This window comes from Mesoplodon densirostris, chromosome 3 (assembly GCF_025265405.1).
Source record: "Mesoplodon densirostris isolate mMesDen1 chromosome 3, mMesDen1 primary haplotype, whole genome shotgun sequence".
Lineage (NCBI taxonomy): Eukaryota > Metazoa > Chordata > Mammalia > Artiodactyla > Ziphiidae > Mesoplodon > Mesoplodon densirostris.
This window is the reverse complement of record NC_082663.1, coordinates 104109183-104253361: the sequence shown is the minus strand read 5'-3', so window position 1 is coordinate 104253361 and position 144179 is coordinate 104109183. Positions and strand designations below refer to the sequence as shown.

At 37.2% G+C, this 144179-nt stretch overlaps 1 protein-coding gene and 1 non-coding gene across 2 annotated transcripts; both read left to right on the top strand.

The window, feature by feature from the left end:
* The first annotated feature begins 37663 nt into the window (after positions 1-37663).
* CEP120 (centrosomal protein 120) lies at positions 37664-118543 on the top strand. Its single transcript, XM_060093287.1, has 20 exons — positions 37664-38124; positions 42020-42176; positions 44045-44159; positions 47268-47409; positions 57295-57443; positions 66039-66236; positions 67885-68112; positions 69084-69300; positions 70757-70934; positions 74025-74174; positions 74928-75110; positions 76933-77029; positions 77134-77286; positions 77844-77933; positions 82275-82367; positions 83430-83591; positions 87067-87189; positions 94885-94983; positions 112697-112842; positions 116694-118543. Exons 1-20 carry the CDS (start codon positions 38076-38078, stop codon positions 116926-116928), a joined length of 2964 nt encoding a protein of 987 aa, XP_059949270.1. The 5' UTR covers positions 37664-38075; the 3' UTR covers positions 116929-118543.
* Positions 118544-131186: 12643 nt separating this feature from the next.
* Positions 131187-131293, top strand: LOC132487243 (U6 spliceosomal RNA). Its single transcript, XR_009531541.1, has one exon. It is a non-coding gene; the product is annotated as a U6 spliceosomal RNA (small nuclear RNA).
* Positions 131294-144179: the final 12886 nt, after the last annotated feature.

Genomic DNA, 144179 nt, shown 5'->3' with positions numbered 1-144179 from the left:
TCACAGCCAATCATCATTAATAATCCATGACAGAAGGAAAAAGAGAAAGAAAGGAGGAGAGAAAGGTAGGAGAGAGGACTCAGTAACAAGTAAATCATACTATCCTATAATTAGAATAATTTATGTTGCCGCAGGACCCAGGAAAGTCTTTCTAGTAAATAGTTCAACAAATAATTAGGGGGGTTGCTAACCATTTTGTCAGAATATGAGTTTTTCACTTATTTCATTTCATTTTAACTCTGTGTGTATGTGTGTGTGTACCCTTTAAGGGCACATGGCACTATACCAGGTAGGCGTAATGGGATTGAGTTTCAACTTCCTATCTGTTCCAAAGGATATAATAATTCCACATGAAACAAGAGCTAATATATTGCTATCTAGTCTCTGCTGGAAATTCTTAGCTAGATAATTTCCCTATGGCGATGTGTGATAATTACCATGACTTTCAATCACCTATATATGAAGAACTGAAAACTCTTCTAATATCCATTTGATGTTTCCAGTCAATGTTATTATCTTATCAGTAATGCCAGAGTTCATCGTGAAAAGTGCACCATCATAATCTTTAAGCACTGACTAGGCTATTAAACCACAATTACAATATGGTGTGTTAAGTGGGATGGTAGGGAAAGTAGACGGTGGTATTTTCAAGGTGGTGACTTTGGAAGACAAGGAAAGTTTCCTGAAGGAAGTGACCTATATTATGAGACCTAAAGAACTCATAAGAGGTAGACAGGCAAAGATAGAGGAGGAGTGAGATGGAGAACGTGATTCAAACAGAGGGATTATCACGTAAATCTGAAAAGAGAGGGAGCATGGCAATCTGGAAAACGGAAAGCAATTTCATCTATACTGAGTGTAGATTTTGAGATATTTTTGAGGTATGAAGTGGTGATAGGTAAGCCTGGAGAGATAAGCAGAGATCTAATTAATCATAGAGGTCTAAGACCCATGGACAGGCAGGAGAGTTTAAGCAGGGGAATGGCATGATCAAGTCTGGAGCAATTGCAGTGATCCAGCACAGGATGCCGACGAGCTTGAGAAGTAGTTCTAGTTGTATCAGACGATGGGTAAATGGAGTTGTTGAAGGGGATGGAAAGTTGGTGGAGGCAGAATTGACAATATTTAGCATTGATTTTTCTCAAATTACAAATTCCTAGAGGAATTTCTGATTATTGTTTGACCCCACATTAGGTAGCACAGAGTAAATACTCAATAAATATTTGCAGAATAAATGAATGAATGAAACAAATTCAACCAAATTTATTTTCCTTTTCAACCTAACTTGGGAGAGAAGTTTTCACCTCTGTTTATTATATCGAATTTTTTTCTTCCACATATTTGTCTCTGCTTATTACATTTTATTTGACTCCTACAGGTCTGGACAACAGGCTTTTCCCACCATTTTTAACGTTGGTGCTCCCTGGAGTGTTTGTTTTCATCAAACTGTCCTAACTGTGAAAGAGAAGTTATTTTCTCAAATTTTTATTATGACAATTTGCAGAAATATAGAAAAGTTGAAAGAATATTGCAATAAGTAACCAAATACCCACCACCTTGTTAATTATTTGCACTATTTCCTGTATTTATATATGTGTATATCTTTTTAAAGTTACAGATATCACACCTCACCCTGAAGTATTTCAGCTGCAACTTCTAAGAATAAGGATAGTTTCATGTAAAACTATGATAGCATTATTGCCCCTAAGAAAATTAATATTAATTCCCTAATATAGTCATTTTCAAATTTCTCCAATTATCCTCAAATGTCTTTTATATATATATTTCAAATCAGGATCCAATCAGGTTTCACAGATGTCACTGATTGTTAGGTCTCTGAAAATGAGAGCTTTTTCAGTGAAGAATAAAAGTGATAGAATTATCTAGCCTGGAACAAAAGTGCTGAGGATAACTTAACATTCAAAAGAAAGTACTGGGCAACCAGGTTTGTTTCCTAATTGGAAATGCTTTCTTTTTCTTTGGCCAGTGAGTTCAGTTGGCAGTGCATTGTATTTATGAGTCCTAGGTCAAGGGTTCACTCTCTATGTGGGTCTCCTCCCACTCGATGGGGAATCTCTGTCCATGTGATCATACATTGTACTCCATGCTCCAGGTAACCACCTGGTAAAAGATTGGACTTTTGTCACCAGCAGGAACGGAATGAGTGTATATAGATGTTTAGGTGAAAGTCTATTATTCCTTTAGAGGGAAAAAAACCCTCAATAAATAATAAATTATTCATTTGGTGGGACATCTTCATATTCAAAATAGTCTGTTTGATTTAAGGTGCTTACATCATGGCGTGATTTGCACGGTGCTCCCAACTGAGTTTGTGTCTGGGGACAAATGATAAGCTGAGAGAAATGCCGAACAAAGTTGGGCATTTGTCTCTTCCACTGCACCTGCCAAATCATCAAAGCATTGATAATATTAACAGCAAGTAAGTGACCCTACTTTTAAGGGCTAAGTTTTTGTCCTCCTTTAATTTCCCTTTCCCTCCCCTCCCACTTCTCTCTCTTTAATGGAAATGCCAATAGGAATTTAACAGTGGTGGACAGCCTAGTGGCACCTTGACGAAATTTGCTGGTCTGGTCCAGCATCTCTCTTCTAACTGCACAAGATTGAAAAATGATTATAATCTGCATCTTTTGCCTATATTCCAATGCAGTGTGGTATTCTAGAGTGATGACTGTCTCTTCTAAAACTGTGAAACTTCCAGTTGTTTGTTAGCTCTGTCATTCTGAAGAGGGTAAGTGAATGTTGGTTTATGTGCTCTAGTTTGTAGCAATAGAAAGGCTACTTGAATCTTTCAGTACTCCCTGTGAGCTGGATTAGAAAGGATAGATGACCAAAACAGGGACATTTGCATTCTCTGAATGACTGAGGTAGTTCCTTTATGGGCTTTATCCTTTCTTTTAAAATTTATAAATAATATATACTTTACTACATTATAAAATCTAGTTTTACGTTAAAACAAGCATCCTGATTTTTCTATGCAGATTACTTTTTAAACATAAATGTTTGTCAGGTGATATTAGTGATAATGATGGTAGCGCAGTCATAGTGGTTTTGAAAAGTTTGTGCATGAACAATGGTCCTTTTCAGTTGTACATATCAATATTTCAGGCTTCCACTGCTATCTGTAGAGCCTGGTCTTCATGGTAAGCAGCTGTGTCTACTCTTTTTTTTCGGTATGCGGGCCTCTCACTGTTGTGGCCTCTCCCGTTGCAGAGCACAGGCTCCAGACGAAGAGGCTCAGTGGCCATGGCTCATGGGCCTAGCCACTCCACGGCATGTGGGATCTTCCCGGACCGGGGCACGAACCCATGTCCCCTGCATCGGCAGGCAGACTCTCAACCACTGCGCCACCAGGGAAGCCCTGTGTTTACTCTTAATATCTTTCCTTAGCCTTTGCTTCATGGAAGCTGCCTAGTCTTCAATTGCTCCATAGCAGACGAATCCAACCTCTTGTCTTACAGTACAATTGAATGGCACCAAAAGGCTGCCATGATGCATACTTTAGGCAATCTCTATGTAAGGCATTCTTTCAACATTCCAAGGTCACTAGAGTCAAATAATACTGTACATTCTTGAAATACAGAGGTAAGTAGGGTTCCAGAACCAAGTTATTAGAAATGCTTCAAGAAATTGGCATTTTCTATTAAAGTTGATTCAGAGATAAAACTCATAAAACTGGAAACATCTCCAGATGGGAAATCACCTGGAGGTTAGATATACTTCAAGGTACATTAGCAACTGCAATCACAAATTGTATGGCAGTATGTTCATAGTAGAAAGGATTAATGGCGGAACCGGGGATTCCTTATCACGAGTGTGTGGCAGATTAGTGGGAATGAGGAGTGGGGCTTACAGGCAGCCTTTAGATTCTTGTGTACAACCTGTAGCCAACTGTACTTCTGCTAAGCTTATAGAAACAGTGGGTATATATACTTGTGCATATAAACATTATCCGTCAGGAAAATTCTTCAGAAAAATATAGTTTGCCACTCTCCACTCCCATGAAAAACTTCATATTTTCCCCAGAGCTTTATGCCTATTAATTTCCTTCTCTATCTGCCATTCTGAACCTCAAAGAAAATGCCTTGTAGGTAACATTAAATCAGTTGATTGCCTCAACTGATATAACATTGAGCTGAGAACATTGTTAACAGTTGGTATTATGGAGAAATTTAGTACTCCTGATGGAAAGTTGTTTAAGGAAGTAGACAGATGTGGCACTATCTTACCAGCAGCAAATAGTTCAGGCTTTTATGGTACTCACATAGTGGCATGCTGAAAATCACAAAAGCATATGGAAAGCTTTACTTTGCTTAGAAAATATATTTACTGGAAATAGTACAGGAATGTACAATTGCCCCAAAGGGAGCACTGAAAGGAGTCTCTCTCCACTGGTTGCTCAAAGAAGGCGTCAGGATTTCACTAGCAACTTTGCATAACCAAGTACGGAGAATCAGAGTCCTGGGTTGAAGCTGGGATAAGATTCGAGCCCACCCAAGCATGTCTGAGGAGCTGCTGAGCAGGACTTTCCTGAGCCAATTTTCAGGAGAATTACTCATGGAAGAGTAGAAAGGGAGTAGCAAGGACAAGGGGTTTTTGTCCTCAGGTATCACTGTTCCCCCACCCAGGGCTTCAAGTGTGGAGCTTATGGGAAAATGGAAGGTAGAAGGGCATGAGGGACAGAAGTCAATTTCCTGAGGCACACAAAGGGTAAAACCTGACATCAGGAGATAGATTCCTTTCCCTTCCAGGTGGAACAGATTTTGGCTTTGGTGCAGTGGGAATCTGAAAACATCTCGAGATGGTACCTTTTGTATGGTGGGACATTAGCCTTGCAACAGGGCCAGAAGCAGGGGAGTCAAAAGATGCCCTTGGGTGGCTTAGGCCACAGCAGAAGAATGTGAGTTTTTTGTGAACTCACGAGAACCATAATTGGAAAATCCTAGAAGTAAATTGGTGAAACTTTACATAGAGACTGAATTCCTGCAATAATAGGCAGAGGAATGAACCAGTGTTCTCCCATGAATATTAGCTCATCTGTAATAATGACCATAGATAGCATTTCTTTTCAGCAGCCTACACGTCCAAAATCATTGATCTATTATTACCCCCGTTTTTTTAACATGAGAAAACTGAGGTACAAAGAAATTAAATAATTTGCCTAAGATCACACAGTGAATTAATGGTAGAGCCCCAAATCAGACCCACCTAGGCAGTCTGACTCCAGAACCCACTCTTTACCCCTGTATTACACTGTCTTGTCATAGGTCATCCCACGGGTCTAACAACAATCAGCTTACATATGTGATGTTCTATTTTATTTTAGGAACATGATCTAGCCCTTGTAAATCTAAGTAAAAATTAGACACTGCTTATATTACTATAAATGAGTTAATATTGAAAGATTTCTAAGTATAGTTTGATTTGAAAGATAAATGGCTCTTTAACTTAGGGGTGGCTAATCAGTATATAAAAACACTGGAATTGTTTATTTCTTAATTTGAGCCCCCTAGCTAAATACTCATGAATAACTATCAAATAAGTGAAGCAAAATTAAAAATATAAAGAGGTCAGTTGAGGTAACTTGATGTATGGAATGGACATGAAGGGAGAAAAAACAAGTTCCATGTTGATTCCTTTGGCCACACTTTTTACCTTAATCACTTGAATTTCCTATGTGAGAGGTTCTGGTAGTTGACAAGAAAGGAAAGAACTTCAAAAACCTCCAGAAATGTCAATTTATAGCACAGGAACTCAGTACTCTGTAATGGCCTATATGAGAAAAGAATCTAAAAAAGAGTGGATATATGTATATGTATAACTGATTCACTTTGCTGTACACCTGAAACTAACACAACATTGTAAATCAACTATACTCCAATAAAAAATTTTTAAAAAACATCAGAAACATGCAAACACTATTTCATAGTAGTAAGCTAGTTAAGGAATGATGGTGAGAAAGTAGAATAATACCAAACGCTGGGAAATAGGAAGGGCAACCTTCCTCTCATTTAATTATTCTACCTTCAGAAAGTAGATATGTTACAACTTGACAATGGTATCTGCATCTGATGAGAGAAATTTCTGCTTGATCATTAAAACTGCTAGAGATGTTTTTTGGATGTAGTATTTTATTTTCTTTAAGTTCTCATTTTGAGAATTTAGACTAGGGGTTAAGACTTTTTTTATTCAGTCTTATCTGGGCCACTTCTGTGTGTATGTGTGTATGTGTGTGGTAAGAACACTTAACATGAGATCCATTCTCTTAACAAATTTTGAAGTGCACAATACCATATTGTTAACCGTAAGGACTATGCTGTACAGCCAATCTCTAGAATTTATTTATCTAGTATAAATGAAACTTTATACCCATTGAATAATGGCTCTTCATTTCCCCAACCCTCCAGCCTCTAGCAACCACTATTATAGTTTCTGCTTCCATGAATTTGACTGCTTTAGATAACTCATGTAAGTGGAATCAGGCAGTATTTGTCCTTCTGTGACTCCCTTATATTTCACTTAATTTCCACCAGCTTCGTCCACATTGTCACAAATGGCAGGATTCCCTCCTTTTTTTCTAAAGGCCAAATCATATTCCATTGTACGTATATATCACATTTTCTTTATCCATTTATCTGTCAAAAAAACATATGCTACCAGCATAAATCAGACATATAGACCAACAGAACAGACGAGAGAGCCCAGAAATAAACCCACATATATATGGTCAACTTATCCTTGACAAGGGTGCCAAGAACACACAATGGGCTACATTCTGTTTAAGTTTTATTCTAGGCTTAAGCAACAGATGCTAAAGTGAATTTACTTTTCTTTCTGGCTTCCCATGATAGACAAAAAGGAAGGGATTCAGGGCCCCAAAACATTGCGCAGGTCTAAAAGCTGCCTTAAGCTTGAGCGCCAGCTCACAGGACCTTAGACAAGGGCGGAGATCAGAAGGGGGATAAATCCCAATGACTCGAGGGTACTGATTGGTTACCATATGTGAGGTGCCAAACTTCTGAGTCTTGATGTCTCACTTATAAAATGATAATAGCATTATATATTCTACTTACTATATTGTATTATTATTATATATTCTACTTACAGAGTTTTTTGATAATTAAATAAGATGATGTGTATGTGAATTCTTAGAAAACTATGAAGATCTTGTTTTTAGTAAGCAGTTATTGAAATGTATGATTTTATATTTACTTGTTATCATTTTTCGTTAATAGTCTTGATTATCTTAATATAATAAGGTTCTATATTAGAGCAAAATCAGGGATTTTACAATGTATTTTAGAAAGTAAAGGTCTTACAACACAACACTCTGCACTCTTATTCAAGCCAAATGACTTTTGCTTTATATACTTTTTATTCTTTCCTATTCTTTTCTTTTCAGTGACTTGAGTTCAGGGAGTATTGGATTTATCTTTATTCTGAAGGTCATGTCACTCAATAAAATATGTGATGCAGATGAATGAAGATGCAACCAATCAGTGATCTATTAATAGTAACCAAGGTGAACACGTGAAGGAAATACGATAGAATTTTCATCAAGTGAAAAGTGTAGATTCTTAAATAAGTTTTGAGAAGACGAAGTTATGGATTATTTGTTAAATTACTAAATTAAATGTCCTCAACTCTGGCTTAATGTATTTAAGGATACAAAAATTCTTTCAGGCTACCAGGGTGCCTTTTAGTTAAACTAAAATTCTCATTTGCTAATGGTACCCTAATGACCTTTAAGCATTAATGAAAACTGCCTGATTTATGCCTGAGGCTAACTCACTCATCAAGTGAAGCCCTGCCCAGAGAACAGAGCATAAAGAGAAACAGGGTGAGGCAGCTGCAGTGGCAAGTGGACACCTGTCCAGTGCCCCAGGAGGCAGGATATTGAAAAACACATCCGAGAGGGAAGAGATGTGGGCCCCAATCCTGACTCTGCCACCAGCTGGCTGTGTGAGCTTGGCAGATCAAGGCCTGTTCCTTCATCTTGAAATGAGCAGTGGCTCTCAACTAAGAAAAGCATACAGGTAGCATAGATGGCACACCTGAATCTTCTGAACGTATTCTAAGATGTTATCATAATGGTAGAAAGTACAAAACTTTTCAGAGAAAATTTTGTATTTTGGGCTTTGGTTTTTGCTTCTGTTTTTCCTGTTATGGTGGGACCCTAGAGCTTGTAGATTTATACCACATAGAGTGTTGAGAACCAATGGAACCAGATAATTCCAGATGCATCTTCCAAACCACAGGTCTGTGATTCTAGTCAGTTGCTGGATGAGTGTGTGGAAGGAGACAAAGCTGGCCAAGAGCCAGAGTTGGTTCTGTTATCATGCCAAAGCCTGCCCCTCCAAATATGAGCTTTCAAAGAGGCCAAAACTGTTTTTGTTCTTTCAGTGAGCAGCCTGCTTATAATAAAAGGAAAGCAGACTCCAAGTTAAGAGTGTTCCACTGCCTACAAATCTAATATCCACATCAAATGAATCTGCCATAGACAATTATCATTGCAAAATTAGAAATGATTGTCCCTTAGAGTTTAACCATTTATGACAGGGAACATCTTCAAGGTTACCCACTGTATTAGAAAGACAACCACTCTCTTATTCTGTGTAAAATGCTAAATGCTTTTTTAAAAAATCAAATGAGATAAAATGATCATTTTCTACATCTCATTGAGAAAGAGATCAAGACAGTACGTTCCAATTAGCATAAACAGACAACAGAGATTTTCTTTTCTACTGCAGTCTCAGATCTCTGATAGGAGACATTATGTCTGGCACAAATTATCAAAGAAGGATTAGAAGTATTTTGTAGCATGACATAAACAAAAGCTCTGAAAGCAGAAGGGAGAAGAAAACTGTAACCACCATAGTAATAATGAAACAACATAACAGTTTGGTAACCTTTCAAAATACCCAAAATTCAGGAGTGACTCTAAACTAGTGAGTTGTTTTGCAGGATAAAATCAGAATCTGAACATTTTCTAACAGTTCTAAAGGTGGAAAGAACAGAAACCATATAATCATTATGAAAACTTACAGTGATGGAAATAATTAGAAATATAAAGGGGGAAAAGAGTCAGTATTTGAAATGACATGGCATTTTATATATTTATATATATATATATATGCCATTTTTTATTCTCTATTATAACAAATTTGCCTTTATCTCAAAGTAGACTAGGCTGGCTAATAACTTTTATCTCTAATTTATATGAAGAGGATTATGGAAGAACAAGATTTCTAGAAGTAAACCATTAGCCTATTCGTTAATGTTTTCAGAACTGAGAAGTTTTGCAGTATATACTTGTTGGGAGACAATTCTTTGGAGTCTTTCATATTTCTGCACATATTGTAAGTGAGGCACTGATTACCCTTTGTTCTGGACAATCTCAAGGATGTTTATAAAATGAACACACTTGCAAAATGGAGAAAGTGTTGCCCTTTGGAGCAAAGGGCAGGTTTACTTACAGCCTTGAAAGATAGGGACAATATCAGCCTCCAGAGTAATGGACAGGCATGCTTAATATTTTGCATAGCAAAGATAACATCGCCCTCCAGAGCAAAGCACAGGCATGATCACTGCCCATTATAAAAGATTCTGGCTCTCTAGGCTCAGGGTTCCTTTACTTTAACACACCAACTGTGGGTTACTGCCATCCCCTGGCCCTCTTCCTGTTGTCCTGTGGAGACAGGGGTCAGGGAACCAGCACAAAAATGCTGACACTTTAGCTACTGCTATTGTTGTACTTCATCTCTCATCTGGGGATCTTGTGTTTTCTGCCAGCATCCATGATACTGCTGGCAGGCTAACTTGTGAGCTAGCAGGTAGAATAAAAAATCTCAGAACCTTCACAGTTCTTGACAATACTTATATTGGTAATTACTTTGGAAACATAGTGGTCTCTTCTCTGGAGTTTTGGTAAGTAGTGAAAAAACTTCATGTATTCAGGGGCTTCCCTGGTGGCACAGTGGTTGAGAGTCTGCCTGCCAATGCAGGGGACCAGTACTTGCTGATCCAGAAATTCTGTATTGTCTGGGTCCTTAGAGTTGATACAGCTCAGAGGACTAACAAAACTTTTATGAGACTGAGATATAGTCCATAGTGGTGATTTGTTTATTTATATTAAAAAAAGGAACATTTCAAAGCAGATCAGAAGTTTGCCAGAAAAGAAAGGTAAATGCATCTCTCTCTCATATGCAAGTCAGTTGTAATAATCTAAGGGTTAATTAACTGTTCTCAGTGGTTAGTGTCTCGAGTCTGATACATGCATGGCCACTTTAGGTTGTTGAATATTCATACCAGTTAATCACATTGTTCTCTCTTCTGGATAGTGCCAAATAACTACAAATTTTACCTTGAAGGATTTCCTTTTCCAGAGTCTATATAGACCACTCCTTCTCTGTGAATAGCTTTTTTCTTTCTACAGATTACAATTCAACTGGTTAGATTTCACCTCTGTGTCACAATCACTTTTTAGTAATTTAATCTCATTGAAGGTATGACCTTTGTACCTTGGCCAGACTTCATGGTTTCTACATCATCTCTGTCACACATTTACAGATAAAAAAAAGGACTAGTTTTGTGAGTTGTATTTACATGGAAAAGATAAGGTGTTCTGGTGGCACTTATATGAGGAAACAATGACACTTACTAAGCAGCCTGTGTTATATTGAAATCTCTCTTACTTTTGTTCTTCATACCAGCGAGAGAGAGAGAAACACATGAGTTCCAAAGATACAATGTCTACTTGGGAAGTACACGACAAACCATAAACAATTAAATTGATGTTCTTCAGAATTGAAAATGACATAGAATACGTGATTATATTAACAAAAAGAGTTTTGTGGCTATTAGAGTTTAATTCATAAAAGTAGATGTGTGAACTTTATAGATTTTCATTGACATGACCACGCTCCTAAGGATAAAAATGACCATGTGTTAGGGATTGGTCTTTGTAACAGTTCAGGTCCTCTCAGAAGCAGATGTCACAGTAGGATTAGACATGCAAAGAATTTACACGGGAAATGCTTATGAAGGATAAAGGAGGAAGTAGGAGTAGGTGGGGAGAGCCATCAGACCACAGTGTAGGTCTAACACCCGTGAAAGGTGAGGGGAAAGCAAAGAGGTTTGGAAAGATGTCTCAGACTGTAGGGACCTAAGCAAGCTTTGCATTCCAAATGGAGTCCTTGAGCAAAATTTGCCTTGTAGATGTGCCCTTCTGCTGGCAGCAGTAGGCCTGCACTAGCAAGTTCTCTGTGCTTAGTCACTGGCTGGGAGCAGCCCAGGGGAAGTGTGTCCTCAGCCCAAACCCTGAGGTGAATCCAGAGGGCTGGGCTGTCCATCAACTATGCACCCTGTAGCAGGAGATCTGAGTGGTGCATTTTCATAGCTATTGGCGTTTTCAAGTGATTTCAAAAATATAAAGGCATAATTATGAAAATACTATATACTCTGTTCAAACTACATAGTTATCAAGACATAGTGGTGTCATACTTCAGATCTTCCAAATCATCTTTCTCATACTTGGAAATTGTTGAAATGAATACAATAAATGGCAACTAAGATATCTTTAAAGGAATTTAGTACTAAGATTTTTGAAAATATAGTTTGAGACCAGAATGTTCTAATGTATCATGTGATAATATAATAGCTTGTATGTATGCACCCAATGTAATTTTTTCATGATTGAAGAATTGAAGGACATCTGGTTGCTTCCAACCAGATTATGAAAAAAGCTACTATAAATATTCATGTGACAATTTTTAACTCATTTGGGCAAATACCATTCAGTTTAAGTTTTTAACTCATTTGGATAAATACCAAGGAGTGTGGTTGCTGAGTCATACAGTAAGAATATGTTGAGTTTTGTACAAAACTACCAAACTGTCTTTCAAAGTGGCTGTACCACATTAATGACTTTTTTATAGGAAGACTATTGTGTGGCCTCTTTAAAAAGCACAATAATACCTTAGTGAAATCTTACCAACTTCCGTATTAGGGATGCAAATCTGATTTTCTCTTCAGGTAGTAGAAGTCAATAAAAAAGCAGGGAGGACAGGTAGAGGTGTTCTCTGCTCAATACACCCCCAAACCTTTCTAGCACAAAACAAAGCTTTAATCATAAGTGGGAATTTCTGAAAAGAACTTAGTGTTTATGTCTGTTTTCATCTTAACTTCAGCTATTAATTAACATCCTACTGGCAAGTAAACTTTGAGACTCTGGCCTTAGGCAAATCTTGTATTTCCAAAACTTTGTGAACAGTATTGTTGGTAGTTTCTAAATATATATATTCACAGAAAATAACAGCAGAATGCTGTTATTGTAGGATGCTGCATTGTAGGAAAGGTATTAATTTTCTTCTCCTAGCTTTTCAGTCAGTGAGGATGGATTTTAAATTCTTTTCCATCCTCTTAAAAAAAATCTCTACAAAGAGAAACAGATGGAGGCAGAGTCAAGATGGCGGTGTGTGAAGATGCAGAGTTAGCGTCTCCCCGCAACTAGGGTGCCTGCTGGCCACTGGTGGGGGACTCCAACACCCAAGGAGATGGGAGAAACCCCAAAGTGAACTGGCAGCTTACAGGATCTTGGTTCACGAGCCTGGGGTCGGGCTGAAGCTCCTGCAGTGGGAGCTCTGAGTCCAAACCACTGGACTAACAGAGAACCTCAGACCCCAGGGAATATCCATCAGAGTGAGGTCTCATGGAGTTCCTCATCTCAGCACCAAGACCCAGCCCTACCAATAGCCTACAAACCCCAGTGTTGGAAGCCTCAGGCCAAACAACCAGTAAGACAGGAACACAATCCCACTCATTAAAAAAAAAAACAAAAAAATGTCACAGATGAAGGAACAAGGTAAAAACTTACAAGACCAAATAAATGAAGAGGATGTAGGCAATCTACCTGAACAAGAATTCAGAGTAATGATAGTAAAGATGATCCAGAATCTCAGAAATAGAATGGAGGCACAGACTGGGAAAATACAAGAAATGTTTAACAAAGATCTAGAAGAACTAAAGAACAAACAAACAGAGATGAACAACACAATAACTGAAATGGAAAATACACTACAAGGAATCAATAACAGAATAACTGAGGCAGAAGAACAAATAAGTGAGCTAGAAGACAAAATGGTGGAAATAACTGCCGAGGAGCAGAATAAAGAAAAAAGAATGAAAAGAATTGAAGACAATCTCAGAGACCTCTGGGACAACACTGAACATACCAACATTCGAATCATAGGGTTCCCAGAAGAAGAAGAGAAAAAGAAAGGGTCTGAGAAAATATTTGAAGAAACTATAGTTGAAAACATCCCTAACATGGGAAAGGAAATATTCACCCAAGTCCAGGAAGCACAGAGAGTCCCATACAGGGTAAACCCTAGGAAAAACACACCAAGACACATATTAATCAAACTAACAAAAGTTAAATTTAAAGAAAAAATATTAATAGCAGCAAGGAAAAACAAAAAATAACATACAAAGGATTCCCCATGAGGTTATCAGCTGATTTTTCAACAGAAACTCTGCAGGCCAGAAGAGAGTGGAAGGATATACTTAAAGTGATGAAAGAGAAAAACCTACAACCAAGATTACACTACCCAGCAAGGATCTCATTCAGCTTCAATGAAGTCAAAAGCTTTTCAGACAAGCAAAAGTTAATAGAATTCAGTGGAACCAAACCAGCTTTACAACAAATGCTAAAGAAACTTCTCTAAGTGGGAAACACAAGAGAAGAAAAAGACCCACAAAAACAAACCCAAAACAATTAAAAAAATGGTAATAGGAACATATATATCGATAATAACCTTGAATGTAAATGGGTTAAATGCCCCAAGGGAAAGACACAGACTGACTGAATGGATACAAAAACAAGACCCATATAGATGCTGTCTACAAGAGACCCACTTCAGACCTAGGGACACATACAGACTGAAAGTGAAGGGATGGAAAAAGATATTCCATGCAAATGGAAATCAAAAGAAAGCTGGAGTAGCAATACTCGTATCAGATAAAATAGACTTTAAAATAAAGACTGTTACAAGAGATAAGGAGGGACACTACATAACAATCAAGAAATCAATCCAAGAAGAAGATATAACAATTCTAAATGTTTATGCACCCAGCATAGGAGCAACTCAATACATAAGGCAACTGCTAACAACGGTGAAAGGAGAAATCGACAGCAACACAATAATAGTAGGGGACTTTGGCACCCCACTTACACCAATGGACAGATCATCCAAACAGAAAATAAATAAGGAAATGCAAGCTTTAAGTGACACCATAGACCAGATAGACCTAATTGATATTTATGGAACATTCCACCCAAAAGTGGCAGAATACACTTTCTTTTCAAGTGCACATGGAACATCCTCCAGGATAGATCACATCTTGGGTCACAAATCAAGCCTCAGAAAATTTGAGAATATTGAAATTGTATCAAGCATCTTTTCCGACCACAATGCTATGAGACTGGAAATCAATTAAGGGGAAAAAAACTGTAAAAAACAGAAATACATGGAGGCTAAACAGTGTGCTATTAAATAACCAAGAGATCACTGATGAAATCAAAGAAGAAATCAAAAAATACATAGAAACAAATGACAATGAAAACATGACAACCCAAAACCTATGGGACACAGCAAAAGCAGTTCTAAGAGGGAAGTTTATAGCAATACAATCCTACCTCAAGAAACAAGCAAAATCTCAAATAAAAAATCTAACCCTATACTTAAAACAACTAGAGAAAGAAGAACAAGAAAACCCAAAGTCTGTAGAAGGAAAGAAATCATAAATAAATAAATGAGCAGAAATAAATGAAACAGAAACAAAGAAAACAATAGCAAAGATGAATAAAACTAAAAGCTGCTTCCTTGAGAAGAGAAACAAAATGGATAAACCCTTAGCCAGACTCATCAAGAAAAAAAGGGAGAAGACCCAAATCTATAAAATTAGAAATGAAAAAGGGGAAATCACAACTGACACTGCAGAAATACAAAGGATTATAAAAGACTACTACAAGCAACTATATGCCAATAAAATGGGCAACCATGAAGAAATGGACAAATTCTTGGAAAGGTACAATTTTCCAAGACTGAACCAGGAAGAATTAGAAAATATAAACAGACCTATCACAAGTAATGAAATTGAAACCATAATTAAAAGTCTTCCAACAAACAAAAGTCCAGGACCAGATGGCTTCACATGTGAATCTATCAAACATTTAGAGAAGAGCTAACCCCAATCCTTGTCAAACTCTTCCAAAAAATTGCAGAGGGAGAAACACTCTCAAATTCATTCTATGAAGGCACCATCACCCTGATATAAAAACCAGAAAAAGATATCACTAAAAGGAAAATTATAGACCAATATCACTGATGAACATAGATGCAAAAATCCTCAACAAAATACTAGCAAACAGAATCCAACAGCACATGATTAGGATCATACACTATGATCAAGTGGGTTTTATCCCAGGGATGAACGAATGCTTCAATATACGCAAATCAATCAATGTGATACACCACATTAACAAATTAAGGAATGAAAACCATATGATCATCTCAATAGATGCTGAAAACGTTTTTGACAAAATTCAACACCCATTTATGATAAAAACTCTCCAGAAAATGGGCATAGAGAGAACCTACTTCAACATAATAAAGGTCATACATGACAAACCCACAGCAAGCATCATACTCAATGGCGAAAAACTGAAAGCATATTCACTAAGTTCAGGAACAAGACAAGGATGTCCACTCTTGCCACTCTTATTCAACATAGTTTTGGAAGGCCTAGCCACAGCAATCAGAGAAGAAAAAGAAAGAAAAGGAATACGAATTGGAAAGGAAGAAGTAAAGCTGTCACTATTTGCCAATGACATGATACTATACATAGAAAATCCTAAAGATGCCACCATAAAACTACTAGAACTAATCAATGAATTTGGTAAGGTTGCAGGATACAAAATTAATGCACAGAAATCTCTGGCATTCCTATACACCAACAACAAAAATCAAAAAGAGAAATTAAGGAAACACTCTCATTTACCATTGCAACAAAAAGAATAAAATACCTAAGAATAAACCTGCCTAAGGAGGCGAAAGACTCAGAAAACTATAAAACACTGATGAAAGAAATCAAAGATGACATAAACAGATGGAGAAATATACCATGTTCTTGGATTGGAAGAACCAATATTGTGAAAATGACGATACTATCCAAAGCAATCCACAGATTCAGTGCAATCCATATCAAACTACCAATGGCATTCTTCACAGAATTAGAACAAAAAATTTTTCAATTCGTATGAAACATAAAAGACCCTGAATAGCCAAAGCAATCTTGAGAAAGAAAATGGAGTTGGAGGAATCAGGCTCTCTGACTTCAAACTATAGTACAAAACTACAGTAATCAAGACAGTATGGTACAAAAACAGAAACGTAGATCAATGGTACAAGGTAGAATGCCCAGAGATAAACCCATGCACATATGGGCACCTAAATTATGACAAAGGAGGCAAGAACATACAATGGCGCAAAGACAGCCTCTTCAATAAGTGGTGCTGGGAAAACTGGACAGCTACATGTAAAAGAACGAAATTAGAACACTCCCTAACACCATACACAAAAATAAACTCCAGATGGATTAAAGACCTAAATGTAAGACCAGACACTATAAAACTCTTAGAGGAAAACATAGGAAAAACATTCTTTGACATAAACCACAGCAAGATCTTTTTTGACCCACTTCCTAGAGTAATGGAAATTAAAAAAAAAAAAGAACAAATGGGACTTAATTAAACTTAAAAGCTTTTGCACAGCAAAGGAAACCATAAACAAGACAAAAAGACGATCCTCAGAATGGGAGAAAATATTTGCAAATGAAACAATAGACAAAGGATTAATCTCCAAAATATACAAACAGCTCATGGAGCTCAATATCAAAAAAACAAACAACCGAGTTAAAAATGGGCAGAAGACCTAAATAGACATTTCACCAAGGAAGACATACAGTTGGCCAAAAGGCACGTGAAAAGATGCTCAACATCACTAATTATTAGAGAAATAAAAATCAAAACTACAATGAGGTATCCCCTCATGCCAGTCAGAATGGCCATTATCAAAAAACCAAGAAACAGGGTTTCCCTGGTGGCGTAGTGGTTGAGAGTCCGCCTGCTGATGCAGGGGACACAGGTTCGTGCCCCGGTCCGGGAAGATCCCACATGCCGTGGAGCAGCGGGGCCCGTGAGCCATGGCCGCTGAGCCTGTGCGTCCGGAGCCTGTGGTCCGCAACGGGAGAGGCCACGACAGTGAGAGGCCCACATACCACACACACAAAAAAAAAACCAAAAAAAACCTAGAAACAATAAATGCTAGAAAGGGTGTGGTGAAAAGGGAACCCTCCCACACTGTTGGTGGAAATGTAAATTTATACAGACACTATGGAGAACAGTATGGAGGTTCCTTAAAAAACTAAAAATAGAACTACCATGTGACCCAGCAATCCCACTACTGGGCATATCCCCTGAGAAAACCATAATTCAAAAAGAGACATGTACCACAATGTTCATTGCAGCACTACTTACAATAGCCAGGATATGGAAGCAACCTAAATGTCCATCGACAGATGAATGGATAAAGAAGATGTGGCACATATATACAATGGAATATTTCTCGGCCATAAAAAGAAACGAAATTGAGTTATTTGTAGTGAGGTGGATGGATCTAGAGTCTGTCACACAGAGTGAAGGAAGTCAGAAAGAGAAAAACAAATACCGTATTCTAACACATATCTATGGAATCTAAAAAAAACAAAAAAATGGTACTGATGAACCTAGTTGTGGAGCAGGAATAAAGATGTAGACATAGAGAATGGACTTGAGGACACGGGGTAGGAGGGGGAAGCTGGGGCGAAGTGAGAGTAGCATCGGCATATATACACTACTGAATGTAAAATAGTTGGCTGGTGGGAAGTAGCAGCATAGCACAGGGAGATGCTCGGTGCTTTGCGATGACCTAGAGTGCTGGGATAGGGAGGCTTAAGAGGGAGGGGATATGGGGACATGTGTATGCATATGGCTGATTCTGTTTGATGTGCAACAGAAACTAACACAGTATTGTGAAGCAATTATACTCCAATAAAGACCTATTTAAAAAAAAAAAGAAACAAATGGTCTACCCCACCCAACACATCTGTTTTACTGGTTACTCTTAGACAAAGCTTCCAACACAAAAGACGCCGATTTACTAAAAATCCTGCATAATTATAATATGCACGTTCCTCTACGAAGTGTAAAGGAACTGAAGTGTTTTCTAGTTTTATTTTAAAATACCATTGTCATCAATAAAAGAAGATTTTACTTCAAAACTGAGGAGAGATCAACTGCTTTTTCTTCAAACTATAAAAGTAAAGCATGTTCAGTGTAATAGTTTTAAGAATGTGGAAAAATATTAAGAATGTGATAAAAACCACCCCAGATTTCAACACCTAGAAACAATCACTATTAATATTTTGGGTAACATACTTCCGGGTGTCTTTCAACATATAGGCTTATAAAGTAAGGATAATTTTATATAAGTTGTTCAGTAATCTGCTTTTTAAAATCTGTGTTATGTTCTATACTTCTTTCCATGGTAAATACAGACGTAATTAATCATCATCATTTTTTATGGTTGCATAGTATTCCATTGCATGTTTATATTATAATTTATTTTATAAATCTCTTATTGATTAACAATTAGCTTATTATAATTTCTTAGTTTTATATGCAAATGTTATATACCTATAAAATATTTTTTTAGGATTTATTTTATTATCTTCTTCAGTTAAATTACTAGCAGTGTAATTATCAAGTTAAACTTTTATAGTGTATTGAGGTTGCTATGTTTTGCCAAACTGCCCTCCAAAAGATTTGTACCAGCCTAACTCTTACCAACATGAAAGAGTTGGCATTTTCTCAACAACTCACCAACCATGGGCATTTGATAGGTTAAAAAAGTACTTATAGGTGAAAAATTATACTTCAATGATATGCCTACTTACATTTATTTAAATTTGAAGTGAAGCATATTTTCATTTGCTTGTTGACCATTTGTTTTTTGTTTGTTTGTTTTTTTGGGTTTTTTGCGGTATGAGGGGCTCTCACTGTTGTGGCCTCTCCCGTTGCGGAGCACAGGCTCCGGACGCTCAGGCTCAGTGGCCATGGCTCACAGGCCTAGCTGCTCCGCGGCATGTGGGATCTTCCTGGACCGGGGCACGAACCCATGTCCCCTGCATCGGCAGGCGGACTCTCAACCACTGTGCCACCAGGGAAGCCCATCTGACCATTTGTTTTAATTTTGTCCTTTGCCCATATTTCTATTAGATAATGTTTTTCTAATTGAATGAAGATCTCACTCTATATTAAACTAAGCAAAATGAGTTTATTGAATTTTTAAAGGAGCTGCTTTTCTTACATTTCAGTCCGGAAGCCTAAAATTTTATATTTTATCCCTAACTGTATAGGCAAATTACTAAAATTCTGCTAAGAAAAAGAAATGCATATTGCTAGGACAAAATGATTCAAAAGGCTTTCTTTTCTACTCTCAAAAGAGAGTTCAAATGAGAGAGAGTTGTAAAAAAGTAATTTCTAATAGTCACTTTCTGACAAATTCAGTTATTCACTAGCAGTGAAAATCAAGGCAAACCAAAGAACACAAAACTAATTTATGTATGTATATACACCACTTTCAGTGTATGGTCCCTGTGAATTCTTTTTTGCACTCTAAAATGATAGCATGTAATGTCTACTCTGTATCACTTACAGAAAAGAATTGGAACTCAAGAAGTAAATTAGCACGAGAGCATGCTCCCTTTGTGAAAATCACTGAGCCACCTGTGTCCCCAGTTATACTTAATTAGGTACTCCACATCACCCCCAGGAGAGCAATCCACCATAAATTAATGCTTCTACATTGTTTCCTGAGGAACATGGTAAATTCAGACATCTACTCAACTAAGTCTCCAGGTTCCACATTATTCCAGGGGCCCTAAAGAATGTGATGTACAGGCAGATGAAAGCTTTTCTTATTCGCTCTGAGCCTAGAAAATAAGTAGGTGCCATCCCCCAAGGTCTCTAGAGAAGCGTCAAAAAGTAGAGAGCAGAAGTATATCATATGTGGGTTTGTTGCCACTGGATGGATTTTTTGGTTAGTTTTTCAACCTATCAAGGATGTACTACAATGTATGCAGATTTCCTGTCTGTATAGAAGTATTGAGTAGAGATTTAGGCTTATATTCTGGGTTATCAAGAAACAGATCTACAACAAAATTTCTTAGCCTTTATTAAACGTAAAAGAACACACCTCATGGAGACAGGAAGCATCTTATTCAATCCGGCTCTGTTTTTCATCCCTTTCCAGTAGAAAAGATGAGCTGTTTACTCAATGCGTATGCATAGGATCATTCTGCTCTTGAAAAGTAAAGGATCATTCATCCTGGTCAAGCCACAAGTAATACAAAATTAAAAATGAAGCTGTGAATTTCTTCTTTCTCTAATTGTCTTTTAGAGAAAGGATGTGTGGAGGAGGTGTCAAACGTTTGTATAAAATCAGAAAAAAGAAGTGATTTGTGTGTTTGTGTAAAAGCCTGTCTTATTCATATGTTCACTCTTGGTTTTATGAGAATTTCTTATTTCCCAGTTAGATTGCAAACTCATTTTGGGCAGCGACTTTATCTCATAATTTTCTTGTATTCTCTCACAGCATATACAATGAGTACTTGCTTATAGATTGCTTTACAAGGCTTTGGGAAAATGAGCTAAACATGTCTACAGTTACGTGACAGAATTTATTCATAATAAAATAGTATCTTGAAGAAGATATTATAAACTCTATAAAGAAGTCTGCAAGACAGGGTGTATCTCAAAATAATTTAAAAAGACATATTTAATAGTTTTCATAGACTATAGTGAATCTCCACTGAAAATAGTCTATTATACATTCTTTGTGTATGTGTGTGTCTGCATGCATTCCCTACCATGGTGTAAAATCAATTTTAATCCCAGACATGATAAATAATTAAGGATAGAAACACAGCATTTTATAAGTTTGATTCCTAGGTAAAAATACGTTATTGAAAACCTTTATTTTTCCTGTAAAAACAGCAAATAGAAAACTATCAGCTATTTGTTCTTCTATAAAAGGCTGCCATTAGATATATCTCTAAAGCCAAACTGGAATTTCAAGTTTCCTTAGCCTCTATCTTTAACTACAACCCTTTATATTCAAAGGACCCAAGAGCGTTTATGTTCCTGAAATATACACCCACACACCTACACTTGCTTCTAGATAACAGGTGATTAAATGACATTTTACTGCATGCGTTTTTCAAACAGAAGTGTTTCATTTAGATGCTTATATAAATCAGTCATAATATGAAGTTTTCATAATTATTTGCATTAATGTCAGGATCCTATATGGACAATTAATAATGGGTAAAGATGTGGAATGCTCTGTTAAATACATAATAATTTAAAAAATATTTTAATACATTTTTATGCTGTAATAACTATTTTCAATAAATGTCTTCATTAGCCTACATAATGAATTATGAGTTAATTTTGCATAAAATATGTTGACTAGATTTGAACACCAACATTCTAAAATAAAAATAATAGACTATGATTCTTATAACTAGTATAGTATAATATGAGCATTTCCAAACATAAGTTTTGGTGGTCAGGATTTTTTTTTTTAATGGAATCTACAAGGCACACAGAAAAAAAAAAGAGGTAGTAATAATCAGTGATTTGTATGATCTGCTTTTGCCCAAACAGTCCATTCTCTGTCAATTAAACAAACAGATTCCATGTTTCTGTTATCTTAGAATAATTATAATGATATTAGTCTTTACTAGGCACTTATGTGCCAGGTGCCATGCTAGTTCACTGAATCCTTAAAATAACACTACAAAGTAGGTATTACTATAACTACCTTACAGGTGAAGAAACCGAGGCTTAGGAAGGTTAAATAACTTGCCCAAGGTCACAGAGCTGGTGAATGGGACACCTGAGATTCAAATCTAGTTGCTCTGGCTTCATAGCCTCTGCATTTAGCTCTTATTTATTACTTCAGAAAATACTTCTTGGGCATATACTATGTGTCAGGCACTCTACCATATACCATATAGTCAACTAGAAAATTCCTGATCTCAATGGGGCTTAGCAGGAGAGACAAACAATAAAAAATTTTAAAGCCGAATGACTAAAATAATTACATTTGTGTGAAGTGCTGTAGCACAGGTATATACCTCCTGGGAATGAGGCATTGCTGAGTTAGATGGTTTTCCCTAACATAACTGGGACATCTAGTTTATGCAATAGCAACTCTTTGATATTCTGCTGTCCTGCACTGTCTCCATTCTCAAGGAGGTTGAAGTAACAGAATACAGAAGTCTTTAATGTGTATTACTCACAAGTCTATCAGTGGCACTATCTCTCCAACCATAAGGGAAATTAGAGGAACATATGCCTGGATGGATGATCCACATTTTATATCAGAAGTTTGCTGCCAGCCTCAGGAGTCACGCCACCCCTCAAAGTGTCCAGAGTGGGTCTCAGATCCACCTGGTAGACTGGGTCAGACTTTTTAAGTTGTACACCAGGACAGATGGCTATCACTCGATGGAGACAACCCAATTACTATCCCATTTATGGCTTATTTTATGATTTTATGGAGGCCTCATTTTGGAATAAGTTCCAGTTGCATCTTTTGGCACTTCTAAGAACACTGTCAGTCAGACTCATGTCTCCGTTTTTACCTGAGACTCTTTCCTCACTTGCAGTACACACCTCATGACATACCAATACACAGGATTGCTTTTAATCACTTGACTTGAATGGGTCCCTTATATATGTATTACTGGAAGTCTCCTTATCATAAGTTTCATTAGTAGCCTTAAAAATACCCATTACCACCCAAGGAAGCAAATCCAAATGTTTTCCATATGAGCTCTAGACCTTAGTACCTTTGTGATATTTCAGGAAACAAGTCAAAGCAGTTGTACACAATTCACCTCTTGAATTTTGTACCACTAGGAAGGTGTATTAATTTGCTAGGGCAGTCCTAGCAAAGTAGCACAGACTGGGTATGACGGAAGTTTGTTTCCTTACAGTTCTGGTGGCTAGAAATCCGAGATCAAGGTGTCAGTACAGTTTGTTTCTTCTAAGGCCTCTCTCCTGGCTTGTTGCTGGCTGTCATGCCTCTGTGTCTTCACGTGGTTTTCTGTGTGTGAGTGTGTGTGTGTGTGTGTATGTGTCCCAATTTTCTCTTCTTATAAAGACACCAGTTATGTTGGATTAGGGCCCACCCCTAATGACCTCATGTTAACTTAATTACCTCTTTAAAGGCCCTATCTCCAAATATAGTCACATTCTGAGGTACTGGGAGTTAGGACTTCAACATGTGAACCTGGAGGGGGAGGGGGCCACAATAGAGCCCATAACAGGAGAGTTTACAAGAAATGAGAGTGAACCCAGTCCAGTCTACCATTCACTTACAGAGTATAGGGGTTTATGGTAACTCCTCAACTCCTAATAGCTCCTAAGTGTGGCCTAAGAGCAACACGGGGATCCTCTCCCTACCCCTTTACAGAGGGCAGCTTCCCCTAGCACAGTGCTTGCTAGAGAGGCGTGTACACTACTGGACAGGAAGCTAGGTGGTATAAATAACATTGAATCACTTTGTGAAAGTGATTTCATTCCCTTGCAGTTCTTCTGAAGAAGTCCATGGGCAGTCTGGGTTTGTTGGTCATGTTTTTAACAATTTCTAATTCCTCCCTACCCACTCCCCACCTTCTTTTCCGTACACAAACAGAAATCAGGCCTCAGGCTCAAGAGCCTTTGGCAAGCACCAGTATCTAGCCCTAACTAAATACTGTTTTTGTTGCGTATTTGTTTTCAGTGAATTCATGAGGTCACCCACCATTGCATTTGTGGCAAGTGATTCTGTTTTCCATTTAAAATCATGATATGTGTTTTATTTAACATAAAGTAAGTTAAAAAAAGTGAGTCAGTTCAAAGAAAAATATTAATGATAGCACAGGTGGTAGGCAGATATGAAAAAACCATGAAGGTGGTCTACAAGAGAACTAAAGTCTTAGAAATGTGACTCTAACATGTAAGATAAGCAGAGATATTGGTCTTACCGACTCTTGAGTTGTTCACTAAGGGACACTCCTTAGAAAAATGGTAATTCTAGCTCCACCCTGAGCCTCCACTGCCAGTATTGTGGTCAACCCTTGCTGCCAGGGGCCTGGTCCACTTTCCAAAGTGACATTACTTCTCCACCAGAACCCAAGAGGAGACAGGGTGGGACAGAGCTACCTACCTCTTTTTGTCTCCTAGAAACTCCTCCATATCTAGCATCTAATCAATCTCTACCCACAGGACTGAGGTTCAGTCTCTGGATCCTTTCCCTTTTACTTTAGTTCCAAACTTGATGTAAAGCCCTCATCTCAATTAACGAGCAGCTAATAACAGAAGTTTCCTGCAGACATGTAGACAAAGTATTTTTGACTTAGATCTGAAAACTTCCAGGAAATTCCAGTACATATCTGATTCATAATTCTTTCCCATGCTTGTTTCCTCTGTCACACTTTTGTTTTACAATTTGGAGTTTCATTCCTAGCTTTCTATCTGGATTTCTGGTTTAATACTAACTTTAAGACTCAGGTAGCTCATATAGGAGGCTAGGCTTATGTTTGTGTTGGACATTCTAGCTTTGTAAACATTTGTAAAACGTTTTATTTGCAAGAGTAAACTATCTGCCCACTAGAGGCTGCTTAAATGATCTATCGTGTAACTATATGATGGTTTTAGAAGAATTATTAATACATGGGGGAAGTGTTCATGGTATCATAAACAAAGAAAGCAGGTTACAAAAACAGCATTTCTGGTAAAGTACTACTTTTTAAAAGCATTATATATACATATTACAATTTATTCATCTATAATTGGAAGACTATGCTGTAATGTTATCAATGGTTCTTTAGCTAGAGGGATTATGAGGATTTAAAATTTTGTTCTTTATATGTTTCTATATGTTCTTAGTGATTTTTTTTGGACTATACTTTTTTTTTGCAATTTTTAAAATTGAGGAATAGTTGATGTACAATATTATGCAAGTTTTAGATGTATAACATAGTGATTCACAATTTTTAAAGGTTATACTCCATTTATAGTTATTATAAAATATCAGCTATGTTCTCCATGTTATACAATCTATCCCTGTAGCTTATTTATTTTGTACATAGTAGTTTGTACCTCTTAATACTCTACCCCTCTCTTGCCCCTGCCTTCTTCCCTCTCCCCACTGGTAACTGCTAGTTTGCTCTCTGGATCTGTGAGTCTGTTTCTTTTTTTTTTTATATTCACTGGTTTTATTTTTTGGATTCCACACCTACGTAACATCACACAGTATTTGTCTTTCTCTGTCTGACTTATTTCACTTAGCTTAATACCCTCCAAGTCCATCCTTGTTGTAGCAAATAGCAAAATTTCGTTCTTTTTTATGGCTGAGTAGTATTCCATAGTGTGTGTGTGTATATATCTATATCTCTATTTATATAGAGATGTAAGTATATATCTCATATTCTTTATCCATTCATCTCTTGATGGACAGTTGGCAATTGTAAATAATGCTGCTATAAACATTGGGGTACAAGTATCTTTTCAAATTAGTGTTTTCATTTTTTTCAGATATATACCCAGGAGTGGGATTGCTAGGTCATATGGTAGTTCTATTTTTAGTTTTTTGAGAAACCTTCATACTGTTTTCCACAGTGGCTTCACCAATTTCCATCCCTACCAACAGTCTTTGAAGTTTATATGGTCTCAATTTTCTGCATTGAATTTTTATTTTGTTTAAAATTTGAAAAAGAAATCATTAAATTTTAAATTAGCTCACATAAAAAAATTCTCCTATTCAAATGTTTCCAAGATGAAGTCTATACAATGTAAAAAGGTGAGCACTGCTGGTCAGGGCTTTTTGAGAAATTATTTTTGCCTTTTTTTTTGAGAAAGGGATGGCAATGCTACAGTTACTCCTGAACCATCCTCTACCAAAGAGGATACAGTTTTAGGTGAGATACAGGGTCAACAAAACAGTCTTAGGTGAGATACAGGGTCAACAAAACAAAACAAGTTAGGCTGCTCTCCTTATCACTAGGTTAGGTGAAATCTGGTTATTTGCCTTTTTCTTTTTTTTTTTGAAGAGATTTTTTTTAAAAAACCCAGTAATAGCCTTTATCACAGGATTTCTGAAACCAAAACAGAAAGTGAAAAGAGGCTGACATCAGGATGAAATATGAATAACCAGCTACGTTATTTTATTCCTTTACAACCATTTATTTTGGCCCCTCACATTAAAAAGTTTTTTCTACAGCCATCGTTCTCAATAATTTTAATGTCTTCATCCATCAGATCCAACAAGGCTCCCAAGAGTAACTAATTTTCAATGGGACAAGGAAGAGAGCCTCATACAGGTGCAAATCAGAATAGGGAGGGGAATTTAACTTCAATAAAAATGGTTTTAGATGCTTGCAATATCCCCCTACTTGGATGATTACCGCTTTATATTGTTTTGTTGCCTTTAACTGAATATTTAGTTCAACATCACAGGCAATTACCTATTTAAAAAAAAGCTTTATTCTGCGAAACATTGTTAATGCTACTCCATTCTCCATTCTCCCTTCCTAATTGTATCCTATCTTGCTGTCCTGTCTCTGCAAACCATGTGCTTCAGCGAAATGTGACTTCATCTCCAGCCTCCGGGCTATGCCTGGCTGGTTTAAAGCTAAGCTCAAACTCTTGCAACAGTGTCTGGTTTAGGAATAGGTTGTAGACAAGTCAACTGTGGCATTCCCCTGGCCATAGGATCGTTCAGAAATGAGCCCGAGGGACAGTGTGAGCCCATGAGATTCCAGCTGCTTAAAAAGGAATGTCCTTACTGTTAGGAGAAAGGCCCCCCCAAAAGATGCTGTTTCTCTGGAAATCATTCTGTGTTGTTACAGTCTCTCCCCAGTGAGGGATACTGACCTGAGGACGAAATAACTCAAAATGAAGAGCACAGGTGATGGACTTGTAGGGATTGCACGAACCCTGAAGCTCTCTCTACTTCTAAAGTACCAAGTACGAGCATTTCCTTATGCTATAAACCAGTTGGGGTCAAGTTTTCCACTTCTTGAAGCTGAAAGCATACTGATACTTATACAACATATGGAATATTGAAGAATTCCTCAACATATTGTTTTATAATTTTAGTGTGAACTGTTTCACGTCATAGGCTGGAATAATAGGGAAAGAGAAGCTGCTTGAGTCTCTGTAATTATCGATTTAAGTTAATCACTTTAAATAGCGTTTGAAATATTAATTCTAAAAGTTTCCATTAAAAACAGCATAATAATATGGCTGGTTATAAGAGATGAGGGCTTTTAGCAATCACAAAATGCCAAAGATCTTAAAGCAAATCTCAGTAATAGGATTTGTGCTTAAACTGTTTTACCTATAATGTCCTTGAGATCTAATCTTAAAATATCAATGCTGATAAGAAGTGATTAAGATACATCTCTTCCTGAATAATTTATGTACCACATCATCAAGTTGAAGAATTACATTGAAGAGGGTGTTCAATAACTATTTATAGTATTACAAAAATAATCCTTATGTTTTTAAAAAGTGGTCCCTTTTCAGATAATTCATTCATTCCTTTAACTTTATTGAAATATTTAAAAATAACATAAAAAATAGAAGCAAGTGACCTTTAGAAATGAACTTAACTTTTTCCTTCTTTGGTGAGATTTCATGTTTTGTTCCATAGCTCGGATGTCTAGGAAATCAGTAGCTTTAAGGGTATGAGGAGAGGGGGAGGTGATAAAAAACAGATGCAAGGTAATCCACATGATTGTTTTCTAGCCGAAATGTAACTGCATTGAAAATATATGTTTTTGAAGATAACTTAGGTGCCAAAATAATTGTGGAAACCTTGTGTTGTATTTTGATAGAAAATCTTCTGCCCTTCAAAGATGCTTATTTTGAGGTTTCTACGTTCTCTCCATTAAACTCAGCAGTATTTATTCTGAGACTACTGCAGACTACAGATCCATAGGCTCTTTGACATTCACCCTCCATTATTTACTTATACTTAATCTGTTGGATTCATAATTCCTACATATTATAATAGCATGTGGCCACAGAGGAAATAAAGTATTCAAGCTAGCTAAATACTGATCATCTAGATTTAAATTGATTTCTATTTTGCTGATATAAGAAAGTAGAAAAAAAAGATAGAGCTTCATCAAAAGAGAAAATTCTCAAATTAAGGGAAATGTATTAAATTAACTCTCTTCTTTTTTTGTGTTTGGTGGTTTATGTATGAGATTTTAGAATGGAAAGCAGTATCTGATAAGGTACAAACAACTAATATGAACAGATTTGTAGGTTCTGTTTCCAAAAACCTGTAACATTTTAATCCAATGAGATTTTGTTTTGGGGGGAGGACTTGTAAACAAAATGTCCCAATGAGTGAAATTTTGACCAAAGTAAATAATGTATCTGGATGTTATTATCTTTGAATATAACCATGGTTGATTTGTGGAGAGGGAGAGAAAAAAAATGTATGGAATAATTACCTCATTACCAGGTATCAGATTAAATTGCTTGATTTAAATGGATGTGAAGGTAATGAATACAAGGAACTGCTATGAAGTTCCACCTTTTCTTATCAAAATGATAACATTAGGCACCCATACTCATGAGAACCAGGCTGGGTAGGGAGAAAGCTAATTGATCTAGGCAGAAACCCTTCAGGGGAAAGGACAAGAAGAAAAGAAACCTGGCCACCTGTGTAAGATGAGCACTCCCTAAGCTCTACTCTGAGAAGTGGTAAGTTAACTATTTGGATGGGCAGATAATTGGGTCCTTTGCAATGCATTTGTTATACCATTTAATACTTTTTAAATGGAAACAAATTCAAGCCCTGGAATCTCTGCTCCATTTTCCTAAAACTTAGAAGCTTACTTTAATTAAAAAAAAAATCACCAGTGAACTTGACTGAACATAGATATATGATAAATTTATTCAATTCCTCTGATTAAGTTCAGAGGTAAATTTTCCAAGATAGACGGCAATGTGAGTTTGGGTATTTGAAATTTGAAGAAACCCCTGGGAATCTTATGGTTCTATTTTGGTCAAGGTAAGAAACAGGAGAAAGTCCTTGAAAACTTCTGATTGCTACATTAAAAAAATTGAAGTATAAAAGTTTGACAAAAGTAAGCTACTAGCTAAATATAACAAAATAATATTATAGTATTTTATTTGGAAGAAATGAATATTCCAAGAAAATGTTTAACATTTTGATAAATTTACTTTATAATAGAGGATAGGTCATGTCACGTTAGGTTTAGAGTCCATCTACTGGCTAAAATCCGTTGTAGTCTTGTCCATTCATTCAACAAATATTTATTAAATGCCTACTGTGTGCCAAGCGCTATTCTAGACCCTGGGGATAGAAAGTAGAACAAACAAGATCCTGTCTCATGGAACTTAATTAATAGATTGTACTTCATTGGCATGTGTTCTACTAATATAATGACTTGTTAATTTAAACAAGGATTTGGGATGTGCTGTATCAAAACAGTGTTAACATTCCTGACAAGAAAATAATAGCAAACAAGTAGTAAAATATCTTTTAAACTTCTCCCTGTTGAATAGACATCATTTTGGCATGTACACATTCCTTGATAGAGATGACAGAAACCAGTTTGTTAATAAACACTGCTGGATGGTGGCCAAAACTATAATATACCATATCTTGATACAATGCAAATGTTGTTTAGCTAAGAATTATTAGAACTGGTTGATAAACACATACTTTTTAAAATATATTTCAAAAAATACAACTCGTTGTGTCTATAAGTATCGATTTAAATTCTACAGAAGTCTAGATTTTGAAATAGTTCTTTTTTCTTATTTTAAATATCCTTCTCACTCCCTAATGGAGTAATCCTCTTTCTTTGTCAGGCTTCTTGAGAACACTAATGAAACATAGAATTTAATATTATATCTTTTTTTCCTTTTCTTCAAATTTTCCTCTTTCCCCTCTTAGCACGTGGAGAATAATCACTTTTTCAAGGGTAACTCACTCACTCTCATCCCTGACGTTCTTGCAAAATGATCTCTTTATTGTCATCTTAGCCTTTGAGCCTTTCCCAAAGCACCACTGTAGGTCTTTCTTCTCTCCTGTAGTCCAATAAATCATTTCTTTTCATATTGTTAAAAAGTTGTTGAAACTAAATGGATTACGCAGTGCTATTAATATATCAGAGAATGGTTGGTACAATCTGATCAAGAAAATTTCACAGCTACATTTCTTGAGCTGCACCGAATTATGTATTCACCTCTGTCCTCTGCACATGTACGAATTACATCTCTATTACTCTCTATAACTGATGCAGATATAATTCTATGATTGTTGTAAATTTGGCTTGTTTACTCAATAAGAGTCTGTTGAGCCTCTACTACAAATTTACTCAGCACTCTTCCAGAACTAGCAATAGGACAATGAACAAAATAGACGTGTTTTCTAACTTACTGGAATTTATATTTACTGGTATTTGGAAGATGGTATATTTCTGGTTAACATTAGGATAAGCCACTCAACGTTAATGTTACAGTTTTTAGCCAAAAAAATTTTTTTTAAATCACTGCTTTTTACTTTGTAGTCAGCTCTCATCTGGGACATTAATTATTTTTATGATAAAAAACCAATTCACAATTGTGAAAATTAACAAAGTGCACTAATATCACACTCAACTATCCTAAGAGTACCTCTCAGCTGAAAATGTCCAACAATTTAAATCTGGCGTAACTAGAATATCAAAGTCAACCTTCCTAAGAACTTCATTCACTTCATTGAGATAACGATTTCAACATATAATTAGGACGACTTTAATCTTCTCTAACCCCACGAAGTGTCATGTGGAAGTAGGATATTACTTCCCCTTGGACATTGTGTTTCCTCCTTTCACTATTGCAAACAGCTTTAAAGATGAATCTAGCTCAAGAATGTGAGGGGTTTTTCAAAGGGTCCACTAAATTACCCACTAACTGGAGAAGAGGGTTAACATGGACAGAGTCTGGGTGGGTGGAAGGCTGATCGTGTAGTCCAAAACAAACTTCTTTGAAGTATTATGTTCTATCTTTAAAAATCATGCAAAATGTTTATTGTATCCATATAGTTTCATGCTTGTTTTAATATACAAAACATGTTTTCATTTCTCACCACTGATTAACATTGTTGCCCCACAATGTGATATAGAAATTTCTACTCCAGAGTTCTGGCACAGTTCCATGTTCCAGGTCATATGTGTACCCCAGTTTGAGAATCACTAGGGTAGCTTAACAGAAGCACTCAGAGGACCTGACCTCTGATTGTTATCAAATTGTTCAAGTTATCCAACTTCAGATTTTCCTATCTGTTGAAAAGTGGTAAAAACCCTGCTTTATTCTCCATAATGTTGCTGGAAAGATCAGAAGAGTCAATAGAATATTATTATTATTATTATCATCATCACCATTATCATCATCAAATGACTGGTTTGTTCAACAATCAGAACTTAGGTCAGGGTACAAATATGAAATGGTTCCATTTTTCTCCAGTTACTGCTTTCAACTATGCAGCATTGAGTTTCCTTCTCCCATCCCTTTATGACAGCTTAGTCAGACCCCACAGCTTTCTGATCACTTTCAGCTATTAAAATATCAGTTCAGTCCAATTTATTTCCAATTGAAAATTTTACCGCACATCTGTATGAAATCTCATCTCCTCCCGCCCTCCCTGTTTCAGTGAAGTTTCCATTTAAGTAATTTAGATTGGGAAAGGAATGGGATCAACTGTTCTATTCCCTTTCATCTCTTCTTCCTCTCTTTTCTTTCTCCAAAGAATTGGGATCAAAGATGGAGAAAGACTGCAAGTATCCCTAACTCAGCAGATACAGGTGTGGTCCTCCCTTCTCTGTTGCTCTTTCTTGGTTCAAGATCCATCCATCCCTGATGCCCTCTGAGTGGCTCCCGGCTCAATGCTGAGTTTCTCCTGGGACACATATGTGAGTTCTTGTTATGCTCACTAGAACCTGCTTGGAAAAGTACACATTTACGCAAATAAAAAGTATTATGTTGGCAGCAGGAACACATGCAAAAATTCGGGAAGTATAATATTGTGATTTATGCAAAATCGCATGGGATAACAGTTTTGTTGTACCACTCATGAAATGGTGTGATGCAGCTTGCTAGCTGCTGACTAGGGGAGCTGCTTGTGCTACGGCTTAGGGATGTGGGTGAGAAGTTAAGGGAGGCTTCTGTCTTCTCTGAATCTAGGCCATATGTTTAGAGCCTTTCTCTTAATTTAAGGGGGGGGAGCTGTAATTATTTTTATGTAATTTGTTGTGGTTGGTTCACTTTAACACAGTGAGGTAGGGAATAGTGTTATATGCTTCAGGTGTACTTGTAACATCAGCATTAAATAGAACTCTTGTGCCAGGGATATCTTTTAGCACAGAAAACTCTGTTACCATTTAGTGGGGTCAGACTTCTATGGGCCAAACACTCACCCAGAAGCCTGGGGAATTTCTCCACCAGACAGCTGAGTAGGCTGGCACCAGCTCTTCCACCAGTATTGGTTTCAGTTTTTCAAAAGGGAGCTTTTTAGAGAAAAACAAACAAAAACAAACCAAAAAAAACACATCAGACATTACATAATAGGTGAAGCAATGTCCCACAATGTCACATAATGTTTCTCAATGTCAGTGTTACTGTGGTGGGTCTTTCATCCCAGCGTCTACCATCTGTTCTATCCTCTACCCTTAAAATGGACCCCTGAAAGTCTGTTGCCCCTACTATGTGGGCACTGTACTGCTGGCATAGTCTTTGCAAAGCAAAACTGAGCAGCATTGGGCTTCCCTGGTGGCGCAGTGGTTAGGAGTCCGCCTGCCGATGCAGGGGACACGGGTTCGTGCCCCGATCCCGGAGGATCCCACATGCCGCGGAGCGGCTGGGCCCACGAGCCATGGCCGCGGAGCCTGTGTGTCCGGAGCCTGTGCTCCGCAACGGGAGAGGCCACAGCAGTGAGAGGCCCGCGTACAGAAAAAAAAAAAAAAAAAAAAAACTGAGCAGCATATTCTATTGGCCTGCAGCCCTTTCCACAGTTCCAGGAGTGTCTCCAGCTCTTCTGTCTCGAGTAGGGGGCATTCTCCCACCTTCTACTCTACACCTTGCCTCAGAGAGAGCCACTGTGACAACATACCACGACAGAGTGGCTCAAAGCTCATCTCAGCCTAAAGTAACCCCATGAAGCTTACTCCACATAGGAGAGAGTGCCAGAAATGTTGCTTTTCTTTAGACTCTTAACTTCAATCCGAAGCTCCTTTCAACAGCAGAAATTCCATTTCAGTCATCATTGGAGCTCCCCTCATCCACGCGCAAAATGTTGTGCAAAGGTGCTAAGGTTCTTACACCGAGTAAATATTGAGGAGGCCTTGAAAATTTTTGCCCTTGCTGGTCACTGCTCAGCTGTCTCTCATCCAAGCCCTTGAAGTCTAGTGAATTTGCTGATTCTATGTGAAATTAGGGGCATAAGAACCTGTGCCAAGGATGATAAATTGGGCCCTAACTCCTCACTTCCCTCCCCATTTCTGTCACCTCCTGAGGGGTTGCCAAGAAGTGGACTGTGGGTCCCCACCACGTTCCCCTTCACTCCTCTCCTTCCCAGCCAAAGGCAACCTCTTCTCCTTTCCTTACCACTCTCTTTTCGCTGCCGGTCAGGGACAGCTATTAGAACCACCTGCATGAATTTAGGTTGGGAGTGGGGGATGAGGTGTGGTGTTGGTAACTAACCTGTGGCTGGCAGAAGTTTTGGTTTGGCTCCTGCAGTGGGTTGGGTTTTTTTTTTATTTTCTTTTTCTTTAAACTGAAATTAGTTACCACCAGCATTTAAAAATTGAATCGGTTCACGTAAATATCTATAATGCTAGCTTCTGATGGAAATTTGGAAAACCTGACTTTTACTGCATGACAATACCCAGCTGGGGCAGAGAAGGGCTGTCCCTGCTTCTGTTCAGGCCAAGCCCAGCCCACTGCACTAGTTAACAGCATCTGCCTGACATGAGGAGTATCTGACTTTGGAAGGTTCCGCTGTGCTCTTTCACAAAAGGCAAGGAGAGGGGCTGTATGGGGGGATATTACCCCTAGAACATAAATATAGGCATACGTTGGGGGGGATATAGAGGATCTGGTTATTTCTGAAGAACCAGAAAAGGAACAAATCACAAAATAATAGCAGAGTAAATTATCCCTCCACATTCACAATAAAAATAGCTACCATATTCAGAGATTTCATCACATCCTAGGCCCTTAAAAGAGGCAATGCCATTTAATCTTCACAAAAACCATGTGAGGTGAGGACTATTAACCCTGTTTTACTGATGGGAAAACTGAGGTTCAGAGCAAAGTAATTTTGGCTAAGGCACAAGGCTGATAGGTTGAGAAACTTGGAATGCAGGTATGTATGACTCTTTACTATGGGGCTCCATTGTGTCCACTACCATAGATATTAGTGGTCCTTCTTTAAGGGATTAAAGGCACAGAAATTAATGACCAAGTTTAATGAGATCAGACCCTAGATTGGAAGTCACCTTGACACTAAGTGAGTACTAGTTACTAGGTCTATTCCTGCTCCCTCTTCTAGAAGGAGGCTATTTTCTAAGCACGTCTTGAAGGTCAGGGTGGCACCATGCTTTTACAAATAGCAGTTATTCAATAGATATGTTAGTTTTATCAGTCCTTGGAGCTTGCCTTAAATTTTACTAAGTGTGAACGTGTGAGTATGTGGGGAGGGGACAAGAAGAGGCAAGCGGCTGAGGAAGGGGAACACAGCTCATGATCCCTCCTGTGGTGGCCACAGAAGTGTTGATAAGAAATATAGAGACATACTACTAGGAAAGTGGTTTGCTGGAATGTAAAATAGCTACAGAAAAAGAAAAGCTTGAAATGAGTCAAAATGCTTTGTTTGGTTCTGGGAAATCCCTAGAAATAGAAAGCTACCTAATATGATAAGCTTTTAGGTTGACAAACATGATTTCAGAATCAAGGATTTAATCAAACTTGTTAGTTTGAATTTGCATGTTTACAGTGTAATGAATCTCACATTATGTAATAGACACAAATTTTATATCTTATTAGCGCTTATGTATTTTGAAAGAGTATTGATACTTTATAAACTTATAACAAAATTTTCTCTCATGAATTTAAGCTAAAATACGATGATTTATGCAAGAACTGAAGTTATTACTGCTAAATATCACATATGAGAGGAAATTAGATTGTAGAATAACAGATAAGGAGGCTCTAGAGGCTGATAGAATTATAATTCCATTTCTAGGTGGGATAAATGAGAAATTTCATGTCATTAGTTTTGTAGTTGTAAAAACAAAAAAACCATGCCAATTAAGTTGATGACTTTTCATTAGCTGTGATGAGGTGATTTTAGAAGTAATAGTGTTGTTTGGGGGGAAAATCCAGAGAATGAGAACCATGTGAAAATTTTACCATGTGAAAAAGTTTCTTAGTTTAAGTCGATGATTTGTCAAATTTTTTTCTCACCTGAGATTATTCTCTGGCATTCAGCAATGGTTTACAATCCAGGTTTTCAGCCCTGGTGGATATCCTAAAGCAAAACAGTGAGGTATATTGATGGCAGTTCCTAGTTCTTTTACAGCTACTATTTAAGGTCTGAGATTGTTCATATAAAAAAGTAACAATTAAATGGCATTTACTACATTTAAGTCCTGAACTAAGGCATCATCTATGCTACCACTGTATAGCTGAAAGTGAGGCTAAAACAGATAAAGTGACTTGCTTAAGGTAACCCAGCATGTAAATTGGCAGAAGAAGGTCCCAAACTCTGATCTCTTTCCACTGGAGACCCTTAGTCTCATGCTTTGACCTCCCTTTTTCTAGAGTTTAAGGCTAAGTAGTGTTTTACACCACTGATAACCTTGTATTTTGCTTGTTGTTGTTCATCTGTTTGCTAATATTCTTTGAGTATTGTCAATGTGGACATATTTATTAGACTGCTCAACAGAGGATATGTTAAATAACAACATTGGTATTGCATCAACAAAATTTTGACAGTGGTAAACTCTATAAAATTACGCGGCCAGTTTCCTCAATGAAGAGTTTCAAGGAAAAAACAAAAGTGGAGGCAAGTACCTACAGATTAAAAGTGGCAAGAGATAGATCAACCAAATACATTGTGTTTTGGAACTTGTCTGGGTCCTGATTTGAGCAAACCAACTGAAAAAAATTATGAGACAATCAGGGAAATTTGAACAGTGTATATTTAATTGTATTAAGGAATTATTGTTAACTTTTAAGGTGTAATAATGCAATTGTGGTTAAGTATCTAATATTTTAAGATATTTAAAAATATCTTTTAGAGGTACATATTGAAAGAGATGAATTGATATGACCTTAGGGATTTCCTTCAAATCCCTGCTCCTCTGCAACAGATGATGATTGGTCTTTAGTTGACAATTTCTGAAGCTGCGTTCTGAGTACCTGCTGGTTCATTATATTATTCTACCTACTTTGGAGTCTGTTTGACATTTTCTGCAAGGGAATGTATTGTTCAATGATGAACCCAAAGTAGATCACTACTTTGATTTTATTTTGCATAATGCTTTATATCAGGGAGGGCTCTGAAGGGGCCTGAAAGGGTCTTAGAAGTAGTGTGGTCTCCACATCCTCCTTTTCTGTGGGGCACAAAGTGGAGGTTGGGGTTGAGGGGGGTGAAGGAGTGGAAATTGTTCTCTCTTCCTCCTCCCTCCCACCTATCCCGCCCAAGATCCAGTTTCAAACTAGGTGCCCTCCGAAAGATTTCTAATGTTTCCTAAAATAAAGGTTGAAGTTTGTGGGGAAGAAGGGGTAGAAAGGGGAAAATGTCGGTTTGCAGCTTTTAGATGCCTTCTTTATTCTGGACTTGACTTTGCTCATTACTTTGTCGTCAGGGGGTAGAAGAACTTATACCTTTTAATTCCCCGGCCCACGTGACAATGTTTTTGTTTTAGGGTAATTTTTACTGGACAGGAAATTCTCAGAGAGCTTACGTCACCTCCAACAGTTTACAGCAATTACCGTATTGACGCTACTTGTTTACAAAGCATGGAAACTTGAGCAGCCGCGCGAGGACAATTTTAGTTGATTTTAGAGTTCAGACTTAAATCATTATTTTTCTGTGACTTAACTTTTAAGCAGTGTTGACAATGGGGGCCTGAACAGAGCTAGTTTGTTTTCTGTAATCTCTATTGATATAGGGCGTAAAGCAGAGAACAAATCCACTTTCGTTTCTGGGGAACTTCCGGAAGCGTTTACTGCAGTAGTACGCCTGCGCAGTTGGTTTCCACCAAATTGCCCGCTTTCCTCCGTCCGGCTAGCAGGGGGCGCTGTGAGGTAATGGCTAGTCTTCTCCTCAGGGCTCCGGAGCTTTGCGTAAAACGGTAGGAGGCGAAGCGGGCTGAGGGGCGTTCTATCCTCGACTGCCCTGGTGTCTATGACCCTTTGTCCTCCAGCCTCGCCCGGGCTGTGGGCCTGCGGGCCTGGTTGCTAGGTGGAAGCGGGGAGCGGCGGTGGCTGCGGCGGCTACCCGGGCGTTTAAAAAGCTGCTACACAGGCGGCAAAAAGTCCTCAGGCGGCGGACTCGCGTCTCCCTGGAAACAGGCCGGGCCGGGTGGCAGAGCGGCTTTTGAGTCGGGGCCGGGTTGCGGGTGGACTGGCGGCCCGGGGCCGGGGAGCCGGGCGCGCTGCAGGCGGACCGCAGAGCGGGGTCCGGGTGTCCCGGGCCGCAGGCTGGTGGCGGGAGCCTCGGCACGAGTCCAGCCGGGGGTCGCGGGCTGCCAGCCACTCACCCGGGCCCCTCTTCCTCGCAGCAGACCCCGCCTGCGGGCCGCCGACCGCGACCATGGTCTCCAAGTCCGACCAACTGCTCATCGTCGTGTCCATCCTAGAAGGTGAGTGGCCCGGGGCTTGGCGTTTGCGACTGCTGCTTCCTGAATTTTAACAGAGTAGTATGGGACCGAGGCTTTGTTAACCTGAAAAACCCTGTCATCTTTGCTTGTGCCGTCCCCAGAGAGTTTTTCAAAGTCGTACACAGTGAGGTCTGTTGGCCAGTTGATTTAAAAATCCCCCAAGGGAGTTTGAGAGCTCTTAGGGATAGGTGATATTTAGCGTGACTGGCCGTAGACCCAGAGAATGTTGGAAAAACGATTTCCATCAGAGGCAGCACGTCGATGACGTATATTATGAGCCGAAAGTGTGCCTGGAAAGCCCGTTCTGTTCAGCAGTCTCCTGGTAGTACCATTGGTGAGAACTTTACTTTGACTCAAATACACGTTTCCTGCATTTTCAGAAGTGTTGCGATGGCTGTTCCCTTTACAGCTCTTGACGGGGGACGTAGAGGACTACAGTTGTCGAGAGGGTGTATTACACATGCCTCGAAGTTTGGTTTGTTGAATGAGTGACATTTGTTTATTTGGAGACTCACTGAGTGTCAGGCACTGTGCTGGGAATGGAAGAGTAAAATAGTCCTGGTTCTAAAAGCTAAGGGAGTAGCATGGAGAACAATAAACAATTCAAATCATTCATCATGATGTGGAAGAGAGAATGACCACCTCTGTCTGGGGAAGCTGGGAAAGGTTTCCCAGAGGAAGTGACATTGACTTGGCTCCTACAGGATGATTAGAAATTTGTCAGGCGAAGAAAAAGGAAGGAGGGGCATTCCAGGCAAAGGGAAGAGCCAGTGGCGTGTTTAAGGTATAGAAAAACAAGGCATGTTCTTTGATTGCTTGAATTCAGTGTGGTTGGAGAGCAGGTTGCAGGAAAGTGGAGAGTATAGGAGTTGATAGGTAAATTGAGGATAGGTTTTGAATAACATGACGCGAAGAGGTCATCTTGAGTGGTGAGAGGAATGGCTGGGGACCCCTGCCCTGCCGTGGGAGGTATCTTGTGGAGGCCTGGCACCATTTGGGTGGTGAGAGGAAAGAAAACATTACAAACCCAAATTTTGAGTTTTGGAAAAGAAGACTGACCAGAAGCTTTAGTGTTGGGGCAGATTTAACTGTTAGGTTACTGACTGTTTAAAGACATAGGACTGAAATCCCATTGTAATTTGGTGAACATAAGCTTTTGGACTTGGAACTGTGCCCATGCTATGAGGTAACAGAAATGTAAAGCACTCTCTCCCTTCAAGGTTGTAGGGTTCTGTCTCCTTGGGGAGATCAAATTAATGTGCAGGACATATGTTGGGATGTAATACAAATAAAAATAAATAACATGGGCTGTAAATGCAGGTTTTGGAGGTGGGAGAGGATGATGGCTGAAGTGCCTTGAGTGGTAGGTAAGCTTTAGATAAGCAAGGATAGAAGAGAGTCATTCCGGGAGATTGGACAACCCAGGCCACTGTGGGATTGAGCATGGTGGGTGGAACAGTGAAGAGGTCAGCAAGGTGACCAGACCCAAGGAAGGTGAATATTCAGGAATATTGTAAGAAATAAGCTTGTACAGATAGAGTGAAGAGCCCTTGGAGGATCTTGAAAGCCAAGGAATTTAGGTTTAATGTTCTAAAAAATAGGGAGCCAGTGTATATTCCTAAGTAGGAAAGAGTTTTTTTGCAAGTGTACTTTAGTAGCAGCATGCAGGGAAGAGAACCTGGAGTCAGGAAGGTCAGTTAGGTGTTGCTACAAACATATCTGAAACTGGCCCACGGTCCTCCAAACTGTTCCTCCTCTTGTGTTTGTATTTTCATTCATTGTAACCATGCTGTTGCGTCAAGCCAAGACCTTGGGAGTCATCATCTTCCTGCATTCCCTCTCCATCCCCAACTTATAAATGGTCACTGAGTGTTGATTTTATTTTTAAAATAATAGTAGGTGCTTCATATAAACTTTTAAATGAATGAGTTTCCATTGTGGGTGTCTTGCTTTGGGGCCGTCATTATCCACCTAATCTACTGTAGTAATCTTCTCAGTAGTCTGTTTCATGAGTGTTTTCTTTTCAGAAAACACTTAGTGTCCACCTTACTGTCTGGGGATAACCTTTCTGAAGTGCCAATCTAATTTTCTTAAAATCCTTCGGTGTGCTGAGGGGTAAGGTCTGTACTTAAGAGTGGCGTACATGGCCCTTTGTGGTAGACCTGTTGCCTATCTTTTCAGCCTCATCTCCCCTCCTGCCATATGTTCATGTGTTCCCAGTCCTTTAGCTATATTGAGCTGCTTGCAATTTCTTGACCACATTTCTAGAAATGCCCTTTATTCAAAATAAAATGGGTTTCTACTATGAGCAAACTTTGGGCTATTTACTGGATTCCAAGGACGAAAATGACAGCGTTTCTGTTCTCAAGGTATTCATTGTCTTTGGGACGAGGCAGGCACCTGTTTGTTCTATTGCTTATCCTCTATTTTCAAGCTTATTGGAGGTTGTAGTTAGGATAGTCTGAAAATACAGGGTTTTTTGACATATATGAAATTGATTTGGGAAACTTAGTGATCTTTCAGAGCAGCTGAAAATGAGGTCCAGCGAGAGGCCTCCAATTAGTGCTAATTGGGAGAGCCATGCCATATGTGGTAAGACTCTTAATAGGGAGTTTCAAGTGAGAACATCAGGTTGAAACTCACAGGTTTGCAATCAAGCTCTTTCTGGCCAGCTTAATTCCTTACTAAGTGGCTTGTAGCAGGGTGAGTAGCAGCAGGGATGTATTTACTTAACAGTGGTTAAAACTCCCCTAACTGAAATCCCGCTCACCAAAATCCCCCTCACCAGACCTGTAAACATGTTGGCTGTAAGATTCTTAGTGCTTCTTTCTTAGTTTTTTAGCTTTCTGTTTTCAGTGTTTTAAGTTTGTCTCTTTCCACGAGACCCTCAATTCCTCAAGAACAAGTACTCTGTTTTACTCTTTTTGCATCCCGTTTTCTGGCGTAATACCCGACTTTGAATATGCCTTCAACAAACAGTAAAGGAATGAGGTCAGGCAGTACAAATGAACAGTAATGTGTAGGTAGAATATTTTAATATTTCTTGATAATATACAACATTGTCCTTGAAAATAACATGAATGAATAAATGTGTTTATTTTCCTTTGGCTAATTTGTAAGGTATTCTTAACTGTGTTAGCAGGAAAATTAAGATGCAGGTAAATTTGTTTTTGCTAATTTATTTCTCAACTCTCCAGATGATTTAACTGTTCGGTATTAAGTACTGGTATCGTACTATCTAAAATTGGTGTAATCACATTTTTAACTCTTTAATTCAAATGTTATTAAGATCATTGCTGCTCACAGTGTGAACCAAGGACAACACCATGGACATCTCCTGGGATCTTGTTAGAAATGCAGACTCTCTGGCCCACCCCAGACCTACTGAACCAGAATCTACTTTTTTTTTTTTTTTTTGCGGTACGCGGGCCTCTCACTGTTGTGGCCTCTCCCGTTGCGGAGCACAGGCTCCAGACGCGCAGGCCCAGCGGCCATGGCTCACGGGCCTAGCCGCTCCGCGGCATGTGGGATCTTCCCGGACTGGGGCACGAACCCTTGTCCCCTGCCTCGGCAGGTGGACTCCCAACCACTGTGCCACCAGGGAAGCCCCAGAATCTACATTTTAACAGGGTTCCTGGGTAATACATTGCACATTAGTGTTAGAGAAGCACTAATTTATTAATTATAGCTTTCAATTTGATACATGTTTTTTATGAATCATGAATTTGAGTGTATCTGTGAGTATGTGCTAGTGAGGTAGTTTATGGACTATACAAGTCAACCACTGTTAACATATGTCAGTTTTTAAAACACATGCTAAATGATCATATTTGATTTTTGTACACTTGTGGTTAACCTGTACGGTCTTTTTTTCTAGGTCGCCATTTCCCCAAACGTCCAAAACATATGCTTGTAGTAGAAGCAAAGTTTGATGGAGAACAGTTGGCTACTGATCCTGTGGACCATACTGACCAGCCAGAATTTGCTACTGAGTTAGCCTGGGAAATTGACAGGAAAGCACTTCATCAGCACAGGTGACTGTTATTTTCAATTTGTTTGGCTCTTTTTCAGTCTGTTATAAATAAATACATATAGATCTCTAAGTAGATAATAGTAATATTTGTTGAGTGGTTTTTTAATGTGTTAGGAAATTTGTAAGTACTTTGCAACAGTAATTCATTTAAACATCAGACTAACCCTATGAAGTAGGTATTATTTCCCCCGTATTACAGATGAGAAAACTGAGGCCTAAGAGGTTAAGTAACTTGCCTTAAGTCAGTCAGCTGGACAGTGGTAGAGCCCAGCAGCCAGTTCAACTTCAGAGCTAAGCTTTTAACCACTAGACTTAGCTTAGCTTGCTTTTTTCTTTTTTCTTTTTGCTAATGTCTGAGAGAATAAATATTCTAGAAGTGCCATCATGGTGCCTACCCACTATTAAATGTGGGTTGGAATTCACTGTAATTTTTTTTGTGTGTGTGGTACGCGGGCCTCTCACTGTTGCGGCTCTCCCGTTGAGGAGCACAGGCTCCGGATGCGCAGGCTCAGCGGCCATGGCTCACGGGCCCAGCCATTCCACGGCATGTGGGATCCTCCCGGACCGCGGCACGAACCCGTGTCCCCTGCATCGGCAGGCGGACTCTCAGCCACTGTGCCACCAGGGAAGCCCCACTAATTTTTATGAATAAATTTATTGTATATTTTACCTGGCTTGCCAAGGGTATATAGATATATATATATGTAGTAATTATATAAGGTATTCTTTCTAATTTTACACTGGATTTTAGACCTTTAAATACTTTATTGGTATATAAAACATATTTAAAGTTATAGCTTCTTCTTATTTCATGAACTGTGATGACCAGAGCAGGCAAAAACACTAATATTTTATTTTAAAAAGAATTGAAAATATGTTTCCTCTGGGGAACATAGAATCTCTTTAGTATTTGTTCTTTCTTAGTACTAAATGAAATAAAAGTACCAAGTTTAAAAAATGAAAGCCAGGAGAAATTTAATTTCTTCTATTGTTAGATTAGTCCATGGATTTATTTGAAAGGGTATCAAATTCCTAGAGGCTATTAGAGTTTTGTGTTTCATCTCAGTGACTTCTGGAATATCTGCTCAGACAGAGACTTGATATATTAGTGCCTGCCTTGGTGGTTGTGTATCTAATTGTGTTAGTGCAGAGTGGTACCACTCTGTATTTTGTAGACTGAGAAAATAACACAGATAAATTAAATATAGAAATGATGACCTTGTGCCAAGTGCAGGTTTCACAGTCATTCCATTAGATGACAGTGATGGCAAAATCCAGTCAGCTTACTCTATGAGTGAGCCAGTATAGGGGTTCCAGACTCAAAAGAGGCCATGTTATACCAGTGAAGGTCATGCTTATATGACCTTGCCATGTAGTACATTGAATTGCTGTTAACTTAATTTTAATAATTTCTGATATTATGACATTTGACTCTTAAGTTTATTTCATTTTCTTAGCAACAAAAAGAGCTATAAGCATATGCGCATGTGTATTTGAAGCTTTATGTGTGTGTGACAGTCTAAGACAATTTAAAATCAATCTTGAAAATTCATGGTCATTTTTGACTTTAAAAGAGTTCTGTATATTACAGAAGTTTGAGAAACATTGATCTAGATGTTAGCTTCTTCGATGAGAGAGACTAAAATTTTTGAGATGTTTTGTATATTACTTTAGTTGGTGTATAGATAAGTAGACATAATTAATAGTTCATGCCAGTTGAAGAGTTTTTCAGAAAGTATAGAATAGATATAGGCTATCCAACAAAATTATAATTGTCTTGATAGTAGTAGGCTGCTTTTTCAAAGCTAATAGAAAGTTCAGTATTAAGCAAAAGCGATTTTATTTATCACATAAATTGTTATGTTGCAGGCTACAGCGTACTCCTATCAAACTCCATTGTTTTGCCTTGGATCCTACATCTTCAGCCAGGGAAACTATAGGTTACATTGTTCTAGACCTAAGAACTGCTCAAGAAACAAAGCAGGTACTGACCTTTTGATGTTTTGTTACTGATTATGTAAACAGTTGGTTATATTCAATAGATAACAGACTGATAGAAAGGACATGGAATATTGATAATGGGCTTGAGCCAATATGGTAGTTCTTAGTTCTTATGATGAACTTGATTTAGAGAATCCTGACCTTTTGGTCATTCTTTTGGCCTAGAACCATCTCGCTCAAAGAAACTTCTCTCTGAGTTCAAATCTGTGTTCAAGTTGCTATTACCTTTAACACGTTCAGCTCCTGCACTTCACCTTCAAAGGTGTGCCTCTTTTAGAGTTCCTTGCTTCAGTGGATGGTCACCACCCTCCTACCAGTTAGGCGAGCTAGAAATATAGAAGTCTTCCTTGACCCGTCCCTTTCCTGGCCTCCTTGGCCACCCTTTGCAGTTGGTTTTCCCTCCTGATCCACCTGCTATTCTGCATTTTCACACTGCCATCTCAACTTAAGCCACTATCTGTCCTTCTTACCTTGGCTGTCTTAATAGTAGCCTTCTAACTGGTTTCCCTGCCTCCCGCCCCTTGCATTCCTTATGTAGTTGTTAGAGGAAGGGAATTTCTTGAAAAACACTTGTTATGTAAATAGTACTCCCACCACAGGAAGGAAGAACAACTCAGGGTCTTGATTCCTGTGTTTTTTGTTATTGAAAATGCTTCTTATGTCTTTTAAAATATCTTAGAACCTTTTTTGTATGTTACTGACTTTAGAAATTCTAACTTTCAGTTTTTCCTAATGACTTTTCTTTGGTCCAACTTTCTTAAGAAAATAAAGTCAAAAAAAATTCTTTTGTTTTAGAGTCCTCAATTGATTTGAATCTTAAATTAGGATTCTGTGAAGAAAAATTTACCTAACATTTTTGGTACTGATAGCAATGATAGAGGCATACCTTGTTTTATTGCAGTTCACTGTATTGTGCTTCACAGATACTTTTTTTTTTTTTTTTTAAACCAATTGAAGGTTTGTGGCAACCCTATGTCAAGCAAATCTGTTGGGGCTGTTTTCCAGCAGCATTTGCTCACATTTTGATAATTCTTGTAATGTTTCAAACATTTTCATTATTATATTTGTTACAGTGATCTGTGATCAGTGATCTCTGATGTTACTATTGTAAAAAGATTATGACTCACCGAAGGCTCAGATGATGGTTAGCATTTTTAGCAATAAAGTACTTTTTAAATAAGGTATGTACATTGTTTTTTTAGGCATAATGCTACTGCACACTTAATAGACTACAGGATAGTGTAAACATAACTTTTGTATGCACCAGGAAACCAAAAAATTTGTGTGACTCACTTTATTGCAATAGTCACTTTATTGTGGTGGTCTGGAACTGCGCTTAGAATATCTCCAAGGGTATGTGTGTATTTGCAAATGAGCCAGTCAACCTGGCCCAAATTTGGAATTTTTCAAAAGAAACTGAACTGCTTTAAAAGAGGACTTGTTTCTCCTCCATCCTTAGGTACTCATCACCTCTCTGCCCCCAAGTCCTGAAAAAGGTTTTCCTTCTTTAAGCTTAGACCCTGAATACTTCTGCAGTTGCTTTGGTTAAGAAGAAGGTAAATCCTTTTAGGAGGAGGATATCTGAGTTGAGATCATGCCTCTAAATGCTTTTGGTGTTCCTTTTCCCCTTGTCTAGTCCTTTAGGGCAGTTTGTCATCGTATTGGTGAACAAAGTTAAGGAGAAATTTTGGTTTTTTTTTTTTGCGGTACGCGGGCCTCTCACTGTTGTGGCCTCTCCCGTTGCGGAGCACAGGCTCCGTACGCGCAGGCTCAGCGGCCATGGCTCACGGGCCCAGCCGCTCCGTGGCATGTGGGATCTTCCCGGACTGGGGCACGAACCCGTGTCCCCTGCATCGGCAGGCGGACTCTCAACCACTGCGCCACCAGGGAAGCCCCCGAGAAATTTTTTTTAAATTATGTTAGTTTTGGGAAAACCAGATATTGTCTTGTTTAATGTCCTCTGTTTGCCAGCAGAAGAAATATTTGAAGTTGGATAGTAGAATATTTGAATTTCAAGATAAATTGATTCTCTATAAATAAACACAAACAGAAGAGCCTAGATTTATTTTTCTGAGTTAATAACAAAAATATATTAAAAATCCTGTGAACAGCTAAAAATCTTTTTTTCCAGGCTTATACTTAAAATTAGAAAATATCTGTCATAAGAAATACAGCAACAAACTGAGTTTTTGCCTTTAAAAAAACTTGGTTGTGGATTTTTTTTAAATACCTGTGGGCTAGTTCACTCTCTTTTACTTACAAACATAATTTGAATATAAAGCTGCAGTTTTTGGTTTTGATCACTATAAGCACCAGTTCCTATGCCTTTATATTACAGTGGTCAGAGTAAGAATGCTGTTTACACGTATTGAAATGGTGCCCGTTCACTAATGATACACGTGGTCTTGGGCCATGAGATTTTGATTTCGGTATTAGAATTCTTGAGGTTACCTTGTGGTTTGGGGGAGGAGGTGGCTATTCAGGTAATTTAGGATACCTCATTCTGTGAGAAACCCTTTCTATTTCAGTATCAGTCAAATACATGGTTCATAACCCAGAACTCTACCATTAGACCTTACTTAAGTATTTTGTTAGTATTTTTATTAACACTAAGCTTTTCATTTTCTGATTTGATATAAACAGAACAAAGCAGAAATGTGGCAGGCAGAAAACGTATAACAGAAAAAGTGAAAAATTAGGGGTTAGGAAATGGAAAATTGATAGTCTTTGTTGTTGTTGTTGTTATAAGGGATGAAGTGAGATTAGGGATATGAGTGAAGATAGAAAGAAATACACGTACTGGGTTTCCTCCTCTTTAATATATTATTACCTGTTGAAACAGGAGTAGAAACAAGGAAGGCAATCTAAACTTATACTTAATTTTTTCACGAGGAAATTCAGTTAGTTTCCTAAACAGGATTAATTTCTTTTGAGGAAAATGGGGGGAAAGAAAATACTTTAAAAGAGGAGAAAGTACTGAGAAACTACAGGAAATATATTTAGAACCTTATAAAACATTTCCCACTACTGTATATTTCCTATTAACAATTAAGGAGTTTTGCTTTTGTTTTGTTTTGTTGTTACTCTCTAGGCTCCAAAATGGTACCAGTTGCTGAGTAATAAATACACCAAGTTCAAGTCTGAGATACAGATAAGCATTGCTTTGGAAACAGATACAAAGGCACCAGTGGATAGTTTTAAAGCAAAGGGAGCCCCTCCTCGAGATGGAAGAGGTTTGTACATCATCTCTAAGGTTATTCTCTGAGAAGTTATATCTGTGCACTAGAACTTGAGGAAGGGAGGGGAGGAGGTATTATAGGAAGATAAATGCAGGAGTGTAAACTGATCTTACTCTAGAGCAGCAGACACATGTTGGGACCTTGTTACACATGAACACTTGTTGCTCTTATCTCTTGTTTACAAAAATTAGAAATAGGGAAAGATTGTCTTTTCTTTATTTGATATGTATAACAGAACAAAGCAGAATTTTATATTGTTTATAAAAATTGCTATTTAGGAAAATTTTCTTCCTAGGATGAGTGCAAGGACAGCCAAAAATGCTTATGCTGGTCGCTGTTAACTCAGCTTTAGTTTAAGAAAACCTTTTTTTTTCCCTTTATTTTTTAATTAATACACCTTTTTTTGGGAGCGTTTTTTAGGTTCACAGCAAAATTGAGTGGGAAGTACTCAGTGTTCCCAGATACCCACATAAACACACAGTCCTCCCCACCACTATCAACATCTCCCACCAGAGTGGTACATTTGTTGAAATCGATGAACCCACATTGACACATCATTCTCACCCAGTGTCCATAATTAATATTAGGGTTTGTCCTTGGTATTGTACATTGTATAGGTTTTGACAAATGTGTAAGGACACATATCCATGATTGGAGTATCCTACAGAATAGTTTCACTGCCCTGAAGATCCTCTATGTTCTGCTTGTTCATCCCTCCCGCCCCTCTAACCCTTGGCAACAACTGATCTTTTTACTATCGCCATAGTTTTGCTTTTTTCAGAATGTTGTATTGTTGGAATCATGTAGCATGGAGCCTTTTCAGATTGGATTTTTTCACTTAGTAATATGCATTTAAGTTTCTTCTGTGTCTTTTTGTGGCATGATAGGTCATTTCTTTTTAGAGCTGAATAATATTCCACTGTTTGGATGTACCACTGTTTATTTAAACACTCAGCTACTGAAGGATATCTTGGTTACTTCCAAGTTGGGGCAGTTAGGAATAAAGCTGTTACAGACATCTCTGCAGGCTTTTGAGCAGACCTAAGTTTTCAGTTCATTTGGGTAAATACCAAGGAGCGTGATTACTGGATCCTATGGTAAAAGCATGCCTAGTTTTATAAGAAACTGCCAAACTGTAAGAATATATGGTAAGAATATATTTAATTTTGTAAAACACCAACAAACTGTCTTCCAAAGTGACTGTACCATTTTGCATTCCCACCAGCAATGAATAAGAGTTCTTGTTGCTCCACGTCCTTGTCAGCATTTGGTGTTGTCACTGTTTTGGATTTTGTTCATTCTAATAGATGTGTAGTGGTGTCTCATTGTTTTAACTTGCGATTCTCTAGTAATAAATGATGTTAACATCTTTTCATGTGCTTAGTTGCCATCACTATATCTTCTTAAGTGAGGTGTCTGTTCAGGTCTTTTGCCCATTTTTTAGTTGGTTGTGTGTTTTGTTTTGTTACATTTTAAGAGTTCTTTTTATATTTTGGATAACAGTCCTTTATCAAATGTCTCTTTTGCAAATACTTTTTCCAGTCTGTGACTTGTCTTCTCGTTCTTTTGACATTGTTTTTAGTAGAGCAGAAGTTTTTAAATTTTAATGAAATCCACCTCATCAGTTCTTTCATGCATTGTTCCTACAGTGTTACATCTAAAAGGTCATTATCATACCCAAGGTCATCCAGGTTTTTCCTATATTGTCTTTTTAGGATTTAATAAAGTTTTGTGCTTTACACTTTGGTCTATGATCCATTTTGAGTTCATTTTTGTGAAGGTTTTAAGGTCTGTGTCTGTATTCATTTTTTTACATGTGGATGTCCAGTTGTTCCAGCACCACTTTTTGAAAGAGTATCTTTGCTCCATTGTATTTCCTTTGCTACTTTGTCAAAGATCAGTTGACTGTATTTATGTTGGTCTATTTCTAGTCTCTCTGTTCTATTTCACTGATCTTTGTGTCTGTTTCACCAGTACCACACTGTCTTGATTACTGTAGCTTTATACTAAATCTTGAGGTTGAGTAGTATCAGTCTTCCGACTCTATTGTTCTTCAGTGTTGAGTTGCCTGTTCTGGGTCTTTTGCTTCTCCATGTAAACTTCGGAATCGTTTTGTCCATGCCCACAAAATAATTTTCTGGGATTTTGATTGGGATTGCATTGATTGTATAGATCAAGTTGGGAAGGACTGACATCCTGACAATATTGAATTGTCCTATTAGCATAGAATATCTCTCCATTTATATAGTTCTTCTTTGCTTTTATTTATCACAGTTTTATAGTTTACCTCATATAGATCTTCTATATGCTTTGTTAGTTTATTCCTAAGTATTTAATTGTTTTGGGTTCTAATACAAATGGTATTTTATTTTACTTTTTGATGGTACATTTTTAAGAAATTTTTATTTTATATTGGAGTATATTTCATTTACAGTGTTGTGTTACTTTCAGGCGTAGAGCAAAGTGATTCAGTTATACATATATGTATATCTGTTCTTTTTCAAATTCTTTTCCCATTTAGGTTATTACAGAACATTGAGTAGAGTTCCCTGTGCTATACAGTAGGTCCTTGTTGGTTATCTATTTTAAATATAGTAGCGTATATATGTCAGTCCCAAACTCCCAATTTATCCCTCCTCCCCACCATTCCCCTTTGGTAACCATGAGTCTCTTCTCTAAGTTTGTAAGTCCCTATTTTGTAAATAAGTTTATTTGTATCATATTTAAAAAATTTTTACATATAAGTGGTATCATAATGCAAATGGCATTATTTCATTCTTTTTAATGACTGATATTCCATTGTATACATGTACCACATCTTTTTTATCCATTCATCTGTGGATGGACATTTAGGTTGCTTCTATGTCCTGGCTATTGTAAATAGTGCTGCAGTGAACATTGGGGTACCTGTGTCTTTTCAAGTTACGGTTTTCTCCAGATACATGCCCAGGAGTGGGATTGCTGGAACGTATGGTTGCTCTATTTTTACTCCATTCGTTTATTTTTGTTTTTATTCCCATTACTCTAGGAGATGGGTTGAAAAAGATATTCCTGTGATTTATGTCAAAGAGTGTTTTTCCTATGATTTCCTCTAACAGATTTATAGTATCGGTCTTACATTTAGGTTTTTACTCCATTTTGAGTTTATTTTTGTGTATGGTGTTAGAGAATGTTCTAATTTCATTCTTTTACATGTAGCTGTCCAGTTTTCCCAGCACCACTTACTAAAGAGACTGTCTTTTCTCCACTATATATTCTTGTCTCTTTTGAAGATTAATTGACCATAGGTGCATGGGTTTATTTCTGGGCTTTCTATCCTGTTCCATTGATCTATATTTCTGTTTTTGTGCCAGTACCATACTGTTTTGATTACTGTAGCTTTGTAGTATCGTCTGAAGTTGGGGAGCCTGATTCCTCCAGCTCTGTTTTTCTTTCTTAGGATTGCTTTGGCTCTTCGGGATCTTTTGTGTCTCCATATAAATTTTAAAATTTTTTGTTCTAGATCTTCAAAAAATGCCATTGGTAATTTGATAGGTATTGCATTAAATCTGTAGATTGCCTTGGGTAGTATAGTCATTTTGACAATATTGATTCTTCCAATTCAAGAATATGGTATATCTTTCCATCTGTTTGTGACATCTTTGATTTGTTTCATCAGCGTCTTATAGTTTTCAGAGTGCAGATCTTTGTCTTCTTAGGTAGGTTTATTCCTAGGTATTTTATTCTTTTTGATGTGATGGTAAATGGGATTGTTTCCTTAATTTCTCTTTCTGATCTTTCATTGTTAGTGTATAGAAATGCAAGAGATTTCTGTATATTAATTTTGTATCCTGCAACTTTACCTAATTCATCATTGAGCTCTAGCAGTTTTCTGGTAGCATCTTTAGGATGTTCTATGTATAGTATCATGTCATCTGCAGACAGTGACAGTTTTACTTCTTCTCTTCCAATTTGGATTACTTTTATTTCTTTTACTTCTCTGATTGCCGTGGCTAAGACTTCCAAAACTATGTTGAATAAAAGTGGTGAGATGGAATGCTTTCAGCTGTTCATGATTGTGAATGGTTAGCTGTGGGTTTGTCATATATGGCCCTTATTATGTTGAGGTAAGTTTCTTCTGTGCCCACTTTCTGGAGAGTTTTTAATCATAAATTGGTATTGAATTTTGTGAGTAGCTTTTTCTGCATCTCTTGAGATGATCATATGGTTTTTATTCTTTAGTTTGTTAATGTGGTGTATCACACTGATTGATTTGCAGATATTGAAGAATCCTTTTATCCCTGGGGTAAATCCACTTGATCGTGGTGTATGATCCTTTTAATATATTGTTGGATTTGGTTTGCCATTTTTTTGTTGAGAATTTTTGCATCTGTGTTCATCAGTGATATTGGCTTGTGTTCCTCCGTGGGTTTATCCTGCCTGGGACTCTCTGCGCTTCGTGGATTTGAATGTTTCCTTTCCCATGTTAGGGAAGTTTTCACCTATGATCTCTTCAGATGTTTTCTCGGGCCCTTTCTCTTTCTCTTCTCCTTCTGAGACCCCATGTAATAAGAATGTTGTTGCCTTTAATGTTGTTCCACAGGTCTCTTAGAATGTCCTCATATCTTTCCATTTTTTTCCCTTTATTCTGTTCCGCAGCAATATATCCACCATCTGTCTTCCAACTCACTTATCCATTCTTCTGCCTCATTTATTTTGCTATTGATTCCTTCTAGTGGATTTTTTGTTTCAGTTCTTGTATCATTCATCTCTGTTTGCTTGTTCTTTAGAACTTCTAGCTCTTTTTTAAACATTTCTTGTATCTTTACAGTCTCTGCCTTCATTTTTTTTTTGAGATCTTGGATCCTCTTTACTATCATTACTCTGAATTCTTCTTTATGTAGATTGCATATCTCCACTTCACTTAGTAGTTCTTCTGGGGTTTTATCTTGTTCCTTCATCTGGGACATATTCCTCTGGCATCTCAATTTGTCTAACTTTCTGTGATTGCACTTTCTGTTCCACAGACTGCAGGGTTGTAGTTCTTGCTTCTGCTTTCTGCCCACTGGTGGATGAGGCCCAACTAAGAGACGTGTGCAGGCTTCCTGGTGGGAGTGACTGCTTCCTGTCCACTTGTGGGTGGCCTGGGTCTTGACCCTCTGGTGGGTAGGCCTGTGTCAAGGGATTTGTTTAGCGGGAAGCTGGGGGCTCAGAAAGACTCAGCCTGTCTCCTGATGGGTGGGGCTGTGTTCCTACCCTGTTGGTTGTTTGGCCTCAGGTGTCCCAGCACTGGAGCCTACAGGCTGTTGGGTGGGGCCAGATCTTGGGGAGAAAATGGCAGTGTCCAGGACAGCTCACACCAATGAGTACTCCCCAGAAGTACTGCCACCAATGTCTCTGTCCCTGCAGTGGGCCATAGCTGCCCCCCGCCTTTCCTGGAGACCCTCCCGTACCAGCAGGTAGGTCTGGTCCAGGCTCCTATGAGATCACTGCTTTTTCACCTGGGTCCTGGTGTGCATGAGACCTTGTGTGCACCCTCCAAGAGTGGACTTTCTGTTTCCTCCGGTCCTGTGGATTTCCTGCGATCAAACCCCACAGGCCTTCAAAGCCAGTTTGCTCTGAGGGCTCCTCCTTCCCATGCCAGACCTCCAGGCCAGAGAGCCTGACATGGGGCTCAGAACTTTCACTCCTGTGGGAGAACCTCTGTGATATAATTATTTTCCAGTTCGTGGGTCGCCCACCCAGTGGGAATGGGATTTGATTTTACTGAGTTTGCTCCCCTCCTACCCTGTCTTTGTGGCTTCTCTGTCTTTGGATGTAGGATATCTTTTTTGGTAGGTTCCAGCATTTTTTTTTGTTGGTGGTTGTTCATCAGTTAGCTGTGATTTTGGTGTTTTTTTGGGAAGAGGTGAGCTTACATCCCCTACTCTGCCATCTTGTCTCCGTGGTGGTTAATTTTCTGTAAATGGTATTTTAAATTTCAAATGCCACTTGTTTATTATTGGTCTGTAGTGAAGCGATTGGCTTTTGCATATTAACCTTGTCTTCTGCAGCCTTGTTATAATTGCTTATTATTAGTTCCAGTAGTAGGGTTTTTTTGTTTTGTTTTTGTTTTCGGTCTTTCCATAGATGGTCATTCTACAGTTACTTGCAAACAAAGACAGTTTTGTGTCTTTCTTCCCAATCTGCATGACTTTGTTTCCTTTCTTGTGTTTCTGCATTAGCTAGGACTTACAGTGTGCTATTGAAAAGCAGTAGTGAAAGGGGACATCCTTGCCGTACTCCTGATCTTAGTGGGAAAGCTTCTCACCATTAAGTATGATGTTAGCTGTAGATTTTTTGTAGATGTTCTTTATCAGGTGAGGAGGTTACTCTCTATTTCTAGTTTGCAGAGTGTTTTATCATGAATGAGTGTTGGATTTTGTCAAATGCTTTTTCTGCATGTATTGATACAATCATGTGGTTTTTCTTCTTTAGCCTGTTGACATGATGGATTACATTAATGGCTTTTTGAATGTTGAACCTGTCTTGTGTACCTTGAATAAATCCATTTGGTTGTGGTGTATAGTTCTTTTTACACATTGTGTTGATTTTATTGGCTAATACTTTGTTGAGGATTTTTACATCTATGTTTATGAGATATTGGTCTGTTGTTTTCTTCTCTTGTAAATGTCTTTGCTTGGATTTCATATTAGGATAATGCTAGTCTCATAATGAGTTAGGAAGTATTCCCTCTGCTTCTGTCTTGTGGAAAAAAAATTGTAGAGCATTGGTATAATTTCTTCCTTGAATATTAGGTAGAATTCACCAGTGAATCCATCTGGATCTGGTGTTTTCTGTTCTCTAAAGTTATTAATTCAATTTCATTAAGTGATATAGGCCTATTCAGATTGTTTCTTCTTGTGTGTGTTTTAGCAGATTGTGTTTTTGAAAGGAATTGTCCATTTCATCTAGGTTATCAAACTTGTGGGCATAGAGTTGTTCATAGCATTCCTTTATTAAACTTTCAATGTCCATGGGAATCTGTAGTGATGTCCCCTTTTTCATTTCTGTTAATAGTAATTTGTGTCTTCTTTATTTTCTTAGGCTGGCTAGATGCTTATTGATTTTATTGATCTTTTCAAAGAACCAGGTTTTGATTTTGTTAAATTTTTTCTCCATTGATTTCCTGTTTTCAATTTCATTGATTTTTGCTCTAGTTTTTATTGTTTCTCTTCTTTTGCTTACTTTGGATTTAATTTGCTCCTCTTTTTCTGTTTTCCTAAGATTGAAGTGTAGATTATGGATTTTTTTTTTTGCCTTTTAGTGTGCCTTGTATTTTTTTTTTTTTTTTTGCGGTACGCGGGCCTCTCACTGCTGTGGCCTCTCCCGTTGTGGAGCACAGGCTCCGGACGCGCAGGCTCAGCGGCCGTGGCTCACGGGCCCAGCCGCTCCACGGCATGTGGGATCCTCCCGGACTGGGGCACGAACCCGCATCCCCTGCATCGGCAGGCAGACTCTCAACCACTGCGCCACCAGGGAAGCCCTGTAATTTTTTATTGAAAGATAGACATGATATACTGGGTAAAGGAAAAAAATAGACTTTTAGTAATATAGCGGTAAGGGGGAGGGGAAGCATTCTATAGTCTTGTGATTAGGTTTCAGTCTTGGTGAGGCTGTGTCCCCTGTACTGTTTGGGCTTGTCTGGTACTAGATTTTGGTTATGCATCTTTGGCAGGCCTATTAAGATGCTCTGTTCTCGTTGCATCTTATCAGGTGGCGCACTATTCTGATTTAGTCTCATTACTGATTCTGTTCACTTGATTACTTGATTATGGTGGTGTGTGTCTGTATTCTCAACTATAAACTTTTGTTTTCTTTTGTACTTAATAAATATTTTGTGGGGAAGAATTAGAAAATTAGAAAAATATTTATTCTTCATTATACCTTCAATTTATTCACTTATTTGTATTGTCTAAGTATGGACTTGACAGTTTTCTCTTTATTTAGCGGGTTATAATCTTTAACCATCATTATTTGTCCCAGATTTGGGCATTGAGAACCCCTTCAAGCTTCTTCTGTTTCCTTTTTACGATCTCAATAATCCTTTGAGCTTTTTTATTTAAAAAAAAAAGTTTGTTTATCTATCTATTTATTTATTTATTTATTTGGCTGTGTTGTGTCTTAGTTTCAGCACGTGGGATCTTCGTTGTGGCATGCAGGATTTTTTGTTGTGGCTCGCAGGCTTCTCTCTAGTTGTGGTGCGGGCTATTAGCGTGCGCAGGCTCAGTAGTTGCGGCACATGGGCTCTCTAGTTGTGGTGCACGAGCTCTAGAGTGTGCGGACTCAGTAGCTATGGTGCGCAGGTTTAGTTGCCCCGCAGCATGTGGGATCTTAGTTGCCTGATCAGAGATCCAACCCGCGTCCCCTGCTTTGGAAGGCGGATTCTTAACCACTGGACCACCAGGGAAGTCTCTGAGCTTTTTTTTTTTTCTTTCCTGATATAAGAAGATGGTCCAGGTTCATCAAATAATTTTCCTATCTCAGCCCTGGATTCAGCCATTACTTTAAGGAGCCCTGTTTATTTTTAGAAAAGAATGATGTTTACAAGTGAAGATCCAGCTGCTAGGTGTGCTCTTGGGGTGTTGTTCCCATGCATGTATACATACACACATATATATGTAGACACATGGATATATATACACAAACACGTATATATACATATATACTTCATATATCGATATGCCCATATATATACTGATCAACACATATTCACATTGACACGTTCAATCCTTTTAATCCTATACCACAAGATTTATCCAAGTGTTCTCCCTTTCTGATAATGCGAGACCTGTCATAGTTAGTATTTTGACCTCTTAAGCTCTGCTGACCTTACTATTTAATGGCTACCTTTATTAAAGTACTTAATTGTCAGGTACTGTGCTAAGTGCTTTTGTTATCTAATTTGATCTTCTCAACAACACTGTAAAAGCTTTGCAGAAGGAGAAATGGAGACTAAAGGAGATCATATAATTTTCCCATACAACCACTGAATGACCGAACTAGGGTTGGAACTTTGGTCTATGTGAATGTAGTGTCTATACTCCTAACCATTAAACTATTTTTAGCTAGTGCTACTGTAAGCACATTTCTTTTGGCTTAACTCCTGAAGGAGTCGAGGATTGCTGGTTTACAGGGTATGCATATATAAAATTTTGATAAGCCCTGATATATTACCCTCCAAAAGGTTGTACTAGTCTGTACCTACCAACATGGAGAGTGCCAACTTGCTGGCAATCTCCCTGACACTGAATATTGTCTATTATTTTAGTTTTGTGTAGTTTTGGTTTTTTCCTTAATCAGTTTTGAAAAATCCTTGTCCCTCTCCAGTCTCTTCATAACGAAGCCTATTGGATTATATCTGTTCTCTCCTCAAAATTGTTTTATTGTTTTCTCTTATTCTTAGAGAACTATCCAAATGTTTCAGCATGGCGTTCAAGGAGGCTCTTTATGGTACGGCCTCTCCCAACTTTCTGTACCTGAGTCCTCAGTCTATGATCCAGCACGCCACATCTATTTTAGTTCTCTAACCACTTTCTCTTGCTTCTGAGTCTTTGTATATATTGTTTCTTCTGCCTAGAACACCGTTTTCCACTCCCTCATTCTCTGTCTAGTCACCTTGCTCTTTTTAGCCAAGTTTTACTTATTTTTCAGTTCGCAGTTTAGATTCACTTCCTTTGGGCAACCTGTGATACCTTTTCTACGTGGTTTATTAAATTGAAATCAAAGGAAACCTTACTGAGATATTAACTGTATCTGTGAAAACTGCCAAGTAAATTAAAAAGTATAACCAGCTTTCAAAATCTTATAATGGTTTATGGCAAACTACAATGTAGTTTAATTGTGTTTTTTTCCATAAAGTACCTGCCAGCCTGTCTGGACTTGATGCAAAGGACATTGTGGCGGTGCTGAATGAGGAGGGAGGCTATCATCAGATCGGACCAGCAGAGTATTGTACTGACTTCTTCATGATGTCCGTGACCATAGCATTCGCCACCCAGTTGGAGCAGGTGAGATGAATGATTCATGAAGAACTTGAAAACATTTTATTTTTAATACCTGTCTTTTAGGTATTAAAAAGACTTGCAAGTAGACTTACAAAAATAATTTAGAAAAATGTTTTCTTTCATATCAGAAAGCATTTTTGTTTTAGGAAAAGAATAAATTGGGATGATCTTGGTAGTAAGAGAATAAATTAATCTCTTAGAATTTAGAGGAAAGACCATAAATAAGCATTGTTTCACATTGTATTCTGTGACATTGTAAAGACTGTTATGAAATGATTTTTTTCTAAGTGTTAAATACTTTACTTTTTGGAGGAATATACAATGTTGGGAACATTGTCTCAGTCAGACCTTATAGCTGTCAGGTCTGGGATTAGATTTTACCTTATTTACACACTAACAAATTAGCCTAAATGCTGCCAGAAGACAGAAGATTCTTGGGTCAGAGAGAAAGGAGTGTACTGCTCTTAGCACAGCAAGCAACATGAATATCAGCATATTTTTTTCAGTTCCCCCTATCCCAAGTCCCATGGAGGTGACATAGAGGGGCTCAGGTGGTTGCTCCACACTCATTGGGAGTGTGTCACAGCTGAGGAACACAGAACTTAGGGAATGTACGACTTTTACTGTAAGTAGTCTAGGTCTTTGTCTGGGAAGACACGTTACTTTATCAAAGTTATGAGCTGCATAAACAACGCTGGGAGATGGCCTGGATAAGAGTGGTCAGGGCCTTGCATTCTTGTTACACTCAGCAAGAATGTGCAGGGATGCTCAGGGCCTGTGGCCGATTGCTTCCTCCCAGCAATGGCTCAACACAAAAGTAGCTGTTATTTCATTGTCCTTTTCAGGATCGAGTCCAGTTTTTTTGACATTGTCCATTTTTTTTGACATTATGTTGATCTATAGCACCTGAAATAAATTAATACTTTAAAAAATAGAGGATATGGCTTATGACTTTAAAATTATCAGACTATTCACTTTCTTAGAGGTTTACATTTCCCAGATAATCTGCATTCATAAGTGAAATATGAGTTAGTGACCACACTAAATCTTAGTAAGATCTATCAGGTAAAGATTTTTCTCAGGAAATGTGTTTAGCTCTGTCACACTGAATTCATGCCCACTACAAAAAGTACTTTTTACATATACGTATTCTTTGAGCTTTACTCTTTCTCTCCCAATTTGGTACTGTCATTTTCTCATTGACACTATATATATGTGATTTTGTCTCTCTCCATCAATTTTCTTTTTTTCCTCTCTTCATAAAGCTCTGCTTGTGGATTGCCCTGGCTTAATGTGCCACCCTGGTTGGGGAGGAAGCTAGATGTCCACTGTCTGTTCATTAACCACATCAGAACACACATTAGATAGTGAGTCTACTGTGTTTTTACTGTGTTATTAAATACCTGCAAAGTATTTTAAATTGCTACTTTATTTTTAAAAATATTTTTTCAACTCCCTAGGAAGGCATAATTTTACTTGTGTTATGTTTTGTGAAATAGGTATGTGTTCACTACTTTGTTATGTTGTACTTCATCCTAGCACAACTTTAGGGGATTATTATTTTCATTTTTGAGGTGAGGAAACCAAGTTTTGAGAAAGTTTTTTAGCTAGTAAATATCGTAGGCATTTCTGGCCATATGGTCACTCTCCACATTCTCTTGTTCCCATATTTTGCTCTGTTGCCTCTGAAGGGGTTTTGGAGTAAGATCAATTTGAGTTGGAATCTAATTCTCACTACTTACTGGCTTCTTTAACTTAGGCAACTTACTTAACCTTTCTCAGGCTTGAATTTTCTCAGTTGTATGGCGGCAGTAGTACCAGCCTTGTGGGTGTGCATGAGGAATGAGATAAAACTAATGTGCTTAACATGTAGTTTTTATGTGTGAACCTATATTTATATAGTGAAAGCTTGTGGTAATTGACCTACTGAATCCACAACTAAAACTAATACAGTTCTTGGTAATACAAAGCAACTTTTTAGGACAAGTCACTCAGTTTAGTTAAAAATAAAAAAAAACAGATTGATGTCTGGCAAGCTATTTGCTATCTCTGATAAAAATTAAGCCAAGTAGGTTCCTCAAAAGATTAAACAGAATTACCATAGAACCCAGCAATTTCACTACTGGGTATATATCAAAAGAATTGAAAACAAGGTATTCAAATAAAAACTTGTACATAAATGTTCATAGCAGCACTATTTACAGTATCCCAGAATATCCCAGAAATAACCCAGATGTCCATCTATGGATGAATAGATTAACAAAATAAATAAATACACACACACACACACACACACACACACACACACTCACACTCACTCTGGAGTATTATTTAACTATAAAAGAAATGAAGTACTGATACATGCTACAACAAGGATGAATGTTGTAAACATGCTGAGTGAAATAAGCCAGACACAAAAGGTCACATACTGTATGAGTCCATTTATATAAAATATCCAGATGGGCAGACCCATAAAGACAAAACGCAGATTTGTGGTCACCAGGGGAGGGAGAAGTTATGGGGGAGCAGAATGGGAGTGGCTGCTCAGTGGTTCTGGTGTTTCTGTTTGGGGTGATGGAAAAGTTCTGGAACTAGGTAGCGGTGATGGTTGCACAACATTGTGAATGTACTTAATGTTACTGAACTGTACAGTTTTTAATGGTTAAAATGATAAATTTTCTGTTATATGTATCTTAAGATAATTTTTTAAAACACAAAAAATTAAGCCCAATAATTTATTCATCCCTTGATACTGCTTAGTATTACTTGTTTGCTTTTTTCACTCTTTATGGACAAGCCAAGGATTTTTAAAAATAGCAGTTTAGTTTTTTTCTTCTCAAGCTAGTCAAAGGTAGTGTGAGAAAGCATCTAGTGATAAACAAACATACCTTTCAGATGCAAATAAGTGACTTAGAACATTGATAATGTAAAGTAGTAGAATGCAGGAATGAAATTAGAGTAAGAATACTGGATTGTGATAATTTTGCTTCCTTTTTTAAATATTGAAATTAGGGCAAAAAACCTGTTTCTAAATCCAAGGATGATAAAGGATGTTTAAAAGCATCTCTTCTCTTAGTGGGAATTACTCAGAATTAAATGTGCTATGAAATATAAAAGTGCTGTCTTTATTTCTTAAAATTTTTATTGCTTTCTGACTATGGAAGAAAATAAAAGAAAATAAAAGTCTCTTTTAATTAAACTCCTCAGAAATAATCACCCATAAGGGCAGTATATTCTTTTCCTCAGATATTTTCCCATTCACATAATAGCTGACTATGTGCTAGGCAGACTTGTAGAAGTGAACATGTATTATCTCTTTTAATCCTTCCAAGAACCCTAAGAGAAATGGAGGTACAGAGTGATTAAGTACTTGTCTAAAGTCTCATAGCAAGCCATTGGTGGAGCCAAAGTTGAGGGTCGGGGCTTACTCCAGAATTTGTGCTCTCAACAACTAAAAGTGTATATAGGTGCTGGCTCTCAATAAATATAAATCTACATGATTAAAATCCACATGATTAAAATGTAATCAAACAAATACATTTTAAAGTATAGGATTAAAGTAATAACTTGCTTTGTATATAAAATATATTTAATATAAAATAAATAACTTTATTGACTATTTACTGTGTGCTCAGTACTGGGTTGTTTTAATCTAAGTGGTTAGTACTTTTATTTTCAAACTTAACAGACTTACAAACTGTCCTGTTAAGTTTTTTTGACTTAAAAATATTTTAGGGGCCTCCCTGGTGGCGCAAGTGGTTGAGAGTCTGCCTGCCGATGCAGGGGATACGGGTTCGTGCCCCGGTCTGGGAGGATCCCATATGCCGCGGAGCGGCTGGGCCCGTGAGCCATGGCCGCTGAGCCTGCGCGTCCGGAGCCTGTGCTCCGCAACGGGGGAGGCCACAACAGTGAGAGGCCCGCATACCGCAAAAAAAAAAAAAAAAAAAAAATATTTTAGGTAACTTTCATGTCACTATATCATTATTTAGGAGCCATATTGTTTGATAACTATAATATTTTTAAGCCATCTCCTGTTGCAGAACATGTCAATTACTTATAGTTTGTTACTTTTAACAATGTGCTAGCAAACATTAAAGGTCCGTTAGAAGGTATTTTGCATTTTATGGGACAAGCATCCCATGTCTTCATGTCACATGGCCAGGAAACTACCAGCTTTGAGAAGTAACACTCCTAGTATGGAAGACACCCTTTTTTTTTTTTTTTAATTTTATATTAGACTATAGTTGCTTTACAATGTTGTGTTAGTATCAGGTGTACAGCAAAATGATTCAGTTATACATACATACATATATATATATATATATATATATATATATATATATATTTAAGTTACTACAGAATATTGAGCAGAGTTCCCTGTGCTATTCAGCAGGTCCTTATTGGTTATCTGTTTTAAATATAGTACTGCATAGGGCTTCCCTGGTGGCGCAGTGGTTGAGAGTCCGCCTGCCGATGCAGGGGACACGGGTTCGTGCCCCGATCCCGGAAGATCCCACATGCCGCGGAGCGGCTGGGCCTGCGAGCCATGGCCGCGGAGCCTGTGTGTCCGGAGCCTGTGCTCCGCAACGGGAGAGGCCACAGCAGTGAGAGGCCCGCGTACAGCCAAAAAAAAAAAAAAAATATATATATATAGTACTGCATATATGTCAATCCCAAACTCCCAATTCATCCCTTCCCCCCACCTTTCCCCTTTGCTAACCATAAGTTTATTTTCCATGTCTGCAGATCTGTTTCTGTTTTGTAAATAAGTTCATTTATATAATTTTTTCCCACATGTAAGTGATATCATATGATATTTGTATTTCTCTGTCTGACTTACTTCACTCAGTACGATAATCTCTAGGTCCATCCATGTTGCTGCAAATGGCATTGTTTCATTTTTTTAATGGCTGAGTAATATTCCATGTATATGTGTACCACATCTTCTTTATCCATTCATCTGTCGATGGACATTTAGGTTGTTTCCATGCCTTGGCTATTGTAAACAGCACTGCGGTGAACATTGGGGTGCATGTATCCTTTCAAACCATGGTTTTCTCTGGATATATGCCCAGGAGTGGGATTGCTAGATCGTATGGTTGCTCTATTTTTAGTTTTTTTTTTTTTTTTTTTTTTTTTTTTGCGGTATGCGGGCCTCTCACTGTTGTGGCCTCCCCCGCTGCGGAGCACAGGCTCCGGACGCGCAGGCTCCGGACGCGCAGGCTCAGCGGCCACGGCTCACGGGCCCAGCCGCTCCGCGGCATATGGGATCCTCCCATACCGGGGCACGAACCCGTATCCCCTGCATCGGCAGGCGGACTCTCAACCACTTGCGCCACCAGGGAGGCCCTATTTTTAGTTTTTTAAGGAAACTCCCTACTGTTATCCTCTGAGCATATTTGTGTGTGGATGATTTACTACCTTTACTTTATGTTTGCTTTTACTGGTGAGACTTCCCATTTGTAATTTTCTTGTTTCTAGTTGTGTCCTTTTCTTTCTACCTAGAGAAGTTCCTTTAGGATTTGTTGTAAAGCTGGTTTGGTGGTGCTGAATTCTCTTAGCTTTTGCATGTCTGTAAAGTTTTTGATTTCTCTATCAAATCTGAACAAGAGCCCTGCTGGGTAGAGTATTCTTGGTTGTAGGTTTTGCCCTTTCATCACTTGAAATACATTGTGCCACTCCCTTCTGGCCTGCAGAGTTTCTGCTGAAAAATCAGCTGATAGCTTTTTGGGGATTCCCTTGTATGTTATTTGTTGCTTTTAATATTTTCTCTTTGTCTTTAATTATTGTCAGTTTGATTAACGTCTGCATGTTCCTCCTTGGGTTTGTCCTGCCTGGGACTCTCTGCACATCTTGGATTTGGGTGACTATTTCTTTTCCCCTGTTAGGGAAGTTTTCAGTTATTATCTCTTCAAATATTTTCTCAGGTCCTTTCTCTCTTTTTCTGAGACCCCTATACAGTGAGTCCCCTACATACGAATGAGTTCTGTTCTGAGAGTGTGTTTGTAAGTCCTATTTGTTCATAAGTCCAATGAAGTTAGCCTAGGTACCCAACTAACACAATCAGTTGTATAGTACTGTACTGTAATAGGTTTATAGTACTTTTTGCACAAATAATACATAAAAAACACAAAAAATGAAGAAAACTTTTTTGTTGTTGTTGTTGTTGTACGCAGGCCTCTCACTGCTGTGGCTTCTCCCGTTGCAGAGTACAGGCTCCGGACACGCAGGCCCAGCGGCCATGGCTCACGGGCCCAGCCGCTCTGTGGCATGTGGGATCCTCCCAGAGCAGGGCACGAACCTGCGTCCCCTGCATCAGCAGGCAGACTCTCAACCACTGCGCCACCAGGGAAGCCCCGAAGAAAACATTTTTAATCTTACAGTATAGTACCTTGAAATGTATGGTAGTACAGTACAACAGCTGGCATACAGGGGCTGGCATCAAGTGAACAGGCAAGAAGAGTTACTGACTGGAGGAGGGAGAGGAGGTGGGAGATGGTAAATCTGAAGGATTATCAGCAATAGATGGAGGTTAAGCTGCAGTTTCACTCATACCTCACATTGATGGCACAGGTTCTGGTTCCTTGCTGGAACCAGATGCATGTTCGCACCTCTGAAAGTTCACAACTTGAAAGTTCGTATGTAAGGGACTTACTGCATTGCGAATGTTGGTGCTCTTAATGTTGTCCCAGAGGCCTCTGAGAGTGTCCTCACTTCTTTTCATTCTTTTTTCTTTATTCTGCTCTGTGGTTGTGATTTTCACCATTCTTTCTTCCAGGTCACTTATCTGTTCTTCTTCCTTGTTTATTCTGGTATTGATTTCTACTAGTGTATTTTTCTTTTCAGTTATTTTATTGTTCATCTCTGTTAGTTTGTTCTTCAGATCTTCTAGCTCTTTGTTAAACATTTTTTGTGTCTTCTCAATCTGTGGTTCCATTCTTTTTCCAAGACCTTGGATCATCTTTCCTATTGTTACTCTGAATTCTTTTTCGTGTAGATTGCCTATCTCCACTTCACTTACTTGTTCTTTTGGGGTTTTATCTTGTTCCTTTGTCTGGGACATATTCCTCTGTCATGTCATTTTCTCTGTTTCTGTGATTGCGGTTTCCATTCTACAGACTGCAGGGTTGTAATTCTTATGGCTTCTGCTCTCTGCCCCCTGGTGGATGAGGCTGGTCTTAGTGGCTTGTGCAGGCTTCCTGGTGGGAAGGACTGGTTCCTACCTACTGGTGGGTGGACTTGGGTGTTGTCCCTCTGGTGGGCAGGGCCATGTCAAGGGGTGTGTTTATCAGGAAGTTGTGGGCTCAGGAAAGCTTTAAGCAGCCTGTCTGCTGATGAGTGGGGCTGTGTTGGTTGCTTGGCCTGAGGCATCCCAGTACTGGAGCCTACAGGCTGTTGGATGGGGCCAGGTCTTGGTGAGAAAATGGTGGCTTCTAGTAGGGCTCATGCCAATGGGTACTCCCCAGAAATACAACCTCCAGTGTCTTTATCTCAGTAGTGAGCTACAGCCAACCCCTGCCTCTACAGGAGACCCTCCAATACCCGCAATTAGGTCTGGCCCAGGTTCTTATGAGGTCACTGCTCTTTCCCCTGGTTCCTGGTGCACACAAGAACTTGCGTGCACTCTCCAAGAGAGAAGTTTCTGTTTCCCCTGGTCCTGTGGATTTCCTGCGATCAAATCCCTCTGGCCTTCCACTCCAGATGCCTTGCAGGCTCTGCCTCCCGATTCCAGACCCCTAGGCTGGGGATTGTGATATGGGGCTCAAAACTTTCATTCCAGTGGGTGAACCTCTGAGATATGATTATTTTGCAGTTTGTGGGTTGCCCACCCAGCAGGTATGGGATTTGATTTTATCGTGATTGTGCCCCTCCTACCATCTCCTTGTGGCTTCTTGTTTGTCTTTGGATGTAGGATATCTTTTTTGGTAGGTTCCATTTTTTTTTTTTGTCGATGGTTGTTCAACAGTTAGTTGTGATTTTGGGTGTTTTCTTGAGAAGAGGTGAGATCATGTCCTCCTCCGCCATCTTGTTCCACCCCCAGTAAACATTTCATTTGTGAAGGGCTCCATTTTCCCCCTGCAGCAGCTCCTTATAGTGGGCAGAAGACAGCCTTTTGTAACTTAATTTATAGGTCTCCAAGTTTTATAAGTGTAGCTACAAAGCTTTTTTTTTTCCCCATCAAAAGAAGTTATAGTAAATAGCTTGGATTAAGATTTCTTAAAAACCTTCTCTCATTTACGGAGAGGATGGTGGAGTAAGGGTATGTGGAAATAAGGAAAGCTCAGTGTAAAATATTTGACCACTTTCTTCTAAAAGAACTTTTATGGAGTTTTCATTGACTAGTTGAATGAAACATAAGCTTTAAAACAACATTAATGTATAAAAATATTTTAGTCTCTGTGCTTGTGTAAGATAAACCTTTAAAAATTAAACTAGTGATTTGGTAGTAATTTGGCAGAGATTTAGAAATTTTGAGTTACTAATTTAAGGCTTGAAATAAAAAATCATTTTAGCAAATATTTTTGGAGTTTGTTAGACATCTTTAAGGATGTTTAGTGGTTTATAATGTAATAATCATTTTTTTCCTTAAATATTTAGTTAATTCCATGTACCATGAAACTTCCAGAAAGACGGCCTGAGTTTTTCTTTTACTATTCTTTACTGGGAAATGATGTTACAAATGAACCCTTCAATGATTTGATCAACCCAGACTTTGAGCCAGAGAGAGCATCTGTTCGAATACGTAGCAGTATAGAAATTCTTCGTGTTTACCTGGCTCTTCAGTCTAAACTACAGGTAGGTATGGCAGAAAATTGTTTCCTGTGAGATGATTTTTTAAGCATTAAAGAGGTACCCAAACTCTGTCTTATTTCTGAAGTGGATATCATCTTTCTGCCACATCTTTTAATTTTTTAGGAATTATCCTGACTTGTACAGTCACAGCATGACAGTTACTTCAGAATTTTAGGAGATATACCGCCTTACTTTGTTACTGTGGAAAGAGGTAGATCAGTTATCGGTCATCTATCATAAAAAGTTGTACCTGGAGCTTAAAGCTGCGGGCAGGAGGCAGGTTTTATTATTGTTAGTGGAGATTAGCTGTCACCACACAGATCACACTTTAGATTTCAGAATTTATACACCTTATTGCTATTAAAATCAAAGAGATGAAACAACTTTCTAAAACCTGTTCTTCAATTTGGTAGTTTTGTAAACCAATTTTAAATTGGACTTTATTTAAAAGTGAACCTTATCTAGTCCAAAATTACTTTTCTGTTTGTTATGATTAATCTTAATCAGACTGAAATGGGTGGTGAAGTAGGGTGGGGTAGTCATTTTTTTTATAGTAAAGTGATCATTCATTAGACTTTGCTTGCGTTTTGAGTGGATAGTGAAAAGAGGCATTAGTGGAACTAAATTTTAGAGGTGGTTCTGCTAAATGCAAGGTATTTAGAAAGTTGAAGGTTATATAAAATGAAATGCAGGAAAAAAGCACGTTGAATTTTATCTTATAAAATTCCTTACCAAAACTATTGACTTATTTATTAGTTTGATTCTCATGGACAATTTAAGTCATAAAAATCCTTTCTCTCCAGCCCATTAAAAATATCACACCTAATAACATTAGGACTGTTATAGGTCATTGCTGATAGTAGAATTTAAAGTATTTTTATGTAATGACTGCATATTGTTCATATGAATACTAGGTTTGCTGTGGCTTCAATGTAGTAAGGGAAAAGAATAGTTAAGTGACACATATCTGGAGCAGCCTTTTTTTTTTTTTTTGGTCGTTGCAAAAGGTGGTAATGTTGAAGTTTTGATTAGCTAGCAGTGATTAATGGTACATTCCACCACCCCAGAGGTATTCTCTTTTACCTTTCACTGTTAAGCAGTCTGTTTTATATATAAAGTTTGAAAAGCAAGAAAAAAGAGAAAGAAATATTCATGGTGTTTTATGGGTGAATAAAACAGAATTATTTGAGTTTCTTTAATTTCCAAATAGGGCTGGACCCATTCACTTATTTTTTAAGAACTGTGTTTAATGTTATAATGGAAATAGAAAAGATGCTTGATGTATTTGTTTTCTGTTTAAATTCATATATTCATGATATAATTTGCATATGTAAGATAGCATAGTACAATATTAAAGTAACCATAGCTCACCAAAGAGACAGAAAAGAGAACGTGATAACATAGGAGTGTACAGTACTGAAAGGAAAAATGAAAAGAATTAATAACTTTATTATTGAGTTCTGGGTAAATTTTGTGCTTTAGCAACAGTTTTTAACAATCATGTTTGAGTATCTTAGCCACTGCAGGTCAATAAGATAATCTGCATTCTGTTTTCCTTCTATGGATCATTTTATAACTTTTTGTTAAGTTTGTGTGTTTAGAATAAAGGAGAAAATATAAAGCCTGATGTTGATTTTCCCTGTCATATTAGATCCACCTCTGCTGTGGAGACCAGTCACTTGGAAGTACAGAAATACCCTTAACCGGACTACTGAAAAAGGGTAGTACAGAAATCAACCATCGCCCAGTCACAGTTGAAGGTGCTTTTACTCTTGACCCTCCAAACCGAGCCAAACAAAAGCTTGCACCTGTTCCTGTGGATCTAGCCCCCACTGTGGGAGTGTCTGTGGCTCTGCAGAGAGAAGGCTTAGATGCCCAGGCAAGTAGTGACCCTCCTTCCCCTCCTCTAGCTTCTTCGATGTAGTTCATGATTAGTCACAAAAGTTGAGCTTCAGAAGCATTACCCCGCATAAGAAAGTATTTATTACTCTTAGGTAGTGGCCTTCATTATATGATAACCTCCTCTCCAAAAAGACCCTTCTGAAAAGTGCTATGGCTTCTGCCGCATTTCATAGGTGACACTGTCCAGAGCCCTTCAGTCCAGTCTTTTCATGTAGTGAAAACCATTCCCCACACCCCCAGCTCGTAGTCAGTAACTGTGGCAGAAGAGGGACTACGGTAGAAGAGAATATTTTTAGACCCAGTTTCCAGTAATTTGCGTTAATGGATCCTTTTTGGTTGACTCAGCCTTAGCTAAGATAAGGTTTTTGGCTCAGTGTTTTATAGTCCTCATACTGTCTGTAGGCAATAGAGACATTTATTTGAATATATATGTTTTTTGATTATATATAGCCCCAGAATCAACTTTAGTGTCATGTTCTTTTAAAGAACTGATTTTTATGTAGGCTGTGAACTGAAGTGAGAGTTTAAAAAGACATATATGCATGTATTTTTAGAGGATAGTGGAGCAAAGGAAGAAAATCATACTAGACTTCTGGGTTTTTGGTTTTTTGTTTGTTTTTTAGTAATACAGACCTCCTTTGTATTGCTTTGGTAGGAATAACCATTCCCAAGGACACCTATGCCTGACTTCTTTTATTGAATATCCCTTCTTGTGCATTAGGATGCATTTTGATATGGAGCTCTGGATATCATATTTCCTTCCTGTTCATCTTCCTTTTTCTGGTCCTAGATGCTATAAGAAAATTTGCAAATTATGAAGAGAAGTAGACTAGGAATATCCAAACTGGGAAAGGAAGCTAATATTTTTTAAAAACAACATCACGATTTTTGCTTAATCATGAAGGAAAGTTCTTTGCATATTATACTTTATTTAAAAATTGTTTTTAGTCTTTAATTGAATTAAAGACCCAGAATGAACATGAGCCACACCATTCAAAGAAGACAGTTTTCACCCCCACAAAGGAGAAGACACACAGTGGGCCCAAGTCTCCACGCGTGTCTCCTGTTCCACCTCACAGTCAGTCACCTCCAACAAGAGACGATGCAACAGAAAGTGAAGTGGAAAGCTTACAGTATGATAAGGACACAAAACCCAATCCAAAGGGTAAGGTATTCTTTTCACAGATCTATCTTTTAGGTATAGATTTTTCAGCCATCTAATAAATGACTGTGCGAGTTTTCATGGGTGCTAAGTAAAAATTGAGTTTTTTAAAGAGTCAATGTAAAAAAAATAATCAGATTAAAGTAATTGCAATTTACTTAACTTCATAGTAGAATTTGCTAAAAGGTAAGATAATTTTTCATTTATTTTCATACTAGAAATAGTAGCTTATTCAAAAGAAATTAAAGAATATAGTTCTTTCGTATAGATTATTAGCAAACTCTTCAGTATCTCAATTTCACTGGAATTTTAGAGAAAAGAGATACTAACTGCCTCTTATAGTAAACTCAAAATAATCATTTTTGATCCTAAAGTTGAGACAGTCTGAGAATGCATTTTTATCTTGTCTTATAAAATTTTTCCATCTGTTATGTAAGAATCTACAGTTAAATTTAGTAGTATAAGTTGTAAGAGCAGTGGTGGATTAGGAGTTAGAAGTTTGGGTGCAAGTTATAGGTCTGTCACTGAGTAGCTATAGGACTTGGGCCATTCATTAAACACCTCTGGTGTATAATAGGATTGGACTAGATACCTCTGTTTTTTCAAGTTTTAGTGTTTTTGTTTGTTTTTAATTTTTGTTGGAGTAGAGTTGATTTACAAAGGTGTGTTAGTTTCAGGTGTACAGCAAAGTGAATCAGTTATTCATATACATATATCCACTTTTTTTAGATTCTTTTCCCATACAGGCCATAACAGAGTATTGAGTAGAGTTCCCTGTGCTTTACAGTAGGTCCTTATTAGTTATCTATTTTATATATAGTAGTGTGTCTATGTCAATCCCAATCTCCCAGTTTATCCCTTCCCCTCCCCTTTCCCCCTTGGTGACCATAAGTTTGTTTTCTACATCTGTGACTGTATTTCTGTTTTGTAAATAAATTCATTTGTACAATTTTTTTAGATGCCACATACAAGCAATATCATATGATATTTGTCTTTCTCTGTCAAGTTTTAGTTTTTTGTTAGACATAGTCTAACAAACTACTTTTTAAACCCTAACCAAACTACTTTTTAAAAAGTGATGTAATTATATCTGCAGTAAGTCTCAAATACAACCGTTCAAATACTAAGCTATATTCACCTGTCTCTTAGAAATATTAGTGCCTGCCAGGCTGCTATCATACCTTACTGCATCGGTACTGTATGCTTTTGTGTTTTGCAATATATGTTGAGAGTGAGAGTAAGCTCTTTTTTTTGCACAGTTCTATAATGGGAATTAAAGCCTACATAATATTGGACAAGTCACTTTAAGAAGTTTATGCCTCAATTCATATGTTTATAAAATCAGATAGTCAAGTCTTTGCTTGAAGGTAAATGAGATGATATCTTTAAATTATCTGAATAACTTAAGAGAAATTGTTAGCAAATAGAATTTTTTTTTAAATTTTTATGTTCATTTTAGCTGTCAGTTCTTCTGAACCAGCTTTACTGGCCCAGCCAGTGACTACATCCATTGCTTCAGGAACAGCTTCAGGACAGAAAATTGCTGTTCCTGCAACATCACATCATTTTTGCTTTTCAATAGACTTAAGGAGTATCCGTGATTTGGAAGTTGGTTTTCCAGTCAACTGTATATTAAGGTATGATTTGATTTTGTTTCAAAATATTTTCTGAGGAGAAATGCCTTTCCTCTGTTTGGGGTTTGCAGAGGAGAAATGTCACCAAAGAAGTTATGACATTTGTTAAATCAGTGGACTAAAAGGATGTAAGGCTATTATGTCCTAATGACTGAACTTAATCAAAGGTGGCATTGGTAGTATGAGAGGTAACAGTCTTGCTAATAATTGTAGGTATTGATAATAATTTGTTAATGTTCCTTTTTAAAATATAGTGACTCTTGAACTTAAAATATATTGTTTCCAGAAAAGCTGCCATAGGTCAAAATAATGGGAGTATAGTATCTGATTTTTCTATAAAACTGTGTTATAATGGGAGGTTATAGTCTTAATATCTACCTTTTATACCTATGAATCTAAAGACCATACCTAATGAACTGGAAGTGTCCACACTGTTCAATTTAGCTAATTGAAATATATGTTTCAGTCAGTTAAATGGCTTTTACATAATGGCTTGTTTTTTTGTTTTTTTAAATTATTTATTTTGGGCTGCGTTGGGTCTTCGTTGCTGAGCTTGGGCTTTCTCTAGTGGCAAGCAGGGGCTACTCTTTGTTGCGGTGCATGGGCTTCTCATTGTGGTGGCTTCTCTTGTTGTGGAGCACAGGCTCTAGGTGTGCGGGCTTCAGTAGTTGTGGCATGAGGGGTCCAGTAGTTGTGGCTCGCGGGCTCTAGCACAGGCTCAGTAGTTGTGGCACATGGGCTTAGTTGCTCCATGGCATGTGGCATCTTCCTGGACCAGGGATTGAACCCATGTCCCATGCATTGGCAGGCGGGAAGTCCAGGACCAGGGAAGTCCCCATAATGGCTTGTTTTTAATAATATTACATTTCCATAGACTTTGTGGCTAATATATATATAAAATGTAATATAATTATGTGTTTTAGTTCAGAGTCTTTAGGTCCTCATAAATTACTTTGGAATAAGCATTAGCATTTGTAATAAAATTTTTGGTCTTTATGTGATTAAAATGAGAAAATCAGAAAATCTCTCCATCATCTTGGATTGCCATTCCCAGGAATGTCAGCAACTTCTCATTGCTTCCTGCTGTTATTTGAGGCACATCTGCCTTTCAAATGCATAAATCAACTCCTACTTGTATCTAATTTTTCAGTTGTTTGATTCCTTATCAAGTTGTTTCCAAAGTCCTCTGAGCTTTGGTGTGAATAATGGACAGAATCAAAGGGACCCAGCACTGAGTTCACACAGTGAAGTCATAGAATGGAAGTCTGTCCTCACAGCTTAAGTTCTGCATTTTACCTCATGTTAGAGGCTGAGAATCATGACTAAAATGTTGTTTTTTTAAAAATTGAAAGCCAGGAAAAAGTTTTCTGCTGTAGACATAGCTTTTCTCACAGGGTTTATATAACATAGAACTGTTCCTTTTTCTCTCCTGCTGCTACTGGGGAAACTGATCTTAGGACACTTAGAGATGATGTTGGCCAGAAGCACAGGGATGATCTGAGATTGGATGCTGTGAGGGAGGAGCCTTGAACAAGCCCAGTTAGAAAGCACATATTAGTTTTTGTGTTTCCTGCTTGCCATAGGGCCATTTGTTTAATCATTAAGTGCCTACATTATGCCAACAGTTTGTCCGGTATTAGGGCATGGGGCATATAAACAAAGAGCTCAATCTAGTGAAGAAGACAGAGTCAGAAATACGTCAGTACATGAGGGAGGCTACTAGTTCACTTGACAAAGAAAAGGGAAAGAATATACTACCCTGAGGAAACAGGTATGATCCACTTAATACTCTATAGAAATCACTTGAGGACTACTGCTTCTGTCTTTGATTCATTTTAAAGCTTTTTTTTTAATGTTGGGCATTTTATGTTTGATAGATTTTATGTTATCATGCTCTGCGTTGATATGAAATTGTAGTGTACAATTGTCTAATGGAATTTGTGAGATAACTCATATTAGAAAAAGTTTAATGTGTTTGCTTTTTTTTTTCTGCCTTTTAAATCACTACATCTGTAGTAGGGGGTTAAATTTCTAGGGGATGAGCTCTCTGAGATGACGTAAATTCAGTTTATGTAATTGTGTAGGAATTGAGTTTATGAGCAGGATTATTCTTGTAGGAAAAGCAATTTCTACTAGTAGAGTTTAAAGTCTAGTTTTATTAATGAATAACAAATTATAAAATGAAATTTAAGTGAGCATTACAATATCTCTATTTGGCTTTACGTACAAAATAAGTTCAGCAATAGTCAGACATTCTTCTATTTAATCTGGTGTGACTTTTATGATGAAAGAAAGAAATAGTGTTATGTCACTCTTTGATTCATCTGTAGTACATCTGAGTTGCTTTCATGCTTGATTCTCAGTTCAGAGACAAAATACTATGAATGCATCCTTTTGGAGTTGACTAAGGGTTTTTTTAGCTTGTACAAAATCAGGACATTATTATATAAAGAAAAATAGGTTTAGAAATTAAATTTAGCAAGCATTTCTTGACAGTTTACTATATGATGGAAACTGTCTGGGAGCACAAAGATGAAAAAGATAAGACCCATGCCCTCAGGAACTCTTCCTCCCCCCCACATTTTAGTATTTTTTTTATAAAAATATTTTTGACATATAACATTGTATGAATGTAATGTGTACATGTTAATTTGCTACATTTATATACCTCAGGGAGCTCTTAACAGATGGCAGCTCTGTCTTTGTTTAGTGGAGTCATTTTCACTTCTGAATCTTTGTCTTATTTGAAGTGTATCAAAGTGACTGTCTCTTTCTTATTTGGTGTATTGCCTTAAAAATACCAGTGTATACTCCTCCTTCCCCAGAGGATCATTGGAAGATTACTTGTAAAGGAACTTTGGAAACCAGTGCTGTGCAAATAATGCATTTTCTCTATAATTTTTGTGATTTTTATATCAACACTGAAAATATTTGTATAATTTTAACGTTGGTGATAGGAGTAAAACCATAATGTATTTGTACCATTTATCTATGAAAAAAATTTTATTTAATACTCATATTACACTTTTTTTTTTTAAACAGACTATAAATCCCATTTGTAAACTATAGGATTTTGTTTTTCTTAAATTCTAGGTACTCATATCCTTTCTTCGGAAGTGCAGCTCCTATTATGACTAATCCTCCTATAGAAGTTCGGAAAAACATGGAAGTTTTTCTTCCCCAATCTTACTGCGCATTTGATTTTGCAACTATGCCTCATCAGCTGCAGGATACCTTCCTAAGGTAATGTATACATGGTGTGTATGATATTTTCTCAAATCAACTCTTGAAAATTTGTATCATATGAACAAGAGGAATTCCTGTATTTTTACATCCATAGCTGCTTATGCATTTGCGAATCTAGAAAGAAATTTAAAATCTGTGACACTTGTGGTTCCACTATAAAGTTTTATGTGGTTACGAGGGCTCTTTTTAGATTTTCATATCTTGTTTGCCTGAGTTGGGATATTAGAACTTTCTTAAAATAATATATGAATAATGAAGGAACTTTGAAAAGGAATCTTGCTTTTTCCTGATATAATATGTGACGATAAATAAACTGTTTAGTTTTTATTATTGATTCACTTAATGACTGTAATGCATTATTTGCTTTTTCTGTTTTTTCATCTATATAAAATGGAAATGTTGATCCAGCTATCTGAAATGGATTTGTGACGAAAAATGAGATCTGTCTTTTTACTTTCTCAGAGTATCACAATTTGAAAAGAATTTTAAAAGAAAGAATGAAGAGTAACTAAACGTTATGTAACCATTTGTGGGAATAGTAGTGTTCGGAAGGGTTTTCTTCATTGCACAGGAAGAGGTGTAAAAAAAAATGTAATAGTATTTTCTGTTTGTTACCTGTGGAATTGAGCCTTTACATTCCAGGTAGCAAAAACATCTTTGGCTACATTAAAGGAATTCAAAAATTTTAGTCCAGAAAAGCCTTAGTTCAGAGTTGATAGGTATGAACATATGTTTCTCTTTTCCTTTTAGGATTCCATTGCTGGTTGAACTATGGCACAAGGATAAAATGAGTAAAGATTTACTTCTGGGAATTGCCAGAATCCAACTTTCTAACATCTTGTCTTCAGAAAAAACTCGCTTTTTAGGTTCTAATGGTGAACAGTGTTGGCGACAAACTTTCAGTGAAAGCGTGCCTATTATAGCAGCACAAGGGTAATGCATTTCCTAGAGCTGGCCTTAGCTTTGCTTTTTATTCTGTTTAGCTAGCTACAACCTTATCCTTTCATGTCATTTTTTTTTCTGATCTTTTTTTCTTTGACCTATGGGGGTTATATCCCAGTTTGCTCTTTAGCTTTCTGATACCTACTATATCCTCACAGAGTGAATCTGTGCTACCATAATACTGTAATACTTAGAGTGTTGAGTATTTCTCTCTACTCTCTTTAGACTGATAATTTTAAGTTCAGGATCAGTTTGTTTTTTTGTGTGTTTTTTTTTTTTTAGCTTAGTAACTCAGGGTCAAATTTATAATGTATTTTTACATTATTTTGAATTTTTCTACTTGAAAAATATTTAAACTTTTGCCTCAAATATAGTTGGAGAATGTTGCAAATGTTCGACACTTCAGAAAAATGAATATTCTTTTTTTGCCCTGAAATTCACTGCCACAGTGAAAAACTTGAGTTCACATATTTTACACAAAATTATTCAACAAATATGTTATCTTTTTATATTTAACAATAGAAATTTAAATTGACTTTAACCTTACATATCACATGCCTTTATTTTTAAAGCATAGTAAGAATGTAGAAGAAAATCAGGCCCAGTAAAAAGCTGAGATGTAGAAGTATTATTGGAATTTCTTCCGTTACTTTTCCTCATCCATGCCACTTCCAGAGAGTGAAGGGTTTAGTAAACCTTTATTCACTTGGAGATCTGGGAACAGGTTTTTAGAGAATCAGTTATTCTGGTTAACTGAAAATTCTTTTAAAAATCAGCATTCTTTTCTCTTATTGTAAGTAGAATATAATGAAAATAATCATTACTTGTTGGAAGTTATTTTAATGCTGATTGCTTTGAATAACTTTTATCGCCCTGCTCTGTAGACAGACGTTTTAAGAGATTTACCTAAGTGAAAACTTCAGAGATGATAGCGCTTCATTTTATTTTATTCATTTCTTCTGAAATCTGAGATTAGAAGAAGAAAATGTAAAAGTTGATTAAGAGTTCTAATCGTGTGGGATCCATTCATTAAAATTTTGTTTGATTTAAACAAAGCCACATTTTTTTGTTGCCAGAATTTTATTTTCCTCTAACATTTTGTCCTTTTATTTAATGGTAAATGCTGCATTCAGGTTCTGTGATACAGAAGGGTATTCGTTATAATAAAAATAACATAATTATCCCACTTCTAGGATTTAATCCTGAAGCAGTGCTCATATCCAGTAAAAGATTTATGAACAAGGCTGTTCATTCCAGGAAAAGTAGAAAAAGAGTCCAGAATAATCTATATATAATTGAGTAGGGGAATTGTTAAGTTTTTAAAATTTTACTACATAAATTCATTAGTGTGTTTTACAGGCATTAAAAATTATATTTTTTAATGTTTGTTATTACACAGGAGGAAAATGCAGGAGGATAAATGGGGAAAAAAGGACAAAACTATGATTTTAATGTGCATGAGTACATGTGTATCTACATATCTAAAAAAGAAGAAGGAAATGAATTTTAGCAGTGATTATCTTTGGGCAGTGAGATGTAAAATTTCTCTTTTATACTGTTCAGTTTTTTCAAATCTGTAACTGTTGTAGGTCATTTTGTAGTGAATGTAAGTATGTACTTAATACTGTGTTTGTGATCATATAATATCACATATATAGAAGGTCTTGAAGTCTGCAGAAGCTGCTGCACTTTGAGCAGCAAGTGTCAGGTGCAAGACATGCTGTCTACTCAGTGCTCTAGCATTGGGGAAGTAAAAGGAAATAATATAAAAGTGTTTCCATGAGTTTTAAAATATTTCTGATTTCATTTGTAGGTCAAATAACAGGATAGTAGATCTTTCTTACACAGTGACTTTAGAAGATTACGGACTAGTGAAAATGCGTGAGATTTTTGTGTCTGATTCATCTCAGGTATATGTCATTGAATCTTATGAAATTATTCTTTAAAACAGACCTAATGTGTATATATGCATGAGTGTGTTTGTTTCAGTATGCTTCTTTCATTCATATCTTAGGGTTTATCTGCTGTACAACAAAAGCCATCTTCTGTTCCTCCAGCACCTTGTCCTTCAGAAATCCAGACAGAGCCTCGTGAAACCTTAGAGTACAAAGCAGCACTTGAGCTAGAAATGTGGAAAGAGATGCAGGAAGACATTTTTGAAAATCAGGTTACTTTTTAAATGTTACTTAAAATTTTTTTTTTGTCTATTTAGTATATTTTCCCTTCTCCATAGTAGGCTTTTCTCTCTTTTCCATGGGTACTCTGTCTAGTCCCTTTGAATTCAAGAATGCCTTACTCTTTAAAAAAATGAATTAAAAAATACTCAAAATGTGACAGCTTCACAGAAGCCACTCAGAAAGGTTTCTCCTAAACTTTCTCCATGATTTGTGGGCAAAATTAGCACTGAAGGTTAGAATTCAGAGGTTAAGGACTTGAAGGTTTCTTTTAATATCAAGATCTCATTTAGCATACCCTCCTGGAAGCTGGAATCATCAGTTGTTAAACAAGAGAGGTAGAAAACAGCTATTAACTTTATACTGTCCTGAATTATACTCATATGGGTATTACTCACCTCAGGCATCCTCTGTTTTGTTTTAAATAAAATGGAATGTCTGAAAGAAATATATCAGTGATCAGTATTAATTATTTAACTGAAAACAGCTGGTTTTTTATTTGAAATATTTAGGGTTTCTCTTTTTTACTTTATTTTTCTTCCTTTGGCAGCTAAAGCAGAAAGAACTGGCTCATATGCAAGCTCTTGCAGAGGAATGGAAGAAAAGGGACCAAGAGAGGGAATCACTAGTAAAGAAAAAGGTAATGACTTTTATAAAACTTGAAGGAGAAAAGAGAATATTAATGATAGTATCTTCTATATACATTAAAGAAAATCTCTGGAAGGAATAACTAATTATAGTGGTTATATATTGGCCTGGATAAAGTGAATGAATGGGTCAGGGATAGGAAGAAGGGTTTTCACTGTAAGTTGTTTTGTACTCCTTAGATTTTGAACCCTGCAAATGTGTTACCTGTTCAAAAAGTGAATAACTATAGAAAGTGAATACTTTAGAGAAGAAGCCTATCTCTGTATTTAAAAAGAAAATAGAACATTTAAGTATATATAAATATTACATTATAATCTATTAGTTAATAAAAAGGACCAAAAACTCTTAAGCTGTTTTAAAAGATTGAATCATGAAATGTTATAAATCACATCTTTTAAAATGATAATGTGAGACCATCTGATCTTATTCCAGAAAGCCAAAATTTAATATATATCTATTTATACTCAAGGTATTGAGTAAAACAACCCTGAAAATTAGACTTGTCTCAAATATTCCAAATTCAAGTCTGTAAAAATACTCTCATATTAGTGGTTAATGAAATGGCTATAAATGGGAGAAGATAGTGGCAGGGTAGTTTGCTACACTAGATCAAGAGACAGGACAGGGTATGGACTAGAAGATTCTTTAAAGTTTTTTCAGGTCTCTGACTTTCGGCCATTTATATTTAATTATTGACGTGCTTGGGTTTAAATCTACTGTCTTGCTCTTGGTTTTCAATTTGTCCCATACATTCTTTTTTTTTTTTTTTTTTGCAGTATGCGGGCCTCTCACTGTTGTGGCCTCCCCTGTTGCGGAGCACAGGCTCCGGACGCGCAGGCTCAGCGGCCATGGCTCACGGGCCCAGCCGCTCCGCGGCATATGGGATCCTCCCAGACCGGGGCACGAACCCGTATCCCCTGCATCGGCAGGCGGACTCTCAACCACTTGCGCCACCAGGGAGGCCCTGTCCCATACATTCTTTGTTTTCTCTGTTTTCCTGCTTTCTTTTGCATTCATTGAATTTTTCTTTTTTTTTTATGATTCCATTTTATTTCTACGGTTGCCTTATTAGCAATATCTTTTTTTTTTTTTTAGTGATTGCTGTAGGGCTTATGGTATGCATCTTTAACTTATCACAGTAAGCCTTCAGATGATACAGCACATTTAGCTTTTAAGACAAGTTAATCTTTGAGCCATTTTTTAATGTGACTAATGAGTTTTTCATTGTTGATGCTTATATGTAAAAGCAAAATATATGATGAAAGTAACACAAAGTATGGAAGTGAGGAAATGGACAAACGCTCTTGTAAAGTTCTCATACTATTTTACCAGTTTAAGCAGTCACAATCTCTTTCCTAGATAACTACATTTACTTCTTTATTTTATTTTTATTTTATTTATATATATTTTTATTATTATTATTTTCAGCCGCACCGTGCGGCATGTGGGATCTTCCCCGCCAGGGATCGAACCTGTGCCCCTTGCATTGGGACTGTGGAGTCTCTGCATTTACTTCTTAACTTGGTATCCTGTCCTCCATTACTGACCCCTGTAGCTTGCGATATCTGCCAAGAGTAGAGGAAGTCAGATTATGTACTCCTCCTCCTTAAAACACATCATACTCCTCATCACACTTAGAATAAAACTCAAAATTCTTACCAGGACCTACAAGGCCTTTTGTGATCTGTCCCCTCGCTTCCTCTGTGACCTCATCTTCTGTCAGCTTTCTGTTCACACAGTCTATTCTAACCATCTTGGCCTCTGTGTATTTCCTCAAACATGCTAAGCCACCTCTCAGGATCTGTAGACTGCTTTTCTTTCAGAGATACTTTCTGGTTTCTGCTCAGAGTAATGTGAGCAAGGCCTTCTGTGACCACTGTATCCAAAATACTGCTCTCTTCCCCTGCCCCCAGACACTAACTGTCCCCTCATTCTGCTTTATTTTCTTCATAGCATTTACCTACTATTACATTAAATATCCACTTCTTTGTTTATAGTTTGTCTTCCCTCAGAGTATAGATTCCACATTACTTTGTTTTGCCCAGCATCTGCTACGTATACAATAAATATTTGTTTAAATTAAAAGGATAGGGCTTCCCTGGTGGTGCAGTGGTTGAGAGTCCGCCTGCTGATGCAGGGGACACGGGTTCGTGCCCCAGCCCGGGAAGATCCCACATATCGCAGAGCAGCTGGGCCCATGAGCCATGGCCGCTGAGCCTGTGCGTCCGGAGCCTGTACTCCGCAATGGGGGAGACCACAACAGTGAGAGGGCTGTGTATGGCAAAAAAAAAAAAAAAAGGTTAACGAATGATTTCAGGTGTTATACAGTTTTGAGTTTGAGATTTATGGGGACTATTGGAATGTTCAGCAGGTATTTGGATTTATAGGTCTGCAACTCTGGAGGGGGGGGTTGACTTTGCAGTATAAATTTGGGAGTTCTTCGTATCTGTGATATTAACGTAGATAAGACTTTTGGGTTGCCAGAGGACGAACATATGGTTTGAATACTTCCTCCCCATCCTGTTTACCTGTCTTTCTATAAGGCTTTTTTACATGTGGCACTCAGAATTTGACACACTTATATTAGTGATTTGGTTAAGAATTTAAAGGTGAACCAAAAATCAGTGGTAGAGTTAACAGAACTAATAAATAAATGATCTTGCTTGGTTGGTATGTTGGGCTAAATCATCAAAATAAAGTTTAATAAAGAAAAATGTCAAATTCCGTAGTCAGAGTGAAACATTCACTTGGACAATGGGTGTAGTTATTCCAAGTTTAAAAACAAAGACCTTGGGCCTCCCTGGTGGCGCAGTGGTTGAGAGTCCGCCTGCCGATGCAGGGGATACGGGTTCGTGCCCCGGTCTGGGAGGATCCCATATGCCGCGGAGCGGCTGGGCCCGTGAGCCATGGCCGCTGAGCCTGCGCGTCCGGAGCCTGCGCGTCCGGAGCCTGTGCTCCGCAACGGGAGAGGCCACAACAGTGAGAGGCCCGCATACCGAAAAAAAAAAAAAAAAAAAAAAAAAAAGACCTTGGGGATTTTCTTTGACATAACAAACAGTGTGACTAGGATCCTCGGGTAGCAAATGCAATTTTAGATGGAGTTAAAATTAGGAGACATTTGTTGACCTGTCTTTGGCAGTGCACATTCTTTAGTATCTGAACTAGTGAGATCACATCTGGGTACCGTTGCGGAGCACAGGCTCTGGACGCGCAGTCTCAGCGGCCATGGCTCACGGGCCCAGCCGCTCCGCAGCATGTGGGATCTTCCCAGACCGGGGCACGAACCTGTGTTCCCTGCATCGGCAGGCGGACTCTCAACCACTGCGCCACCAGGGAATCCCCCTGGGTACCATATTTTTGAAAGAACTTAGTTTAGAATGTAGACTCCAGATTAAATCCAGAATATTAGGATGTGGAAACAACAACATGTGAATAATAGTTGACCCTTGTGCTTATCTCGGAGAAAAAAAGACTAGGAGGATGTATGATGGCTATCACTGGAGTCAAATATGTGAAGATACTTTTTTTTTTTTCTTCCCAGGGGATAGAAACAGGATTAAAGGGTGGGCTTCTAAGGAGCACCAAACCCAGGCTTGTAAAGAGAAAATCAGGTTGGGGCCTGGGACCTGGAGACTCGTTGGTGAGGAGGACAGAAAATTTGGTTCAGAAAGTCCTAGTAAATATGATCAGTCTGAACTAAAAAATAGAAAACCATGAGAGAGGATGCTGTACAGGTCAGGCAGGTAGACCTCTTATCCTTAATGGGACTCACATCCTTAAAGACAGAGCAGAGCAAGACTTTAGGCTTGTACAAATTGGGGTACTAAGCTAAGGTCCCAAGCAGGAACTGTAGCTTCAGAAGCAATTAAGAACTCAGTTATTTAAACTGTAATAAAGGACTAGATCTCAACAATAGGAGGACTGGCTTGAAACTGATTGGTGATAGCTGGCCTATCACCAGTATTAGCTCCAGAGAAAGAGCATAAGTGACTAAGAGGGCTTCAGAAAAATACTGGAATATTGAGCAAGGCAGATTTTTAAGGAGCTAGGTTTTTACTAAAACACAAGATTTTACTGGCAGTCTAACTTACCACCCAGTGGGAGAAGGGCTTCCTCAGGAGAGACTGAATAGTGCTAGAGATACCCAAGCAGAAGCTAGATTGGCTTCCTTCCTTAGAGTATAGTGGAAAGAATTTCTGCTTTGAATTGGTATATGTAATTCATGATTTTCCTAGTCTCAGATCCTCTGTTTCAGTAAAATCATAATATATGCATTTTTGAATTTGTGTTTTGAATTTGGGGAAAAGATAAGGTAACTTTTATTATATTTTAGGTCGCTGAATATACTATTCTTGAAGGAAAACTTCAAAAAACCCTAGTTGACTTGGAGAAGCGAGAGCAGCAGCTGGCCATTGCAGAATCAGAGGTACTGTATTTCACCTATCATGTCTTTATTTCACAGAATCCATATATTAAGTTCATACCATTCATTTGTTTTTCCTTTGTACTGTATAAAGTATATTTCATGGAAATAGTCTTTCAGACATTATGGAGAAAACTGCTATTCAACTAGGTGAAGCATGTTTTATATGTTAGAAGGTGAGGAATTAGGTAGAAAACTGTTTGTTATTTGAAATGGTTAACTATTATTCAGTCAGCTTTGGCTGACTTCTGTAATAGTGGAGATTTTTGGTTACCTTTGCAATTATGTGGAAGGAATGGATAGTTGCACTACCTAGAGAAAAGAGAAAATGTAGTGTAGGCTCAGGGACCTAGAATCATGATTTTGTATTTCACTAAGAAGGGAATATACCTGCTTCTTGCCTATTGAAGATTAGATCCCAAGAAAGGATAAACTTACGTTAGTACCATGCCTAGTTAGCATTTTTGTTAGGTCTTACTAAATTGTACCCTAACTACTTTTTTAAATTACCATAAAGTTCACCTCAAATTATTAGAATTTCTTCCTTGTGAAATTTATATGCCCCTTCCTTACCCAAATGTTTCTTAACATTTTCTCAGCATATCACCCTAGCCTTATCTTTACACATTTTTGGCAATTTCTAAATTGATTTAGATTGTTAAACCTAAACATAATGTGTATTTGTTCCTAATACTAACGCTTTGTTATCTTTTATGTGATTAGGTAAAAAATAAGTTCCTAAAGATGTAAAGAAACTTGGGCATATTTGCTTACATAATAAAATGGGTTTATTCAAATAGGGGTTTTAAGCATTTAGGGCCTTTTCAATTGAATTTATGCATCATATATGGATTTGGGGGTATACTTTGTATTTAGGAGTAAATGATGATGGAAAATTTATAATTTCAATACACTTAAACATTAACTCTCTAATACCTGAAAATGATATAAAAATCACTTCATAAAATATTCTGAACATTTGACCATATATAAGGATAATAGAATATTGACTAGTATAATGCAGCTAGTAATAGGTCAGCCTCTTAAAGATGTACCTGTTTTAAGCTTCAGAGAGAAAGAAGGGAACTGAAATCAGAACGTGAACGGAACCTGCAAGAACTCCAGGACTCCATCCGTAGGGCCAAAGAAGATTGTGTTCACCAAGTAGAACTAGAAAGGTTGAAGATGAAGCAACTAGAAGAGGATAAACACCGACTTCAGCAACAGGTTGGATGAAAATACCTGTCATCTCTTTAAACTTAGAGTTTATTTGCATTCTAGAAATAATAGAAATCGTTCACTAAGGAGTTATAAAAATTCCCAGTAATTTGGAATATTAATCACATTTACTACACTGAGATTCAAATGTAAGTTGGATCTTCTTTTCCTGAAAGCTGAGGACTATAGTGGAGTAATCTTGCTTCCCTTATAATTATTTGTATGAGATTGTGCTATATTTTAGTTAACTCTCATCTTAAAATTTTTTGCTCCTTTGAGCAAATGTAGATATTCTTCATATATCACTGCACCAAGTTCAGTTAAGAACCAAATTTCATGAGAGAATTGTCTGTGCTCCTTTCCATTTTCTCACCTCTCAACCCATCCGCCTCAGCTTTCCATCCCCATTGCCCCAGCCAGCCAGTTGTCAGAGAAGCCACCAGTGGCTCAGTCACTATATTCAGTGGGTGTTTTTCATTTCTCATCTTACTCAAACTTATTGACAGCATCAACACTATTGTTCTTGTTTTTATATATTCTCTTCTCTCAACTTCTATAACACCACTCTTCTTGTTTTTCTCTACTTTTCTGGCCATGCCTCAGGTCTGTTGCAGGTTTATTTTCCTTTATCTAGCCATTAAATGTTGGACTTCCTCCAAGCTCCAGACTTACACTCTGCTAAACAACCTTATTCGTGCCTGTGGTTTCAGAGACAATCTGTATCTCTGGGACTTGTGCATTTATATCTCAAACCTTTCCTTTGCACTCTCAACCCCTTATCTCATTGCCTTTTAGACATCTCTACTTGGGTGTCTTAAAGGCATTTAAAACCCACCATGATCCTCCTATCCATACTTGACCTTGCTGTAAGTATTCTTTACGTCAGTAATAGACCCCTGTAACCTGTTCTTCCTGTCGCAGCCTGAGTGATATTTTTGAAATTTGGAATCAAGACACCCTCCTCTAAAACTGTTCAGGGTTGTCTTAATGCTCATAGAATAAAGATCAGAATTATTACCTTGCCCTACCAGCCTTTGCATAGTTTGGACCCAGCCTACCTCTCTCACCTCATCTCCCACTCTTTCACCTTTTCTGTGTGCTCTCCAGCCACACTCGTCCTCTTCAGGTCCTCAGGCATACCATGCATGCTTCACCCTTAGGATCTTTGTGTGTGCTGCTTTTTCTTGGCCTAGTGAACTATACTAATCCCTCAGTTTCCAGCTGAGGCATCACTTTCCCAGAGAAATCTTCCCTGACCCCTGCTGTCCAAGTCTAGGTCAAGTTTTTGTTATATGTTTTCTTGGGGTATTATTCTCTTATTCTATTTCTTTATGATATGTTATAGCAGTTTGTTTTTATTTTCATTAGTGTGATAATTTGATCAGTGTCAGATTATTAGTTCCATAAAACTGTTTTGGTTTCTGTCTGTATGCCTGGAGCCCAGCCAGTCTTCAGCACGTAATAGGGGCTTAATAAATATTTGCTGGAAAAAGGAAGGCTCAGGCTGTTAAAAATGAAGCTTATCTGTCTTGAAACATTTCAGTGTAGATTAGATATGTATGATGAATGCCTCTGAAGTCTTTAGTAAATCCTGGCATGAAGAATAGTTTCCATAGCAGTTCAGGGTCAGTTAAGATCATATTATTTAGGTGTTTATAAATACAAATTTGATTGTAATTGTGGTGGTCTCACGTAAATTTATGAAAGATAAAGTTGTAAAAGTGGGCAATTGTGATGGGATTCGCCAGTAATGCTTCTCTTCTACCACTTATCAGGGAGATTCAGCCATCTAGAACAAAGACTTCTAACATGTATTAGAATCACTGGGAGAGCTCATGAAAAAATCCATGTCTCTACCCTGTCCCAGACTGGTATAATTAGCTTACAATGTTGTGGGAAGAACCTTGGCGGGAAGAACTGGTATTTTGGAAAAAATTCCCCGGGGCACTTCTAAAACATAAGCTAAGACCTGGGGAAAAAACTGTGGTGGGCAGCAGAAGTTTCTGGGATGCCCAAATTGCTAAGTCCATGACTAAACATTAACCCTTTTATATATAAGAAAACTTTTTAGGCCCTTACTCTGAACCAGGTTACATATACTATACACACAATTCTAACTGGACAGGTAGAAGGGACAGATAGATACACTATCAGTGCAAGGTGGTGAAGATAAAGTATATATATTCAAATATGTGATGAAGATAAAGTATATATATTCAAATATGTAAAGGCATTTATCAGAACTGAAAAAAATCAATGTAGTTTATAGACCACTTAGCAAAGGAAAAAGAACCCACTGTGCCTAGCAGCTTGATTAGTAATTCTTAATAGTAGATTGATAATGTCCTGAATGGTCAAAAAAATGCCAAATATTAAGTTTATTAGTTTTTGTTTAAAACAAAAATGTGACAGAGATTCTTTAGAGAGGTTTCTGTTCAACTTTAAACATAAAATTTACATGTTCAAAGAGGTAAACTTCAGTTATATGGAAAATTTCCATGTGTGGAATACTCATTACCTAAAGATGCTAGATAAATCCTAATTAGAATTATTGATAATTATTAGCATAAAACAAGACTTTATTATTGGTAATTTAAGTTCCATTTTTCCCACCAATTTTCTCAGTATTTCGCATTTAGTTAAGTCTTAGTCTTAAAGAGATAATTGGGTTATCTAAAGATGGCTAGTCATATTGGTGTATGTTTTCAGAAAGCATCTTTAAACAGTGCTTCTTTGCATTTGGTTAGAAAAATCCCACATTTTAAAAGAATACCTTTATATCTTTTTTTCTTTTTCTTGGAAGTTTTGAAACTGTTCTAAGGGAAATTACAGTGTTTAGTCAAGGCAGTCTCCTTTTTTTTTTTTTTTTTTTAATTTAAGGAACTATTCATTAGAGCATCATTCTAGGGGATGAAAAGATCTGAATTCTCTTCATGCGTCTCCTAGTGACTAGCTCACTAGCTCTTTGGCACTGCCTCAGTAATTTAGCTCTTCGATCCTCAATTTTCTTACCTATAAATATGAAGGGACTGGGCCAAATAATCTGTAAGTTGTAATAGTATTGGATTTATGAAATTCATACAGTATCAAATTACAGGGACAATAAACAATACTGCATTAAAATTACTTTCATCGATAATCAGGTGTATCTATAATACTCAATTTACATGTTGCATTTTTAAAAATTATTTTCAGTATTTTTATAAACTGACTTTTCCATTTGCCATCCAAAATTTAACAAAAATGTTCTCAAGATACTGGTTTTATAAGAATTTCATACTCCAATAAAGTTTTTGTATATTGTTAATCAGTTGATTTACTGAATTTTTAAGATTACTAGAGATCTTAATTTTCTTCATTATACTTTATGTATTTTCTGAATTTTCTAAATTTTCTAATATAAACATGCCTTAAAGTAAGAAAAAAAGGACACTGAACTTTGCATACTGCTGTTTTAAAGTGGCTATAATTTTTTTTAATACAGCTCAATGATGCTGAAAATAAGTATAAGATTTTGGAAAAAGAGTTCCATCAGTTCAAGGATCAGCAAAGCAGCAAACCAGAAATTCGGCTACAGTCTGAAATAAATCTTCTCACTTTGGAAAAGGTACCCACGTCAATTTATGGCAATTTAACTAGCCTTAATGATAAATTTATAAAATAAAAAATGATACTTGCATACACCATGTAGTAACGTTTAACTGTAGTATTCTGATATCAAACAAGAACATATCAGAGAATTTGAGGCACATGACATTGCCAATACTTGAATCTCATAGCTTTTATCAGCTATAGCCTATACTACAGTCCTTGGTTACAAACAACAGAACTGAGTAAGTAAGTCTTGGACTAAAGGAATTCACACACCTGTCAAGAAAGCTAAGAAACCTGGGGGAAGCACGTCATGGGCCCACCCTGTCATAAAACAGTCCACTCAGGACGCTGCTCTTGGTGCCATGACTGCCGTGTCCCTGCATTCTGTCTCCCCTGATTCTAGTGTTAGGCTGTTGAACTCTCAGTTTTGCAGTAGCCATTGTGAATACCCTGTCTCCGTATTAATGCCCTTTAGATTCACTGTCTCAGATAGGAGCATGCGTTTAAATCACAGGTCTGTACTCTACTCTTAGTTTGGAAGAAGGGATAGCCATCCTCTTTTGCTTTCTGCGGTTGGAAGCCAGGTCCTGACTCTCATTTATATTGGGATTCCCCACAGACAGAAAGTTCAAGTTCTATGCATTACAAAATGTGTAATACCCAACAGACAATCTAAGTGTGACAATATGAGCTCTTGCATTTTGAAGTTTGATAACTTTTAGGCATTATTAAAAAGGTATAGCATACTTAAGAAAATAACAGAGTTAATAATAAACAGGAAAATAAGCTTTAGAAGCTTAAGGATTTGTCATGGCAGCCATTGCCTGTCTGTTCCCACTCAGCGTTGTATTGAAGGCTTCCTTGCCCTGCCTCTTCTGTAGATTCAGCCACTAGGGGACACTAACAGAAGATTGGTAGATAGGAGTTGGGAAGATGCCAGAGTAGTTCTTTCTTCTCTCTCTCTCTCTGCCTCTCTACTTCCCTTATTTTCCCTGGCAGTAGTTACATCTTTTTATGGTTCCATCTCCCACCAGGCATCCCTTCTCCAGCTTCCTTTAGGCAGTCTCCACTGTGGTTCTAGCCCACTGGACATCCCCAGTTTGTGGGTTGCTTGTATTAAGAACTACTATTTCCTGGTACTGTTTTGTAGTCCCTCCTACCTAGGAGAGGTGGGGGCTTCTTGCTGCTGATCACTGGGTTGCCTCACCATATCCTCTTTGGCCTTTCTGCTCTTCCTTTATCTGTTGAAGCAGTTTCCTGTATTAAATTACTTCCGATTTCTAGATTCCTGGCAGGATGCTGATTGATAGAGTTGGTTTTTCATTATCCAGCGAAGATATATGCTATTTATGATACCATGCTAAATGCCATTATGAATGATTCAAAAATGTTCAGGATACCGTCAAGTAAATAGCAGGTTACAGAAGGAGACAAGGAACATACCCAAATAATTATAGCAAAAGGCAAACGAGCAGATATCGTCTAACTTTCTCTTACTAAATGCCATGAGTCCAAAGGGAAAACAAAGTCAACTTCTGAAATCAACACACTAAGTATAAAGAAGGAATGACATTGGATATGGAGCCTAAGAATAGGTGAAACTTTAAATAGGTAAATATGTGGGTGAGTTTATTCCAAAAAGAAGTACTGAACAAAAGTATAAAAAAGATTTAAAAATCTATTGCATATTTGGATAGCTGCTTGACTAGAACCTAGAGTCTAATCATTATAGTAGTATGGTTTACCCATGAACAACATGAGTTTGAACTGTGAGGTTCCACTTATACACAGATTTTTTTCAGAAAATACATTCTACAGTACCACATGACCTGTGGTTGATTGATTCCTCAGATGCAGTACCACATATTCAGAGGGCAAACTGTAAAGTTATAGGCATTTTTTTGACAGCATGGAGGATTAGCATGCATACCCCTGCATTGTGCAAATGTCAGCTGTAGTTTTAAAATAAATGTAGGCCTGATAAGAGAATGCTGGAAATAAAGGTAATTTTCAGCCATATGAGGGAAGACCTTAGATGCTTGCTTAAAGAATTCATATTTCATCTGGTAAGAAAAGTCAAAGATTACTCTCAAATTTATAAGATTGGCTTAATGAATGTTAATAGAAATGAAGATTTTTTTTTTTTTTTTTTTTTTGCGGTATGCAGGCCTCTCACTGTTGTGGCCTCCCCCGTCGCGGAGCACAGGCTCCGGACGCGCAGGCTCCGGACGCGCAGGCCCAGCGGCCATGGCTCACGGGCCCAGCCGCTCCGCGGCATATGGGATCCTCCCAGACCGGGGCACGAACCCGCATCCCCTGCATCGGCAGGCGGACTCTCAACCACTTGCACCACCAGGGAGGCCCTGAAATGAAGATTTTTGATGAACTTTTTTGGAGAGATGGAAGTTGTAGAGAATTCAGATTTTAGACATACTACATTTGAGATGCTAATGCAGTAATCTAAGTGAAGGAGTTAACTAAGTGGTTAAAAAATAAGAAAATACAGTAGGGAGAGAAAAGGGCTAGACAAACAGATTTGAGAGTCATTTGAATAAAGTAACAGCTTACAAGTATATGCAATTGCTTAAGGAGTGTTTAGGAAGGCTAACTGATGATAAAACTTAGGGGGACGTTCAGCTTTGAGAACAATCAAGAGTTGGGGAAGGAGGCTAGTGAGATTTAGAGAAGTAATAAAAACAGTCTAGTGCTGTGCCCAAAAGGAAAGGGGAGTTTAAAGAATGAGGAAGTGAAAGTAATCTCTCATGATGGGCAAGTCAAGAGGGGTTGAGGAAAGACCATGTGTTTGGCAGTTAAGAGGTCACTGCTTTTTAAGAAGCCAAACTGCAGAAGGTTATAGAAAGTTTGGCTTTGAAAAGAAAACAAGAAAAGGGCTTCCCTGGTGGTGCAGTGGTTAAGAATCCACCTGCCAATGCAGGGGACATGGGTTCGAGCCCTGGTCCGGGAAGATCCCACATGCCGAGGAGCAGCTAAGCCCGTGAGCCACAACTACTGAGCCTGTGTGCTGCAACTACTGAAGCCTGCACACCTAGAGCCCGTGCTCCGCAACGAGAAGCCACCGCAGTGAGAAGCCCGCGCACCGCAACGAATAGTAGTCCCCGCTCACCACAGCTAGAGAAAGCCCACGCACAGCAACGACCCAACGCAGCCAAAAATTTTAAAAAAATAATAAAATAATAAATTTCAAAAAACCCCAGAAGACAAGAAAAAATGTACCCCAAGGGCCTAAAGCTCTTGAGAAAAGCTTATTTAGAGGTAGGAAAATCAGAGAATATTTTTAGATTAAGGACAAGAAATTAACAGCAAGGAGAAATTGAAGCTTTAAGAGAGGAGGGGATGGTTGGAGCATAGATATAAAATTTAGCCCTTGATATGACTATTCAAGAGGCAGAAGTGCATATAGAAAATTTGGAGACAAGAATAAGAGTGGTTAAAAAAATTGAGTTGAAAAGGGTATTGTATTAACTGCTTTCTTCTAGCATTTCTGAATTCATTAAATGTTTCTGCAGCTTGTCAAATGCCATGCTATTTTTGGTTCCTCTTCTTACCCCGATATCTATTTAATTGCAAAGTCTTGTTGATTCTGCTTCTTACATATCTGGACAATCTCTTCATTCTCCATTTTTGGCCTTCTCATTTCTCTACCAGTGACCTTGAATTTGAATCAAACTGGACATTTCCCACCCCTTTTGATTAAACCAAATATTAAAGTATTTCTGTTTTTATATTATGAATTATGTGGCCTGCCAGAGATATTTGAAGTATTCAGACAATATCTCATCAGTTCTTTCAAGTTCTCTTAAGTAGGTGTCAAGAGTATTTCCATTTTATCTTGGGGAAATTCAGGGCCAAATATCTCATAATTGGAACAGAGGGCTTATCATATTCATCTTTTCTGAATATATACTAGATAATATCACCATAGAAATAATTGTAAGTGATTTTTAAAAATTTCTTCTTCCAATTACACTTCTACCAAAAGGATAAAAATCACCAAACATATTACAAATATAAACAGCACCATGAACTTGTTAAGGGAAAAAAAAAATGTAACGGAAGCACCTTTATATCAGACCTAATGAATTCATCCACTGTTTTTAAATGCCTAGCAAAAAAAAACAAGGCTTCTCAGCTCTTTTGAACATTCTTTGTAAGTTTTTTTGGAGCCAGAAGAGGGCAGAATCTTATTTCTTAAGCAACAGAGATAAAAGCATAAAAAGGAAGACTTAAGTGAAAAAGTACCTGATTTAGTCTACAACTTCTGGTTATGTCTGATTGAGAGCTTTTTTCTTTTCTGTTTACTTATCTCTTCAGTATAACACAAATATTTCCGTTTTCACTGAAATGGTCTAAAAATAAGTTAACATTAAGATACAGTTTTACCAAATGCAATTCTTGATTCCCTTAAGAAGTGAATAATAGTTTGATGTGCTTTTAGCTAGGAAATGACTTTTAGATGGCTTAAAAACAATTGGAACTTTTAAAAAATAAAATAGGGAAAGCATTATAATTTAGTAATGCATACAGAAGATTAAGACAGAAACTAAATTTGTGTATTTAAGAACATTTAGTGAGTATCTACTGTGTCTTAGGACAAAGGGAAAAATGAGAGAAAAGAAAAGAGTAAAAGTATGTTATCCTTTGGGGACCTCACTTTTTTTTTTTTTTTCTGATGTGGACCATTTTTAAAGTCTTTATTGAATTTGTTACAATATTGCTTTTGTTTTATGTTTTGGTTTTTGGGCTGCGAGGCATGTGGGATCTTAGCTCCCCGACCAGGGATCGAACCCACACCCCCTGCATTGGAAGGTGAAGTCTTAACCACTAGACTGTCAGGGAAGTCCCTGGGACCTCACTTCTAGAAGAGTTTGTAATATAATTGGGGAGATGACTCAGAGAACCTTAAATGACCATATATAATCGAATACCAGGGAATGTGATAGGAACTCTTTGCAATTCAGAAAGAAGTCATTTGGTGTTCAGAATATAGTAGTTTTAAGACAGCTCCATGGAGAGGTAGAATTTGAGCTGAATCTGAAGTTTTAAATAAGCAATGAAGAAAAAGAATCGACAGGCTCAGGAAGTAACTTGGACAAGGTGAATGTAGGGGAGACAAACCCAGTGGTTGGAGTAGAGGGTTTCCTGTTGAGGAATACCAAGAAAGTAGTAGAACAAGTAGGATGGAAATTATATCTCGGAGTGCTTTAACACCTAGGCAGAGGAGTTTAGGCTCAGTCCTGTAGGCAAGTAGCAGCTGTTGTAGATTTTTTAGTAGAGAGTAAATTGATGTAATAGTGATTTGCAGGATTTGTAGATAGAATACGTTTGAGGCTGAGCAGACAAGAGATGAGATAAGCCTGAGCTTAGGGAATGGTAGAAAGAACATAAAAAAATAAAACTGGAAAATAATTTCAAGGGAGAAACCTATAGTTTTTTGTGACACATTGGAACTGGGGAATAGGAAATTAGAGGCAAAGACAATGCCATGCCTCCAGTAGAGAATTAGAGTTGTGGGTATATCAAGGATAGAAACAGGGACATTGAGAATCAGTGAGTCTGTGCTTGGTCTTCACTAGCCTCTGAATTGATTCTAGGTCCTGAGCCAAGTTTTAATTTGAGTCTATAACTTGGCTTATGATTTAAGTCAAAAAAGCCTTCCCAAAGTCTCATATCTACCCACAAAAAGGGCTCTTAACTCGAGGTCTTTGAATGCCCTGAAATTGTGTCAGAATTTTGGCTGTGTACCTTTTTTTGGGAATTGGGTCCATATATTTCTTTAGAACCACAGAGCCATCTGTATCCTTAAAAAAAGTTAGGAATCACTGATTTGGTAGTTTGGGATGAACTAGAAAAATGATGTGTAATGTCTCAGATTTGTTAGCTACAGTTTTTGTTTGTTAAGAATAAAGACATATGTTTTGATTATATATGCATTTTAACTTAGTGTGAACTACTGTGTGAATATCAATGCAAATGTGAGTTATTTTGATAATCATGGCAAAACTGATAAAACCTCCCCAGCTTTTTCTGATGGAGTCAGTTCAGTGGGTATAAATGATCTCTCTAGGTTGTCCTAACCCTCATTCTGAGGCTCGTCCAGGATACTGTACCTTCTCCAAGACCCAGGGACGTGATCACTTTTTTTTTTTTTTTTTTTTTGCGGTATGCGGGCCTCTCACTGTTGTGGCCTCCCCCGTTGCGGAGCACAGGCTCCGGACGCACAGGCTCCGGACGCGCAGGCCCAGCGGCCATGGCTCACGGGCCCAGCCGCTCCGCGGCATATGGGATCCTCCCAGACCGGGGCACGAACCCGTATCCCCTGCATCGGCAGGCGGACTCTCAACCACTTGCGCCACCAGGGAGGCCCGTGATCACTTTTATAATTGAATACTATTCTTTTATCACACAGTTATAAACAGATTTTTCTTTTCCTCTGAGATATGTCCTCTTGTTAAAATTACCAACTAATATGTATAAGTCTTTAGAGCATAAGTGGAAGAGATCATCTTTGATAATCTCAGAGTATTATTCAACTTAAGATGTATGAGTATAGTTGTGAAATGTCAACACATTTAAATCCAAGCACTAGGGATTTGTAAAGCAGAAAAGACCTTGACTCCATGAAGTCATATATTACTTCAGAGAACATTCTGGTCTTTTGTGAAGGGATTTTGGCAATCTGCTTTTCCTTTCATTTTATTTCCTTATGAGCTTTCTGAAGTTTGAATTTTTGGATAGTGTCTTCGATTTTATTTTTCTGCAAAACATTAGAAGTTGTGTGTATGGGAAAAACTAGACTTGATATAAAAAATTAGACCAGTTTAGATTAACAGTATTTTACTGTAATTCATCCATATTATTACCTTATCACTTAAATAGTAAAACTGTCTGTTGGCTACATGAATTTGTTTGGTACTTGGTTTGAAACTTTGAGAGAGTACATTCCAAAACCTAGCCAAGTTGGCTTCAATTCATACACAACAGATTGCCTGCTGCAAGTATAAATAACCGTATTTTAAAAATCAAATCTATTTCGTGCTTTTCTTTATATATTTGAGGAAAAATAGAAAATAAAAGTTAGATGAGTGTTTTTAGGAGCATTATTTTTCTTACTCTTGGGTTTATTTTAACATTCTTAAAATATTTTTGACTTTGTACTCTTAGTAAACTGCCTTCTGATAAAACAGTTCACTGTTTTCATCATTCTATGATTTTTGCCAAAACAGAGTTATAAAAGTATCTCTACAAGCTCTCTTCAATGTAAGACAAAATTCCACATAATGATAGGTCTCCAAAAGGAATAAGTTGGTTTCAAGGTTGAGAGTGTCAGCTAAATGGAATGCTAACAACTGCTTTTTGTTATATATATTTAAAAAAATGTATTTTTCACTCTGTGATCTTTATGTAATATATATGTTTTAAATACATTTATAGTAACTGTCTGGAGGTTAAGACTGATTCAGTTCCTTTTAGTATAGGCCGTTAGGCAGTAAAAATACAACTATATTTTAAACAAGAAAATGTTCATGTGCCATAATATTTACAGTAAATTATATAACAGTTTTAGATGATGTCGTATGTTACACTATATAAACTCTTTTCTTAAGCCAGAGTCTTTGTATATATTATCTTTCAGTTATTGTACACAGTGGTATAGTGTTTCACTTGATATGATTTTAATCACTGTTAGGTTGAACTTGAAAGAAAGTTGGAATCTACAACTAAGTCTAAGCTGCATTACAAGCAGCAGTGGGGACGAGCTTTGAAAGAACTTGCCAGACTTAAACAGGTATGTAGTTTATAGCTAATGATGGATTATTCTTTTTATGTCTTTCTCCCTTGATTTTTTTTTACAAGTTTGCATATTTGGCAATATCTGTTAGGTTCAGATGTCTGTATTTAAATGTCCAGTTCTGTATTTGAGATTAGGCCCCACGCCCCTTTTTTTAATGTGTAAGATCCTCCTTTATAAAAACTAAAACTTCTAGGTCCTTTTTCTTTTCCTTTTCTTTTTTTTAAAGCCAACTATCCTCTTCCCCACAGCAAGTTGGGAATAATTTCTACTTTCACTTTAAAAACTACCATTCTTTTTCTCCTTTTACTTTCACTTATAAAACTACCATCCTTTTCTCCTTAGTATTAATTTCCTTCTATTGGGAGTGCCTTTGGGGGCAGAATTTTAAGAACATATTTTAAAAGTCATTCCTAGGAAGACAGTAATTTATTCATTTAAAAAAAGGGATCATGGGATTTTTGCATAATTTTACAAGAATTTAAAAGTGAGAGTAGTTTCCTAAATTCTTTACATTACTTTTTTTTTTTCCTTCCTGGTACCAGGTAACAAATGCTGTTAGCTTCCTGAGGAATTAACCTTAATTTTGGCTATAATTTTTTCAAATTATTAAGATCAAATAAAATATGAGCAAGATTTTTTTTTTTTTGAATCTCATCTAAACTTTTAAGGATCATTAGTGGTTAGTTTATTCTAAGTTTTGCTTTTCTGAAATGTGTCCATTATATGCTGAATGAAATTTTGGTACGTAGGGTCTCTCAGATTTGTTTTTTTTTTTTTAAGGTGTCTCCCAAACCATCAAATGTCATTAAACATCTTTGTGGTATTGTACTAAATGCTTACCACCTTCATAGAAGAGTATGTACTAGACTGCCTGAGAATAAATAGTGCAATTTGCCTTAACATAGCTTTTAGATGAATTGAGATTGTAAGCATAAGTATAAAATAATATTACACACACTGAATATGTTTTATAGATGCTCACAAGACTAAGGATAGATGAATGAATAATCATATATAGTACTGAGGGCCTCCTGTGTTCAAGGCACTGTCCTAGATTTATAGATATAAGTAAAACATAGATCTTTGCCTCAGGGAGCTTGCAGTTTAGAAATAGGGAAGAAAACTATAAATATAACATTTACTGCCAAATAGTAAGAGCCCTGAAAAGACCTGTACAGAGTACTCAGGAGGGGAAGTACGTCTATTTAATAGAACTTAGAACTTAGGAAAGGTGTCATAGAAGATATTTGAGATGGATCTCTGGAGAATTGGTTGTGATTTAGGAAAGCTGTGGGGAAAATGTTGCATATACAATGAATAGAATGATTATAGCAAGGAGGCACAAAGTCAGAAAGCATAGACTCTCCATGGAGAACAGAGGAGGCCCCATTTTAGAGGTCATTTCAGGAAATAAGGACTAGGTAGCAGTGGGAACATGACAAGGAGATTATTTTAAAAGACATGGTTTTGGTAGATTCTATACAGTACACTATACCTAATCAGAATGCAGAGTGGAAAGTCAAAGATGATGTCAAGGGTTCAAGCCTTAGTGTCTGGAAAGAGAGTTTTCCAGGATTGGAATGATGGTTATTAAGACAAGAAGCTGATTGAGGCATGGGGAGGAGACAGGACTTGCAGATTTGAACATTTTAATTTTTACAGAAAGAAATTCAGCAAGCATTTAGAAATATGGACTGATGTTGGGAGGATGATTGAGCTTAATAACATGAAGGAATCCTTTTGCAGAGGTGATAATTGAAGATGCAGCAGATAGAACTTAGAATTCTTATGTTTAAGGAGGAAGGAAAGCTGATAAGTGCTTGGTATTATGCTAAGCCCTTCATACGTTTTCATTTGATCCTAACCAAGATCCCTATAGAGCAGGTAATATTTCCATTTTATAGATGAAAGAAACAGATTTAGAGACATTAAGTAAGTTGCACACGATCACACAGGTACTAAGTGATAGAGCAAGGATTAGACTCATTTGACTGGAGTGCAGTCTCAGGCTCTTCCTGCTTTATCATGTTATGGTTTAATTCCATAGAAGCCACATAATGAAAGAATTTCAAATAGAACAAAGTGAGCTGTGGAAGACATTAGGGATTTCTGACAGAGTGAGTATTGAAGCAGAAGTCATGATTTGGCCTATCATAAGCAAGGAAAATGACATCACTGACAGATAGACTAGCTCTGGTAATGAGAATTAAAGTGACTTTGAAAGAGAATAAGCTAATACAAAGTCATGATGGCAAGATATTTAAGTTACATTTAGTACTACAGGGAGGAGTCCCTGTGGAATTGGGAGCAAGGAAATAATGTGGTGAGAGTGGCTATTAAAAATAATAGGATACAAATTCTACCGGAGGCAGCATACATAGCAGTTTAGAACATGGCCTTGGAGTCAAGAGAGCTGTATTGAATCTTGGCTATACTTCTTAACTACCTCTGTGACTTGGGGAATATAATTTCTCTGATTAGTCTCCTCATTTGGAAAATGAAAAATCTTACCTCACAGGTTGTTCTGAGAATTAAATGAGTGGTCTGTAAAGCATTTAACACAGTGTTTCGTACATAGTGTATGCTCAATAAATGGTAACTGTTGTTAAAAGGATATGAGCCATAAAGCTATTGTGTAGTATTCTTGGTTTCAGTCATTGGGGACCTAATCAGATGGTAGCTTTGGAATATTGATGAATAGACCAAATATTAGAAGGATTTACGACTGAGTAGCTGAAAAATGACAGACACCAACTAAAAATTGAAAATTTTTAGGTCTCCAAGATAGGAGAATGTTGTTGTTATATAATAGTAGCAGTGGGGAAGTGAGGTTCAATATAGTTTGAGTAATAACAGTACTTTGTAATTTGGATGGTAGATTTAATATAGATGTTCTGTAGAAACTGACATACGGGGAAAAACCTATGTTAGGGCTAATTGTGCAGATATGCAATACTGTCAGTCAGTAGGTGAACTTCCTAAAGTTAGGTGTAAAGAGATGAGAGTGCATTGAGTCTGAAGAAACATCTATAGTTGTTTTATTTGTTCATTTTTCATTCATCAAGTACTTATTGAGAGCCTACTGTGCACCTTGCACAGTGGTAGATGCTCTAGATACAGCAGGTCTCTCCCCACAGCAAACTTAAAGGGCTGATATTTAACAAGAACATGGCAGGGTGGTAAGAAATGCAAATGAAGTTAGCATAAATAATAGAAAATAAGTATTAGAAAAACAAGAGGACAGTGGGTTATTGTATTTTGTCATTCAAAGCTGAGGGAGAAATGGTTCAAAAACGGTGTTTCAACTATCAGTATTAGAAAAAGGAATCCAAACTGGAAAAGTAAAACTGTCACTGTTTGCAGATGACATGATACTATACATAGAAAATCCTAAAGATGCTACCAGAAAACTGCTAGAGCTCATCACTGAATTCGGTAACACTGCAGGATACAAAATTAGTGCACAGAAATCTCTTGCATTTCTATACACCAACACCAAAAGATCAGAAAGAGAAATTAAGGAAACAATCCCATTTACCATCACATTAAATAACTAGGAATAAACCTACCTAAAGACCTGTACTCTGAAAAGTATAAGACATTGATGAAAGAAATTGAAGATGACACAAACAGTTGGAAAGATATACCATGTTCTTGAATTGGAAGAATCAATATTGTGAAAATGACTATACTGCCCAAGGCAATCTACAGATTCAGTGCAATCCCTATCAAATTAGTAATGGCATTTTTCACAGAACTAGAACAAAACTTTAAAAAATTTCTGTGGAAACACAAAAGACCCCAAATAGCCAAAGCAATCTTGAGAAAGAAAAACGGATCTGGAGAAATCATGCTCCCTGACTTCAGACTGTATTACAAAGTTACAGTCATCAAAACAGTATGGTATGGGCTTCCCTGGTGGCGCACGGGTTAAGAGTCCGCCTGCCAATGCAGGGGACACAGGTTCGAGCCCTGGTCCGGGAAGATCCCACATGCCATGGAGCAACTGAGCCCGTGCACCAAAACTACTGAGCCTGTGCTCTAGAGCCCGTGAGCCACAACTGCTGAGCCCACGCACCTAGAGCCCACGCTCTGCAACAAGAGGAGCCACCACAATAAAAAGCCCGCACACTGCAATGAAGACCCAGTGCAGCCAAAAATAAATTAACTAATTAAAAAAAAACACAGTATGGTATTGGCACAAAGACAGAAATATAGATCAAAGGAACAGGATAGAAAGCCCAGAGATAAACCCACGCACCCATGGTCACCTAATCTATGACAAAGGAGGCAAGAATATACAGTGGAGAAAAGACAGTCTCTTCAATAAGTGGTGCTGGGAAAACTGGACAGCTACATGTAAAAGAATGAAATTAGAACACTCCCTAACACCATACACAAAAATAAACTCAAAATGGATTAAACACCTAAATGTAAGGCCAGGTACTGTAAAACTCTTAAAGGAAAACATAGGCAGAACACTCTGACATAAATCACAGCACTATCTTTTTGGATCCACCTCCTAGAGTAATGAAAATGAAAACAAAAATAAACAAATGGGACCTAATCAAACTTAAAAGCTTTTGCACAGCAAAGGAAGCCATAAACAAAATGAAAAGACAACCCACAGAATGAGAGAAAATATTTGCAAACAAAGCAACCGACAAGGGATTAATCTCCAGAATTTACAAACAGCTCATGCAGCTCAATATGAAAAAAACAAACAACCCAATCAAAAACTGGGCAGAAGATCTAAATAGTTCTCCAGTGAAGACATACAGATAGCCAAAAAGTACATGAAAAGAGGCTTAGCATCACTAGTTATTAGAGAAATGCAAATCAAATCTACAGTGAGGTATCACCTCATACCGGTCAGAATGGCCATCATCAAAAAGTCTACAAATAGTAAATGCTGGAGAGGGTGTGGAGGAAAGGGAACCCTACACCTTTGGTGGGAACGTAAGTTGGCATAGCCATTATGGAAAACAGTATGGAGATTCCTTAAAAAACTAAAAATGGAGCTACCATATGATCCAGCAATCCCACTCCTGGGCATATATCTGGAGGAAACCATAATTTGAAAAGATACACGCACCGAGTGTTCATTGCAGCACTATTTACAATAGCCAGGACATGGAAGCAACCTAAATGTCCATTGACAGAGGAAAGCATAAAGAAGATGTGGTACATATGTACAATGGAATATTACTCAGCCATAAAAAAGAATGAAATAATGCCATTTGCAGTAACATGGATGGACCTGAAGATTATCATTCTATATGAAGTCAGAGAAAGACAAATACCATATGATATCACTTATATGTGGAATCTTAAAAAAAAATGATACAAATGAACTTATTTACAAAACAGAAACAGATGCACAGACATAGAAAACAAACTTATGATTACCAAAGGGGAAATGTTGGGGGGAGGGATAAATTAGGAGTTTGGGATTGACTTATACACACTACTATATATAAAATAGATGATCAGCAAGAATATAAGCACAGGATTGTATAGCACAGGGAACTCTACTGAATATTATGTAACAACCTAAATGGGAAGAGAATTTGAAAAAGAATGGACATTATTATATGTATAACTGAATCACTTGGTTGTACACCTGAAACTAACACAACATTGTAAATCAACTGTACTCCAGTATAAAACATTAAAAAAATAATATTAGTATTAGATATGAAATCATTTCAAGTTTTAAAATGGAGAGTAGATTGGGAGGAAGTGGAAGACAGTGCCTACCACTGAAGAAATTTATGCAGCTTACGAAGGATAAGATCTAATGCAGTGGTAATTACAAGGCATTACCAAAGTTAGTAATGAAAAGATGGAAGCCTGTGAGCTGTTGATAGGGCATTTCTTCTGGAGAAATGAGTGATTAATTATCAGCATAATTTCATTATAATTGTTATGTTTCTTATTAAGAAATATCCATGCAAAAATTTATTACTTTGAGTAAATTGATTTTTAAGTTATGTTCATATGTGTATGTTGACAGATGACATTGTTTTCACTGTTTGAGGTGGTTTTTCAAATGTAAGAAAATAATCTTCTGAACAAAACCACCCCAGTTCATGGACTGAGACTCTTAAAAAAAGGTTCAGTTTAAAAGGCTCCCACCCAAGCACCCCTCCTTCCTAACATATGCATTCTCATACACTTTTGCTATCTTCTGGATTTTTCCTTTAATTCATTGTTTTCTATTTACTCTTTTTTCCTAAGTTTTTTCTACCTTCTTGTTTAAAAAGCATTGGCAATGTAATTTTAACTATTTGTGCCTAATAACAGAGGATATCACAAAAGTTCAGATGCCTCTTTTAAGTTACTGTTAAGTGAATTAAGAACAAAAGAAAACACAGTGTTAAATTCCTGGTTCAACTCCAGACTTCTACTTCATGAAAGAAAATAGTCTCATTCTTTGAGTGCAGTAATCTTCATTGCAGACCACTTCTATTTCTTATCCCAGAGACTTTCTGCTTTAGAAACAACACTGTAAACATATTTCAAGGTCACTAGGAATCACTGATGTTCTACAGACCACATTTGAAATGCAACACTTTAAGAAGAAATTTAATAGACCTTGCGATTACCATAGTGAATTGTGTTCTGCCACTGTTTTTGGAAGATTAAAATTAATACCTTTATCAAATAGGCACAATTTATATGTGAAAGTTACTTCAATTTTTTTCTAAAGCTTTTTATTAAAAACACATTGTATTTGAATATAAAATTGGAATCCTCTATCTGCTTTTGTTCAGAGGATTGTTTGTGCAACTTCTTGTTTAAATTGGATTAGTACCATGTTAATTTTACATTGCCTCTGGTGAATAGCCACGGGGCTATAATCTCTGCCAGTAATTTGTCACAGCAAAATCCTCTGGAGGGCCATACAAAACATTTGTGTAGTACAGATTAGACGGCGAAAGCCATATCTTAGATTGTTAATAAATGTTAATGACAAAACCCAGCTGGTAAAGCTTGGAAATAAGACCTAATGCTCCGTGCCTGTTGCCAAAAGAATGTTTAAACAGAGATTTCCATTACTCAAAGGTGACCCAGTATAGTCAATTTGTGAATTTAAAAAATCATAATCTTCCAATTATTTGGAAAAAAAAACCTTTTCTTCTGATTCACAAGCATAAAAGCCTGTGTTTCCATGTTGTAAACTTTTTTGTACTTGGGTAAGTGGGTAGGCAACAGCTGTAATATATAAATAAGTGTAACATAAAATGGGTCCTAATTTAGAAGACAAGGAAACGATATCCATACAGTCTGGATTTGCTACCTTTGGTATGATGTATAACACTGACTTTAAAGAGTTCTGGTTGTTAGACATTTAAGGGGTAATTTAGTTTCTTTTTTTCCCATCTCCAAGTTAAGATTGTTACTTCACTGTGTTCTAAGTACCATATTTATTTTAAAACATTTCTTGACACCTTAGAATATAGTTATGGAGGAAGAATAACAGCCACTACTTTTTAAAAATAAATGAATCATTGTTAAAAGGTATGAATTTGTTGTTCTGGGAAATTTAACATTTTTATCATGTCTCATACATTAAAACTAGGTAGGTTTGTTCACAGGACAGGAAACAGAACTAAGATTTTGGGTAGGATGTGAGTCCCTTACCATATTTGTGCACAGTAGATCTGTTTAAAACTAAGCTGATATATTTAGTTAAAACAACACAGACTTCATTGGCTGACATCAGCACTATCTTGTCCAGCCTCCTGCTTATCCACTCAGAGTAATTAATTTGATTAATTTACAAGTAATTTAGCCAAGGATGGGATGTAAATCTTTGTTTAAGAAAACAGTTGGAAGTCCAAGTCTTGGTTAAAAACTGTGTCTTGAAACCATCCAGGCCCTCCTACTGACTTGTCAGCTCTGGGTTATTTTCAGAAAACTTGACTTGAGCTCCTTAGTTTAGCTGTAAGTTTTTTCCCACAGACTTACATGGTATGTGTGAGTGGGAGAGTAAGTAGTGGCCACGTTTTAGCCGCTGTTTAGTCTAGTTTATGCATGTTTACATCTCCTCTCTGGATTTATAGGCAGCCAAGGCAAAATAAAGATTATACTCACTTGATTGAGGAGCCTTTAACCCAGAGCACCTGGCAGCAGAGAGGATTTCTTCCTCTAACCTCTAATTTTTGTGTGTGCATGTGTGATTATTATTAATGATGTATACTTGATTAAAAATTCAAGGCATTTAAAGGATTTTCTTATGTTTAAGAATTAAAATGTTTCAAGTTTTATAAAGTTAGTTTTACAAAATAACCTAAAATTAAATAATTGACCATTTTTTTCCTGTTTGCAATTATATTTGCTTAGTGTAAAAGAAATCCAAATTTTGAAGCATCATAACATAGAAAAATAATAGTCACTGGTAACCTTATCACCTCCTCAGCCATAGATAACAATTTGGTGTATCCTTGTCTGGATTTCTTTTCCTTTATTTTTTAATAATTACTCTTTAAATGAAATATATCATACATTCCAAAGAGGGGGGAAAAAAGAAGATTCTTCTGCACTTCAACCCCCACCTTCTAGTGTAAGAAACAGCATTATCAGTGCTCCTTGTGCCTTTTCTAACCTGCATCCTCTCCACAGGTAACTACTTAGCTGAATTTGGTATTTATTGTTCCTTTGCTTTTCTTTATAAGCTTACAAGGTATGAAAAATAATAGTAAACAACAGTTTACTTTTGTATGTTTTTAAACTTTATATACATGGAAATATTCTCTGAATCATTCTTCTGTGACTACCTTGTGTGATTCAAAATTTAACTATTTTGATGCAGTAGCTAAAGTTTATTTTTTATTGCTTTATAAAACTTAAACATGAATATTCTAAGTTTTCTCATAATAAGACAACAGTGAAATATTTTATACATTTATACATTAAAATTTTTCTCTAGTGTTTATATCTAAAAATAGAACTTCTGGTCATAGGGTTCATTCATTTCTTCTGCTTCACTAAATGTTGTGAAATTACTTTCCAAAGTGGTTGTACAAATCTGCAGTTCCCAAGAATGGTGTATAATTGTTGTTATTCTTCACAACATGTCTAACACTTGGCTGTTATCAGATGTATTAATTTTTTCCAGTTTGGTGGGTCTGAAATCATATCACTCTGTGGCTTAAATTTTCATTTCCCTGATTATTGACTTTGAGCATCTTTTCATTTGTTTATTAGTCTTGCATGTGGAATGTCTTATTGTCTTTTGCTCAACAGAAATAAATCAACAGATTTTGGAATCACCAGACACAAAGTTAGAGGTAACTACTAGAAAATAGGTGATATGATGGAGAAATGTATTAGAGAAGTAGAACCTTTTCAATCATATAGACATTCTGGAACTGAAAAGTATCACAAATGAATTGTAAGATTCAATAGATGAATTAACAGCAGAACCTAGGATATGTGAACTGAAAATAAACCAATAAAAAGTATCCAAACTGGAACAGAGAAAAGGATGGAAAATACAACAAATAACATAAGTGACATACAGGATAGGGTATATGAGACTGACTACTTTTTGTGTAGCCATAGACCCCTGTCTTAGTCTGTTTGGGCTGCTGTAACCTGGGCTGCTGTAACCAAATAGCACAGACTAGATGGTTTTAAACAACAGAAATTTGTTTCTCACATTTCTGAAGGCTGGAAGTCTGAGATCAAAGTGTACACATGGGCAAGTCCTGTGTCTGGAGAGGTCCCACTTCCCAGTTCATAAATGGCCATCTTTCCACTGTCTTCACATAATAGAAGAACTAGAGAACTCTACTGGGTCTCTTTTATAAATAATTTAAAATAGTCAAACTACTAGAGCTCATTAATGAATTTGGTAAAGTGGCAGGATACAAAATTAATACACAGAAATCTCTTGCATTCCTATACACTAACAATGAAAGATCAGAAGAGAAATTAAGGAAACAATCCCATTTACCATCGCATCAAAAAGAATAAAATACCCAGGAATAAACCTACCTAAGGAGGCAAAAGACCTGTACTCAGAAAACTGTAAGATACAGATGAAAGAAATCAAAGATGACACAAAGAGATGGAAAGATATACCACGTTCTTGGATCGGAAGAATCAATATTGTCAAAATGACTATACTACCCAAGGCAATCTACAGATTCAGTGCAACCCCTGTCAAATTACCAATAGCATTTTTCACCGAATTAGAACCAAAAAATTTACAATTTCTGCAGAAACACAAAAGGCCCCAAATAGCCAAAGTAATCTTGAGAAAGAAAAACGGAGCTGGGGGAATCAGATTCCCTGACTTCGGACTATACTACAAAGCTACAGTCATCAAAACGGTATGGTACTGGCACAAAGACAAATATAGATGAATGGAACAGGATAGAAAGTCCAGAGATAAACCCATGCACCCATGGTCACCTAATTTATGACAAAGGAGGCAAGAATATACAATGGAGAAAAGACAGTCTCTTCAATAAGTGGTGCTGGGAAGACTGGGCAGCTGCATGTAAAAGAATGAAATTAGAACATTCTCTAACACCATACACAAAAATAAACTCAAAATGGATTAAACACCTAAATGTAAGACCGGACACTATAAAACTCTTAGAGGAAAACATAGGCAGAAACTCTCTGACATAACTGGCAGCAGTATCTTTTCAGATCCACCACCTAGTGGAATGAAGATGAAAACAAAAATAAACAAATGGGGGCTTCCCTGGTGGCGCAGTGGTTGAGAGTCCGCCTGCCGATGCAGGGGATACGGGTTCGTGCCCCGGTCTGGGAAGATCCCACATGCCGCGGAGAGGCTGGGCCCGTGAGCCATGGCCGCTGGGCCTGTGCGTCCGGAGCCTGTGCTCCGCAATGGGGGAGGCCACAACAGTGAGAGGCCCGCGTACAGCAAAAAAAAAATAAAAATAAAAAAATAATAAAAAAATGGGACCTAATCAAACTTAAAAGCTTTTGCACAGCAAAGGAAACCATAAATAAAAGGAAAAGACAACCCACAGAATGGGAGAAAATATTTGCAAATGAAGCTACTGACAAGGGATTAATCTCCAGAATTTACAAACAGCTCATGCAGCTCAATATGAAAAAAAAAAAAAACCCCAATCAAAAAATGGGCAGAAGATCTGAATAGACAGTTCTCCAAGGAAGAAATACACATGGCCAAAAAGTACATGAAAAGAGGCTCAACATCACTAGTTATTAGAGAAATGCAAATCAAAACTACAATGAGGCATCACCTCACACTGGTCAGAATGGCCATCATAAAAATGTCTACAAACAATAAATGCTGGAGAGGGTGTAGAGATAGAGAAAAGGGAATCCTCCTACACTGTTGGTTGCAATGTAAATTGGTACAACCACTATAGAAAACAGTATGGAGGTTACTTAAAAAGCAGCTATCATGTGATCCAGCAACCCCACTCTTGGGCATATATCTGGAGAAAACCATAATTCGAAAAGATATATGCACTGAGTGTTCATTGCAGCACTATTTACAATAGCCAGGACACATGGAAGCAACCCAAATGTCCATTGACAGAGGAAAGGATAAAGAAGATGTGGTACATAAGTACAATGGAATATTACTCAGCCATAAAAAATGAAATAATGCCATTTGCAGCAACATGAATGGACCTAGAGATTGTCATACTGAGTGAAGTAAGTCAGAGAAAGAAAAAGATCATATGATATCACTTATATGTGGAATCTAAAAAAATGGTACAAATGAACTTATTTACAAAACAGAAATAGAGTCATAGTTATAGAAAACAAACATGGTTGCCAGGGGGAAAGGGGGAAGGAGGGGTAAGTTAGAAGTTTGGGATTGACATATACACACTACTATATATAAAATAGTTAACAAATAAGAACCTACTGTATAGAACAGGGAAGTCTACTCAGTACTCTGTAATGACCTATATGGGAAAAGAATCTAAAAACGAGTGGATATATGTATATGTATAGCTGATTCACTTTGCTGTAGAGCAGAAACTAACACAACATTGTAAATCAACTGTAGTCCAATAAAAATTAACTAAAAAAAAAAAAAAAATAGCCCCAAAGCAAAGAAAATATTTAAAGCCATGGAGGAAGAGGGAAACGTTTCCTTCACAGGAGCAACAATGAGGTTGGCAGATGAACTTTCAGCAGTAGTAAAGGAATTCATAAAACAGTGGAATAACATCCTTAAAGTACAGAAAGGAAGTAAGTAATGGCCCACCTAAATTCAGTATCCAGTGAAAATGTACTTCATTATTGAAAGCAACATAAGACTTTCAGACTAACAAAAATTGGGAGAAAACAATAATCACAGTATTTGTTGGGTTTAAAATATAGAGAGAATTAAAATTCATGGCAAATAATAGTACAAAAGATATGAAGGGATAAGTAGAGTTAAAATGCTTAAAGTATGTTGCATTGTGAAGTTGTAAAGGTCCTAATTTCTATGTAAAAGAAGAGCAAAAATAAGCTGATAGAAGGGAAAAATAGAATGACATAAAATATTAGATTAATCTAAAAAAGGACAAAAGGAGAGAAGCAACATAAAATAGATGGCAGAAGTAGAAAATAGTAATATGTAAAGATTTAAACCCATATATATCACCCATTTCTTTAAATATAAATGGACTGAATACCATTATTAAAGACATATTCAACTAAAACCTGAATTAAAAAAACAACAGTATGTGCCTTAAATATAAGGATGCTTTAACTATAAGAGTACAAAATGGTTGAATTTAAAAAGAGGGGAAATTGTATATTACATTAATATTAACCCACAGAGCTTAGACTCTAGGGCAAGAGGCATTACTGTAGATTAAGAGAGTTTTCATAATCATAAAAGGGTCAGTCACCTAGAAGTTGACAACAATTCTACATTGAGTGTTCCTGGTAACAGCCACAAATTTATATAAAGCAAAAATTAATAGAACTAAAAGGAGAAATGGACAAACGCATAATAGTAGATTTTACCGTAACTCTCCTGGGAACTGATAGAGCAAACCAACAATGGATAATAAGATTTAGAAGATCTAGATGACCTAACCATTGTTATATGTAGAATACTTCATCAAAAAAGTCCCAGGGGGTTTCCCTGGTGGTGCAGTGGTTGAGAATCTGCCTGCTAATGCAGAGGACACGGGTTCAAGCCCTGGTCTGGGAGGATCCCACATGCCGCGGAGCAACTAGGCCCGTGAGCCACAACTACTGAGCCTGCGCGTCTGGAGCCTGTGCTCTGCAACAAGAGAGGCCGTGATAGTGAGAGGCCCATGAACCACGATGAAGAGTGGCCCCTGCTTGCCACAACTAGAGAAAGCCCTCTCACAGAAATGAAGACCCAACACAGCCATAAATAAATAAATAGATAGATAGCCAAGCATTTGAAGCCCTTTAAAAAAAAAACAAGTCCCAGGATACACATCATTTTCTAGTGCACTGGAACATTTAGCTAAATTGCTCATATGCTGAATCGAACAGCAATTCTAAACAAATTTCAGAGGATTGTAATTCAGAATATGTTCTCTGAGCACAATGAGATTAAGCTAGAAATTAGTAATAAAAAGATAATAAGTATCCCCCATGATTGAAATAGTACACTTCTTATAACCCATGGCTAAATTGGAGACCACAAATGAAATTAGAAAATGTTTTGAACTAAATAATTAAAACATGTCAAGACATGAGCTTTAATGAAAATTGTGCTTAAGGAGATTTATAGCGTCCGGTTCACTTGAAAAATATCAATAAGAAAAGCATGAAATCTGTTCTCTAAATATCCCTTTCAAACAGTAAGCAATTAGGAGGAAGGAAGTAATCAAAATGAGTAAAAATTGATGAAATATGGGGAAAATGTACAGCAAAATCAACAAAGTTGTCAAAGAGTGTTCAAGGACCAAAACAATAGGCAGTAACTCCCAATATCAAGGTTTAAAAAAAATGGGACAGGGCTACAGATCCACAGACATTTAAGGAGATAAAAGAATGGTATGAAATTTTTATGTGAATATGAGACACAGAACTCACAAAACCAATACAAAAAGAAACAGATAATAGAAGTAGTCATGTAGCTATTAGAGAAATTTAATATGTAATGAAAAACCTTCACCAAAAGAAGGCTCCAGACCTAAATGGCTTCACGTTTCAATTTTAGTAAACATTTTAGAAAGACCACTAATCTTACACAAACTGTTTCAGAAACTATGAAGAGAGAATACTTCTCACTTTTTAAAAAAATGAGACCAGCATTATCTTGATCCTAAAATCTGACAAGGACATTATAAGAAAATTAATTGGCCAATCTCATGAACATAGATATAAAACTTGTAAGCATCACAACTAAGTTTATTTATTAAACAAAGGAGAAGTTGACTATTTATCCCCTTAAAAAATAAAGGAGGACTTCCCTGGTGGCACAGTGGTCAAGAATCCGCCTGCCAGTGCAGGGAGCACGGGTTCGAGCCCTGGTCCGGGAAGATCCCACATGCCACAGAGTAACTAAGCCCGTGTGCCACAACTACTGAGCCTGCGGTCTAGAGCCCGTGAGCCACAACTACTGAGCCCACGTGCTGCAACTACTGAAGCCTGTGCACCTAGAGCCTGAGCTACGAAACTCGGAGAAGCTACTGCAGTGAGAAGCCCACTCACCACAACTAGAGAAAGCCCTCACGCAGCAATGAAGACCCAACAACAAAGACCCAATGCAGCCAAAAATAAATATATTTATAAAAGAAAAAATAAAGGAGAAGAAATCAAATGCTCCTATCAAAAATGCAGAAAAAGTCAGTACCCATTCATAGTAACAATTCTTAGCAAACTAAGAATGTAGGGGAAATTTCTTAATCTAATAAAACCTACCAAAAAATATTTCTTAAAGGTTTTCCTCTGAAATCAGGAATGAGAGAAAAATGCCCTCTATTATCATTTCTTAATATTGTACTAGAGGTTCTATCCAGTGTAACAGGCCGAGAGAGAAAGGGTCTATCATCTGGAAAGGAAAAAGTAAAACTGTTGTCATTTGCAGATGACAGTTGTTATGTACATAGAAAACCAGAAAGTATCTACAGATGACCTATTAGAATTAATAAGTGAGTTTAGCAAGTTTACTGGAAACAAAATGAGTATGTAAATATCAATTTAAATTCTCTATACCAGAGACAGACAACAGAAGTTTTAAAACTCTGCCATTTGCAGTAGCATTTAAAAACTTGAAACTCCTAGGTGCACATTCAAAGAAAGATGCTACTCAGTATATAGAGAAGTATAAAATATTGTTAAACAAAATTTTAAAAGACCTGAATAATTGGAGAGGTAAACTGTGTTCACTGTTTGAAGAATTAATATTGTAAAGATAATGGTTTTGGCCAAATTGATTTGTAGATTCAGCATAATCATAAGCAGTTCCAGCAGGCCTTGTTTTTTCAACCCTAGAAATTGATATTTATATGAAAATACACAAGTCAAGAATAACTAAGAATTTTGAAGACAGAAGACATACTATCAAATATCCAGAGTTACTGTTACAAAAGTTACAGTAATTAAGACAGTGAAGTTTAACGGAAGGATAGAGAATCCAGAAACAACTCATACATCAAAGGACAGAGGTGATGTATAACAGGTGGCACTGCCAAGCAGTGGGGGGAAAGTTGTTTTCCAGTAAATGTTGCTAAGTCAATTGGAGCTCTGTATGCAGAGAAGAAGAAACTTGATCTCACCATACACAAAACCAATTGCATGAGTTTTTGATAAATGAAGCTTCAAGAAGGTAATGTAAACTAGTGTCTTCAAAACAGGCACTTAGGGACTTCCCTGGTGGCACAGTGGATAAGACCCCACGCTACCAATGCAGGGGGCCTGGGCTCGATCCCTGGTCAGGGAACTAGATCCCACATGCGTGCCACAACTAAGACCCCATACAACCAAATAAATAAATAAAAACAAGAAACAAAAAACTGAGGCAGACACAAAGACAGACAGATAAATTTGGACCATATTAGAATTAAGTAAACAACACCATTAAAGTAAAAGGCAAGACAAAGACTAGTGGAAAATATTTACAATTTAAATAATTGACAAAGGATTTATCTAGTATATGTAAAGAACCACACACATATCAATGAGGAAGGATGGACTGCCAAGTAGAGCAAAGGGCCAAATGGTTGAACAGGAACTTTACAGAATAACAATGCCATTAAAAATATTAAAACACGTTCAACCTCATTAGTATTTGAAAAAATACAAAATAAAATCATGAGATACCACTACATAAGTTATCAGAATGGTTTAAATGAAAAAAAAAAAAAGAAAAAACTGACATTACCCAGTTTTGGCAAGAGTATAGAGCACTGGAATGCTTACATGGGAGTGTAAATTAGTACTGCTACTGTAAAAACAGACCATATTTACTAACATTGAAATTCTTATACCCAATGACCCAGCAGTTTGAATTGCAGGTATATACTCAGTAGAAATGCATACAGAAGTCCATGAATGTACAATAATGTTCACATCAGCTTTATAATACAAAACTGGAAACTAACGCAAGTGCCCCTCGGCAGTGGAATGAAAAGACTGTATATTCATCCAATAGAATGCTAAGTAGTACTGTGAATCATCAACTACACATAATACGAACGGATCTGAAAAAATGTTTAGCGAAAGAAGCCAGACATAAACTTACACTGTACAGTTCCACGTACACAAAGTTCAAAGCAATGAAAACTTATTCATGGTGTTAGAAATTAGTCCTATCTTTGGTGAAGGATGAGTGGTCAGTGACTTGGGCAGGAACACAGAGGGGCTTCTGGGGTTATGATAATCTCCTGTTTCTTGTTCTGGATGGTGGTTATGGGAGTAGTTCACTTTGTAAAATTTGACCAAAGTGCACCTTTATGATTTGGTAGTTTTGTTATTACTCAGTAAATGTTTCTTTTTTAAAAAAGATGATGTTACCTATTGATCCAAGCTTTCCCATTTAGGGGTTCTGTTCTAAAGAAAGAAAAGCACTTGTGGTCCCTAAGGAAATATAGAGAGAGATTCATGAGCTAACTATGTTAGATGACAGGATGTCTTACTGCAGCATTCCAAAATGTCTGTTATTGAGAGGGTGGTTGACTAAATCATGGAATATCCATTGTGTGGAATGTCACACATTTATATAAAAGATTTTATCATGTGCATAGATTTCTAAGTAAGCCTTGAGAAAAGAGTGGAAAGGCATATTATTTCTTGAGGTAGGAGTGGAGTTACTAGTACAGAGACAGTTATTGAATCTTTCTTGGTACCTCTGTATAATTTGTATTTTGTATAATTAACTTGTATAATTTACCATTCCTTTATATAATTGTAATTTCTTAGATAATTTTGTATAATTAACCATTTCTTAAATACTACTCTTAACCATTGGTCCTGTGGCAACTCGTTGTGTTGACAGCAGACTCTTTCTTGCCTCTAACTACTATTAGATCTTACGATATTTAGCTAACCTCAGTCACTGATTGGGCCATGAGTGGTTATGGCTTATAACAAGAAGGGAAATCACGGAAAAGTTTGTAAAGAGAACCTGGGCTTTCTAGATAATAGAATCTGCAGTGTGTGGCTCTATCATGGGTGCTGTCAAGGAGGATTATAATCATAAGTCAAAGTCATATAAATATATTTATTCCTAACATTAGAGATCTGGCTTGTTTCTTTCAAGCGGGAGCAAGAAAGTCAAATGGCTCGTCTTAAAAAACAGCAAGAAGAGTTGGAACAGATGAGACTACGTTACTTGGCTGCTGAGGAAAAAGATACAGTAAACACCGAGAGACAAGAATTGTTGGATATAAGAAATGAACTGAACAGGTATAGTAACTAAAAAGTACTTTTTTTCATACAAAAACAAAAGTTCAAATAGGACAACTTTTTATTTAGTCATTGGTCTAGGGAAAGTACAACATCAGGTCTTTCAAGAATAAGGTACATTATATATAAAAGGTAGTTGAGTTATACAATAGAAAATCTTTGCCAAAGACCATTACTCGTAACATTTTTTTGCCATGAACATAGCCGTATTTAGCTTTTTTGTTTCCACTCATAGCATTAGTACTTTACATTTTATTCCTGTGTGACTGTTTTAGGATTATTGCTACTATTTCAAGGTAATTGAGTATACTGAATTTTTAATTACATAAAGTAAAAGAAATTTCAAATACTGTTATATTCTTAATGTAAGTAATACAGAATATAGCTCTTAATTATTGCCCTGTGTATCCGCAGCTATTTTAAATGCCTTATACGCCTATCTCCACTTTTTTTAATCCTCGGAGCAACTTTTTGAGGAAGATATTATCCCCATTTCGAGGTGAAGAAACCAAGGATTAAAGAGATTTAAGTACCCTTTCCAAGGTCACACAGCTAGTAAATCAGGGAGCCAGAGTTCATATCTGATTCCAGAGGTTGTATTTTTAACTCCTCTGCAACAATGGGCTTCTCTATAGTGTCATGTTCATCTTAGTTACAATTTCAAGTATTTCATGTTAGAAAAGTAATCATTAGGAAGCAGTATTAGAACAAATTACTGTCTTTTTGAGGGGAGTGTACAGGAAGATTTTCTAACTTAGTTTAGCAAGAGACTAGTATTTTTGTTGCAGCGAAGCATACTGTCTTAGCTCAGGCTGGCATAACAAAATACCATAGATTGGGTGGCTTAAACAACAGAAATTTATTTTCTCACAGTTCTGGAGGCTAAAAGTTCAAGATCAAAGTGCCAGCATGGTTAGTTTTTGGTGAGGACTCTCTTCCTGACTTGTTAGACAGCTGCCTTACTGCTGTGTCCTCACAAGCTCTACTGTGTCTCTTCTAATAAGTGTATAAATCTCATCATGACACCCCCGCTCATGACCTCATCTAAACCTAATCATCTCCCAAAGGTTCCATCTCCAAATACCATCACATTGTGGGCTGGGGCTTTAAACATATGAATTTTGGGAGGACACAATGTATACATAGGACATACATTTGACAGAATATCCCATGATATATCCCTATATAAATCGGGAAAATTCAGTCACTATATTAGGTGGGTTTGGAGCTGAATTACACCACTGCATTTAGAATATTAATGTATAAATATCAGTTGGAAAAGGTCAAGGTCTATAATGCATGCTACAGGGCTCAATTCACACTATTCTCTTTTTATTCAGCAAATATTTATTTGGTATCTACTATGTCATAGGTTTGGAAGATGTTACAAATTAATTTTAACATGTGCTTTGCCTTGCAAAATTTTGCTATTATATATAGCAATTTGTTTTAGTTTAGCAAATACATACTAAGCACCTACTGTTTGCTGAGCACTGTTTTGGTGGTTTAAACGAAGATAGCTATTTGCTGATAGGTCATATAAAATTAAAACTTATTATTAATGTCTTAATAAATTAAGAGTTAGGGAGAACTGAAACCAACAAGATTAAATACATTAGAAACAAAAGCAGAGTTCTCTGTATAAATTATAAGAAAAATCTCTTAAGTGATGGGCAAGACATAATAAAACAGTTGATGTGAGAAAGCCTAGGAGGGTTTAAGTGACTACTACTAACAATGTGACTTGGCTGCCAAAGAGCCAGTGCAGTTAGGGACATTCATAGAAGGAGTGTTCAATCCACACTGTGGTAAAACCACCTCTGGGTTGTTCTTACCAGTGTGCAACAGACTTTAAGGGAAATCAGCTACCTAGAGAGCTGCCAAAGGAATGTGACCAAAAAGTGGTTAGGATAGTGAGGGATATTAATTTGTAGAGAAGTCTTGGGCAGAGTATTAGAAAGCTCTCTTCAGATATCTGGAGGGCTACCATGTTAAAAATAATTCAGTAGGATTTCCTCTTGAACAGAATCATAGCCAGTTATTGGGAAGTATAAAGGCACATACTGAGTTCAACATAAGAAGGAACTTTCTAACAGAGCAATTCTGAAAGCAGTAGGTTCCTAGTGACACGAAGCTGGGTGAGTGGAGTCCATACATAGTGTTTGTCAGGGGAGTAAAGTTTCCTTTGATAACTTTATGGACTTCTTCAGCCACAGGGTTCTAAAACCCTGTTGTGATCATGAATGCTGATTGCATTTTAGTGAAGACTTGATAGGGATAGTCTCTCAGTTGTGTAAAAATTTCATTTGTCCTTCATGCATAAACAGATGAACAGGGAAATGGTTGAACTTCCTGGTACATAGTTTGGCACTGTGTGTCATTAATCTCCCAAGAGGACCTCTTCCTCCAAGAGAGCTGTAAGAGTTAGAGTAGGGGAAACAACTATTCAGAAATCTTCTCCTACTCATCCCCATGTGTTGCTCAGTTTTACGAGTGTCCCATTAATCACTTGATTTCCACCCCAGTCCCAAAGCACAGGGCCCTCACTATTTAGGGTTTTTTTCTTAGAACAGATAGAGGTATTTGGTGTCCTTTTTGGACTGTATACCTCAGTTTCTTGTTCTTTTGTGAGGGATCTTAGGAGTCAGTTCAGGTTTCAGAGAAGTATATGAACAAACAAAACTGTACACTCCTAGTGCTCCTGCACCCTTTCCGGGGCCCAGTGCTCCTTGTCTGTCGGGGCAGGACACTCTCCTCCCAGGCTCTTCCTCCCTCTCCACCCCACGCCATGTGTAATTTGAGAAGTGGATTTGGTTCTCATTGGCTTACTTACGGTGAAGACCATCTAGAAGCAGGGGCTTAGACTCAATTGCTTTTTTATCTTATTTATAAAGACAAAGGTTAGGAGTAGTTGCAAATTAAATATTTTCGTAGCCAGTTACGTAGAGTATAAAGTTATGTCTTAGTTGTAGATTCCAAATTAAATTAAAACCTACTCTGTGTCCAAACTTAGTATACTTACTAAGTGATAATGTAATGCCAAATATACTCCCCATTTTCAAGGTAAAGTGATTGATGATATTCCATTGTAAAGATCCAAATCCCAGGCTGGCACCTGCTCCCCTTTCTTCATCTCTTAGATAAGATCATCTTGAATATAACTTGAAGCTATCCATACAGACTCTTAAAATGTACATGCCCTTTGAACCAGGCATTCACATCTATAGAATATCACTTTCTATGAATACTTAGTAATATAAGCTCCATAATAATGGGAACTTTTCTTCTTGATTCAACTGCAGTATCCCCCAAACCTAGCACTGTTTAGTAAGAGTAAATATTTGTGGGATGAATTTAGAAGAAAATTTCATGTTCAAAAAACATAACAAAGGTTTAATAACAACCTAAAGGTCAATAATAATGATATAGGAAGATATCATTATATTAATAAGTGATACATATAACGTACAGAATTATATATATAGTTTTCTAAAAAGTTAGCAATACTGTGTTTAAAATACATGCATTTTTTAATTGAGAATACAGAAAATTATTACTCAGATTGGTTATCTCTGGTTAATAAGATGGTGATGATTTTCTTTTCTACACATTCCCCAAATTTCTACAGTTTTCATGTATTTTATAATTAGGAAAACAAGTATTGTTTTTAAAACTGTCTTTTATAAGTGTGCGAACTCTGGCCAACCAAGTGGTTTTTGTTTTCTTCCTGAAAATATTACTAAAAAATGTACTTTACCACTAAATCATTTTGTTTTTAAGTGGTGTTGTTAACTGAAAACCAAAAGAGTGTTTGTCGCTTGCTAGAGTGGCATGTGTTCTTGACTTCTCAGGTTAAGGCAACAAGAACAAAAACAGTACCAGGATTCCAGAGAGATTGCGAGCGGAAAAACGGATGGCCCACACGGCAGTGCACTGGAAGAAGGTTTGGATGATTATTTGACTCGCCTCATAGAAGAAAGGGATACTTTGATGAGGACGGGTGTGTATAATCATGAGGATCGAATAATAAGTGAACTTGACCGACAGATTGGAGAGATTTTGGCAAAAAACAATGCCAGTAATTAATAACATTTGGAAAATCTTTACAGAGACTCCAGGTCTACATTTTAATTTAATAGTAAAGCCCTCAAAAGAAGGGGAAATGGATGTTTTACAATGCAATTTTCAGTTTTTTATAAGCAAGATTTTGTATGTTGTTGTATAGTATTTATTTGATTTTATTTACTTTATGCTACCTCTCCCACTCTGGTTTATTTGTAATTGCATTTTATAGTCTCATTTTTAATGACTTTTCAGTGTTTCTCATAATTTATAATTTCATGGCTAACTTTCGGAACGGCTTTTCACTAAATTTATTCTCAGAGAAATGACTGTAGTAATTTCCAGTTACATAATTTTTTATGTTGAGCCAAAAGAGTATATGTTGCACTTTAAAAATGCTGTCCTGTTCATCTGAATAGAGGTATCTTAAAAGTTGAGACCACTTGTAAATGCAACTAGTTTTATTTAATTCATTTTAGATGAGCTGTCTTTTTTAACTTGTAACATTTGCAGGTGACAAGTTAGAAAACAGAAAGCAGGATCAGTGCAAAGAAGCCATTTGTGATCTATTGAATGACAAATTAGTCATTTATTTAAATGAAGTTAATACAGATTAAACTTGTTTCAACAGCTATTGAATTTTCAAATTTTTAGTATACTCTTAACTTTTAAGAATATGAAGTAATAGCTTAGTAAGTTTTCTCTGTCAGTCTCCTGCTCAAGATTGCATTGTTTTCTTTTGTTAAAAATAGAGATTTCATTTTCCAATAATAGTAATACTAGTTGTTAATGTAAACCCTCTGTAATAAAACATGGAAACAGACGCATAAACGCTTTAGCTAAGAAAGTAGAGTGAAAACCTACTATTTTTGACTCCCCCTGAGTTTAATCAGTCTTTTACAAAAGAACATGAGATTAAGTCATTGGATTTATGTAGTGCCATGTCAGTATAAATTTTTAAGAATTCCTTTGTATTCTTCAGAGCCAACATTTGCCCTCAAAGCAACACTTTCCACTTCCTTTTACAGGGTACTAAAAAGGTTTGACTAGCAAATTCACAGATTAGGTGAGCTTTGAAATATATGTAGTTTAAAATTTCTTATTCCGAAATAAATTTTAAGTATATACTTTAGGAAATATATACTATTTACTGATAACTTCCACAAAAGCAGAAGAGGCTATTTGGTGACACTAAATTTTCTGTTGTTTTCAAGGTGGCATATTTCTTGTTTGTTTGGGAAATTAAAGTCCCTACATGCTTTATATGTTTTTTCCTCCCCCCTTGTTAACAAGTGTTAATCTGAAAACAACCCAAGAGTAAATAGAGAAATTACTGAGAGAATAATGAATATGTGAATTATAGCAAGAATGTGAAGTATTAATTATGGCTAGACATTTTCTCTCATTGATTTTTGTGCCACATGAATGGAACACAAGTATTCTTTTTATTTGGGAAGGTCTTGGGTAAATATTGTGACTGTGCCTTCAGTTGCACTGTGTGCTGCATGTGACTGTTTTCAAACACTAGAGGGGGCCTTAGATTTAAAGAAACAAAAAGGACATTTCTAAAATGGATGTGTGGTTTGCCTTCTCTAAAGTAATCCTTTGGCTATGTATTTTATCAAATAAAAATGATACTTGTATGCATCTTTGAGCTTCTGAGCAGTCTGTTATTTTTTTGTTAAATGGATTGGGCAAGTGCTTGGCACTTCCTGTATCAAGTTACTTTGTGTTTTTGGTTTTTAAGTGCTTACATTACAGATAGATACTTTTATATGTTCTAAAATTGGGAGAGTCTGAAGTTTTAACACCTTTTTGTGGTCCTGTAGCAACAGACGTTTCATTTGTAAGTGGCATTTACTGTATTTATACTGATTGCTGTTACTAAATTATCATCGGTGCCTGGGAGTTGAGTTATGACCATAGTAGAGAGATGAGTGAATGAGCAAGTGAGTAGGTGAGTGAATAAGAAGTTTCCTCAGTACTATATGTAACAGCGACCTTTCATCAGGTATTTTCATGTGAAACAAAGTTTACCTTTAAAATGTTTGTGATTCCTTTTCATGGAGAAAGCCTAGTTTCTATGTGTACGGCTAGCACATACTGCACGGGAGGTGTATTACTACGTCTTCCAGGTATGTGTGGTGCCATGTCTGTATAAATTGGAAGAGTTCCTTTACAGGTATATCCCAGTGATTTCTATATAGACTTGGGATCCTGTTGCTTCCAGCAGGTGTGGAAGTTTTGAGTATGATTTAAGGCTGTATTAAGGCACTGCATGAACAACTTAAGATTACATCAGGCAAGTCTGATCAGATGACTTTCTCATCCACTTACTGCTCTGTCCAGATACGTCCCAGCCCGAATCTGAGTCCTCAGATCGCCCCAGTACATACTGCTTGTCCTCAGCCACCTCAGAATGGACTGATTGACCTGGTTCTTAAGAGTCTATAAAAAGGGTCCCCTGGTAGCTATGGATGGACTTTGAAAATTTGGCCTCTCACTACCATTGTGTCTGGCTTGACTGAATACCTGACTTGACTTTTTTATTGATATAATTCAGATACCATAGGATTCACCATTTTAAAGTATGCACTTCCGTGATTCTTAGTATATTCACACGGTTGTGCAGCCATCACTGCTATCTAATACTGAAACGTTCTCACCATCCCCTAAAGAAGTACCACACTCATTAGCAATCATTCCCCCTTTACCCCTCTCCCCGGCCCTTGACAGCCACTTATCCACTTTCTGTATCTGTGGATTTGCCTATTCTGGACATTTCATATAAATGAAATTCCAAATTTGATACTAAAATTGGAAACCTTAAGTATTTTTCTATGCCCAGTTTCTATGGTATATAGCATTTTATCAGATGTTAAATTAAATGAAACAGATGCAGAAGGCCCAAATAAGGGTAGAACATTTATCAATCAGTTAGTATAGCTCAGCTGTTCTATCATCCATTACCTCGTAAAGCAGTGACCTAAAATAGTGAATGGTAGATAATGTTCTGCCGTAACACCTCTGAGCAGTCCTCTGATGCTGGAAATGGATTATTGATACAGGGCATGTATCGTGCCACTGGTATCCTATCAAAACTGCACACTTTCCCACCTGATTTCTAGAGTGGGGATAAAGAGAAGCATGGTTAACTAGAATAGAAGGTCCATGAGGACAGAGGTTAGGTCTGTCTTACTTTCTGCCATTTGCCAGGACTAAAATAGTGGCTTCCCCAGGTAGGTACTCAATAGTTGCTGCACTCTTGAAGAAAAAATTGTGTGTGGTCTGCCAGTCAAAATAGACATAAAAATTAATGACTGAGGTACTGGGAGAATGCGCTTTCCTGGCCTCACTGACCCGGCTCTGTTGAAACTGAGGGATTTGTTTGTTGGATTGTTTGGCTTTTTAAAAGTATGCTTGGGGCTTCCCTGGTGGCGCAGTGGTTGAGAGTCCTGCCGATGCAGGGGACACGGGTTTGTGCCCCGGTCCGGGAAGATCCCACATGCCGCGGAGCGGCTGGGCCCGTGAGCCATGGCCGCTGAGCCTGCGCGTCTGGAGCCTGTGCTCCGCAACAGGAGAGGCCACAACAGTGAGAGGCCCGCGTACCGCAAAAAAAAGAAAAAAAAAGGCTTCAATTGCATTGAGACAGAAGGTACAATAGAGGTTATCTGGCGGGGGGGGGGGTGGTGCAGGAATTCGGGAGTTACTGCTGAATAGGTACAGAGTTTCTGTTGAGGATGATGATAGTGGAAATGGTTGCATTGTGAATATATGTAACGCCACTGAATTGTACGCTTAAAATTGTTAAAATTTTGTGTTATGTATATTTTACTACAATTAAAAAAAAAGTTTGCTTCAAATCTGCCTACCCAGTGTTTAAATACTAAAGGGGTTTTACACATGAGCCTCCTGGCAAGCCATTTTTAAAGATACTATCTTTTCATTCCTTGATTGTAGGAGTGGATCAGATATTGCATTATATGTTTGTAGTGCCTTTGTTGGCAAATTCTGAAAGTAGTGAAAATTAATGGCTACTTTTTCATCCCAACCTCTAAAGGTAAAATTGGAGCGTCCTTGAAACTTGGAATTGTAATCCCTTCATGTATTATAAAATTAAGGTCTTATTATCCTTTTAAAAAAGAATAATGACAAAATCAACACAAAACAAAACAGTACTGGTTATTTAATTTAGCAGGTAGTCCAGAACATGGACATAAATTTGAGTGATAATTTCTCACAGTGGATTACTAGTTCCCTAAATTAGGCTTAATATCTTTTCAATTGAGGTAGCCTTATTGTTGGTTGGTGGTCTTATTAATTGAGGAAATGGTTTGTGTGGGAGTGCTGAATAAAGTCTGGGTGGATAATTTTTAACATGGTATGACTTGAAAATTCAAATCTGTCTTTGATATTTGTGTTTTGGCAACTGGGACAAAGGCCTCGGAACCCAGACTTTCCAGCATGCACTTCTTCTGCCACCTGCCCTAGAACACAATCTATGTATCTTCCTATCTGATGGGCCCTCGGCTTCTGTGACTTGGCAGACAAAGACATAACTCCTCCATCTTGGTGTAAATGTGGAAGTACAGACGGAAATGTTTAAGCACCTAAATTTTTCACTGAAACCAAAAGAACTAGAGTGCTCACTGATTTTGTTATATAACCTCTATTTGGCATCGAATTAGAACCCACTATTGTTAGGAATGTAACTGTAGAAGGGCTGCTATATACTTAAATCTCATTTTATTTGCTTCTCTGGGGGTTGTCTTCATGTTTTCATTAGAAATGTTTTTACAGATGTAGGCTCTTCAGATATAAAGTTGCTGAAATAGAGACTCAGAAGTTTAGCTTTCAAATTGAAGGGGGGTGGAAATCTGTTTAGAAAGATTAATTTATAGATAAATAATTTACTGACTCTGATACGTTAATGTACAATAATCCCTAGAGGCTTTTAAAGATGTAGTCATTATATTCTTAGGGTTTCTAAGAATGTTAAACCTGTCATTCATAATAGGAGAGAACTAAAATAGGGTCCATTTATAATTTCTTCTTGGAAACATTTCATCCACAAATTCACAGACAAATATTTTTTCTTTTCCAAATAGCTTATCTAATAGTTGGACAGCACAACCCTTTTCTTGATTAACATGTTAACTAGTCAAAAGCATGCAGATCCATTGGATGAGTGCTGAATTTTCCTCAGTATTTTAGATTAAAACTTGGCCAGGGCAAATGAAATATTATTGCAAAATCCTACTTTGACATTATTATAAATTTTAGTGAATGCCAACCCAATAGTGAGAGAGTCTATGCCTAGTAGATTTGCTCAGTTTTTTAGCAAGTTCTCATATTAATGAATAGATGGAGCACGATTAAAAGCATTAAAGAACTCATTTCATTTCTATGACTTCTTTCTGTAATCTGAAAAATTGAGAAAGATTTGGTTACTAAAATTTCCATCTGTTTTCTTGAGAGAAATTCTGAATTTCAAGCAAGGCTATTATTGCATTACTTGAATTCAGTTCAGATTGTGTGCAAAGATGCCCTGAAAATGGGATGTCAAGTCAAGAACTTGAGATATTAATATTCAGCACATATCTTGAGTCATCCTGTTTAGATTGGATGAGATAGTATAGCAGACTGGTGTAGTGCCCGGTTGTTGCCTCAAGGAAGGAACTTTGAATTCCTGATTTAGCTTCATTGTTGGCAGATGAGATTAATGGTATTCTCTTGAAGGTTTCTGGCAGAAGTTTATTTAGGTAACCAACTGAAATTTGTAAAATTTGCACAAAGAGAATAAAGGTACCAAATAAGAAAGTTTTATAAATAGTCTTCAGAAGTGATTTAGCCCACAGACTTTTTTCACCAATAAAAACTGTAATAGCCAGCCCACATTTGGCCTACCACCTCTCTCCCTGTTATCAATCCACACTTCTTTCTCTCATCTCCCTATGAACATGTAAGTGTTTACCAGGAACAAATGACACCCAAAATTTGTCTGTAAAAGATTCTTTATAAACCCCCCAAAACAGAAAAGGAAGAAATAAAGAAGGAGAAAGAAAAACGGGGAAAGAAAGAGTGGAAAGAAGAGCTCACACCTCAGTTTTCCTCTGGTATACCTTTTCTTTTTCTTCCTAAGGTCTATAAAATTGTCAGGTGGGTTCACTGGTTCATTACTCTTTACCCCTTTTATTATCACTTGAACCTCAGTGTCACTGTTCAGATCTATCTGAATATGTCTGTGAATCCAGCAGTATACATACACATGAGAAGTAATTGTCCATCTAGTATATTCTGGCATGAATCTAAACTTAAAATTTGGAGCACATGTGCAGTATTCATTTCAATGCTTCCTTCAGTGTGTGTACATATTTAGCAATTGCTAGTGGCATGCTGTTCTACCAAGTGGAAGAGAATAATCTGCCTGTTCCACAGAGATCAAACAAATTATAGATTTATATAGATTTATTATATATTATATATATATATACACATACACACTCTATGTAAGTGCTTTATGTAGTATACAGTTCTACATACAGTTGATTATTGAACAATGCATGTGTTAGCAGTGCCAACCCTGGCAGTCAAAAATCCACCTGTAACTTTAGGACGGCCCTCCTACCTGTGGTTCTGCATCTGAAGATTCAACCACAGATCACATAGTTCTCTAGTATATATTTGTATAAGTGGACCTATACAGTTCAAACCCATGTTGTTCAAGGGTCAACTGTAGTTATATATAAAGTATTACTATTGTTCTTCCTAGTATGTTATCTTGGAAAGAGATTATACCCTTCGTGGTTATCAGTAAAAACTACAGGTGACAGTGCAACTCCAGTCCCTTCATGTAATCAACAGCAAAGAATGACCAAAATAGCATTTCTGCATTTTCCTTCTCCTCGTCCTTTATCTACACTCACTGTTCTGTTTCTGATAGATTCTGTTACTATAAAGTAGAGTAAGCAAAAAAGTTTCCAGTCACAGCTTTATTAGTAGAAGCTTTGCTCATGCATGTTATTTTATCTCAAGACTTTTTTTCTCAGATTTTGTAAGAGTATTTGGATACTAAATTTGATATTAAAAGTAGTATCAAACTTGTTTGAACCAGAGGAACAATTTTTGTCATAAGCTACATCAGAGTAGTTGCTAGTCACACTAGAACTTCAGAGGTAGGTATAGGGGGAGAATGAGAAAAACAACAACAAACCAGTATGTTTATAAGCCTGTGCTCCCAAAGCTTAGCTAGCAAAGGGGGTTGTGTATGTAGGCAAACTCAGCTGGAATCTAAGATGGCCTTAAAATCCATAGTGTCCAAAGCATTTCCATAGAATGTGTCAATAGCCAATTCTGGGTACGAGTGACAATAGTAGTCAAGTGAGAAGAAGCATTTGTCAAAATCCAACATCCATTCCTGATAAACACTCCCAGCAAACTAAGAATATAAGGGAACTTCTTCAATCTGATAAAGGACATCTACAGGACCCTATAGCTAACATACTTAATAGTAAAGAGTGAGTGCTTTCCCAAAAGATCAAGAACAAAACAGTATCTGCTCTCACTATCTCTGTTCAAGACTGTATGAAAGGTTCATAGCCAGTGAAATAAGGCAGAAAAGAACCAGATAATGGAGTAGGAGATACCAGCCTTCATTCCTCAAGAAAATATTACAAGTATGCAGCTATTCATGAATGGAAACACCCCTGGGAGGACTCAAGAGTCCAATTGAGAGCCTATAGCAACACAGGGGAACCAAACGAGAATAACTGCACAACAAAGATCTCCGGGGAGATCAGCATAGCTGAGGTGTCCAGAGACAGCTAGGAACCAAAAAATACAAAAGGTGAAGGCTATCAGTATCAGCCACATGGCAAAGGCCATCACATTCCCCATGGCATGCTCTGTGGAGAATCCCAACAGCCTTTGCCACTGAGGAGCTCAACAGCCCCCATGACAGTATGGACTACTCCATTGTGTTTGTTCATATGAATCCCAATGGCCTGCTCCACAGAGAATACAAGCAGATTTCACTACTGAGGTAAGCAACAACCATTGCCATCATGGACCCCTCAGAGAGGAGATACTACAACCCCCCAAGAAAGAGTCTGTGGTGTCCTGGGACCAAGGATGCCACCCCTCCCACCAAGCCCCATACTTACCCCAGACCCCAGAGCCACAGCTGCTCTGCATGTCCCAAAATTTCAGACCCTGACTGTGCGTGTGCTCTTTGTGTGCCTGTTCTGTGTGTACCCACATCTTGGGCACTGGAGTCAACACCACTGGGGGATAGGCAGTGCCCCAGATTCTGGAGTTACTGTCTCTACAAATTCACCCACTCTCCAGCTCCCAGCTCCTTGGCTGCTCAGCTTGCACCAACATCTCAGATACCAGAGCAACCACCACTGTGGGCCAGTGCCCCAATCCCTGGAGCCGCTGTTGCTCTCTACCTCCAGAGTCCAACTTCATAGCTGTTCCATGGTGCCTATGCATCAGACACCAATGCCAACTCTACCACAATGGCACTCATGAGCTGGATATGGATCCAAAAGGTATACCCTTTGCCATGACAACCCCAGCAGGAGAAGAAAGATCAGGAGTTCCCTGGAAGACTTTACCACCAAAGACCACATCAGACCCCACCACTGCTTCAGACAGTCATGGCCCTGGCCAATGAAGACCCCAGCAATCTTTGTGAACAGTGATCTCAGCTGATGGAGCTGCATGGAGCAGCACCACCAGGACTTACCTGGAGCCAGAACTACCACACCCCACTCAGCCACTGCCCTTGTACCACATGCTGATGATCTTTTCCCACCAAAACCTGTCCATAAATTCTGGAAGAGGTTACTGTTCCATCAAATGCAGAGACATCAACACAAGCCTACAATAAAGGTGAAAAATCAGGGAAACATGACACAACCAAAGAAACAATAATTTTCCAGTAATCAACTCCAAAGAAATAAAAACTATGAATTGACAGAGAATTCAAGATAATTGGTTTAAGGAAGACTAGTGAGCTATAAGAGAATACATATAGACAATTAAATTAGGAAAACAATACATAAACCAAATGAGAAGCTCAACAGAGAGAGAGAGAGAGAGAGAGAGATCGTAGAAACAAAACAAAACAAAAACCAAAAAAAAAAAAACATATTCTGGAGCTGAAGATTATAATGGAATAAAAAAAATGCAAGAAGAACATCAACAGCAGGCTTTAATTATACAGAAGAAAGAATCTGTGAACTTGAGAACAGGTCATTTGTTATTATCCAGTCAGAGGAGAATAAAGAAAAAAGAATGAAAAACAGTGAAGAAATCCTATGTGAATTATGGGGTACCATTAAGTGAAACAATATATGTACTACGAGAGTACCAAAAGAGAGAAAGGGGGCAGAAAGCTTATGTAAAGAAATAATGACTAGAGAGATCAAGATGGTGGAGTAGGAGGATGCTAAGCTTGTCTCCCCTCCATGAACACATCAAAAAAAGAAAAAATCTACATGTGGAGCAATTCTCACTGAAAACAAACTGTAGACTGGCAGAAAGACTATAAAGGCAATAAAGAAACCAAGGCAATAAAGAAAGATCCACACAAAGTCAGGTAGGAAGGAAAGAGAAGTGATCATGTCAGGACCTGCACCCCTGGGAGGGGACACAGAAGGGGGGTATTACACAGTCCTGGAGATACTTCCTGGGAAGTGAGTGGTTAAAACCACATATGGGACATGCCAGACCTTGAGTCCAATACCAGGAAGATGAGTCCCCTTGGCTGGTTTGGGGACCAGTAAGACTGGTAGGGGGGCTGTGAGAAACTTGGACTCCACTTGTGAAGTGCAAGCACATGCATCCTTGTTCCGAAAACACGGCTGAGTAAGCAGTTTGAGATTGCCTGGGACTCTGGCCAGTTTCCCATGACACCCCACCATGCACCCTGGCCCACACTGAGTGCCCACTCTGGCCCCTCTTGCTCTGTGGGGCAGCATCCCACTAGGATGAAGGTTGCTGCTGCCAGGGGGAATGTGCAGTTGTGGAGGACAGAGCTGGCTTATACCTGGCACTACATCTGAATGGGTTTGGAGTGGCTCTTCCTGGCACTCTTGGAGGCAGCAGATCAGGAGTGGTCTGAAACTCTGAATGGTATATGGGACCACCCCAGTACAGGCCCTGGCCTGCACTGGGTGCCTGATCTGGCCCCTCTTGCTCCAACTCTGCTTCCATCTGGAGCTAAGGTGTCAATGCTGGGTGCAGTGAGGAGCACACATTTAGAACAGAACCAGCTTGGATCCAAACCTCAGGGCCTCTTCTTTAGCACCTTGAGACCTGAACCCACCCTCAATACGGTGGTGTCAGGCACTGAACATAGGAGAAGGCCCAGCTCACATCTGGCTCTGGCTCTAGCTCTGCCATCTCTGTGGCCCACCTCAGTGATAGCTGTCAGCATACCCTGGGGGAAGACATGACTCGTGTTCTCCCATCAAAAGCCACTAGACACACACAGACTGTAGATGGACACACCCACATAAGGACACCCCTTCAAGACCAGGATGGGTAACTGTTACCTCTAATTTCATAGAAATAGAGAAACTTATGGAAAATGAGAAGACAGGAATTTGTTTCAAATGCAAGAATAAGAAAAAAACCTCTGCACACATCCTGAGCTGAAGTGTCAGTGCATCCATTTCTCATCAGGATCTCTACCTAAATCACCAGGTAAAAGGCCTCTGCCCACAACACATTATAAACAAGTGAAACTAGACAGAGCACAAAGGAAAACAAAAGCTTTGTACAGTCTGAGGACAAGAAGGCAGAGTAGAAGGACCTGAGCTCACCTGCTCTCATGAAAACACCAAAATCACAACTAACTGCTGAACCATTGACAAAAGAGACTCGAACCTACTGAAAATGATATTCTACTTCCAAAGACAAAGAAGAAGCAACAACAAGATGGGGGCAGACACCAGAAGCAGCAGCAACTAAATTCCTGCAGCCTGTGGGACTGCAAACACAGAAAGTTAGACAAAATGAGATGGCAGAGGAATATGTTCCAGATGAAGGAACAAGATAAAACCCCAGAAGAACAAGTGAAACAGAGATAGGCAATCTACCTAAAAAAATAATTCAGAGAAATTATAGTAAGATGATCCAAGATCTCAGAAAAAGAATGGAGGCACAGACCAAGAAGACATAAGAAATGCTTAACAAAGAGCTAGATGATATAAAAAAAAAAACAGAGTTGAACAATACAATAACTGAAATGAAAAATACACCAGAAGGAATCAATAGGAGAATAAATGAGGCAAAAGAACAGATAAGTGAGCTGGAAGAAAGAACTGTGGAAATCACTGCCATGGAACAGAATAAAGAAAAAAGAATGAAAAGAAATTAGGATACTAGGGGGCTTCCCTGGTGGCGCAGTGGTTGAGAGTCTGCCTGCCGATGCAGGGGACACGGGTTCGTGCCCCGGTCCAGGAAGATCCCACATGCCGCAGAGCAGCTGGGCCCGTGAGCCATGGCCACTGAGCCTGCGCATCCAGAGCCTGTGCTCTGCAACGGGAGAGGCCACAACAGTGAGAGGCCCACGTACCGCAAAAAAAAAAAAAAAAAAAAATTAGGACACTTTAAGAGACATCTGGGACAACATCAAATTCACCAACATTCACATTATGGGGGTCCCAGAAGGCAAAGAGAGAGAGAAAGGGCCTGAGAAAATACGTGAAGAGATAATAGCTGAAAACTTCCCTAACATTGGAAAGGAAACAGTCACCCAAGTTCAGGAAGCACAGAGAGTCCCAGGCAGGATAAACCCAAGGAGGAACACATTGAGGAACATATTAATCAAATTGACAAAAATTAAAGACAAAGAGACAATATTAAAGCAACAAGGGAAAAGGAACAAACAACATACAAGGAAATTCCCATAAAATAATCAGCTGATTTCTCAGCAGAAACTCTGTGGGTCAGAAGGGAGCGGCATGATATATTTCAAGTGATAAACGGGAAAAGCCTACAACCAAGAATACTCTACCCAGCAAGGCTCTCATTCATATTTGACAAAGAAATCAAAAGATTTACAGACAAGCAAAAGCTAAGAGAATTCAGCACCACTAGACCAGCTTTGCAACAAATGCTAAAGGAACTTCTCTAGAAGGAAAGGAAAGGTCACCACTAGAAACAAGAAAATTACAAATGGGAAGGTTCACCAGTAAAGGCAAACATAAATATAATAGATCATCCACACACAAATATGATATCAAAACCAGCAATTGTGAGAAGAGGAGAGTACAAATGCAGGATATTGGATGTGCATTTGAAATTAAGAGACCAGCAACTTAGAACAGTTATGTATATATATAGACTGCTACATCAAACACTCATGGTAACCACAAGGAAAAGTCTACAATAGATGTACACACAAAAAAGAAAATGTAATACAAACACAACACTAAAGATAGTCATCAAATTACAACAGAAGAGAACAAAAAAGGAAGGGAAGAAAAAAGACCTATGAAAACAAGTCCAAAACAGTGAATAAAATGGCAATAAGAACATATCAATAATTACCTGAAATGTAAACAGATTAAACCAAAAACATACACTGGCTGAATGCATACAAAAACACCCGTATATGTGCTGTCTAAAAGAGACACACTTCAGATCTAGGGACACATACAGAATGAAAGTGAGAGTATGGAAAAAGGTATTTCATGCAAATGAAAATCAAAAGAAAGCTGGAATAACAATACTGATATCAGACAAAATAGACCTTAAAAAAAAAAAGACTGTTACAAGAGACAAAGAAGGACACTACATAATGATCAAGCAATGCATCCAAGAAGAAGATATAGCTATTGTAAATATATATGCACCCAACATAGGAGCACCTCAACATATAAGGCAAATGCTAACAGCCATAAAAGGAGAAATTGACAGTAACACAATAATAGTGAGGGGCTTTAATACCCCATTTACATCAAAGGACAGATCATCCAGACAGAAAATCAATAAGGAAACACAGGCCTTAAATGACACATTAGACCAGATGGACTTAATTGATATTTCTACAGCATTCCATCCAAAAGCAGCAGAATACACCTTCTCAAGCACACATAGAACATTCTCCAGGATAGATCACATGCTGGGCCACAATGCAAGCCTCAGTAAATTTAAGAAAATTGAAATCATATCTAGCACCTTACCTGACCACAACACTATGAGATTAGAAATCAACTACAAGAAAAAAACTGTAAACACAAACATGTGGAGGCTAAACAATATATTAGTAAATAACTACTGGATCACTGAAGAAATCAAACAGGAAATAAAAAATACCTAGAGACAAATGAAAATGAAAACAGGATGATCCAAAACATACGAAATGTGGCAAAAGCAGTTCTAAGAGAGAACTTTGTAGCAATACAATCTTACCTCAGGAAATAAGAAAAATCAAAAATAAGCAACCCAACCTTACACCTAAGCAACTAGAGAAAGAACAAATAAAACCCAGAGTTAGCTGAAAGAAATCATAAAAATCACAGCAGAAATAAAAGAAATAGAGATGAAGAAAACAATAGAAAACATCAATGAAACTAAAGGCTGGTTCTTTGAAAAAAATAAACAAAATTGATAAACCTTTAGCCAGACTCATCAAGATAAACAGGGAGAGGGCTCAAATCAATAAAGTTAGAAATGAAAAAGGAGAAGTTACAACTGACACCACAGAATTACAAAGGATTATTAAGACACCACTACAATAAACTATATGCCAATAAAATGGACAATCTAGAAGAAATGGACAAATTCCTAGAAAGGTACAATCTCCCAAATCTGAACCAGGAAGAAATAGAAAGTATAAACAGACCAATCACAAGCACTGAAATTGAAACTCCCAATGAACAAAAGTACAGGATCTGATGGCTTCACAGGCGAATTCTATCAAACATTTAGAGAAGAGTTAACACTGATTCTTCTGAAACTATTTCAAAAAACTGCAGAGGAAGAAACACTCCTTAACTCATTCTATGAGGCCATCATTCTGACACCAATACCAGACAAAGATACTGCAAAAAAAAAGAGAGAGAATTAAAGACCAGTATCACTGATGAACATAGACATAAAAGTCCTCAACAAAATACTTGCAAACCGAGTCCAACAGTGCATTAAAAGGATCATGCACCATGTAAAGTGGAATCTATCAAAGGGATGCAAGGATTTTTCAGTAACTGCAAATCAATCAGTGTGATACTCCACGTTTACAAATTGAAAAATAAAACCATATGATCATGCTCACTTTGGCAGCACATATACTAAAATTAGAATGATACAGAGAATATTAGCATGGCCCCTGTGCAGGGATGACATGGAAATTCATAAAGCATTTCATATTTTTAACAGACATAAAGGGAGAAATTGATAGGAATACAATAATACTAGGAGAATTTAACACCCTACTCACATCAATAGACAGATCTTCCAGACAGAGAATCAATAAGGCAACAGAGATACTAAATGATACACTAGAACAGTTAGATTTAATTGAGATTTTTAGGAAATTACATCCAAAAAAAACAGAATACACATTCTTTTTGGTGCACGTGGAACATTCTCTAGGATTGAACACATACTAGGGCACAAAACAATCCTCAGCAAATTTAAGAGTATAGAAATTATCTCAAGCATCTTTTCCGATCACAACAGCATGAAACTAGAAATTAATGACAGAAAAAGAAATAAGAAAAACGGCTACACAGAGACTAAAAAACATCCTACTAAAAAACCAGTGGGTCAATGATGAAATCAAAGAGGAAATTAGAAAATACTCAGAGACAAATGACAATGAAAACACACCACACAAAATCTATGGGATACAGAAAAGCAGTTCTTAGAGGGAAGTTCATAATAATACATGCCGTCCTCAAAAAAATAAGAAAAATCTCAAATAAACAACCTAACCCACCACTTAAAAGAATTAGAAAAAGAAGAAGAAACAAAACCTAAAGTCAGCAGAAGGAAGGAAATAATAAAGATCAGAGAGGAAATAAATAAAATAGAAATTTTAAAAAATAGAAAAATTCAATAAAACCAAGATCTGGCTCTTTGAAAGGATAAATAAGATTGACAAATCTCTGGCCTGGCTCCCCAAGAAGAAAAAAGAGAGAGAACCCAAATAAACAAAATGAGAACTGGAAAAGGAGACATAACAACAGATACTGCAGAAATATAAAAAACCTTAAGGGAATACTATGAACAATTATCTTAAAACAAATTCAACAATCTATAAGAAATGGACAAGTTTCTAGAAACATACAGTGCACCAAAATTGAATGACAAAGGAATTAGATAATTTGAACAGACTGATCACTAGAAGTGAAATAGAATCTGTAATTTTAAAAATCCCTACAAACAAAAGTCCAGGACCAGATGGCTTCACAGGCAAATGCTACCAAACATACAAGGAAGAAGTCATACCAATCCTTCTCAAACTTGTCCAAAAAACTGAAGAGGAGGGAACACTCCCAAAGACATTCTATGAAGCCACCATCTCCCTAATACGAAAACCAGACAGACACCACCAAAAAAGAAAATTGCAGGCCAATATCTTTGAGGAACATAGATGCAAAAGTTCTCAACAAAATATTAGCAAACCGTATCCAACAACCCATAAAAAAGATCATACACCACAACCAAGTGGAATTCTTCCTAAGTTCACAAGGATGGTTCAACATACACAAATCAATCAACATGATACACCACATCAAAAAAAGAAAAGACAAAAAACACATGATCATCTCAATAGATGCAGAAAAAGCATCTGACTAAATTCAACATCCAATCATGATAAAAACTCTTATCAAAGTCGGTATAGAGGGAACATATCTCAAAATAGTAAAAGCTATTTATGACAAACCCACAGCCAATATAATACTCAATGGTGAAACATTGAAAGCCTTTCTGCTAAAATCTGGAACAAGACAAGGATGCTCACTCTCATCTCTTCTATTCAACATAGTATTGGAAGTCCTGGCCACAGCAATGACACAAGAAAAAGAAATAAAACATATCCAAATTGGAAGGAAAGAGGTTAAACTGTTATTATACGCAGATGATATGATACTATATATAGAAAACCCTAGGGCCTCCCTGGTGGCGCAGTGGTTAAGAGTCCGCCTGCCGATGCAGGGGATACGGGTTCGTGCCCCAGTCTGGGAGGATCCCATATGCCGCGGAGCGGCTGGGCCCGTGAGCCATGGCCGCTGGGCCTGCGCATCCGGAGCCTGTGCTCCGCAACGGGAGAGGCCACAACAGTGAGAGGCCCACATACCGCAAAAAGAAAAAAAAAAAAAAAAAAAAAACCCTAAAGACTTCACACAAAAAATACTAGAACTGATAAACGAATTCAGCAAGGTAGCAGGATACAATATTAACATACAGAAATTAGTTACATTTCTTTACACCAACAATGAAACATCAGAAAGAGAATGCTAAAAAAAATAACTTTTAAAATCACAACCCCCAAAATAAAATAAATAGGAATAAACCTCACCAAGGAGGTGAAAGACTTATATGTTGAGAACTATAAAACATTAATAAAGAAAACTGAAGATGATTCAAAGAAATGGAAGGATATCCCATGCTCTTGGATTGGAAGAATTAATATTGTTAAAATGGCCATACTACCCAAAGCAATCTACATATTTAACGTGATCCCTATCAAATTACCCATGACATTTTTCATAGAACTAGACCAAATTATCGTAAAATTCATATGGAACCATAAAAGACCCAGAATTACCAAATCAATCCTGAAGAAAAAGAACAAACCAGGAGCATAACCATCCCAAACTTCAGACAATACTACAAAGCTACAGTAATCAAAGCAGCAAGGTACTGGCACAAAAACAGACATATGGAGCAACAGAACAGAATAGAGAGCCCAGAAATAAACCCGCACATCTACAGTAAATTAATCTTTGGCAAAAGAGGCAAGAATATACAATGGGAAAAAGACAGTATTTTCAGCAAGTGGCGCTGGGAAATTTGGACAGCCACATGTAATTCAATGAAGTTAGAACACACCTTCTTTTTTTTATTTATTATTTTTTTAGTTTTTAAATTTTTTTTTATTAGTTCTGCTTTATAACAAAGTGAATCAGTCATACATATACATCTGTTCCCATATCCCTTCCCTCTTGCGTCTCCCTCCCTCCCACCACTCCAGGCAGCCACAAAGAACACACCTTCTTACCATACACAGAAATAAACTCAAAATGGCTTAAAGACTTAAATATAAGACATAACATCATAAAACTCCTAGAAGAGAACATGGGCAAAACATTCTCTGACATAAATTGTACCAATGTTTTCTTAGGTCAGTCTCCCAAGGCAAAAGCAATAAAAACAAAAATAAACAAATGGGATATAAGCAGACTTACAAGCTTTTGTGCAGCAAGGAAACCATAAACAAAATGAAAAGACAACCCACAGAATAAAAGAAGATATTTTTAAATGATGTGACCGACAAAGGATTAATCTCCAAAATATACAAACAGCTCATGCAGCTCTATAAAAAAAACAAAACCCAATCACAAAAGAGGCAGAAGATCTAAATAGACATTTCTCCAATGAAAACACACAGATGGCCAAGAAGCACATGAAAAGATGCTTAACATAGCTAATTATTAGAGAAATGCAAATCAGAATTACAATGAGGTATCATCTCACACTAGCCAGATGGCCATCATTAAAACGTCTACAAACAATAAATTCTGGAGAGGGTATGGAGAAAAGGGAACCCTCCTACACTGTTGGTGGGAATGTAAATTGGTGCAGCCACTATGGAAAACAGTATGAAGGTTCCTCAGAAAACTAAAAATAGAGCTACCATATGATCCAGCAATCCCACTCCTGGGCATATATCTGGAGAAAACCACACTTTGAAAAGATACATGCACCCCTATGTTCACAAAAGCACAATTCATAATAGCCAAGACATGGAATCAACCTAAATGTCCATCGACAGATGAATGGATAAAGAAGATGTGGTACATATATACAATGGAATATTACTCAGTCATAAAAAAGAATGAAATAATGCCATTTGCAGCAACATGGATGAACCTAGAGATTATCATACTATGTAAAGTAAGTCAGAAAAAGAAAGACAAATACCATATGATATCAATTATATGTGGAATCTAAAATATGACCAAAATGAACCTATCTGGGGTATAAATTAGAAACAGAATGACAGACTAATAGAATGGACTGGTGGTTGCCAAGGGGGAGGAGAGTGGGATAAGGATGGATTGGGATTTGGGGATTAGCAGATGCAAACTGGCATATTTAGAATGGATAAAAAACAAGGTCCCACTGTCTCACACAGGGAATTATATCCAATCTCCTGTGATAAACTGTAATGGAAAAGAATATTAAAAAGAATGCATATATATGTATAACGAAGTCACTTTGCTGTACAGCAGAAATTAACACAACTTGTAAATCAACTACACTTCAATTTAAAAAAAGGAAAAAAACCCCATATTATCATCTCAATAGATGCAGAGAAAGCTTTTGACAAAATTCAACATCCATTTATGATAAAAACTCTCCAGAAAGTGGGCAGAGAGGGAACATACTTCAACATGATAAAGGCAATATATGACAAACCCAGAGCTAACATCATACTCAATGGTGAAAAGCTGAAAGCATATCCTCTCAGATCAGGAACAAGATAAGTATGTCCATTCTCATTACTTTTATTCAACATAGTTCTGGAAGCCCTAGCCATAGCAATCCAAAAAGAAAAAGAAATAAAACAAGTCAAAATTGGAAAAGAAGTAAAACTGTCACTGTTTGCAGATGACATGATTCTATACATAGAAAATCCTAAAGATGCTACCAGAAAACTTCTAGAGCTCATTTATGAATTTGGTAAAGTTGAAGGATATAAAATTAATACAAAGAAATCTGTTGCATTTCTATACACTAACAATGAAACATCAGAAAGAGAAATTCAAGAAACAACCCCATTTACTATCACATCAAAAAGAATAAAATACCTAGGAATAAACCTACCTAAGTAGGCAAAATACCTGTACTCTGAAAAGTATAAGATGCTGATGAAAGAAATCAAAGATGACACAAACAGATGGAAAGATATACCATATTCTTGGAATGCAAGAATCAATATTGTCAAAATGACTGTACCACCCAAGGCAATCTACAGATTAAATGCAATCCCTATCAAATTACCAATGGCAATTTTTTTTTTGCAGATCTAGAACAAAAATCTTAAAATTTGTATGGAAACACAAAAGACCCCAAATAGTCAAAACAATCTTTAGTAAGAAAAATGGAACTGAAGGAATCAGGCTCTTTCACTTCAGACTATACTACAAAGCTACAGTAAGCAAAACAGTATGATATTGGCACAAAGACAGACTTATAGATCAGTGGAACAGGATAGAAAGCCCAGAAATAAACCCACACACCTATGCTCAGTTAATGTACAGCAAAAGAGGCAAGAATATACAATGGAGAAAAGACAGTCTCTTCAGTAAGTGGTGCTGGGAAAACTGGACAGCTACATGTAAAAGAATGAAATTAGAACACTTTCTAATACCATACACAAAAATAAACTCAAAATGGATGAAAGACCTAAATGTAAGACCAGATACTGTAAAACTCTTAGAGGAAAATACAGGCAGAACACTGTTTGACATAAATCGCAGCAATATCTTTTTGGATACACCTCCTAGAGTAATGAAAATAAAACCAAAAATAAACAAATGGGACCTAACTAAACTTAAAAGGTTCTGTATAGCAAAAGAAACCATAAATAAAACAAAAGGAAACCAAACCAAAACAAAAAACCCACAGAATGAGAGAAAATATTTGTAAATGATGCGACCAACAAATGATGCGACAAGGGATTAATCTCTGAAATATACAAACAGTTCATGCAGCTCTATATGAAAAAAAAACCCAATCAAAAAAGGGGCAGAAGATCTAAATAGACATTTCTCCAAAGAAAACACATAGATGGTCAAGAAACACATGAAAAGATGCTTAACATAGCTATTAGAGAAATGCAAATCAGAACTACACTGAGGTATCACCGCACACTGGTCAGAATGGATGGCATCAAAATGTCTACAAACAATAAATTCTGGAGAGGGTATGGAGAAAAGGGAACCCCCTCCTACACTGTTGGTGGGAATGTAAATTGGTGCAGCCACTAGAGAAAACAGTATGGAGATTCTTTAAAAAAATAGAAATAGAGCTACCATATGATACAGCAATCCCACTCCTGAGCATATACCCAGAGAAAACCATACTTTGAAAACATATATGCACCCTAATGTTTATTGCAGCACTATTTACAACAGCCAAGACATGGAATCAACCTAAATGTCCATCGACAGAGGAATGGATAAAGAAGACGTGGTACATATATACAATAGAATATTACTCAGCCATAGAAAAGAATGAAATAATGCCATTTGCAACAACATGGATGAACCTAGCGATTATCATACTAAGTAAAGTAAGTCAGAAAGAGAAAGACAAATAATGTATGATATCACTTATGTGGAATCTAAAAAAATGATACAAATGAAGTTATTTACAAAAGATAAACAGACTTATGGACTTCAAAAACAAACTTATTATTGCCAAAGCAGAAATGTGGGGCAGGGGTATAAATTAGGAGTTTGGGATTAACATATACATACTACTATATATAAAATAGACAATCAAGAAGGACCTACTGTATAGCACAGGGGACTCTACTCAATACTCTGTAATAACCTATTTTGGAAAAGAATCTTAAAAAGAATACATATATGTATATGTATAACTAAATCACTTAGCTGTACACCTGAAACTAACACAACATTGTAAATCAACTATACTCCAATATAAAATAAAAATTTTTAAAAAAACAACAAAGCACACCTCTTGGAGGTAATGTAAACTGGTAAAACATCATGAGAAGGCAATTGGCCATTAATATATATCTATGATATATTTAAAGGGAAATCAGCTTACAGAGCAATATGTGTAATATGAAACTATAATGTGTAAACCATATACATGTATATATATGTCTAATATATATAAATATAAAGGCACACAAACACATATTTTGGTAAATGCATAGAAATGGTTTGGGAAGGATGTGGTATACAAAATCATTAACAGTGTTTATCTCTGGATGAGGAAAGGGGTATTATGGAAAAGGAACGCAAAAAGAGCAAATGTCACTCTTCTCCTTTATATACGTGTATGTTTTTGCATTTTTATAATGAACATGTTTTCATTTAGGGAAAAAATTACATTATTATAATAAATACACTACTCAAAAAAAGAAAGAAAAAAACCTCTGAAATAAACAACTAATGAAACAGATAAATAATTTACCAGACACACAGTTCAAAGCATTAGCAATAAGAATGCTAACTAGGGAAAATAATAGATGAACATAGAATTTTAACAAAGAACTAGAAAATTTTAAAGAGAACCAATCAGAGCTGAAGAATACAATAACTGAAATGAAAAACACACTAGATGATACAGAACACATAAGTATTCTGGAAGATAATAGAATACTGGAAATCATTCAATCAGAACAGCCAAGAGCATATAAATTAAAAAAAAAATTAGAACAGTTTAAGGGACCTGTGGAAAAACATCGAGCATACTAACATTTGCATTATAGGGGTCCTAAAAAGAGAAGAAAGAAAGGGGTCAAAAACCTATTTGATGAAATTATGTCTGAAGACCTCCCAAACCTGAAGAAGGAAGCAGATATTCAGGTATAGGAAGCAGACAGTGTCCCAAACAAGATAAACCCCAAAAGACCCACACCAAAACATATCATAATTAAAATGTCAAAGTAAAAGATAGGGCTTCCCTGGTGGCGCAGTGGTTGAGAGTCCGCCTGCTGATGCAGGGGACGCGGGTTCGTGCCCCGGTCCGGGAAGATACCACATGCCATGGAGCGGCTGGGCCTGTGAGCTATGGCCGCTGAGCCTGCGCGTCCGGAGCCTATGCTCCAAAACAGGAGAGGCCACAACAGAGAGAGGCCCACGTACCGCAAAAAAAAAAAAAAAAAAAGTAAAAGATAAAGAGAGAAATCTAAAGGGAGCAAGAAAAAAACAGAATCACATACAGGGGAACTCCCATAAGTTTATTAGCTGATTTTTCTGCAGAAACTTTGTAGGCCAGAATGGAGTGACATGATATATTTAAAGTGCTGAAAGGGAAAAAAACCTAGGACACTCTACCCAGCAAGATTCTCCTTCAGACTTGAAGGAGAGATGAAGAACTTGGATAAGCAAAAACAGTTCATCAATACTAAACTGACCCTAAAAGGAATGTTGAAGGATCTTCTCTAAGTGGAAAAAAAAAGGGGTTACAATAAATAAAAATTTATAGGAAAAGAAAAATCCCACTAGTAAAGGCAAATAAACAGTAAAGGTTGTGGATCAACCACTTAAATAAGCTAGTATAAAGATTAAAAGATAAAAAACTGTAAAATCAACTATAACTACAATAAACAGTTAAGGGATAAACATGAAGTGTAATACATCAAAAATGGAAAATGTGGGGGAGGAGAGTAAAAAATGCAGATCTTTTAAAATGTGTTTGAACTTAAATGATTACCCGTTTAAAACAAGTAGGTATAGTTATAGGTCAACATATAGGAACCCCATGGTAACCATAAATCAAAAACATGCAAAGGTACACAGAAACTAGACAGAAAGAAACATAAGCATACAACTAAAGAAAATAATCAAACCAGAAGGGAAGAAACTGAAAGAAGAAAATAACAGAGAAGAACTACAAAAACAACCAGAAAACAAGTAACAAAATTGCGATAAGTACATACCTATCAATAATCACTTTAAATGTCAATAGACTAAATGCTACAATCAAAAGACATAGGGGCTGATTGGATTTGAAAAAAAAAAACAAGATGCATCCATATGGTTCTTACAAGAAACTCACTTCAGAGCTAAAGACACACACAGAATGAAAGTGAGAGCAAAGAGAAAGATATTTCATGAAAATAAAAATGACAAGACAGCTGGTGTGGCAAATTCATATCAGACAAAATAGACTTTAAAATAGTCTATAAAAAAGACAACGAAGGACATTATATAATGATAAAGAGATCAGTACAAGAGGAGAATATAAAACTTCTTAATATATATGCAACTTATATAGGAGCACCTAAATATACAAAGTAAATATTAACAGACACAAAGGAAGAAACTGACAATAATACAATAATAGTAGGGGACTTTGATGTCAGTGGGATGTTAAAGGACAGGTCACCCAGCTTGAAATTGCCTGGGCACTAAAGAGGATATAATTGCCAAAAAATACAGCAGTAATGAAATGGGAATGGCCTCGAGATTAACATCATTAGGATTCTGAGTGTTGTTATCTTTGCTTCTCTGTACTTAAAGTCTCCTTCCTTCACTACATTAAGGGGTGAAAAAAAGGAGACCTCGACATTATTAATTAGATAGATATAATTTATATTATGCATTTTGTACCCAGAAAACAGTATATAAACCTTTACAAGTTCACATGAAATATGCAAAAATTGAGTATGTTAGGCCATAGAATATTTTATGACCTAAAAATGTAGAAAGCACAGTCTTGATAAAACTAAAAATTAAACCCAGCAATCCCACTACTGGGCATATACCCAGAGAAAACCATAATTCAAAAAGACAAATGCATCCCAATGTTCATTGCAGCTATTTACAATAGCCAGGTCATGGAAGCAACCTAAATACCCATTGACAGACAAATGGATAAAGAAGATGTTGTACATATATACAATGGAATATTATTCAGCCATAAAAAGGAATGAAACTGGGTCATTTGTAGAGATGTGGATGGACCTAGAGACTGTCATACAGAGTGAAGTAAGGCAGAAACAGGAAAATATCATATATTCATGCATATATATGGAATCTAGAAAAATGGTACAGATGAACGTGTTTGTAAGGCAGAAATAGAGACACAGACATAGAGAAGAAACATATGGACACCAAGGTGGGAAGTGGGGGAGGGATGAATTGGGAGATTGGGATTGACATATATACACTCATAGGTATAAAATAGATAACTAATGAGAACCTGCTGTATAGCACAGGGAACTCTACTTCACTTCACTGTTTGTTAGATACTAACACAATATTGTAAAACAGGGCTTCCCTGGTGGCGCAGTGGTTGAGAGTCTGCCTGCTAATGCAGCGGACACGGGTTCGAGCCCTGGTCTGGGGGGATCCCACATGCCACAGAGCGGCTGGGCCTGTAAGCCATGGCCGCTGAGCCTGTGCATCCGGAGCCTGTGCTCCACAGCAAGAGAGGCCGCAACAGTGAGAGGCCCGCGCACTGCAATGAAGAGTGGCCCCCGCTTGCCACAACTAGAGAAAGCCCTTGCACAGAAATGAAGACCCAACACAGCCAAAAATAAATAAATTAATTAATTAATTTAAAAAAATATTGTAAAACAATTATACCCCAGTTAAAAAAAATAAGAATTAATACAAAAACTAGATTATAAAGAGGCTCTTCTACTTAAAAATTACTTAAGCACTCTCTTTACACTTGCATCAAAGAGAAAAATACAAATCAATACAAATTACAAGACCTCTAGAATATAAAAGTGATGAAAAGTACACTTATTAAAATTAATGTTAGGGGCCTCCCTGGTGGCGCAGTGGTTGAGAGTCCGCCTGCCGATGCAGGGGACACGGGTTCGTGCCCCGATCCCGGAGGATCCCACATGCCGCGGAGCGGCTGGGCCCGCGAGCCATGGCCGCGGGGCCTGTGTGTCCGGAGCCTGTGCTCCGCAGCGGGAGAGGCCACAGCAGTGAGAGGCCCGCGTACAGCAAAAAAAAAAATAAATAAAAAAATAAAAAAAATAAAATTAATGTTATAGTGACACAAGCAAGATGGTGGCTCCAGGCCCTCATTCCCCCATGGAAACATCAAGTAAACAACGGACTGACTAGAATAATTTTGGTGAGCTCTAGAAATCGAAGTTATGCAGCAACCAAGTGAATAACAATTAAAAAAAGTCACACAAAATGATAGGAAATTTTGTGTCATATTTTGCTCACATTTACCCCTCCCCATCCCTGATGTGGAATAGTGCAGAGTAAGGCAGTCAGGAGAAAGCTGCCAAATCCCTGGTCCTCTCCTCAGGACAGAAGGGAAAGAGGAGAAGTTGCTTGCAACATTTTGGCTTATCTGAAAACCCCCAAGGGACTAGTTTCTTTTTCTCCTGACTTGAATCTCAGACAGGAACAGTGGCATAATTTGATTATCAGGTTGGAGGCTGCTGAGAGCAGTGGCAGGCAAAATGACACATAAAAACTACAGGGGACTGCGGACCCATGGGTGCCTGGGGGCAAGATACTATAGGCTGAAGAATACAATAAAGCCTTGAAGACCTGAGAAAAAGCAGGGGTAAAACTCAGGGAAATCAACAGATTTAAAAGCAGGCATGTATACTGGGGAGCTAGGGGAAAACACACACACAGGTTCAGGGAAGACACATGCCCTGAAAAGGTCTGAAAAGAATTAAACCTTCAGGCCAGTTGAATTAGTGAAATTCTTCCTTTGCTCAGAGCCAGTCTGCAAAGACTTGGAGAGGTGGCTCATTCCTCCTGTGACCAATTTTCAACAAAAGATCTCAAGTCATACAAAGAAAAAAATAAACATGGCCTATTCAAAGTAACAAAATAAATCTCTAGAAAGCAACCCTACAGAAACACAGGTTTCAGTTTTACCAAACAAAAATTTTTAAATAATTATATTTAGGTGATCAACTATATTGAGCACCTAAATACATAAAGCAAAAACTAACAGAGCTAAAAGGAGAAATAAACAGCAATATAATAGCTGGAAACTTTAATACCCCACTCTCAACAATGGATATATCTTCCAAAAAGAGAATCAATAAAGAAACAGGGGATTTGAACAACACTACAGACCAAATGAACCTAACACATATAGAACATTCAATCTGACAACCAGAGAACTACACATCCTTCTTAAGCACACATGGAACACTCTCTAGGATAGACCAAATGTTAGACCACAAAAGAAGTCTTAGAAAGCTCGAGAGCATAACATATACATATCTTCTCTGACCACAATGATATGAAACTAGAAATCAGTAACAGGAGGAAAACTGGAAAGCTCATGAATTCTTAGAATTTAAACAATACCCACCTGAACAACCAAAGGATCAAAGAAAAAAATTAAAGAAATTAAAAAGTTTCTTGAGAAAAATGAAAATGGAAATACAACATATCCAAACTTATGGGATACAGCAAAAGCAATTCTAAGAGGAAAGCTCATAATAATAAATGTGTACATTAAGAAATAGGAATATCATGGGGACTTCCCTGGTGGTCCAGTGGTAAAGAATCCACCTTGCAATTCAGAGGACACTGGTTCGATCCCTGGTCAGGGAACTAAGATGCCACATGCCGCAGGGCAACTGGGCCCATGTGCCACAACTAGAGAGAGAAAACCTGCATGCCACAACTAGAGAGAAGCCCACACGCTGCAACAAAGAGCCCACGTGCCACAAGGAAAAGATCCCGCATGCTGCAACTAAGACCTGATGCAGCCAAACAAAAAAGAAAGAAAAAGAAATTAAAAAAATAATGAAAAGATTTAAAAAAAGAAATAGGAATATCATATGATATCACTTATTTGTGGAATCTAAAAAAATGATACAAATGAACTTATTTACAAAACAGAAATAGACTCATCAGACATAGAAAACAAACGTATGGTTACCAAAGGGGATAGTAATGGGGGTTAAATTGGGAGGTTGGGATTAACATATACATACTACTATATATAAAATAGGTAAACAACAATGACCTACTGTATGGCACAGGGAACTATACTCAATATCTTATGATAACCTATAATGGAAAAGAATCTGAAAAAGAACATATATAATATATATTATATTGTTAAAATATAAATATTAAATAATATTAAAAATTATATATTCTTTTTCAGATTTATATATAACTGATTATATATATATATATATATATATATATATATAAATTGAATCACTTTACTGTACACCCGAAACACATTGTAAATCAACTATACTCCAATAAAAAAATAAAGAAAAACAATTCTTTTTTTTTTTCTGTGGTATGCTGGCCTCTCACTGCTGTGGCCTCTTCCGTTGAGGAGCACAGGCTCCGGATGCACAG

Bases quoted from the DNA above. Each gene is read 5' to 3' on its own strand.
- CEP120 (XM_060093287.1), top strand. From the start codon at position 38,076: ATGGTCTCCAAGTCCGACCAACTGCTCATCGTCGTGTCCATCCTAGAA. The intron at 69,301-70,756 runs GTAAGGTATTCT...TGTTCATTTTAG, and splicing joins CACAAAACCCAATCCAAAGG to CTGTCAGTTCTTCTGAACCA. The intron at 77,934-82,274 runs GTAATGACTTTT...ATTATATTTTAG, and splicing joins AATCACTAGTAAAGAAAAAG to GTCGCTGAATATACTATTCT.